The 144,179-nt window shown below is 39.7% G+C and overlaps 3 protein-coding genes and 1 long non-coding RNA gene across 6 annotated transcripts; 2 read left to right on the plus strand and 2 right to left on the minus strand.

Moving 5' to 3' along the window:
* Positions 1-344: 344 nt before the first annotated feature.
* Positions 345-27,631, minus strand: CCDC169 (coiled-coil domain containing 169). Its single transcript, XM_058800437.1, has 8 exons — positions 27,555-27,631; positions 21,485-21,567; positions 20,926-21,036; positions 20,789-20,829; positions 7,371-7,469; positions 7,117-7,170; positions 3,739-3,815; positions 345-414 (listed from the first exon to the last, which is right to left on the minus strand). Exons 1-8 carry the CDS (start codon positions 27,629-27,631, stop codon positions 345-347), a joined length of 612 nt encoding a protein of 203 aa, XP_058656420.1.
* Positions 27,632-30,731: 3,100 nt separating this feature from the next.
* On the minus strand, positions 30,732-50,095 carry SPART (spartin). Of its 3 annotated transcripts, none has more exons than XM_058825353.1 (9): positions 49,982-50,095; positions 44,245-45,080; positions 42,904-43,101; positions 41,801-41,905; positions 39,914-40,043; positions 38,931-39,125; positions 37,781-37,939; positions 37,612-37,702; positions 30,732-34,872 (listed from the first exon to the last, which is right to left on the minus strand). In XM_058825353.1, the coding sequence occupies exons 2-9, from the start codon at positions 45,076-45,078 to the stop codon at positions 34,686-34,688; spliced, it is 1,899 nt and encodes a 632-aa protein (XP_058681336.1). In that variant the 5' UTR covers positions 45,079-45,080; positions 49,982-50,095; the 3' UTR covers positions 30,732-34,685. The 3 variants fall into 3 exon arrangements, with proteins under 3 accessions (XP_058681336.1, XP_058681337.1, XP_058681338.1); XM_058825354.1 differs by lacking the exon at positions 49,982-50,095 and adding an exon at positions 49,294-49,382; XM_058825355.1 differs by lacking the exon at positions 41,801-41,905.
* Positions 50,096-81,218: 31,123 nt separating this feature from the next.
* Positions 81,219-87,123, plus strand: CCNA1 (cyclin A1). The gene is made up of 8 exons (XM_058799962.1): positions 81,219-81,356; positions 82,458-82,698; positions 82,920-83,041; positions 83,713-83,936; positions 84,550-84,754; positions 85,622-85,735; positions 86,399-86,532; positions 86,855-87,123. The coding sequence occupies exons 1-8, from the start codon at positions 81,222-81,224 to the stop codon at positions 86,904-86,906; spliced, it is 1,227 nt and encodes a 408-aa protein (XP_058655945.1). The 5' UTR covers positions 81,219-81,221; the 3' UTR covers positions 86,907-87,123.
* A 19,833-nt stretch (positions 87,124-106,956) lies between these two features.
* On the plus strand, positions 106,957-126,155 carry LOC131554770 (uncharacterized). The gene is made up of 3 exons (XR_009274425.1): positions 106,957-107,025; positions 109,452-109,524; positions 126,007-126,155. It is a non-coding gene; the product is annotated as an uncharacterized LOC131554770 (long non-coding RNA).
* The last annotated feature ends 18,024 nt before the right edge of the window (positions 126,156-144,179 follow it).

Below are 144,179 nucleotides of genomic sequence, written 5' to 3' on the forward strand. Positions count from 1 at the left end.
GTTTGTTTTCCATGACTGCATAGTTCAAGGATCTACATGGTGTATAAGACATTAAATATCCTCCAAGTTTTCCAACACCCTCAGAATCACTGATGTGAAGCAGAATGGAAATGGTCAGAGGTCACCAGTACAAAGATGGCAACTAGAAGATCAATTCCATTAGGCAGAGGAACACATACACTAAGGCAGCCAAGAAGACACTGGGGTCTGGCATTGCAATAAGACACAAATACCATTATTTTCAATTTAGAAAATTTCAGTCAAATTAAATTTTTTAAAAAGTGACTGGAAGTTTTTGGCATTAATATTAAATCAGTGCTTTAGCTGTGGAAGGTGGTTCACTCTTACAGTCTTTTTAATTGATAGTTTTTGAGGATTAACCATCTTCGGTTTCCTGGAACACTGTGTCTTCCTCTGAAAAAAAAATGGGTGAAGTTAGTCAGCAAATGTCGCATTGCCTGTACATTTTAATTGCTAAAAATGTGCATGCTTTCTATATTTGCATATCTGATTACTACTGTGAATTAATAAACCTGAGAAAGGAAAAAACAAGTATATTTCTGGGTTCGCAGGTTAGAAGAGAATCTAATTATTCTGCAAACGCAATCTTCATCTCATGATTCCTGTTACCTAAATGATGTCATTTGGAGAACATGAACAGAATACTAAATATTGGCACTAGAAGAGTGATAACTGGCTACAGAGACATTTTCTTTAGTTAAAGAATTCCCACCAGAAAAGGGGAAAACACTTCCTGTAGATGTAGTTACAGCACTCTGCAGGTATTCCACTCTGGAAAGTCAGGCTCTTGAACCCATGATCACCAGAAGTGCTTGCAGGAGATGCTGCCACCAGACTTTTGAAGTGGTATTTCTCATGGATACATACACCATCTACATGAAACCAGCTAGAGCTTCATCTTGATCATCTAAGAAATCTGTGGGAATATAAAGAAATCTCCAGGGAAAGAATGGGGCTTTCTCAGTCTGCGATGGTCATTCTCCTGAATAAGAAGCCTGCCTTTCTGCTCCTATGCAATTGTCCCTTTGTTTCTCTTCCTGTTTATTACTGCAGAGGAAAGACAGTACTTAACATACTCTAACAACAATATACAGAGCTTCAGTGTCTTTCTCAAGCAAAGACATTTTGAAGGAAAATATATCACATCACACTGTTATATTTGTCATGATACCCAGATATGTGATAGAAGTGATGGTATCTGTGCAAGTTTCAAACTTGTGGGGAAAGAGGGAACAAAGTCAAACTTAGGGCTCACTAGTCTTCTTGGGATTGACACGTTTTGTTCCAGCTCTTGCAAGCAATCTTGGTCTTAGAGAGAGAACTGTGCCCATACAGATATGGAGGCATTTCTACTGAGAGTTGGAAGATCACAATCTAAGGCCCCAGTGTGCTTGAAAATCAATTATTCAAATTCAAATCAATTGATTACTCAAAATCAATTGATTAAACTGTAGATCACTGTACAGCTGAACAAAGCAGAAAATGCCTGTGTGGATTTCTGCAGGCAGCAAAACCTCTTCCACTCAAAACCAGCTAGACTTATAGACTTAGAAGCCAGGTAATTGCAGCAGTGCAGTGTTGAAATTCAGCTAATAAGCCCCATCATAAATCTCAGTGTAACAGCAGAGGTCAGAATGACAATAAATTGGCTGCTCAAATTGCATCAGAGATATGAGCCATCAAGACCTCCATGTTCTTCCCAGCTGTCAGCTAGCCTATCTTCTTGTCCTGTAATAACCACAGAAAGGACCTCTGCTGAACTTGCTTCTGTTTTGGATGGCCAGGAAACTGAATGCATCAACAGTTAGTTGTTGGAACTCTTGTTACTGAGAATTTTTGACTTTCTGTGCTGACAGGCACTGATCTCTATACCATCTCACACATTTAATCCCAACCTTAGCAAAAAAAAGGAAAGAATCCACATTAGTGTTCACAACTACTACACAAAAATGTTTTCAGTGTTCATTTAATACACAGGTTGGGCTTTCTGTACCTGTTCCTATAGTTAAAACAAGCATTAAGCAGTTTCTTAGTATGGTTTGAATTCCAATGCAGGTATTTTGTAAAAGGGGAACAAAGATGAGATAAGAATTCTAGACAGAAAATGTTCAAATTACTCTCAAGAACATGCACGTCTTCTCTTATTTTAATGAAATTATTTCCCATTAATGTCAGCTTGAACAAACAACCCCCAGGCTATAAATCAAAACATAATTAAAAAGGAACAATATAAAAATGGCTGTAGTTACCTTGTGATGTTCATGAGGTACATACTTATATTCTAGTATTTTCTTAAAACACAAACTATGCCAAATCCCTGCTCTTACATCCATGTTGCCAGCAAAGATCAAAGTTTGTCCTGAAAGTTTTAAGTTACTGGCTATAAAAGTAAATAATCTGAAAACTAGGTTCTTATATACTAAGGACAATTCAAAGGATGAAAAATTATCTTCATGTGTTTAAAGAACATTGAAAAGTAAAAAAAAGTCCTCTTAGGGAAAATGGATTTAAATGGGATATTTTGTTACACCACACATCTTCTGAGATCAGCAGTTACAAGACACTTTATTTTCTTTTATACTTTATTTTCTTTTGTTTGATATAAAGAAAATTATATGACAGAAACACACTGTTTCTGTCATATAATGGCAGGATAAGTAATGATCTACTAAAATAGATTGTGAAAAACCCCACCATAATCACAAATCAGTGCTAACCCTCAGCAAACCTCCATATCTGGCTGATGATATTTAATCTCACTGCAGAGGCAGTGAATGTTCCTGGTTCTAGCTTTCTGACCTTCTCCATAGGAACCATGTTAAATATCACTGAGGTCAAAAGTGATACAGTGGCATATGGGGCACTTCAAACCCACACAGTGCTTTTTATGTATTGAGAAACTTCAGTTATAGAACTGATTTCATATTGTACTGCATCAATTCATATTATTAATATACTCTCCTGGAACATGAAGATTCACTATTACAGTTTATGAAATCCTGTGATTCTGTGCTTACACAGAATGAAAGGAAAAAGCTGGTAAGCAAACAGGTCTACACAATATCATGTTTATAATTTACTCATTACATTTTTAGATTATTCCAATATATATGTGTATGCTCATTTTAATAATATAGGCAAGTGGGTTTGTGCAAGACTATCCACTGTGGGACACAAAATACATAGAAATCATACTATCTTAGGAATTTTCCAAATATAAATTATTTGGGAGAGTTTCAAAATTAAGTATTATATCTGCTTGCTTCCACACTTTTGTAAGCATCTGTTTATGGCCACTGGAGGCAGGTGACTGGGAAAACAGTTTTTCATATGTGCTCCCTATATTCTTCACACTTTATACTCTTAACGTATTCAATTCAGTTAAAATATAAATCTTCTCAAATTTTAAGCTTATCTACAAGTATTGCAATCAGAAATTAATTTTATTTCTATGTATCTCAGAGCAGGTGGACTTTTTTCAAATTTATATTTCTAAACCATATAACTAAACAGAAGTCTGTTAAACAGTGATTTAACATATCTATTTTCAACATTTGCAATAAATAAAATTGATGAAAAGCAATATCAAAAATTATGTTGAGTAATACTTTGTCAGTGGGCTTATGCTGGGATATTTATCATGAACACAGTTGCATTGTTCGAAACAGTACTTAGCAAAAAAATCAATCAGTAAACAGGAATATAAAGGAAATTTACCTCAGCATCTGTTTTTCTCCCTTGCCAGTCAGAGCATCGGGTTTTTTCCTTTCAAAAATTTTAGGTTTAGCTGAGGTCTGCAATAGCCAAATTTTTACAAAACAAGTTAAATCCTAACCCAAATCACAGTTACAGAAGTAAACAGGATTTGCATGGATTTACTTTATTGAAGTCAAGAAATTTTTGTAATTGAGGAACTCCAGTATTAAAGATGCTGGCTAGCATAGTTTATCATATTATCATATCTGAGCAGATGTGATTCTGTGACACATGAGGCAAGACCAATGCCAAGGTTCCCTTCACTGTTTTTGTAATTTATAAATATAGAGAGCTGCTATATATGATTATTTTCAATAGCACTGTTTTTGCTGGTACGGTTTACTCCAGGCCTATCTCAACTAAAATTAGCCATGGTTGTACAAGCAGCTTTCCAGCTGTAGCAATCTATAACCTTGGGCCTTTTCTACAAAGAAATCCCAGTCACAACTCAGATGCCACTCTGCTAGCAACAGTTTGTGGCAAAAATCTGGCCAGAAAGAAGGGCCTTTTTAAAGAACCACTATAGCTCTTCTTTGCTTGGCTCTGAAACTGATTTCTGAACACCATCAGAGAGTGCCTTTGAGATCTGTGGACTCCAAATCCTAAACCAATGCTTTGCCAGACTAAAAACAAAACAAAAAATGCAAACAAGAATACACCAGAAACCATTACCTCTAGCATGAGCTCTCAAGATTGTGAAATTTTTTATTTCTTTTAAAACTATAATTTAAAACTGACTGCATCCTTATGGGCCAGATAAGACAAACATCAAAAGCACTCAGAAGATAAATATATTCTGTAAATAAATTTTAAAAAAGGCAGAAAAACACTCAGTAATAAAAAGGTAAATAAAATAAATGACTTCTCAGAAACATCTTTGTCTTCTGCTTCTGCCACAGGCTTCAGGAGGGATCCAAAACAAAGCAGGAAAAACCTGCTGGCTTTTCACCACCTGGTATTTTTTAATACCTGCCAGTAAAAAACTTCTATTCTATGATTTTTTTTTCTTACTGTCACCTATAAAAAATTACAAACATAATGAGATAAAACAAAGGCTTAAAAGAACACTATATTCTCTGTAAATAAGAGAGTGTCACTAGGATACACTGTTGTCACAGGACAGCAATACCTTGTGGTATATTTACTGTGCAAGGTAAGGAAATTGTTAGCCTATGGGTAAATCCTTCTGACTCAACAGCAGCCAATATTACTGTGCAATATTACTCTAGAACATTGATATTTCAGTACAGTTGAAAGAGTCTGTACTGAATGTACATCTACTTCTGCCTCTATTGTTAAAGTGGACTGTTAAAAGAGAAGGCAAATTTTAACACATACAGATTTTAACATATGCAGATTTTAAAATAATATAAAAGTCAAATCAAAGTCATGGCAGAAAAAGACCCGAAGGCAACACATAAACCACTGATCCTTTTGAAATCAACAGTAAACCATAGAATCATACAATATCTCAAGTTGGAAGGGACTCATAAAGATCATCAATTCCAACTTCCTGCTCCTCGCAGGACTACCTAAAATTAAAGAGTGTCATCCAGTTGCTCCTTGAAGTCTTAGTGCTATGACCAATTCCCTGGGGACCATGATCCAGTGATTGACCACCCCTTCAATGAAAATCCTTTTCCTAATGTTCAATCTTGCACTTCCCCTGATGCAACTTCATTCCCTTTCCTCATGTGCTATCACTGGTCACCATGGAGAGGAGATCAGCAGCTTCCCCTCCTCTGCCTCCCTGGAGGAAGGTGCAGTGTGGGGTGAGGTCACTGCTCAGTGATGTGGTCACCCCTCAGCCTTCTCTCATCCCAGATGAACCAACCAAGTGACCTCAGCTGCTTCTCATAAATCTTGCCCTTGAGGCCAGACCACACAGTTCACCCTCCCTGGGACACACTCACATAGTTGGATGCCCTTCTTAGACTGAGGTGCTCAAAACTGCACACAGCAGCTGGGATGTGCTGCCCTGCTCAGATCAGCAATGTACAAGGTAGATTTTTAATCTAAACTACTCACACTCTGCTTAGAGCTCAGGAGGAAGGACAGAAAAGTCCCCAGGGAAATTAATTTCATCTTGACCTAAAACAGATGTGATACTTTGCACATGATTCTTTCTTCGTGGATTACATAGGATTCCTCTACGACTACTTTAGAATGGCTATTTGATGTTTAGAGAACTAAAGATAGGAATAGTAATCTGAAGATGACTATTTTGCTCTCATATGATACTGAAATCATGAGAGTAAATAATTAACTGCTGAAAATATAATGTGCTAACTACCTTGAGTGTTGATGGCAAAATCCTAGATCCCAGTGCCTCACTAAGCAACATGCCAGTGTATATACCTCACTTCAAATGGCGTCTTATGCATATTTAAGTGTTTTCATAGGAGCTGAACATGGGCACTCCTCTTGCTAGCATGTTCAGTAATAAAATCTGCTTTTATTTCCTTTCTTCCTCCAGAAGTTCTCAGTTTCACTGCTAATGTAAAAATATTAACAGTTATCATGAGCATTTCCCAGGCTTTTTCTTGGTTTCATGCTGGAAAGTTCATTTAAGCAATTCTTTTAGATTTCCCAAAGTAGCAATGAACCGTGTAAGGGAATCAGTTGCCTACTGTGCAAACACATGCTAATTACAGGCTTTTACCCCAGTTAGCTATGAAAGGGACTCAGTGGCAGCAGTTCTTGAATATCACACTAAGCTATTACTTTTACATTATTTAGGAATTTAGAGCTTTTCAAGAATAATAATCTTTACAGATTTCTTTACAGGTTTCTCCAGTTTGTAGTATTAAATTTCATGTATTACGTAATTTCCATCAATAAAATTTAACCTGTGATTTCATCAAAGCAAGGTGTTTTATCCCTGCTTTATAAAGTTAACGGAAATATATCCTGACTTTAATTTTGAACTGGTTGGATAGTTTATCTTTAAAAGAAAAAAGGAGACATATGAAAAGGAGGAATTACTACTTAAGGTGGCTGTCACTACTGCTGACAATTCGCTTCTGTTCTATTCAACTGCACAGCAGTCTTGTGACTAATGGATGGCCAAGCATCAGAAAATTGCTTTAGTTTTCTCAGTTATGGGCACTTTACTATGCTAGGGAACACTGAAACTCCAATCGATACAAAAGCAAAAAAAGTATTTTAAATAAACTGTATGATCTTTCAATTTATGGCTCTTATATTTTTTGAAAATCAGCTTTTGTAAGGTATATGGTATACAAATGAAGTAATAAAACACCCTGATCTAATGGCATTACAGATAGTGTTTTTATATTAAGAAAGCATTGAAGTTATTGAGTCACACATGTTACTTACCTGTAAGATCTCTGAGAAGTACAAGCGCCGCTCATCATTAACTTTGTGGTAAGCCTACAGTTAAAATGAGATATAGGCTCATAATTAAGAACAAATTTTAAAATCTGAATCATACAAAAGATTCAGATATACAGCAGAGCCTTTTTTCAGTGACACATTTTTTTGGAACTATTCTATTGTGTGTTCCACACACAATCTGTTTGCCACACAACATAACAGCTTTTACAGTCCAGAGGGATAGAGTGATTACAAACCTTTGCTTCTTGCTCCAGTCTAAGTTCATAGTCCTTTAGCTGGTTCTGGAGAATTTTCTTTTCTTCTTCTAGCTGTTTAAGAACCTCCTTTAGGGAACCCTGTGATTATGGTAAATAAAACAGTGTTTTACATCTATTTCCATTCTCTATAAAGATGACATCACCATAGTCCTTATTCTTCAAGCATTATGATGTTTGTCATTCTCTTTGGTTCCTGTGCATTTTTTGTTTTCATGGTGCTAGCTGGCACACTGCAGAGGCAAAAGCAATTAACCACATGCTCCAATTACCAGCTATGCATTACACATTTCCACTATGTTAAGATGACACAGGTACATATTCCACACTGCTGCTCCTTGGCATCTTAAGCAAATTCACCTTGTGGTAACTAGTCCGAATTGCTCCTTTGCTCTAAGAAAAATTCCCTCTGATTGCTCTTTTTTAGTAGGAAGAAGCTTTCACATCTTACCAGGACATCCATTTTCAAACTGCTTTCTGAGAGAGCTGCTGGGCTGGTTGAAGAACCACATGGGACATCCAAAGTAAGTCATACCAATTTGGCTAGAAAGCAATACTTTGTGGGGTGTGCAGCCATCTACATTGTCTACAATAGGAATGAGTAACACCAGTAGAGTCCATTTTTGGTTACTGGCACTAGCCAAATCTTTGCTTGTTGTGTAATGGAATTAAAACACACACCCACACTTGGGAGGACCCAAGCAGGTCCTCTTCTACTACTAACACAGGGAATTGCTTTTCATAATCCCATTCATAATTTGATCCATTCCATCCAGTGGAGACACAATTATATGAGTTTCGTCCTCCAAATTCAGGAACACTGCATTACAATAAAGAGGAATTTGGGCAAACATACCAGGAGGCCTGTGTGGATGAACAAGCAGCTCCTGGACAAATTCAAACACACAAAGGAAGCCTAGAGAAAGCCTAGAGAGCCTTGAGGAAGCCTAGAAACGTAGACTGGTAGTCTGGGAGGAATACAGGGATTGTTTGAATAGTCAGGGATCAGTTTAGGAAAGCTACAGCCCTGACAGAATTAAACACAGCCAGCGATGTCTGATTTACTTGTTGCTTCTATAGATATGTTAGTGATAATAGAATGTCTAGGGAGAATGTGCATCCTTTCCAGAGAATGGCTTGAGAGCAGTCTTTAGAAGGAGGACTTGGGATGTTGGTAGATTAAAATCTTGGCATGATCTGGCAATGTGGCTTGCAGTCCAGAAAGCCAATAGTTTCCTGGTCTGTATCACAAGTGTGGTGAACAGGCTGAGGGAAGTGATTTCCCTCCTCTGCTCTGCTCTCTTGAGACCCCACCTGGAGTACTCCATCCAACTCTGGGGGTCCCAAGATAAGGATCTGGACTTCTTGTAGCAGAGAAGGACCAAAGAAGGACCACAAAAGTCACAGGGCTGGAGCACCTCTCCTCTGAAGACAGGCTGAGATATTTGGGGTTGTTCAGTCTGGACAAGAGAAGGCTCTAGGGAGACCTTACAGCACCTTCCAGTACCTGAAGAGGGCCTACAAGAGAGCCAGAGAGGGGCTTTTTACAAAGGTACGTAGTGACAGGACAAGGGGTAATGGCTTTAAACTGCAAGAGAACAAGTTTAGATGAGCTATTAGGATGACATTTTTTACTGTGAGGGTGATAAGGCACAGGTACAGGTGGTCTTCAGGGTTGAATGGGACTCTGAGGAAGACAATCTGGTGTAAGGTGTCCCTGTCCATGTCATGGGGGTTGGAATTAATAGATCTTTAAGGTCCCTTCCAACCGAAATCATTCCATTATTCTATTATTATTCAAGGTTGGTTTACACCTGTTTGTTCTTGTACTTAAATGTGGTTTAAATAACTGTTCTTCCTCCTCCCTGCAGTTTCTCCCCAGCATGTACATACTGAAAACATGAGCATCTTTTTTCCACATTCATTTTATGAGGATGATTAAGCTGAACTTGCAGAAATTATCTTTCACACACCAGGCTGTCCTTTCATCCTAGTAATCCCTTTGTACACCAGGCTGGAGCTCAACCTTCTTATGGCTAGAGAACAGAACTGGCCTACATTATGCAGTACTCCAAAAGCCATCTCATTGCCTTGAACAATCACTGATACTTCTTTACCTATATAAATTTTAGGATTGCATTTTCCTTTTGCACAGCTGCACAATAATGGCTCACAGTCAAGAAGGCATCAGCTAGAATACCTAGATGCTTCTCTGCAGTTGTATCTGTTCTCAACTCATAACATAATTTCTTTACTCTTTTCTAAATCCTTTGGTCTACACTGTTAAATTTTACTCACATTTTTAATAATCTAGTCTTCACTGTCTTTCTTTTTCTAAACCACATCCAGATCCTAATTATATTATATAATTGGTTTCAGGAGAGAGATATCACAATCTAATTCTACTGTGTGTATCAAGGTCATGCATTAAATATTAAGGTTCATCTTAAACCTGGTCCTGGAATACCTGTGCTTGTACTCTCCCAGCAGACTCCTTCACTAATCACTGCTATCATGTTCCATTTGCCAGCTCTTTACTCCTCTAACAAATCTATTCATTTTCATTTTCTCCAAATTACTCAGTCACTTCCCATGCGACATGATATCTTTATCAGAGGTCACAGTGAACAAGATTACTTATTTATTGTGACAACAAGTATATTGTTTTATCACAGAATGTCAACAGGTTTTCCCACCATGAGCCCCTTTTAATAAATCCATATTTCAATTTCATTTTACAACAACTATTCCTCTCTTTATACTGAAAAATGAGCTTTTCTTCAGTGCACAAATTGTGCACGTTTATTAGAACCACTTGCTATCATATCAGTGATGTGACAAGCCAGTTCTTTCAGAATCCTGAGATATGGATTACCCATTTGCCTCATTTCAAGCATTTCAAGCATATACAGCTCTTTGAGTTTTCATTAGGATTTGGTTATTGTCATTTCTTCTTCCAAGTACTTGCTGACATTACCTATTTTTTCCTTTCCTGCATTTTATAGTTTCTGCCTTTATTTAAAACTTAGGCAATACATACATGTTTAATTTAAAGTGAATGAATTCATGATCACTTGATCTGACAAGTTTTTTGACTGGCTTTTCTGCAATGTTCTGGTAGATCTTAAAAATATAAATAGCATTGTGTCCCTTTCATCTATTATTTTCTGATAAAATGTGTTAATTATCCATTGAGTTTTGTGCCTCATCATTATTAGCACTTCTTTTTAGTCTTTATTTACAAGTCTAGCATACAATACAATTTCAGTCAGTAGTCTAATAATATTATATTAAAATTCATCCATCCAACTATTATATTTCTATATATATATTTGACTGGATGGATTCAGTCTGAGCTGAGGGTATCTACATTTGAGTGTGCAAATGTGAACTGAACTCCTACTAAGAGTCAGAGTGAAGACAATCAATGATGTGCAGTGATTCATTCAGCTAAGTAGCTAAAGAGCTCAGCTCAGTTCAGTTCCATTTGAATTGCTCTAGAGAGTCCAAGACATTCACGTGTGGCAGATATGACACATGGGTTACACAGGACACCTCCTCCTGGAGCATTAATGGGCTACTGTGCACTGAAACATCTTGAAAACTCTTTGCTTACACAACTATTCCACTGAAGATGCCAACTAACTAAATCTAGACACAAATCTCTTTACTTAGCTGACTATATTAATAAGACCTGTAGCTGCCTATAGTAGAAATTAAAAGACCTAGTGAAGAGGTAGACAGCTACATATGGAAAAGTAAAGTATTTTTTTATTAGCATAAAAGAAAAATATTTAAGAGATTCATATTGTTCAATGTACATTTCAATATTATTTCCCAGTACTATTGTGACTAAACTTTGTTTTCCAAACCATTCTCAAGATTAATTCATCCAAATAGCTGACTAAGACAGAATCAACAACATTATTGTCAAAGTCTTTCACGTCTGCAACATACCACATCTATCTCTGTTTTGTTCTTTCCTGGCAAGTGTGTACCTTTAACACTTGTCATCCCTTCGTGGTTTTGCTATCAATGCTATTACATTCCTGGACAGTCAGGTTCTTCCATTTGTTTGCTCAGGTCCCCTGTGTAAAATAAGTACCTGGTTTGGATTTTTTTTTTTTTCTATTTCTAACACGAGCACCTCCTTAGTCAAAATAGATGAATCTTTTCCTTTCTATACTGATTACTTGACCATTCCCTTAATAATAATAATTTATTTCTTCTCACAATTTTAATGCTTTACTAGGCCTTTGTTTACCAGATTTTCCTCGTAAACACTGAAACAAGATAAGAATTCTCCAAATATTTTTCCATTCTTTTTTCCATATGAATTTATAACTTTTCCCTTTTTATCATGCTAGTCTCAGATGCAGAAGGCCAGTATCCACGTATGGTTTATTTCTCGGAGAGTTTATGAATGCTTGCTGCTGGTAAAAAAATTACATCTGCCTGTTTTAAGTCTCCAGTCTTTTCTAGCATCTGCAGATTATTGCAAGTTTTATTCTTTTACATAATTTTCTGCATAACATGTTACTTTTTGGTTCCAAATTTTTTTTTCATTTTAAAAATTCTGGGTTTCCTGAAGATTTCCCTAGGGAGAATTTCTATTACAATCAAGATTTTGCAGGAGCATGGCGAAAGGCACAGTACTTTTAAAACATTGCAAGAGAGAATAACCCCTCCCCATTGTTCAAAAGAAAAAAAAGAGATACAGAAGAGTTGTATCTTTGAGGAGTATTTTGCCCCTGATTCAACCATTATTAACTTTAATCTGTTACAACAGGCATACTGGAGACATGAAAAGAATTGAGGAGTAGTTGCAGGTTTTTTTCGTAATTAAAGCAGAAGTGCCTTGGATGCAGATAAAATCTTTGTCCAAATACAGAAGGCTCCTACAGTCAATTCAGGCAATGTTGGCCAATTCATGGAAAAGAAGTAAGCTGCAGATTAAAGAGAAGATTTGGCTTAATTCCACTAGGGTCATGTGCTATTTCATTTCAAACATCAGTGTCTCTACAGAATTAAACAAGACAGAGAAGATCTCAGCACAGTTGAACTAGGAAACTATTTTTTTTTCCTTCTTGACCTTAGTGCACATTAAAAATTATAACCACCTGAGAGAATATTTTGTACAAAATATTTTGTATCACCTACTGCATATTTTGTATCACCACAGTAAGCTCAAATACAGTAAATACAAAAGTTCATGCTCCTCTCCAGATTTGTTCTATGTAATTCCACAACACACTATTTATTTCTTTACTAGATTGTCCATCATTGTTATATAAGACAACAAGACTTGGTGTTGCAGCTGTTACTTACAACAGAGCAATTTGGTGTCTCCTCAGTGATGGTACTCATCTAATTTCTTTGAGTTCTTTCACATACAAAGTAAACTACTTTTAGATCTTTTTTCATTAGTCCTTTCAGAAGCACTGTCTATTTTTTGCTGCCAATGCAGCTGGTCCACTGCAGATGCCTGGGCATTCATTCAGCTCTGGAGCAAGGATGTTATCCAAATGCAAGCAAACAAACTGTGCACTACACTGCTTTTGATGAGCAAGCAGACGGAAATAGGTTGATAATGTGACTAAGAGTACACAGTTACCTCATAAATTGTAATAAACCCACGATTACAAATCCCTTGTGAAATAAGAATGCTATAAAATATTCAAAATTTAGATTGGGAAGTGAAGCTCCAAATCAAAGTAGGACTGGAGTTGGAATTACACTTCAGGCAGAATTTAACATCTTAGTGCTAATAAAGCAGTCTATGCAATGTCTTACATTCTTCACATCTGCTTTTGTCAAATAACAGGGAGGCATCTGAGCTGTTGCTGTTGTGACTGCCCATACGACCAAGCTGAATCGAGCTGCCTGGTTTGCTGCTGAAAGCCTTCACGGAGTACCAATACAAAGCTTTCCAGTTGTCATCCTTCTAACAGGGTACAACCTGGCAAGGATGTTCTACTCCTATTACCTGGAGAAGAAAGCCTCTTCTATCTTACAGCCTAAAATTTAGAAATAAAGTAGTTTAGTTACATTTTAGCCCTCTGCTTCCCCAAGACTTGAATTCTCATATCTCATAGCCTGAGAATGCTCTTGCCACCGTCATACCTAACTAGTGCTGACACAATTTTTGAAGCCAGGCTGTCAATGAGTCAGAAATACAAATATTTGCATGGAAGTAGATAGAAAAAGTGAAAAAGGCTGAAAGGTCATGTCTATTTCTGAAGTAAAGGCAGGATTTCAGGCACACTTCTTGGATTTTTCTTACCAACTCCTATTGGTTTTCCATCTCTAATATGCAGTCTCTTTGAATCCCAATCTAGCTGCGTTTCTCACAGCTAATACCTATTAAATTTACTCAGCTATCTCAGCCTGAGAACTTCTATTCCTGCATCCATGAACCTTATTGAAGACACAGAGCTCAGTATGGCAGTACTGAAGTTCTTGTGGAAATCTCATGACACAGATGTTCCTACTCAACTAAAAGACCTCTTCAAGTCCCCAAACACTATAGAATGCAATTTCAAAACCAGACACTAAGAAACTTTAAAGGACAAAACTTCATAGAGGTTCTAGAGGTCTACTTTAGCCAGGACTGATTGTAAGTTATCTCCCACTCCCACTTTCAAGGCAGTAATTGGGGAACTAGCAGAGTCCTTGTTTATCTGCAGGTTTTAGCTGCTGTACATCAGCACAAATCAAGAGGTGAGAAACAATATCATATCAACTCAGCCAAATCATTAAGAGTTGGATTTGCCTTTCCTGAATTCTGTGGGAAGCATGCAGAAGGAAACCTCACCAGAACAGATTCCATTCTCTATGATCATGGTTGTAGAACCAGCTTAGTACTTCACACTGTAAAACTACACAAAAGTTCACAGATAACAGAACTTAAGGCATACAGTAACACCGACTTGTAGCAGAGTTCTTACATCATGAAAAAGACTGAAAACAAAAAAAGGACCAGTGAGAGCTCAAGAGAGCCAGAAGGAGTTTCTAAACTATGCAGATATCCCCCAGAATGAAAAATTGTCCACAAAACTCCAGGATGAACCAGTATGGTAAGTTCAGGAAAAGCTTTTTAGAAGTAGTGTAACTGAATCCTGATCTTTTTTTAAAGATAGATTCATTACAGGTTCTTCTACTAAGCTTTGAACAGCGGGACATTGTATGCCTGAAAAGAAGACATAAGCTGACTAAGGCATTTAACCTGAATTTAAGATCTTTAGTTTTCAATATATCATCTATGTCAAACCACTCTGAGCAAGCTGGTAAAAAGCTAAAAGACACGCTGAGATTTTAAATGAATACTTCCTTTATATAGCAGAATTTTGTGGTGCTTAGCATGATTCACTCTCAGAGCAAAGACACATTCATCTTGTGTCCAGCAATGACCAAGTCCAGAGTTTTACAAAGGGAACACCAATTCTCCAGTTTCTTTTTACCCACCATTTTCTTTTCGCTTGACTGAAGTTACACATTTGGCTTAATATTGCAAGAAAATGAAATTATATGGAAAGATACTGCGAGTGAATTTTAAGGCCACCCACACAAGTTGCTCTCATTCCGGATTTTTCCTTGCCCTGCTCTCAGTGGCAACAGAGGTAACAATTTCTAACAATCATTTCACAACAGACAAGGTGAAAAATCCATTGCATCATCAAGCAGCTCAAACTTATTTTCATCAGAGCCCTGCTCAGGCGGACTAATAATCCTTATGGCAATTTGCTTCTTGTTTAATTTTTCTCCATGATTTAGAACAAAAGCAATATATCTGTCAGTTTTGCTTTAAAAAAAGCAACACAAGAAGCCTTTAACATATCATTTCAAACTCATTAGTAGCAAAACCAAATAATACATCTTTAGTTTTACTGAAATGGAACTGGATTTTAGATTGGTATCAATACGTTCACGAGTCATGCATCGCATAAAAAAATTATACCTTAAAATTATTTAGCCTAGCGTATTTCTCCATGCAACATGCACTTGGATCCTCTAAAAGCGTCAGCGCAGGCGGGGAAAGGCTCCCTGCGCTTGCCTAAATGCCAAGTGCCCCCTTGTGGTCAGCACCATCCTTAGATTCCAAACCAGACCCAGAGTGGAATTGCTTTAGTGTGCTGTACTAGTGCACAGGGGTGGATGCTCACTCGCTAAATCCTTATTTCAGTGGTCTCTGCACAATGCTCACAGGGGTTATGCGCTGACTTGGGAAGGGGAAGTTAAAACGGAGACCTCCAGCGCTGTGGTTCAGACTGACAGAGCAAGGAACTGAGGAATTCTTGAGAACGGACAAATAGGAATGTCACTTGACTCCAAGATTTTTCTCTGATTGTTTTCTTTGAAACACAAAGTGGATTCTGCCTCTGGGCACACCACAAAGTGATTTGAGTAAAACAATTTCCTGGTTTGAGCAAGGCCACCAGGAGGAACAATTAATGCCAACTTGACAAGGAAAAGAAAAAAGGTCTCTTGGAGGTATTTGAAGTATTTATTTGAAGGTCAAGTATTTATTTGAAAGGAGTAGGAAGGGGAAATCTGTGAGGAGGCAGGATAACAGCTTAGGGCAGTCAGACCAGAGACAGACCCTTCTCCAAAATACTTCCAAGTTTCATGAAAAGCTAGGATACTAGATTTCTTCTTTCCATAGAGCTACTCATGGATTAACCCAGGAAGAGCAGCAAGGTTCACTTAAGAGTCACTTGCTAGGAGAATTGTCAACATTTCCTATGACATTATAAGTGCTGATGTTCCCTATAGGCACTTATCAACACCTACTGAAATACAAAGTCTTCACTGCATGTTTTCACAAACCCAAGATTCCCTTCCTGTCATACTGCAATCACGTATGTCTCCAGAGTGACACTGCCACACATTCTGCTTATAGCTTAAAACTGACAGCAAAAACTCTGAGGTGGTTGTGTGAGGCTATCAGCTCTGTGGTCACAGTCTTTATAGAAAGGCAGCTTTGCATAGCCAGTATCTGGCCCTTAACGTCAGAATTTTCTCTTGTGTGGTGCTGGACATTCAGAAAAAATGGTGATTTACCCCAGAAGCCCTGGTTCCTGGGCTAATCTTAACTAGAGCGTTGCTAAGGCAATGCTATCAGGAGTGTGCTCTTCTGAACTGATTTCGCAGTGTGCTTTTCTGTATTTGCATACTAAAGCTGCTATCTAGGGATTCCTTCCTGCAGAAATGGTGAGAGACAAAGGAATAGTTTTCTTTCTGTTATATGAGAAATTATGCTTAGCAGAGAACATGTATTTTACCAAACCTCAGTTTATAAAAAAATGCAAACAAATGAAAGCAGCATGTTTAAAAGATACAAGTAAAATTCACATCTTGTTATACTTTAGAGAGAATGCATTCCTTCTGTAATTATTTCTGAAGAACTATATGACATTTGTATTTTTCACTGGGACATAAAGGAAATTACTGACTAAACAGTTTTCACTGTTGGAACTCCCTGTGCTTGTCACTTTTATTTTTAATCTGCCCTCAGTACACAAAAATTGTTTTCTATACCCTGGCAGTAAGAATTTCTGTGTTCAAGGTATTGGTTCTGCATTTATTGCTACATGGCATCTACATAATTTTTCTGAATCAAAAAAAGGATTATCTCATATCAGTATAAGGACTTCAGAATAATAACTGTATATATAAATGGTGTAGGGGTGTTTTTAATAGAAAGAAATTACCCTTCAGTTCAATTCTAATTCTAAAGCAAAAATAGTGCAAGCCATCTGCAACAATTACTGCAATTTTTCAACACAGAAAATCCTCTGTGCTTCCTTGTTCATCACTCCAGAATTTGCATTTGTATTCTTCTCTTTCATTCAGGTTTTTATAGATTGCTGACTGCCAGGTCCCTGATGACTAATATCTTTTTTTTTTATTTTGCCTGTAGTGCTTGATATTAAGAAAATATTTTACTCTACCTATATCTAAAGAGATCGAATTACTCTGCAGACATGTTTTTCTCCCTCTATTCACTATAGTAGGACCTTAAATAACTAGCTTGAGTGAGCTAAATCTCTTTAGCAGATCTGAGATAACTCCTCTGTTAAACACAGCTGAAATTGTTTAATAAAATAAGAACTGTTAAAAGTTCTTCGAATAACCCTAATTACAATTTTAAATTTCTTGGGAAGACAGGTTATAAGTACTTGAAAATAATATTTAATTTTCTAAATATGTTGCTCAAAACAAAATCTACTGAAAATCTACTGTCTACTGTTGCCACATTGTAGGAATTGTATCACCTTGCTGAAAGAACCACTTTTCAGTCTTTCCATAGAGCTTCACACAATCACAGAACCAACTTTTTTGGGATCTTCAAGTCCAAACATGAACACCGCACTGCCAAGTCTACCACTAATCCATGTTGCCAAGCATCACAATACTTGTCTTTTAAATACCTGCAGGGATGGTGACTCAACTACTTCCCTGAGCAACCTATTCCAGTGCTTGACAAGCCTTTCAGTGAAGAAATCTTTCCTATGCAATACACTTAGGAAGTATATTTTCATATAGGAATATATTTCCTATTGATATGCAACTGCAAGTTGAAAGCTGACTATCACAGTGTACTTTTGATTTTACAGACACAAGCGCCATGCTTTATATACCCACTCTCAGCATTTTTACTTTGAACAAATGTATATTGATGACTGGCTGAAAACTGTTTTTCTACCACTCACATCTGCTCTTTATTTTCACCCGTGAAGAAGCTAAATATTCTTCCCTAATCTACTGAACAACCCTCAAAACCCCAAAAGAACTTCAACAAACCTAAATGCTTGAACACCACAAAAAATGTGGTAGAAGATAAAACCAATGTTTTATCTTCTAAAATATATATATATATAAAGCAAAGCAGCTCTTCATTCTCCAACAGTATCTGTAAATAAACACTTACTTTTCTAATGGCTTCAGTTTAAAAAAACTAAAACCAAAACAAAAAACAGAAAAGCCCACATAATACCTTAATATTTTTCTGTTCTTTCCATCTCCCAAAATCAAAACAAGAAAAGAAATGAAACATTTCATTAAATCCTTAAAGCACTTCCCTTTCTGATTAGCAAACAGGAAGATTTATTAACTCTAAGGTGGAAAAATTAAGTAAGGATTTGAAACTGCATGGTCTAGTACATGGGCTCCAGACTTTCCCAGGCTTCACTGAGCCTAGGACTCCTCAAGCTCTTCCAGACTCCTTCTGGCAGTATGAACCTTTCAGTTGGGCTGGCATTCTTCCCTTTATGGGAACAGTAATCAAACCTCTGTGAGCCGTGGCTCATTGGTGAGCAGGCAATGCAGTGCATAGCAGGGATTAGAAATGTACTGGCTTGGTGGGAAAGGAGATTATCCCTTGGGTAATGCCTCCTGGAGTGCCTGGCAAGGTGTAATTGGATTGGTTAGGAGAGTACTGGCAATTGGACAGAAATAAATACTTGTGATACTGTAACTATGCACGCCAGTCTGTGCTTTACAGGCTGACAGGAATAATATCATCCAAAGCAGACTGCTGTAAATTTTCTAGATCAGTGTTCTGTCTTCGAGACTTTTCTTTAAACATAATCCCAGCTGTATTATCAGATGAATTTAGTGAAACAGGAAAGTGGGATGGGGAAGATTCTGTTCTCTTTTTAATTGGCTGCTAAAGAAAAAAAAAATCTTGCCTACCTAAAAAGCACCATGGTCTTTAGGACAACACTAAAACTGGAAAAAATGCTGACTGTTTGAAAGCCTTGGATCAGATCAGAAAAAGCAGTTAATTGTTCACATCCCGTTTACAGCAGATAATTATCCTTCCCACTAACAGAGCATGCAGCCTCCTCTAGGCTCACTAAACTCCCAACAGTCTTCAGATTCTGAAGTACCAAAAAAGTCTAATGATGACACTTTTGCAAATACAAGCAACAGGAATAAAAATCACAACAGCCCTGCTTCATAATGTTCATTATCACAATCTATTACAAGGCATTATCACATCTTTATCTACCTTCTCTATTTCTAAAACTGGGTAAAAAGCAGAAAAGTTGTCAAATATTTCAGCAGATGACAGGCTAAGGCAAAAGCACTTCTGAATCTGCAATTATTTTTTTACTTCATTTGCTACCTTAGAAAACAAAATTGCCATAATATTTGCTGGGTTTTTTCCTTGTCATTTTATCCTCAAGATTGCAGAAAAAATATTTTATGCTATGTTGAAATAAAGGGCATGAAGTATGAGTGCATTAAGGAATAAAATTTAAAAAATGAAAACAGATACTTCCTTCCATGATGCAAAAATTTACTGTAAAATGAGAACTTTTCCTGTGACTATATCACGCAAAATGTTACTCCAAATATTCACTTAGGTTATCACAGTTAATACAAAACTGGGATTATTGACTGATACAACAGAAGATTGTGTTGCCATGCAGAGAAGCCTCAAGAAGCTGCAGAAACAGGCAGAGAGTTCTGTGGAGTTTAAATGCAGTCCTGCCCCTGGGGGAGAAATAATCCTCGGCACCAGTATATGCTGGAGCAGACTGGCTGGGAAGCAGCCTGGGAGACGATGTCTTTGGGGTCCTGGTGAGCAAGGCGACCCCAAGAAATCAATGCACTCTTGCTGCAAGGGTGGCCTGTGGCTGCCTGGGCTGCATTAGGAAGATGCTGCCAGCAGGTCAAGGGAGGCAATCCGATCCTTACCCTTAACACTCATGAGATTTAGTGGCAGTGCTGGGTTCAGTTCTTGACTCTTCAGTACAAGAATGATATGGACTTCTCGGAGTCCAACACGGGGCTATGAAGATGATTAAGAGACCAGAGCACCTGACAGATGAGGAAAGGCTGAGAGATCTGCAACTGTTCAGCCTGGGGGACAAGAAGGCCCAGTGTTTCTTATCAATGTGTAAAAATTTGTGATGGGAAGGAATGAAGAAGAAACAACCAGGCTCTTCTCAACAGTGCCCAGTGATAGGACAAGACTGAAACAGCTGGAACTCCATTTGGTCACAACTGAAGATATCTTTTACTGTTAGAGTGGTCAAAGGCTAAATGATTCCATGCAGTTTAATGTTTTCCCATTTATTCATAGACCTAGTTCAGCTATTCCATCTCGCAAGCTGTACTGCAGATTGAATTATAAAACCTTCACTCAGGGATAAATTTCACTACATAACTCTTCCCAACATTCACGTTTTACATACTTCCCACATAAGAATTTTACTCAATATTTTATAAACAATTGCATATATGAAACAATAAAAACATAAGCAGAACTGATTGTTTTTTCTTCTAGACCAGACTGCTGCTACTTTTTGTCATGAAAAAACAAAGACTATATGAGTTTTCCAACTAGACTGTGATTTGTTGTTAAGCCAGCTAAATGTCACAGTACTTACCACAGGCATTTTATCAAAGGTGCGAACAAGGGACAGTTTATCTACAAATAAGCAGAAAATTGTGACCTGTTGATATAATTTCAACATCTCTAATCATCACTAATTCTACTGAAAAAGTTACGAATATCCCTTTCTACCTGCTGGATTTCCACGAATAAGCTCCACCTTATCTCGAAGAATATTAATTTGCCTTTCCAGCTGCTTGTTCCATTCTACTTGTGTCTCATATCTGGTTTTCCATTCATTATCTTAAAGAACAAATACAGAATTATTGTATTTCCAGATTGGTTCATGTCATTTTAAGCAAAAGCATTTTTAAATCTGTTCCTTTTAACTAACTGGAGACTAAGAAAGTCTTCACTTAGTAATCCTCATAATAAGCATCTTTGCATATAAAAGAGCTTGGAAATATAAATCAAGGGAAATTTTCACTAGGCTTACTGTGGTCAGAATATTAACCAACTCTGTGAATTTATATTATTCATAGCTTCATTAATAATTAAAAAAAAAAAAAAAGCTAGCATGGCCAGACATAGTATTTCTTAATTTCACATCTGAAGCACCACAGTTATAATAGTAACGTCTGAAAAGCAAAAATTTAAATCTCTAAATAAAAATCTGAGCCCTTGTAGATTCTTCCTATAATAATTATTTGTGTTTCCTAATCAATTAGAAAGACTGTTGTAATTCACTTACCTTCATTTTCAGTACTGTTAAGACTTTTTTCCAGTTCTGTTACAGTGTTTCTCAGTTCAAATATTGAGCTTTCAAGCATCTGCCTGTGGTATTAAAAGAAGTCAATAAATTGCTACACAAGCCAATAAACACCTCTTGTACTAGTCCTATTACTGAAATCAGAAAAAAATCAGATCAAATATATTTTCAGAAGATTGATTCAGAAGATTCAAATCTTTTGGTCATTTCTATGTTACATTATCTTGTCCATTCTTAAATGTATTGAAAAATGGTTACGATGGTGGTTATTACAGTGCCTTTAAAACAATGAAGCATTTCTACTTTGCAAATAAAACTACTTCCAGAAAAACCCAAGACTGACATTTCCTAAAATATAGTAATTTTCTTGCCATCTATCAGAATTAAAAAAAATGTAGAGGGGACACTGACTCTAGATTTTCATCTAAAAGAAGATGCCCAATGAGTATTTTTTTTAAAACAAGAATATGCCTGAGAGATGTGCTATTTGAAATTCTGTATTAGTTCTTCATTTTGACTTACTGCTCAATGATTAATAGTCATTTCCTAAATTGCACCCATATTAAATTCAATCAAAACAAATTATGTTTTATGACTATCAGAAAAGAAAGTGAGTAATTAAAGTGAGTGTTAAAAAAAAATACAGGACCTCAAGCCACCATTTCTTAGGAAAATATATTTTTGTCCATCTTGTATACTGGTCAGCCAGAAAGCTGAAAGGTATGATGAAAACCAGGCTCTTTCTGCCTTGGAAGGTAGCCTTCTGCCTCAGAAGCAGAAGGTAGCAGGGGACTTTGACAAGAGCACAACCCAGCTGGCATGCTTCAGACAAGGTGCTGGGCGACTCTCATCCTTCAGAGTGGCCAGATGGTAGTTCAGTGTCTTACAAGGAACCCTATGATCTTGATCAAATCAAGAGGACATTACTGATAATTTATTGACCATATTCATGCTAAAAGCCTGGGGGATGTCTATGGAGAAATGCTCCTGCCTGTGAGGTCTCAGGATGTCAGACCACACCAGGACAGGTGCAAGCAAAAAACACAATGCACAAAAGCGCAGAGGCAGTTTGTGGTTTTGGCCTTTTAAAGCCAGGTTTGGAAGGCCAACATTTCAAAAAAACAGTCAGTGGTTCTGGAGTACCTCAATTTTTCAGTGCCCAAATTAAGATATTCCAAAAGAACTGAGAACACAAACTCTACAAAGAAGGCCCTTTGGGAAATGCTTTACAATGCCAATATGATGACTGATGTCTTTGAAAACTTAGCCTAATTCATTAAATGAGAGAAAATTATTAGGCTGTAGTATTTGGGGGGGGGGGGTGTTTAAAGGAGAGCTTCCATTGTCAACACAGATATTAATTTTCTGAACATGTCCACAAGAAACACTCTTCAATAAATAATTATCTAATCTCTGAGAAATCAAATCTCTGAGGACAGAGATTGATTACTGAGAATTGTATCACCTCTTGCACTCCTTGTGCTCACATTCGGTTGGTTTTGCACTCCTTGTGCTCACAATCACTTCTTTTTCATAGCTTGAAACAACAGATTTCAACTGCAAGCTGCAGAAGCAAACCAACTGCTCATAGGGAGTTTAATAGGTAAGCTTGGAATAAGGAGGGCTGAAGAGCTGAAATTGCAAAGAAATATAAAGAAGAGTAATTTAAGGTAAGCCAAGTTTGTTTTCAGTGAAAGAGACACACTGGAGAACAGCAGGACAGACATTTTGAATGGCAGGGGGGAGGTGGCGCTTCCAAGCCCTCCTTGCTCCATTGCACTTTTTGTCTTTACCAACATTAAATTAACACAGGGGGCACATTGGCAAAAAATAGCTGGTAACTTGCTAGAGACAAAAAGGATAAGGTGAAACCCAGCCAAAGATAGCCTTGAAGCATGACTCAAAAAGCTTTAGATGTAGGAAAACCAAAGGAAATCTGATTGCTGCTGCCTGTTTTCTCCCACTCCAAATAAAAGAGGCAGATGGCTAGGAAGAAGAAAGACAAAATCTTACTACATTGCTGCTATCATTTCAACACAAATAGATAAGGTTTCTGCAAAGCAGATTTCTATCAACTTCTCAGAGCTTGGAAAAGAGGAAATTATGATGACAGTGAGTGCTAAAATGGGAGTTTTTAAAAGGAAATAACTCTGAAAATTAGAAACAGTCAAAGCTGTAACCAGACCTGAGCTGCATCAAAATGAAATTGTTTTCATTTTCAAAGAAATCTCAACTAAGTGCTCAGGTGCAGAGGGAAAACACAGGAAGAATAAACTCTTTAAATCCAGTGTTTCCAGTTTTCAATTTCTGTTACCATTCCAAGACTAGATAAAACATTTCTTTCATTAGATTTTATTATTCTTTCTGCGCCATTAATAAAACTAGAAGCCAGATTCCAATTATATTTTGTTCTGATGAGTATATGTACGAAAATGGTAGATTATCAGGTGTCACACTGTAATTTCTAAACTGACAGAAAGTCTTTTTTCCATGTGGCAACAGAAACCAGTTTTTTAAAAAAATATAATTGTTATTCAACATTTAGTAGTCCAGTAGCACCCAGAATGCATCCAGGGTGAAACCACTCTGTTTTAGGCAATGTATATTCAGTAAAATGCAATCCCTGCCCAGAGAGAGAAGGGATGTAGAAATAAATAACTTGGAGAGGCTTGGTAAGTATTGCTGGGGTTTAATGTTAATTTTGCATTTTTGGAGTTATTTCTAATTGTGATAGGAAGTGAAGGTCATGCCACGTATCTGTTAGCATGAATTTAATGCAACTGTGTATAGCTGGCTACCTGCCCAGAGACTTGGTCTTTGCCTAGAGGGACTGCATTGCACTTTTTACCTGCAACCCCACATAGACATAAATAGTCTATTCAAGGCCTATAAATCTTATCCATGTCAATGGACAATTTACAGTCATCACAGAAGAAAGCCTGTAAATCCTGAAACCTCACATTTAAGTTATCATGAGAACCTAACCACATCCTTGCATACTAAGCATAACAAAAAAAGCTCTTATGAAGAAAATGAGAAAAAAATATGCAGTTCAGATAAGAAGGCTCTGATTGAAACTACAAAAGAAAAGAAAATGCTAAATTGCTTTTTAAGGCTGTCTACAGGTGCTATTTTACTTGACAATGGCAGCCACTTAGGATGAAAACCATTTTCCTGCACGTTTTGCTACCCAGGTCTGGATATCTGGAACATGTATCAGGCAAAAGGCTGCCTGGAGCGATTTTCTATAGTCAAGAGAAAAACTCAGGAGAAAAGTCAGGAGAAGCTCAGGGCAAGTCATCAGCTCTAGGGCATCCGTTCTATAACATAGCAGATCTTTACTGAGTCCTGTGGAAGATAAAATTCACAGATGCCTTCAGAATCTACGAACAGAGCAGAAACAATATTGCACAGTGCAGGGGCACCACATGGAAGAGCACACACAGTACTGAAAGCTCAGACTCCTGACACTTGCAGTCAGCAGTGTGCGGGGAAAATGCTGCAGCTTTCCTGGCAAGGAAAGCCACAGGAAATGAAATCTCACAAGCTGAAGTAAAATACAATTCCATCAACATTACTAAGTAGCTGACATGCATAAATATATGTCTTTAAAACCTCTCTGTCTAGTAAGAAGTGCACTGCAGTATTATATGCCTTCTCTCTCTCTCTCCCAGAAACATTTGCCATTACATTTCCCAATCAAAACGTGCACTGAGTCTTGATCACAACAACACAGAGTCAGATTTGAGCTGACTTTCATTACAGTCAGAAAAAAATTTGAAAGATTTCACAGTACTACATCCACAATCATTGAGAATCAGTAGGTACATTAGGAAGAGACCCCTTATGGACATGGATGATTCAATTTACTCTGTGAAGTAGAAATCTCTTCTTCATGACTGCTAAATGAGAGTGGTAGGTGGGCTGTTAGCAAACTGCCTAATTGGCACAACAATCAGATATGCCAGTAAAAAGAAGACAAGGGTGAAATGGCAGTGAAGGAATGCAGACATCTATCTGCAAGCCACTCATCCTCAGCTTACTTTCTGCCCAAGGGAGAGAAACTGGCACCTCCTAGGGTGTGAGTCATCTCATGCTAGAACAGCCGGGCTAAGTAGGTCAGATGAATCACACCTTCAAAAAGCTTTTCTGTATTCATTGACTAGACATGCCACTGGTTTAGATGGAGATGTCTCACAAGCCTGGTCACTGGCAATTAAGCTGAATAAATAGCTCCTGGGAAACAGACAATAATAATACTGTCAATTTGCACACAATGACTTTCACTTGGACCTGAAAGTCTTTTACTGCCATCACCATAAAGGTTTTTATTAAACATATATTTTGCTTTTATCCATAAGTAAGTCACCACAACTCAACTTTTTACCTGATCATCATTAATAGCATGTGTCAGGTAAAAGAACTGGTGCATGCAGAGGATAACTGATCTACCTACCCTGAGACACAACTAAGTCAAGAGATTTATTAAAGGTCATTTGCTTACACATTGGTGCAAGCATGTCCAAACTACTTTTTGTGCCATTTTGAATACATAAAGTGCCATTTTGAATCTAGTACTGGGTTTTCCTTTTCCATTTATGAATGAACATTTTATAAAGTCCACAACTGCAGGACTAGTTTGAAGAGGTCTGCAGCTCAGACACTGAAACAAACATTGTTCAGATGAAAAATCAGTATGAATAGAATGCTTGAAAATGGTATGTAAATGTAAATATCAAGGGTCTGAATTAAGGCAGCACAGGAGCTTCCGACATTTCCTGTTTCCATTTATTAACACTCAAAAGGCAATCATGTTGTGCAACACGGGGAAAAATGTGTAGCTTCCTAAGCAAACTGGGGGAAAACCAATCCCACCAGGCATGAGCATCAACAATTATCACAGCACTGAAACAACTGCTGCTTTAGCAAGGGGACTGACTGCTAAAACAAACACTTCCTCATCCCGGCAAACTACATGCAGAAATGCCGTACCTTAGAGGTCTCAGAGATATTTACTGACCCTACAGACAGGTGAAAACCAGCTTTCCACTTTTACTCAACGTTGTAGAAAGAAGTGTCCAAAAAGGCACCTCATTCTCCATTTTATTTGTCTTCCCCCAGCGAGGCATGCACCCATGTAAAAGTCTTCTCTGTTTTTCCCCCAAAGTGGCTTCCCAGCCCAGTGTTCTGTGCTTGCCTTGGACACATATAATTCACTCCATAGTAGGTGATATGGGACTATGTTTCAGATTTGTGATGAAAACTGTGTTTACAGGACAGTGATGTTTTGGTTACCTTCAAGCATTGTTTACACTGGGTCAAGGCCTTTTCTGCTCCTCATCCCATGAGTGAGAGGGCTGGAGGTGCACAAGGAGTTGGCAAGGGACATGGCTGGGACAGCTGATCCCACTGACCAAAACAACATCCCAAACTAAATCATGTCACAGTCAGAAATAAAAACTAAGGTCTTGGGACTTGGTGAAGCTGCTTTGCCTCAGGAAAGGTGCTGGTGGTGAACACCTGGAGGTTTTAGCATCAATTACTTTTCTTGGGTTTGCTTCCTTTTTGGTGTTGTTGTTACTTTTTAGTTATTAAACTGTCTTTGTCTCAACCCACAAATTATCTCTCTTTCACCATTCCTTCCTTCTCTCCCCCATCCCACCCTCCGGGAAGAGAAGGAGCAAGCGGCTGTGTGGTGCTGAGCTGCCTGCTGCGGTTAACCACGGCAGCCGGCCCTATCTTCCTTTTCGTCTGACATGCTTTATCCCGCTTCTCCGGGCTCCCCATGCTACTCGCATCCTTCCCGGCGCCCAGCAGAGCCAGCGGCGCTCCCCGCGCAGCCGAGCCGCGCTAAGGGGCTCTGGCCACACCGTGGGCCCAGCCCGCTCCCCTCACCGCGGAGGCAGCCGCCATTTTGCCGCAGGGAGGCGGCGGGAGCGCCCCGCGGGCGGTGTTGCGGGGCTGCTCCTGGAGCCGCCGCCGAGCGCGGCCTTGCCGCTGTGCCCGGCCTCGCCGCCATGCCCGGCCTCGCCGCGTCCCCTGCCGGACTCACTGCTTCCGCCTCTCCCGCCCCAGCTCCAGCGCCAAGCGCTCCGGCTCTGCCGGCCGCCGGCCGCCGCCTTCCCCCATTGCCGCCGGCGCCCGTCCCCCCGCATCCCCGCGTGGCCGCGTTGCGCGGGGTGACGGCTGCGAGAGGCCGGCGGAGCCCGAGGGAGCGGCGCGCTGAAGCCACCCCAGCCCCGGCTCGGGCACTTTTTACTCCTCACTCCCCGCGGCTCTCCCGCTGCCCAGAAAAAGCCGAGAGGGGAGACGGGGTCGGGCGCTACTGCCGGCACCTGCCCCGTCCCGTCCGCCCGCCTTTGCAGCAGCGCTCGCCCGCCGCTGCTGTGACGGCCCGCGTTGGACGTTCTGCCCTGTCCTCGGTCTAGCGAAATGCCCAGCATGGCTCGGCAGCACCAGAAACGGATGAGGGAAATAGGATACAGCTTTGGCCTAGTTAAGAGTTTTGACTGTGTAGGTTGAACTGTGTGCTGAGCTTTTCATGACCTAGGGAAACACACGTGTGCAGATTTTTAAAAATATTTCTTCTGGATGGGAAGTAGGACGATTTTAAGTAGACGCTGTGACCCACATGTGAAGGCAGGCACAGTGCGGTGGAACCTGGCCTATGGCGTGACCAGCCCATCTTTTAGCACACTTGATAATTGCGATCTGTGCTATTTCCAAATTAGTGTGTAAGACCCTGAGACAGGAGAGTCCAGAATAATCAGCCTTAATCATCATCACTGATCAAATCAATGGTGTTAGCCAATCTGTATTGGAAAATAATTATCTTACATGGTCTTGATGATTAAAAATGTTTGATGTTGCATTTTTCAAACAAGGAATTTCAGATCAGTTCATGGGTTTTTCAAGGTAGATCTTTATGGGGTGTGTTAAACAGATTATTGCTCTAAGAGTGGTATCACTCTGTCAGGTTCTTCCTGTCACCTTCTCTGGCTGCTTCAGTGCCAGCTTTTGACATTTGTGTGACTCTACAGGGAGCCAATACAGCTCCTGAAACATTGAGAACTTACATAAGGGAAAATGTTTAATGTTCTCAGTTTCTGCTGGTTGGTGATCTGAAGTGCCTTACCAGCTGCACAGGAAAGCACGAGACTTGATGCAAGGGACAGCGTGAAACTAGGAGTAATTGGTGCACTCATAGATCAACTCACCGTTTCACAAGACTTAATGCTCACTAAAGGAACTATCTGTTCACTTTCCCAGGAAGGGGGTGAACTTTAATTTTCCTTTACTGATATATTATGAGAAAGGGTATGTTTTTCTCAGTTCAAGGAATTCTGTTGCATGAGTAGCAAACCAAATGCCATAGCCCTACCACTTGCTGGGTAACAGAGCCACTGATTTAAAAGTTTAAAACATAGGTTATGTATTATCATTACTTTAACATAGCATAAACCAGTCCTGAAATGTTGTGAATTGTAATCCTAAAGTGGTAGTGTGTCACATTGGAATTACCCAATCTAATGCCTCGCCTATACTGTAACAGCAGGGCACTAATGCAGCAGGACCTAATGAATGGGAGTACAATGGTAGGATGGAGAGTGGGAAGACTGATTCTAAGAAGAAAAAGTAATTTTAATTTCACTTGTCTGATATATGAGACTCCTCCTCTTGAGCAGGAGATGATTTTTGAGTCTCAAGTTATAACTGATGCTATCAGCTAATCAGTGAATTACCATCTTTGGTGTGGGTTGAATTCAAAATTTTCTGATATATTTAATCAAGAAACAAATTTAGAAGAGTGCTGCACTGTAACTGCATTTAAATTTAGCTGCTCATTTAGCTTTCATGTATTACTGAATGCTACCTTTTTAAGATTCATATTGAAAACCCATTTCATAGCAAACCAGTAATTTAAGTAATGACTTGGACCTAGGTTAGCATTCATAACTCACCAACTGTACTAAATATTAACAGCAAAGGTTTTAATCAGTAGCCATTTTTCTTGTTACAAGTTTTTGTGAACAACTGCTTCAAGATTAATGTAAACAGCCTGATTAATTGTTCTCAATGAGTGGGCACATTCAGAAAGCTCAGGAAGAGGCCTGGAATCAGAAGTCTGAGAACAGAGAGCACAGGGGAAGTGAGGGCTGTATCCCCACCCACAGCGTACTCTTTCTGCCCCAGGAGACTTTAATGGGACCTCCTCTCCAGGATACTTTCAGGTCCCACCCTCAGCCAGGGATTACTAGGTGTCTTAACCAGGTAAACTCTCAGGAACCCGGTCACTGTGCACATAAGGATGAGCCCAGACCACACTGGCTGGGTTGGCACAGCACTGCAGGTCTAATGGGGTGCTTCGCCTGATGGTTTGGGAACTGAAGTGAGAGAAAAGCGTCTGGTGGACTGAGGTCTTGTGTGTGTGTTCCAGGGTGACTTTATAATGCTGAATTGTATCCCCATCCATCTGTTTAGCCTAGAAACAAGTTCTGCACCTTTAAGACTGGTTCCGAGTGATGGGGGGGGGAGAGAAGAAGCGTGGAGCTTGTTTTTAGGGACTGCATTTGCTCCCCCACATCTTTTTCCTTGACTGTATTATCTGCAGCATGGACAGATGGCAGGAGAGAGCTTTCCTTTGGATTTTAGTTAGTTTTTAGCTAGTTGAGGCAGAGGAGTTCCCTGGACTGTGGTTTTTCTTTTTGAAGTTTGAACGTGCTCTGGACTGAAGAGCACTGGGAGCTTGCCCCTGTGGCCCACTGGTCTGGGCCTGGACCGCAGCATTCCCTGCGCTAGAGACTGATAATAAACTGAGTGAGCCAAGCTACAGCCCACAAAGGGGACTTTTTGAGTTTGTCATCTCTTCGGAGCGGCAAGAGGTTTTATTATTTAATATTGTCCCCTTTTTGTGCTGGTGAATACTTTGCCTGTTCAATAAACAGGTTTTTTCCACTTTTCTCCAAGGAAACCTTTTCCCGAACCAGCTGGAGGAAGGGCTGCTCGAACTGCTTTTTAGAGGAACCCCTTTGTAGGTTTTCTCCCAAATTTGCCCTAAACCAGGACAGTGTGTAAAACTTCAAACCATCAATATTTTTAAGAATCACAGCAGTAACATAATGACACTTGCAACACTAAAGAATTTTCCTCCATTTCTTTATTCCAAATAAATTGGTTAAAATTAGGTATATGGATACTGCTAAAGGCATTATCATTGTTTTAAGGCTTTTAATGGGTTGAGTTCAAAAATTTTAGTAAGAACAGCTAGAAAACTTGGTCACAACACAATGTGTTCTGAAAACAGAATTTTATATTTAAATAAGTATTTATGATATGTAAAGGCATTAAACACCTAGAATTACTTAAAAGCAAGGTAAACCGGTTGCTGAAGGCATAAATTGATTTTTACAAAGAAGTTATTTCTGTAGCACCAGTAACTAAGGTATGATGAATGGCTGTGTGGGCAAGGGAAAACTTGTGGATGTTGTATATTTTGACTTTACCAAAGACTTTCATGTAGTCTCCCACAGTACTTTTATAGCTGAATTGGTGAGTTCTAGATTGGATAACTGGTTCATAAGGCTTCTGGAAAATTGTCTGGGCACCAGGCTTGCAGTGTGGAGATCAGCAGTATGACTGCTTGACTCTGAGATCAGTACCTGAGCCAATACCCTTAATTCCTGATTGACGACCTGGAAGACTGAGCACCAGCCCAGCAAATTTGATGATGGTGATGAGTTGGGAGGAGCAGTTAGGATGCAGGAGGAAAAGGGTGACCATTCACAGGTAGGTGAATTCAACAAAAAGCAAGCGCAAAGCACAATATCTGGCATGGGTAGAGCCCATGGATCAATAAGGCTGGAGTAGTGTCTAGAATGCAGTGTTGTAGAAGACACAGCCTTTCTGGTGAAGAAGCTGCCATGAGCTGCCAACAGCTTACAGCAAACAAGACTGAAGGGCCCCTGGGCTGCCATAGCAAGGGTATGGCCAGGAGCCTGAGGGAGAGTTCTTCCACTCTGTTCAACACATGCTGAAGTGCTTAGCTTTTGACTCCCAAACAAGTTCCAAGGGCTGCATTAGGTCAGGAACTTGCCTTTGTTCAGGCTGGAGAAGGCATAAGGAGAGCTTAGTGCTGTAATTAGCTATGTAATAGGAAAGTCTAGATAAGAGGGAGAAGCCAAAGTTTCCTCCAGTGTGCATGATGAAAGGATATGCAATAGAATGCACCTGCATTTAAAAATGTTTGGCTCAGTATAAGGGGAAATATTGAGCAGAGTTAAGTTGGGTAGAAGTTGCCCAGAAGGGCTGTGAAGTCTCCATCCTTGGAGATAATCACAACATGAGCAGAATTGGGGCAGAGTACTGTGCTCCAGACTAGCCCTGTTTTGAGCAGGAGGTGGATTACAGACCAGGAGCTGCCTTCCAACCCTCATCATTCTATCCTAAGCTGGTCGGCATGGTTTTTTGTAGTGGAAGATAGGTTTACCAATTCTTTTTAAAGGATTATGGATTTATTCAGGGAATATTAAAAATAGACTATTCCAAGTTGGTTTTAAAACAGCATTAAACAAACCAATCAAACAACCCTTGGAATCCAGAAGAATCTGTTCAAATACAGGGGTTCATATTTGAGATAAGAACCATGGTTTATATCTACACAATTATGAAAATTCCAGAGATGGCCATAGCTAAGAATGACTTAGGGATCATTGAAAGTAATCCTCTCAAGACAAGATTTGAGACCAATATTGTAGTAGAAAAGTATTTGAATAAATTTGGAAGTAAGAATGCCTTAGGAAATCACATAATAGCTAATACACTACACAGCTTACTAAAATTTCAAGGACTTCCATGTATCAAAAGATGTTCAAAGAAACAAAACCAAGCTATGAATAGAAAGCCAACCTAAGACAGGAGGTTTTGGGAGGTTAATATATAAAAGGGAGAGCTGAGATAAGGCAGTAAATGTGAGAAGGCTGTTGTATATGGTGGAAGAATGGAGGAGAAGCCTATGGAGTGCTACCCTGGGCCGAAGAAGTGGAAGGGGAAGCGAGCTAAGTTCAAGCATCATACCATCAGCTGGGAAAATTAACTAAACTTTGGAACAATGTAAAAGGGAAGATCATGGATATAGCACATTACAAACTGCAAAATGGGGTAGGCATCATTCAAAAACTAGTTTTAATCCATTTTGAAAGACATACACATGAAGTGAACAACAGCAGGTTAAGCAGGACACCACTACCTGATACTGATGGCATTTAAATGTTGTTTTTCCTCAGTGTACTCCAATGTGGTCTCTTGAAGACTGTAACACCTTGATCTTAACTGTTGTTTTAATGCAACTTTTTGCTTTGACGGTTTATAGATGAAACTGAACGGTATGAGCTATATGCAAAACCTTGAAATGCGAGGGAGAAAGAAGATACAAATACCTATATCCCTATTGTAAATATAGCTCATAGGAACAAAAAATGCTTTTGCTAGTGTTAAGTCTTCAGCAATCTTTAACTGGTTACACAAGCTGACAAGTGGCAGACTATAGTAACAGAAATTGTTGCAGTGTACTTTGGATGGAACTTATTAGTTTGAAATATTTAAACTCTAGCTGATGAGCTTGTTTATACTGTATATATAGCCCAATACTGCAAGTTTATTATTTCTGAAGAAGTCCTAGTTCTTCCACTTATGGATCCACACAGTAGCTTCATATCATAAAAAGGTCAAGCACAGATTTTATTTTTATTGCATAAATCAAAGTTACACTTCAAGTGGTTAGATTCTTTCTTTCACATTTCTCACTTTAAAGCACACACCTGCAGTAGCTACCACAAAATATGCACCTATTACCATTCTAACAGACTGTAGTTGTTACTGTATTTTTTCAATCTTCTACAAATATCACTTGCCACCAAAAGTTTATAGTTATTTTCTCCATCTACATGAAATGGAGATACGTTGTAGGTTGTTGGCATTCTGCCTGTTGTAGGTCCCGCCAATATTAGAATGTGTAGTAGCTTTAAGACTCAACAGTAAAGTGTTAAATAAGTAGCAGTGTCAAAGCATCTCAAGGATTTAACATCTTGAGTTATTTTATACTGTGGTACAAATGGGATGACAAATCTATACAGAAGTGTCTATTTTGCACAACTCTTAATAAAAAGGGTTTGTCTTCATTGTCTTTTTCAATACTTCACACCCTTGTGCAACTATCAATTTAATGGAATAAAGATGATGACCAATAGACCTATTTGTTCAAACATTAGGAGTCTTCCATTATGAGGTCATGATATATAATCTCAATCTTTCTGGATCAGCCGAAAAGTACAGAATGCATAGAATTTCCCAGTGCCCTCTAATATTGTCACAGAAAAATACTTTAATTTATGCAAAACCATACTTAGTCTCTCTACATAGAAACATGAATTTCAAAGAATCTTTGTATATTCCTTATGAAGTCAACTGGAAAATGCATTTTTCTAGAACTGCAAATACTCTCTTTTAGAAAAAATACTTGGTATCTTTGGTTTACTTACATGCTGGATGAGGAAAAAAAAAGTTTAAAAGGGAATGACTACCTAATTACCTGAGGTTCATCTTTCATTTCTCCTAGCATGAACTTTGGGTAAGATCAGCTTTTTTGTAGGTGAAAAGAGAAATTCTCTATGAAACAATGAAACACAATGCTTATATTAGTAGTAGATATTAAATAAGACAAGCCTTGATTAGTAAAACTAATTCTTAAGGATAGTTATAAAGCCAAAACTGGTAATTTTACTTATTCCAGAACTAGCCATCCTACTCTGTCTGTATCACCATCTTCTTTATAAATATAAAGTGTTACAAAAATACTCACAATAGTATTTCTATATTAATCTATTATTCCATATATTATTTTGAAAAAGTGCTTAAAGGTGCAAGTATATGAACTGCAAACTTCCAGTTGCCTAAAGCCCTGATCCAGTTGTTTAAACCTCTTGTTCTGTACTGAACAAGGAGGTGACAACTTTCATTTTTCCTCTTACAAATGCTCTTCCTACTTTTACATTTTCCTTTTAAATTAAGTAACAGTTGCTTGAAAAGTACATTGTGACTTATGTTCAATGTCAGATGAGCAGTGTAGTTACTTCTAAATAGGAAGTTTAATCTCTAATGTAAGGCTCTGAGAAGTACTTAATTGCTTTCATTTTTTACCCTTCTTTTCATTATCCAATACTTTATATTCATCTAGCACAGCATGGCCGGTTTCCTTCGCAGTTTTCTTTACCACAGATTTGATACCAATATTTTCAATGTTAAATGCTGTAACACCAACATTGATTGCAGAATTCATTGCGTTGTCTGTAGCATCACCAGCATCCTCTCCATACCTAAGGAAAGAGAGCAGTTTTGTAGATCTGTATGCTTAGTATTTTAATCTTCATTGAATTCTTTTGAGAGCCAAAATTCAGTATTTCCAAAAAAAAAAAAAAAAAAAAAAAAAAAAAAAAAGGCACAGTGCCCAAATGTCTAAAGAATAAAATTAGAATTATTAGAATTTATGAAGCCATTTGAATAAAGGCTGCTCCTCTATCAGATCAATTGCTCTTTGAAAATACCAATATGCTCCTTCTCTTTTTCTTCAAGAACACTTCCAGTCTTTCTCCCTTTTTCCCCTCCAATTTTGAAGAGTAAAAACCTATTTATAGAATGATAAGAAGGGAGGGGAGAGAAGTTTTGTGCAATCCCCATGGGTCCTTTTTCACCTTAGTTCTTAGGTAAAATTCCTACACTCTCTATATAGAAAGCCAACTGTATCCCGGGCTGCATCCAAAGCAGCATGGCCAGCAGGAGATTCTCCCCCTCTCCTCTTCTCTTCTGAGACCCCCACCTGGAATGCTGCATCATACAGAACTCCAAAAGGGTCAACAAAACTATCTTGAGGACACAACGAAAATTATGAAGTGATAAAAACCTTTGTTCTCTCCCATGGGCTGTGAGTCCAGCTTTTTTGTGCTTTAGTGGCAAGTTGGCAGTCTCACACTAAGGACTCAGTTGTGCACAGAGAGCACAATGAAGGAGGACAAGAGCACAGTGAGAGCAGTAACTTCAACTGTTCTGGCTAGACATTTCTCCAGAGAGCACTGCAGTCAGACAAACCAGGGCAAAGGGAAGTATTCCTGGCAGCATCAGAATCCCAGCAGTCAGCAGAGTTACTTTTTCCCTGTGGTTGTTACAAGAAGAGGTTCTTAGAGGACCTCAAGATAGAGAGAAGCAAAGAATATCCAAGAACCCAAAAAATCTATAATATATCAGTAGAGCAGCCAGAGCATGTGGTTGGAACTAACAATGAGACCAAATAAAAAGAATTCGTGGGTTTTTTGTTTTGCCTTTAATTCTCTGATAGAGCAGCAGCCTTGAATCATCAACACTGGATTTGCAGGACAAAGAATTAATCTCACAGCAGATGTATCTGTCAGTTCGATTAGTTTGTCAATTTGATTATTTTCACGTCAGGAACATCATAAGCCAGTACAGCATCAGTAAAATAAGTAACCTCATTTAAAGTACGATTGTAGCTTATCCAGTACAGTAAGAGTGACAACTTCCTAATGTCTGATAACTAATTTTTTAGTTTGTCTGCCTGAAGTGCATAATTTTTAACTGTTTTTTTTTTTAAATTGTGCAGATATATACACTGCATTTATTTAAATAGTTTTAAAAAAAGTTAGTAGCATGGGACTTTGGCAGACACATTACTTCTGAAGCTACATTTTCCCACCCATTTTAATCAACATGCATAGGATGAGCATCTCTTTAAAATTCCATCCACAAGGGTACTGCAGCTAAATTTTAGCCTTTTAAAAATTTTATTTAGAGACACTGATGGTGCTCCTTTAGCTTTGTTTCCATTAAGTGGAATTTAGCTCATTCACTGGTATTTTGAGTGGCAGACATCTTTGTCACTGAAATAAAAAAAAACAGCTTACAGAAGGGAGATTATGTAAAATTTTAATCTAATTATAAGGATAGGTTTTAAAGATTCCATATCAAATATTTTCAATCATATTGCAGTTAGCTACAACAGGTAGTTACTTATTGTTTTTCACTCTTAGTGTCTGTTGTCTGCTGATCTCCATATTTCCTATATTTGTATCTAAAACAAAAACATTAACATGAATTTATGTGAAATGACTACCAGTACAATTTCTCCTGACATTCCTACTGCAAAAAAAACATTAGCAATAAACTACACCTGACTAGAACTTTGCTATTTAGCCTCCTATTTGAATCGCATCACAACACAATCCTGAATACCAATCTGCTTAATACTGTATGCTGATGTTTATCTTGTTACCATTGGCTTGTAGCCTGCATGCACTTTCAGCAATCCTTTTAAATATCTCTTTTGCTACACTTATCACCAATTCCATTTAAACTGCTTGCTTCTGCTTACTCTTCACTTTCTATTAAATCTACTGCCTTTTTTCTGAGAGGTGCATTTCATGTTTCACAGTTACTTCAATATATTACATTATTCTCCACATGCATACAGCTCTCATCTTTCCATCAACTTAGTATCATCATCTTAATCCCAAATGTTATTGTCCTCTTCTCCCACTATCTTCTTCTAAGAACATCTTAATTCTGCAAGTGAGACTGTTCTATTATTGCTATATTTACCTTAGATTTGCTTACAAAATTTTCTTAATTTTCGTACTGCCTTGCTTTAGCCAAACCTGCTGACAGATGAGGTTCTTTTATTTTTTATAAATTTAGCTAAGTTTGCATAAATTCAGGATTAGAGCTCAGAGGTTTAAACCAGTAATTTTTTTCATAATGATATTATATAATAAAGATATAAATCTGAACATTGTTTGTAAGACAGCCTGAAGCTGTAATACTTCTACAAAGAACTAAAAAAATACTTCCTACAATTCCTCATTTTGGATTTTTGCATACAAGAGATGCTTGTTACTGTGCACTTACCACCTTATCACATGCTACATAATTACAGCAAAGGAGGCATTTCAGTTAGCTTCCCTGCACTTTCATAAGCTTTCCTTGCCAGTATTCAGAGACAGTAACAGTGTGCTATAGAAGATGAAAACAATAAAAATGTTACTTACTTGTATTTGACTGTTTTTACAGTCTCAGTTGAAACACTTTTAGCAATGCACTTCGCTGCACTTTCTAAACCTTGCCACACTGTTGAAAACCCTGTAGAAACAATCAGCTTATTTCAGTTCATACCATTAAAAATATGTAATTTAAAAAAGTGTAGGGAATTTTTATTACCTTGAACTCCACTTGCTGCTACAACCAGAGCACCATCAAAAGTAGATTTTCCATCTTTATCTTTCTTTAGGGATTCTGGAACTAATTTGCTGCCATGCTTCTTCACGTGTGGAGCCAGCTCCTTTCCGACACAGCTTGCTATAGAACACACCCCTTCAACTAACATAAAAAAATAGTATGCAGGTTATTTAGTGAGAACATAGAACATGCTTTAAAAATCTTTAATCATAATTAACAGGAAGTTTCAGTGAAGTTTTAAGTGATGTTTCTATTTATATACACTTATATAAAAGACAGACTTTAATCCACATGTAAGTGCCCAACTGATACAAAGCAACTTTATTTTTCAGGTTCTACATAGCTGCAAATCCTAAGAAACAAGTAACGCTGGCCTTGTGAATAATAAGTTCCTTAAAGGACATTTATATGCATCTCACACTCAAATTTCAACAAACTGTTTCCACTGCTTTGTTATCTCTAATTGGTAGACAGAGAACAAGCTGCTGCTTTCCTGACTTGTCTTCTGTAGAAGTCTTTCTTACAAGCATTCCAACCCTTCAAAGTAGTTATATAAGATCAGCACAATTTAGTTTTAAACTTGGATGAGTCACTAGATGGTAAATATAAACATTATATGCAAATAAATAACAAAATTAAGTTACTGTGAGTTGTTAAGGTTTCCAAGCATCTCTGAATATCAGGCCATTTCTATTTTGATATTCATACATAGTTAGATTGACTTGTTTCAGGTGTGTGTGTTTAAAAATATGCACACACACATTCTCTTGTCACTGTATGTTAGTAACCAGTGAGAGTAGAGGTTTAAAAAATATGGCTACCAACTTAAAAAAAATAAGAGATAACATTTTGAATTAACTGTCTAAAACTTTCAAAAGCATGGCAAACTTAAGACTATACAGACTATTCTTTTAGGAAAGAAAAGGATGTCTCAAGGCCAAGTAATACGTACCAGTCTTAAAGCACATCTCTTGCAGGAGATAACTAGGCACAATCTAGGCACTACTGATCTCTGAATTTTATCAAGTCAGTAACTCCTCCAGTTTACTGGCTAGAGAAACCAGCTTGCATTTTACGAAGTTTTTATTATTTAAGACAAAAATATTCTATTCTATGAGATGGAAATTTTTACCTAAGAATTGGCTGACTTTCACAGCTCCTCCAGTAGCCTGTTTTGCTACGTGAAGTCCCTTTGCTACAGTTGGGTTGACTTCCACAGGCTTTTCTTCTGGTTGAATGTGCTCTCGCAGTTTAGAAGCTCCTTTGTGAATAGCTTTACCCGTGTATTCTGCTCCTTTCATCAGGCCCCAGCTTACCCAAGATGCACCTTCAAGACAAAAATTGATTTTCTTAGTATGTACAATTTTGTGGACTGTGATTCCTTCATCTATCCCTCCTCTGCCTGTGCAAAACAGGAAGGTTTAGAAACATTCCCGATTGGAGTCTGCAATTATATTTTCCCCTGAATGGGACAGCACAGAAGTCCTGCAGTAATTTCTGCACATATACCACCACTTTTTACATTCATTTTATTTAAGTTTAATACAGCCAGCCCACATCCAAACATCAGCCTAATTCAGATACTCATTTTTTTTATGGATATGCCAGCACCAGCTCAGTTAGAATTTATAGAACTGCATATCTCAATACTATTAGCACTCAGGAAAACATACAAACCCAACCCTCTAGTCCTCCTTGCAGATTCATATACAATCAGCTGTTGGTCATCTGTATATTCCAAAGGTTCTCAGAGGAAAAAAAACCCCACATGTTTATCTGCAGAAATCACAACAGATGCCTACTCCAATATGTGCTCATACAGGGGTAAAATTGTTCTGTCACAGTGGTTTGAGTCCTAGCAGGTGATATTTTAATAGAGTCAAATGAGAAGCCAAATTCATTTGCAATGAACAAACTGTTGGCAGTGGATTTATATTCTACATGGTTTTTATAAAGCTCATCAAGGCATCCTTTAGAGGATCAACACTGGAACTAGTGCACAACTACTTCTGATGACTCTGCTTCTATCAGCACCCATACATTTAGGTGAAAATATGTTTAAATGTCACTAACATTGGTTTCTGTTCAACACAAGTCCCCTTATTACAGCTGTACCTGACAAGATTCCATGGGCAACTTTCTCACTCCATTCTGGTAACTCTTTCTGATCTTCTGCTTCTTCAGGTTGTGGCTGGATATGTACAGTCTGAGGCAAGTGAATTGCATCACTAGAGGCTTCAGAAGGCTGACAAGTGAAAGCAAACATCTGAGCATCTACTTTGCAACCTATCCATCAGTATTTCTAGTTTAGCTCATACACATCCACTGTCAAGTAATACTAAAGTTGTGCATGCCTTGGGTAGATGTACAGAAACTCAAGCAAAATTTAACACTCAATTACAGTTTCCACAAAAATTATAGACATCCAGGAAAGCTTATCAGGCAGGTCAGCTTTTTTGTACACTTTTTTCATCCAGCTACAATGAGAAGGTTTGCTTGCCAATGCAGCCATATGGCCAAATAACAAGCAGGGAAAATTTACACTACTTGTTCACCAGCAAAACAGATAAGAGACTGTCCATCTCTCATTTTTATCTTCTCAGACAGAAGTCAACTGTTTTGTTATTCAGCATGGGAACTGCAGTCTTTGGTTAAAGAATCCAGCTACACTAAAGGAATGCAGCTGTTGAGGTTGTTTTGTTCCTCATTCTTTCCTCCCAAATTCAAAAATAAAGGAGATTATTCATGCTGTGTGCTGTTGCTGCTTTTTCAGACTGGCACAGCCAAGGAAAACATCAAACTATGCACAATACTGACCCCTATTTAAGGCTGGGTGGACAGGTCCTTTGTTACTTCGTGTCAAACTCTACTGTTTCTGTAGTAAATGTTAATCATGAAAACACAGCAACCACTACCACAGGCTGCTTAACACTTCTAAAATGTGTAACATCACTTTACACAGCTCACAGGCAATGTATAACTAAACTTTAATTACAGAAACCTAAAAAATTGTAATAGGTTTAAGTTTTTGTTAAGAGAACTTGTCCAATGTAAAAGTAAATAAGCCCCTCAAGCATTTCAAAGATTGAAAGCACTGCAAGTTAATGACAGAAAGAAAAAACATTTTTGTTTAGTCTAGAAGAGTGTAAATGAGAGCATTTATAGATTAAACCCACAGCCAGATCAGAATACACAATACAGAACAGTATTTCCTAATACAGGGAATTCTTAAATTCCCCTGAAATATTTACTGGATATAAAAGCAGGGTATTGCACATGTTGAATGTTGTAGTAAAACAAACATTAACAGGAAAAAATAGATAAACCTTAGGAGGTTGCTACCCAGGTTAACAATGTATCACTGACATGTACTACATCATCATTTACTGCTTGACAGCAAGGTGAAATCTTGGAGCTCAAGAAATGTCTTCAGCGTGTGACCAAAACACTCTGAGGGCTGAGCAGGAGAAACTACCTCAATGAACAGCTATAGGTAAAAAACAAAAAAAACCCTTTTAAAAAACCCAAACTATGTTCCAGATGTAATTTAGTTATGCCACAGGTTGGAGCACTATAAAGAAAACCAGTCAACAAGACTTCTAAGATCTACCCTAAGGAGCAAAAAAAGATGGATTCTCTAATAAGACAGGGAACTCAGTATTGTATTTATATTAAATACAGTTGTCAGTTAGATCCTCACAATTACTATGTAAAACAGACACATTAAATGGCCATCAGACTAGGCTTTGGAATACTTGTGCTATATCAGAGTTTTTAAGACTTCAGAAATATGCTGATTTGAAATGTGTTTGAAACCAAACAACAACACAAAAAAGCCATCCAACAACAAAAAAAAAAAAAAAAAAAAAAAAAAACCACAAAAAAAAAACACCCACAGGACACAGCATACACAGATGCTGTCAATCAAATCAGCAATTCTAACATGCATTTCTGTGACTTTTTTTTTTTTACTATAGGATTTTTGAATGTCCTGGAATTTACCTGGACTTTGTGGCCAGACCTCTGTTTAAATTTATCTTCAAAATGTGCTCTCATAGTTGCTGGGAGCTCTGAAGGTAACCCTACTCTCTCATGGGATCCTGGCACCTGTGACATCGCATCAGGGAACATTAACAAAAACACAAAGTTTTAGGGAAATATAGAACTAATAAGATATCCAATTTGAACTACTTCTACACAGGAAAAATGACAGAATTTTATCCGGTGAGTGAATATCACATAGCTCTGTAGTACTTTCCTCTTTTAAGAAAAGTTAGTGGCCTCCTGTGCTAGTGAAATTCCCTGCTGAACTCACCAGGATTTAGACCTTAACAGAACTCCGCCCTCATGGGATGCCCCAAACTGGTCCTTCATCATCAATGAATTCAGCTTTTGGTGAATCAACAAAATTCTTGCATGAAAAGGTTTAATGATGCTATAATCTTTTAAGTAGCTATTGATCACCACTCTTCCTCAAATTATGCTCCAGGGCTCTTACAGTAATATTTTCCACTTTATTACAAATCACTGAATTTTATTGCACACTTTTTAGACTATGGGGTTTTTTTTTGTTTTCTCTACCTGTCAACATCTTCCTGCATTAAAGCACCAGATTCATCTACTTTGAGATCCCATTGGAAGGCAGATTTCTGAGGTACATACTATTTTCCCAGATCTTCTCTGAAGTGGCTTAACATTTTTGAACTGTAAACATGTTTGGGCATGATATTCCAAGAATGCCATCATCAAAACTACGCTGAGAGTTATGTGCATGTACGCATAAGGAAAAGCATGCTTTCTCCTGAACACGTAATTTCATTCTGGGTCCTATCTCTTTCAGAAAAATAGAGAAAATATAAAAAATGGTCTTGAACTCCACTCTGTGCTTAGAGTTTAGTATTTTAAAACTTCTGTTGTCTCATCTCACAGGACCTACAGTTTCATTACAATGCTGCTTTATCATGGCTACTTTATCTATTTGTCACAGATGAGCTTACCACAAAGACAAAAATCTGTCATTTTACACAACTAAATGTAAATGTGAGAATATATTGATGATTTATACCTTTCCTTATTGGCTTATAAAAGACTGCCCAGAAATTTACCTGGATTCGTAGGTCAGACATCTGTTTTAACAGATCCTCAAACAGCTCTCTGTCAGCTGCTGGAAGTTCTGAAGACAGCACTACTCCCACGTAGGACCCTGGTATCTGGGACATTGTGTCGGGGAACATGTAGACCCCAGTATTGCAGCACAGAACAGGAGACTGGGTACACATCAGAGGATACAACCAGTCACAAACCTAGGTAAAACAAGTACATGGAATCAAAGGATGATTTTAAAAAGAAAGATAGGCAGAACATACTGAAACACACCATAAACTTGATTTTCCATAAAATTTCCAGTGGAACCTTCTAGTGAAAGGTTCCCTGCTGATGACAGTGAGGGTGGAAATAAATTATCTTTATGGTCCTTTCCAACTCAAACTGTTTTATGATTCTATGATGAAAAATAAAAAGCCTTATATCATCCTGAACAAAAGAAAAACAATCCCCATGTGATTCTGGAACTATCATTCTTGATTAGTTCTGACAGTCTAATATAGAGAAAGTATTAATTTTCACAGGATAGAAGACTAGAATTCAGGATGGTACTCTCTTAACTGAGGTCTCATCTTGAGGCCCAAATGAAAAGAACTGCCAAACAAGTCAGGATTCACAGTGCCTGTACCACTCTGGAGATCTCGGGACAGGTTTACATGAAAGGACAAATAGAAATGCATGGCTGTCACTGGCCTACTATTGAAGACACCTAACATGAGTGGAGCTGAACCAGCAGACCCCAGATCAGGATCCAGCAGACCCCAAACCAGCCAATCTTAGCTGTAACAAGAAGATCCAGAGTCAGAATCCAGACCAGAAATATTATGTTCATTACAGAACATGCCCACATGAAGAAAGTAAGGACTGAAAAAGTACAAATAATGCATCTTTTTTATCTGTAGTTCTAAGTCTGGATTAACATAGACCCTCAAATTTCAAATTATCAGTTGTAACTGCAATACCTTATCACTAATTGACAATGAAGTGGGTAGCACCTAACCCCATTTTATCCTGATTTGTTACAACAGGTGAATCAAAATGTCTTCTCTACATGAAAAAACAAGTCAATTTTATGAAATGGAGAGACATCTTAAGTCAAGTCCTTTACATACTAGAATTCACCAGAACAGTGAGCACTTGAAAACCTTGGGAAGGCACAGAGGTGCTTTCCACAGAAAGAGTTGTAGAAGTGTGTACCTGCAGAAAACCATTTCTGCAGCACCTGTATCATCCTTCATTTTATCACAGGGATATTTAGGCTCACAAGAGCAAGAACCTAAGAAGATTTCCTGTTAGAGCTTTGTGGCAGTTTTAATTAAAGGAGAAAATTATTTTCCTGTTACCTGAAGAAATGCCGGTGGACGATTCCGAGCAGCTTCACTATCTGTATCCAAGAACTTGACGATGCGCAGATATCCAGGATATGAAGGAGCACTAACCTGCCCATCAGGAGTCACAAAAAATATCTGTACTCCTTGGGGAATCAAGATCAGCTCATCTGCATCCACTCCCAGGTTTTCCAGGGGAGGTGGCTGAGTACATTTGTTGTTGTAGTAGTCCTCACTGACAGAAGAAAACTCCCCAGAGTCTGTGCCATAGGACACAGTAAAGTGGCCATTGGTAGCTTGAGGAGTATAGGCAGGAGGTGCTTCATTTGGCAGACAAAGAGGTTTTGCAGATGATGGACTCATGGCTGGAATTTGCCCCTGACTCACAGATGCAACACTTCCATCTGCTGCAGGCAACTGACTTGGAACAAGCAGAGAATTAGGGGGAGGGGGTCTTTCTGGCTTTTCTTTGGAAGGAATGGAGGGGTATAATTTGGGCACCCCAGGAGGGGTATCCATCATAGCAGGAGATGCTTGTGCTGGTGGGGTGTTTTGCTCTAGACTGCCGAGTCGAGCACGAACATTTTGCAGGGTTTCTCTCATCTTCTGTTGCATTTGCCTGGCAGACTCCCACTGGGACCCTGCACACTCAGGACCCTCTGATGGAATGCTAACTCCTCGCAGCAAGTGGTTAAGCCCTTGCTCATAGTAACTTCTTGCCTCTTCCTTCTGACCCAGTTCGTCTGTATTCAGTCCTTTATTGATAAAAAAAAAGGCTTTCCTGTACTCTTCATTAATGGCTTTAATATTTGCATCTGCTTGCATAACTGGATCCGGCAGTTGTTCCATTACTGCAAATTGGAATAAAAATCAATAAGAATACACAGAGAGAAAGCCAAACAATGTTTACCTTAGAATAAAATGTCTTCTTAATGATGACCCTACTGCCTGTATTAGCAGAAATCTATCTAGTTGCTTGGAACAGTGTCTGATATGTTATCTCCTAATAACCTTCAGATTCAGCTGACATGATTCCAAGACAGCAAGGAATCTAAAACCATCAAATATAGTTGCATCACAGATATTTATTTCTTAATAATTAAACATCAGAAGAACATGGGCATGCCCGATACTAAATTTTTCATCTTCAAGATCAGTAGCAAACAAGAGGAATAAACAACTAACTTTAAAAAAATCTAACTTTCCCAAAAACATCTCTAAGGTTTTAAAAAATTCAGTTACCATTTTGTCTATTTAAATAAAGGCTGAACTTTCAAACAGTATATTTCCATTTGAATAATTTAAGAGAAAGCACTCAACAGATTTTTAGATCTCGATCAACTAACATGAACAAACAAAACTGTGATATACTTTGAACAGTTAAAGCTGTGCTTTACAAAATAAAAACATGGAATTACTTATTTCCTTTACAGTGAAAAAAGGCAACTGGTGTTTTACAATCCTTGCACCCCTAGTGCAAAAAATTCGAAGTTCCAACATGTACAAAAGTTTGCAGATTCTAAGCCTGTTTCAGAATGTATTCCTCAAAATGCCTGATGTATTTCAGCTGAAGTGTGGAAAAGAATCCAGAAGACTTGTTTGAATTCTAAAATTTGTTAACTCATTGTTTTAACTGTACACAGATTGTCGGTCTTGGCCAAACACAGGAAATACAAATAATTAATTCCAAGGAATTTGGGTGTGGTTTGGGTTTTATTGCTGGCAGCCTTGAGAGGAAATGCAGGCAATTATACTAGAAGAGAATAATGATCAAACAAAAATGGGATACTGTATTAAATTAAAGAGCAGATATTTTCAAGCAAAACCATGATTCTCTGCAGTAAGGGAGTTGAAAGAAAGGAGACATCTGTCAATCACAATGATATTAAGCCACAGAAAACATGGGGGTAAGTAAAATACAAAGTGCAAGACTGAAAATACATCCATTACATGGGCAGAAACATTAACACCATGGTACAGAGCTTTGGTGAGAATTCACACACTGAGCCACATCCAAGGAAGCTGTGCCAGAAGAGGTGGGCAGGTTTTTTCTCTGTGATGAATCAATCACTCTTCCCTAGAAAGGTGTAGGTTTGGCTTACCAAGGCAATACAACAAAGGCTAAGAGATTGGATTAGTCTCTACAAATATAATGGGTGAAAAGAAGAAAGGTGATCAGTAATAATAAATAATTACTTGGAAAGAAAAAAGAATTAAATCCAAACTTGTAATAAAATCCTGAAATAGTACCTACATTTAAGTTTACTTAATGTCTCTTCTGGTTTTAGACTATCAACAAACTAAATAAAAAAATAATCTGGAAAATATCCTCCCTCTACTCCAACAAAAACAAAGAAACTTACAAAGTGCAGGTCATGAAAACATTTTAAAGAAGCAAAGAATACTGTGTTCTGCTCCCACACTCTATAATGAAAATGCAGAGAGCATTTAGGTAACTGATGCATCTGCAGTCACACAACAGAAGTGCCATGTAATCTGGGAGGCATCTGTTTTTGTGATGTTACAGAATCCAATTTCACATAAAGTCAAGATGAGTGGTTTCAGTACAACAACAGATACATAGCTCAGAATAAAACAGAGAAGTCAGCCCAGTGGAGTGGGTCAGCAGCAGCTCAAGCCACCAGGTTCACTGCAGCAAATTTTGGGCTAGAGGAGAGTTTGCTGATTGACTGCAGTCACTTGTTGCCAAGAGGCTCGGCATCTTTAAGCTAAAGAACACTGGCATAAGTGTGTATTTACTAACCACCAAGGATATCAGCTTTAGAAGTTAAGAGTATGCTCCTGACCGGCACAACAGCAAACACTCAGAGTAAAAGCAATTGGAAAGAACTCCTTACTAGGCTGTGTATATAGGTGGATCCTTACAGCAGAAAAACCTGGTGACAGCCAAAGCACATCACTGTGTATCAACACTTGTACTTACTATTGAAAAATCCACTTTTCCTTTTAATTAGGGTATGAAGATGAAAACCAATTTAACAGTAAAGACTCTGATTTGAGAATTGTAGGTTGTTAAAACACAGAAAATGTTTAGAAGACTGAGAAGGATGGACAAGTTTAATCTATTATCACCATTTACTTTTCTATTGAGCAAAATGTAGTGATTTAAGATTTTTTGTGCCTGTATCTCCAAGCCTGTATAAAGTCCTTTCTCAAGGCTTGAAGTAAACGATTCATTTGTGTGAGCACAATTGCAGTACAAGTCCCCTTTGACCCGTGTTTATTGATTTGGGGTTTTTTTCTGGGTGAGGCTAATGCAAAGATACTTTACAGGTTTCAAATAATCCTTTTGCTAGTGATTGTTAGCATATAACAAGAAGTGACATCAAGTAAAATCCTAACTACATTTCAACTTAATATTTAATTCATTTACTCTTCACTGTATAGTTCTCATACTGACAACTGCACTGTTCTTGCTAAAGCTCAGTCTTTAATGACACTGGAAAAGCTCTGAAAGGAAATGGAGATGTCAGCACCATCAGTGTCCACAGAGCACTGGTGCACAGCACAGCCACAAAAGCTGGCTCAGGAACTCTGATTGTCTGAAACATCCCAAGTTTGCAGTACATGTGCAGCACAGTCACCTCCAAATAATGCATCTGGTTGGCAGAGCACTTGGAAATGGAGGAAGGACATCACAGTGGATTTCAAGCTAAACATATGAGAACCAAAAGTTGTCACTAAACTAAACTTTCATTCTTTCATGAACTAAAATTTCATTCTTTCTTAGTAATTGTTTACAACTAATACAAAAGAATGGATGGTATTAAATAAGCTTATCTAATTGCTCCTTCACAACAGAAAAATAAATATTATCTGAAAGAGAACATTTAAATAGCAATCTAATCATATCCAAGGAATATACTTTTTCACTTTTTTAAATGCACAATCTTAATATAGCATTTAAGTGTCCTGCATGTTTTAATATTTATCTGTATATTTTTAAATATTTACTCCTGTAATACTTATTACAGGAGTAATCCACTCCTGTATAATGCTGAATCTCATTTCCTCTGTTTTAAAGCTGTAATGAATGGGATAATGTGTATTACAATACTGAGAGCACTGCCAGCTAATCTTTGGTCCTATGGCCTGTTCAGATCAGCCCAGATCTGTACCATTTAGTGTTAATTAAGATTCAGAGGAACTTTGTCTGAGAGAAAGACAGTCCAAAATTGAGGCAAGAGCTAAAGGGCACTGTAAATAATCACAGATCAGTCGAGCACTTGAGCCCTTCTTCTTCTATCAGTACAGATACACTCTGTGGTTTTAAGTGACTTGACCAAAGGAGGCTACAGTGCAACAATGAAACTTGAGTTTAATTTGATATTGTAAGCTACCATCTCACCCATCCTTCCTCTGAAGCAGCAAAGTCCACTCCATTAAAAAGTAATGTATATTAACAAAAATACAGGTCAATGGTGGATCTCACTGCTAGACTGTAAACATGAAGTCTAAGGCTTATTAAGAGGATTAAACAGCCTGACTGACAGAGGCAGATACACTTGCCAACTCACTATTCTTGAAGGAGAGTAGGGGAGGAAAATGCAAATCAAATTTTAGAAAAACCCAAACTAAAACACACGTAATCCAAGAGCTCTTCTTATTTGTAAAACTGTTTTTCTCTGAGCCACCAACTACGAAGCACCATGCAAACACAATTGTTTCAGCCTTATTTCGATATGAAAAGAGCAAGTAAGAAAGTATTAGTAGCTTTCAAGAATTGAAAGATTTAAATGGTATCTAGACTATAAACTAATACAAGCCAGGTACTTGCTAAGAAATTTACCTTTTTATGCTTTTAGCTTATTTAGGTTGTTTAAAGAAGCCTTTAATTTTTTTCATTAAGTGGCGGCCTACTCCTAGTTTTTAAGGAAAGTAAAAAAATTTGTCTTACTAGATAATATCACAGACTAGACAACAGAAAGAGTTAGTGCTATTAAAGTAATTCTTCCTCTCCAAATTACCAAACACTTCAGTAAACTGCCATCCTCTGACATCTCAAACTACACCTCCTTCTCAGGCTGGTATCCTAGCACCTACATTCACTCAGCACGTCTAATTTTCCTCATCTACTGCAGCTTTAAGATTATTTCTGTCCAAATAAAAGAGCTTCCTTCTTGACTCCTCGGTCTGCACCTCCATCACATGCTGTCACCACAGAGCTTCCAGGCCCCGGGTGCCTACTTGTCACTTCTCTAAAAGAGAAAGCAGAGAACCAGGAGGGCAGACAATGCCCTTCATCTCGCAGCTGCGCTGCCCGGCACTGACGCTTTCCGCAGCACCGAAGTACAAAGACATCGTACTACCATTCCAAAACATTGCAAGATCGTCATGGAAAATTCAGTGTTATGTAAGACTGCTATTTAATACTATTTCATTAGCTATGTGTGCCTGCCGGTTTCTGATCTCTACCAACGTTTTAGCAGATTCAAGAAACTCCAACCGGTCTGACACGAATCCTTTAAAAACAAAACAAACAAGACAAAATAAAAGGAGCACCTCTCCGAAGTACTCTGACAAATAACCCCTCAAGACATTCAATACATTATTTACCACCAGGGTCACCTCAACCTGCCCAGATCCCGGCCCTCCCCGCCTCTCCCTCCCACCATCTGCCCGCGGGGCCCGCTCCGGTGCCTCCCCCTGCCCGCCCCGCTACAACCAGCGCCCCCCGGCTCCGCAGGGACCCCCGACAGCCCGGCGGGGCCCGACCCCGCGCCCGCCTCACCGAGCCGGGAGCCTCCACACCGCGCCGAGCCCTGCCCAGCCTGGCCCGGCCCTGCCCGGCCCGGCCCCGCCTGCGCCACCGCCCCCGCCCGGGTCAGGCGCAGCGGGCGGGGCCGAAGGGTCGCGGCTGTGGCGTCACCCGGCGCGGGCCGGCCTTGGCCCGGGGCGGAGCTTCATCAATCAATAAAGAACGCTGAAGTGTGCAGTTTGTCCTGGTTTTAGTGTTGTTTTTTTCTGTTTTCTATTTGTCTGTTTGTATTTTTATATTTTTGAGTGTTGCTTGTTTGTTTGTTTTTGTGAGTTGGGTTTTTGTTGTTTGTTTTGTTTGGGGGTTTTTAGGGGGGCAGGGTTGGAAGGGTTCTACACAGAAGATTAAAAATGCAAAATTGGAAATGCGGAGTTAGCAGCGCGTCTCATACGCTATTCCTACTTCCTTTTTTTTTTTCCTTTTTTTTCCTCTTTTTTAATGCTCCTGATGTTTAGGAGGAGCAGAGGTGTGTGCATGTTGATTTCACTTCACTATAAAGTAATTTCGCTGGAATATGGAATATCGCTTCTCTTTTGACTTCTGGTTTCTGTGGCTCTCACCACCATCTACGATCAGCACATCAAACTGAAAAATAATATATACCCCTAGTGATACCATGGTGGCTTTTTTCCCCGTTGTTTTTCAGTAGCTGAGTGGCTTTGCGATTTGAAAGGAATTGAGTTAGCAATTTAAATCCATATATCTCTTCATCTTTTATTGAGAATCTGTAATTCTAGTTAGGTGCTCGTGCGTGTACAAAAGCACGTATGCCCAAATTCTAGTTGTGGAGTCAGTATGAATATACAAAAAATGGAAAAATAAGACCCAGAAGCTATCATTCTGAAGTCTCCCCTTTCATGTCATATTTTCACATTTCATTTTGACTGCTACTCTAATTGTGCCGAAGAGGTAGGCTGCACTGAGCAAGGTTGCTCTTCCAAAGGTGGCTGTCTCCAGGTGAGACTTACTTACCAGCCAGGGCAAGCTGGAGCTGGTTGTTGCCCTAAGTCCTGGGCTGTGAGAATGGGTAGATGAACTTGTGCACTGGTGCTGTGAAAAAACAAAAGGAAAAATTACCTCACTAAACATCCAGCTTTGCCTTAGAACATGAACACTCATAATTTCGGTCAAACTTCCAAGAGTTCATTGAAACAGCTGCTCCATTGAAACAGCTGCTCCATTGAAACAGCTGCTCAAATTACTGGATATAATCTGGCATATATTACTGATTTGCAGCTTTGATCATCAATGCTAAAATTCTTCTGCAGCTTGACTTCCAAGTGGAAAATTTCTAGCCTGGTTAGATCTAGCAAAGGTGCATTCCATGGTGCATGACTCTTTTATCTGTGCTATCTCTTCCAGAACTTGCTAGGTTCCAGCCCTGTTAAGGCTCACTAACTTGCTTTCTGAGGTACTGTGTCTGTATATGACTGTGTTCATTGTTTAACACGCTTAGGACCACAGACCATAAGAAATTCATAGTAAATATTGACTTTACATAGTGGCAGGCAGCCCTGCCCAGCCCTTTGACAGGTGGGTTTACCTCTAAGATTCATTTAGCTCCAAAGTATCTTTGGAAATTTGTCACGCATTGAGATTTCTAGCATAACATTTTTCTAGGAATTCTGTGTTGCAAACTTTTCATGTGCCTGCTCTTCAGTCCTTTTCCTACTGACAAGAAACAGAGAGCAGCCTGAAAGAGAAAAAGTTGTCCACACATCAGGGAGAGTTCCTCTTTCGGAACAGCAGTGATGATGAGAGACAAGCTGTCCACAAATCAGGGAGGGTTCCTCTTTCCAAACTGCGGTGAGGACAATATTTGCACGTGAAGCAGTGTGTGGAGAGATAAGGGTTTGGGCTGGTGGAGAGGACCCTAAACATTTCTTTAAGCAGATGGCGCATTGTGCTCAGGTAACCAGATGTTACTGGATTATGTTATGCCTGTATATGCAAAGCTTACAAGGAAGTAAAGAATTATTTTATTACAAAAAGTGACACTCTCTTTTGAAGCAGGGCCACAAGACAATAGAAGGACTTTTAAAGGTTTTTAACCATGCAGGGGGTACCTTTGCCAACGTTGTTTTGTGGGAGCAGACCTTGCGAGGTCCAGAAGTTGATGAGGGGCATAGCAGTGTCAGAAGCAAGGGAGGGGTGAGCTGGACAGCTAAGTACCAAGGCTGTGCTCTGAGCTGTTATAGGAACACTTGGGCACATGTGCCCTGACAGCCTGTCCTTCCACCAGACACTGCTCTGCTGTATCGCCCCCACCTCACTTGTCAATTTATATAAGCCCCAGTACTTTTGCTTTAAGTCAGAATTAGACTGAGGGTTGAATTGCTACCATGACATGTTCCCTCCTACAGCTATATAAATAAACTGCTTTTGCCTCACCTGAATCTGCAAATTTTAAACTGTCTGGTTTTTTTGCAAGTCTTCAACCTCATTTGTAAAAGCTGTATCTTTAGTGATTTCAATCTTAACATCAACTGTGGGCTTGTTTAATTTTTGTCTGCACTTTCATAAAAATAATTTCCCCCAAATATCTCCTTTTTATACTTTAATAATATAAAGTTCTATGCAAGCTAGGCATTATCTGTGAATATATCTGTATTAAGGTATATAGGCACGTATAGATCTTTCTAAGCTGCTTAAGCATCACAAACAGTGAAATCATCGAGGGATCTCAGACTGATCTGTAAATGCTAACAAACCTGGGAGAGTGAGGCTGTGAGTAAAAATGATGTGAGAATTCTCCCAAACCACATAGTTGTATGCAAATAAATTTCATTGACTCACGCCAAATGCCAGTACAACTGGAACCTGGTTACACATCTGATGGGAATCAGGGTGCATGGACAGAGTGCTTTAAGTCAGCAGCCCCTGAATCACTGAAGAAAGCAAAATAAATCACTGTTGTGTGGATACAACGGAATATGTAATTATTCCACAGCTCCTAACAATAGTAAAAAGTTTTGTGGTAGATGAATAGATGATCTCACTCTGATTATTACCTTTTTTCTGACTTCAAACTCCATAATCGTTTGCAGAAAAAAATATACTGAGGCCAAGCAAGGAAACAGCAATAAGAGCTGTCTGACAAAGGCAATATTGCACCTTTTTGAAATTATGCCAGCCACTGACCTCAGACTGAACTGGCACTTTGTTAAGGTGCAAGAACACATCTTCAACATCTCTGTGCAGTGTTAACAGCCTTGGGCTACAAGCAGGGGTAATGCACTTAGAGCAGACAAGTATGAAACATCTGGAAAGGCACCTAATTCCTGAGACGATCCCATCTGGGATGGCCAGTCCCAAAGGGTTTTGGAATAACCTGACTGTTACCAGTATAGCCCTGAGAAGAGGGAGGCTCTAGTTCAAAGAAACAGATCCAGGTCCAGACAGCATCTGTGCACTGCATTTGGCCATGTGCCAGGCTGCTGCCACCTTCTGCAAGTTTTTCCCTGCCTTTTGCTGGAAGCACTTATTTGCATGTGTGTAATCACTAAATCCTGTCTCCCCAGTCTGCTGTATTCTTGTGTTGTACCTACAGAGCAAGCACAGAAAACCAAGACCATTTTATGGGACCCCAGATTTAACATTTTTGACTGTCAGAGATAATACAAGCATGGTCCTCAAGTTCAGGCTAGGGAAAATTTTTCTGGAAAAGGATCAGTGTGCTCTTGGAGGGTCTGCTAATGGGGACAGCAATGAGAGAATGAGAGAGACAGATGATGGGCCAGCTTAAGTTGACTGGGAGTTTGTTTATTCAGCAATACATAAAACAAGTTGACAAAAATGGTCAAAACTGGAAAAACCAGGGAAAAAATCTGGCTCTGTAAAGACTAGTGGTAACAAAGCTCTTCTCTTGGATGGTTTATGGGTGCTGTGACAGACCCACAGCAAAGCTGGGCACCACACTACTCAAGTTATTCTCACATGTTGATACAATATTGAGATGCTGGTTGTTCAGTTCAGAGGAAGAATAAATTCAAATGCTGATGGAGTGAGTATTCCATCATGCTTTCTTTGTGGCACTTGGAATAGTGGATGCTTTATTAGATAAAAACTATATGTTTTCCAGAGTGATGTGACATACTGCCAGACTGCAGAAAGCAGCAGAGATGTTGAAATATTTTTCTTTCAGCACCAAAGTTGGAAAAGTGTGATGCTGTCAAAAAAGAGAGACTATTGTTAGGCACTTTGCACTTCATAAGTGCAGGAGTGAAACTAATAAAGAATACTGAATTATGACATTTATCCTGGGTTTCTTGGTTGTTGTTTTACAGGTTTTTTGAAGAGGGTGGAAGGCTACACAGGAGATTAAAAATTGAAGGTGCAGAGTTAGAATGCAGTGCATCTCATAATTAATCCATAATTAAACATATTTTTTAATACTCTTGATGTTTAGGAGAAACAGAGGTCTGCATGTTGATAGCGCTTCACCATAAATTATTTTCTCTGGGAACATGAAAGGTAACTTCTGTCTTCTGGTTTCTGTGGCTCACACCACAATCAAGCACTAATATGTCAAACTGAAAACTAATTATAGCACCAGTAAAATTAAGTGTTGTTTTTTCCATGTTATTCAATGTCCAAGTGGCTTTGCCTTTGTGATAACCTGAATTAGTAATTTGATTGCATGTAGTCTCTTTGTCTTTTAATAAGAAGCTGTAATTCTAATTAGCTGTGTCTGTGAGTGTGTATGTGTGTACAAATGCACATAAGCCCAAACTTTATAAAATTATACTGGCAGAATTAGGGCCTTGTAATATGTAAGATATGATATGTATGTGGTAAGAATAAATGTAATCAAGATTTTGATGTAAGAAATGAATTTCATTTTAAGATTAAATTTCATCAAGAAATTTAATGTAAGAATAAATTTCATCAAGATTTTGCTACAGATGATGTGGGGGAGCATCTGTTTTCCCCATGATTTAGATGAGGCAATCTGTGACCCTGCCCATGGAAGTTCTAGGTCATCTTCTTGTAGTCTCAGCTCTTCACAATTTGAAGAGATATGCTGATATTGTATAGCTAGATGGCAGCATTCACATTGCTTTGAGAAAAACTGTAGTTATTTGTATGATTGGCTGCTCTGTTACAGTTAAATGGCATGGTCCTATTCTGAAATGTGCTGCCTGAGAATGGCTGAATAACACATTTGAAAATCTGACCATTTCATTTAGGTGTCTGAATTGGAGGTTTATACTTTGGCCTCACAGATAAAGAGTATGAAATGTAGTACTTACCCATTTATCTAAAATAATGAAAATTTGATGATGGGCATGTTTAGCCTGAAATCAGGCTTTGTTGTATCTTATACGAGATTCCATTTATGTGAGACTTTTGTATCATTAAACAATCTACAAGCTTGTTTGGATGATACAGAAAATGACTTCGCTTCTGTTACAGAACAAAATACTTACTCAACAAAGTCTTTATGAATGTCCAACAAGCTCCTCTTATCATCTATCCCAAGCCTTACCAATCTCCTCAAGTATAACCCCACCACCTCTTTCCTTGCCCTGTAAAGGGACAAGGACACCTTTCACAACATTAGCCCTTTTTCCTCCCTACTTGTTGAAGATGCTTATTTTTCTAGTCCAGGCTACTAGACACACAAGCATCCTGTCCCTAACATGTCAGCCCACATGAAGGTGAGCCTTGGAAGACCCAGGACAGGGAGACTTGGCCCTCCTGGCTCACACAACCCAAGACATACACAGAAGACTACTGTGAGCAAAGTTTTGGCTGTCTCCACCTTGTCCTTTCAGGTTTCTGCGGGATGACCTGAGCCCTGGGGCTCATTTGCTAAAAGACTGCTTTGCAATTATATGCAGCTTTGGGTGCCCAATGTTCTATGAGAAATAGATTTTGATTGCACTCAGCTGTAGACCAGAGTGAGTTGCAAAGGGCTGAGTGCCCAAAAAACACAGAGGAGTGAGAGCAGGGAGGTGAGTGTTATGGGTGGTAAGAAGGAGACAAATAGGCATGGACAATAGTTCTGTGCAGCACAGACAGTACTTTGTAAATCAAAGTAAAGGCTTTGACACCATTGCCCACAGCATTCTCCTGGAGAAACTGGCTGCTCATGGTTTGGACACTGGGTAAAAACCTGGCCAGCTGCTTGGGCCCAGAAAGTGGTGGTGAGTGGAGCTACATCCAGCTGGCAGCCAGTCACTAATGGTGTTCCCCAGGGCTCAGGACAAGGGGATCTGGACAAGGGGATCCAGTGTCCCCTCAGTTTGCAGATGACACCAAATCAGGCAGGGCTGTTGGCTGCTGGAGGGCAGGAGGGCTCTGCAGAGGGATCTGCAGGCTGGATCCAAAGGGCTGAGGTCAATTGTGTGAGGTTCAACAAGGCAAAAAGTGCTGGGTGCTGCACCTGGGTCACAACAATCCCAAGTTATAAGAAGGAACCTTTAGGATTGTGCTGACCTGATCTGGAGGCACAATGAGATCCTGGCATTGTCTTTTCTGCTAAGCTGTTGCTGTGGCCTCAGCAATCAAAACAGGATGGAATTTATCTCTGCTACCACAGTTCAATTATTTATGTATTTCAGCTAACTGTCCTTGGAGAAGCTATTGAAAGATTGGAAGAACCTTTTCTGCTGTTCTCTGTACATTTTTATCTCTTGTTTGCAGACTAAACTGCAGAAAAGAAAGCAGGATGGCATTGTAATGCACAGAGGTTTGAGCCTGAAATGAATACTGAAGTGAAAAATAAGGCTTTGTTAGCATCTGTACTGCAAACTAATGGATAGCAGAGAGATACTTACACCTATTTTCAATATTTCTGCGTAACACTGAAGGTTGTACTGTGGCCATATCTGCTTGAAGTCATAATGTAAAATGTAAGCATGATTTTATTAGCTAGAATGCACCATTAAGTTTCAATTCAGTAATTCTGGATTTACAGCCTTGTTTTGACTGCATTACTTGCTAACCCATAGACCAAAAACTTCCTGAATTTTTTTTTGATTTCTGTAAATCCAATGCCTATGCTTTTTATTTTATGATAAATTTTTTATATTTACTCGTTTGATGGACAAAAACTGCCATCAGAAACTGACATAAAGCTCCAAAGTTTCTTAAAATGAGTAATATCAAGTAAAGGTCAGTAAATCTCATAATGAACAGCTGTATAATATGGAACAATGGTCAATAGTTCATTCAATCTAATCATCAGAAGCAGTAAAAGTTGAATGAAAAAGCCACCTGAAAGTTCACAGCTCTGTTATTAATACTTAGGAAACTCAGTGAGGAGCCTTGACCTTGAATATACAGGTAAACATGCTAGGTAATATATTCGTTTGCAGTATTGAATTCATTTTTAAATTTGCTGAAACATAGAGAAAAATGAGACAACACTGACACAGACACATAAGTACTTCTAAAATGTGATGGACTGAGCTGCCAGAAATGGACCTACATCTGTAGGATTCTGTCCAAGGGTCTAGAGAATATGACCTGCTAACCTCTGTGTTTATGCTAACTCCTCTTTCTTAGGTTAGGAGGCTGCATCCTTTACCCAGACATGTCTCATGGTTATTCCAGCTTGGATATTACAATATAGAAGTTGAACTTTAAGCAAAAGCTTAGTTTTTGTCTTTATGTTCTTCCTTAGGTAAACTGCCTAGTACAAGTGTTGGCAATTTGTTCCATTGTATAAAGAAGCTACAGTAAAATTACTGTTTTCTTCATTCAATCTTCTTGAATGAAGGAGAAATATGTATTAAATTTAGTGGACATGAAACTTTCCTGAAATGAAAATGACATTTTTTTAACTTTCTTGAATTTATATTAAACTTCAGAATTATTGCAATTGAAATATTTAATATCTACTTTTTTTTTTTTATAAAGGGAATACAAGGAAAACCCTCTGGGACTAATTTAAAACGAATTCCAATAACTATCACTGAGAACTCTTTAACCTACAAGATAAAGTATTGAAATGCAAGTAACAAGGTAATATCTCAATTACTACATTTTAATGAGTTTCATACTCTATTCCCTCAGTGCCTGAGACATTATTATATTCCAGAATGATTTTTTTATTACCTCAAATATTATTTATTTAATAAAATATTTAAGAAAACATAATATGCAGTTTAATTAAAGCTAAGGGGGTTTTTTATGTGCATCATCTCAATAAATGTTATTAAGGAATTAACCTGGCTTGAAGTCTCTATACCTGTAGGACCAAAACATCCTTCCACTTTCCCTCTTGCAGACCAAATGAACTGATAGTCTTTTCACCCTTTGAGTACTCAGGAATTCATGCTGTTTGCATACTAGTGAAATGCAGAAAGGCCAAGGGCATAATGATCTTAACAGTCAAATCATCCTGGTTTAAAACCAACCAAACAAAAACAACACACGAAGAACTGTTTCTTTTTCTTTGATTTGACAGCTGTTTTAGTGCCTTTTATGCCATTTAAGGTAGGTTTCCATTATCTGCAGACTGATGGGGCAACAAACTGCAGCACAGAGCTGAGAAACTTGCTGAAATAGTCCTGCTGCCAGAGAAAATGCAGCACCACCAGTACCCGAAGGATTTAAAATACACCCTCTAGGCTGTTTCTATGGTGTGCAGTAGTTAGTTCATTGCTTTTGTTTGCGTAAGCTGACAAGAAGCAATAGGACATGGATCTCTCTGCAAAACTAAGGGGCTGTGAGAAAGGCACGCTGCTGTGCACAGGGAGGCACCTGCATTTGGGCAAGGTGGCTTGCATCATCTGGGAAAAGAACACTTCTGCACAGTACCTGTACAGCACCTCACAGTGAAAGGTAAATTAGCTTTCCTCACAATATGCCATGTTCCTCTTGGATTGTTCAAATGCTTACTTTGTTCTAAGTTAAAGAAAATGTGGTTTTGAAGATACTCATTCTCTATGACTTGTTTGTACTTGTAAAGTGCTTTAAATTCAATACATATTTACTCAAGTGGAACTTGTTCCACTGTTCTTGTCAACTGCATGTATTTTATAAGTAGTTTCAAGAGCTGCCTGAGTAAAAAAAATAGATACTCAAGAGCAGAACATTGTTCTCCTGATTTAAGGATGGGTAGCTAAGTTGTTTATTCTATTTCTTTGGCTTTTTGAAGCCTTTAGAAAAATTTAAAAAACCTTCCTGTATACTTTTTTGTCTGGTAGGCATGAAAACGTCAGTACATTAAAAATACTTTTGGAATTAAATTAAGGAGCCAGTTGCAACCTAAATCTGAGTTCATCCTTATTGAACTGAATTAAAAGGACTACACACATTAGAGGTGAGACAACTTCTGGTTCTTTCTCTAGTTTGAAATACTTAAAGAGAACTTTTAGCCCCTCTGAAACATAGCACTCTCATTTTCTTGTATTCTGTCTCAGCTTTTGTAGTTACAGTAAAAGCAGCATTTTCAACAAATCAACTATTGCCCTGCAGTTAATTTTCCCTTCTGGAAAATATTATAGACAAAAAGATCTCAGAAATTAAACATGAGTATATAACAAAAAGAAACGTTATGTAAAAAAACAAGTATGGTAGAAACCACATTTCCCTAATTACATGCATGGACTGCTCCCTCCTTAAAAAACATACTTGACTCTTGTAACCTTACTGAAAGTAATTCTATTCACTTGTTAGCCAGACTGACTACACTACCCTGTTTATTGGCACCTGATGTTAAGATCATTGTATGGTCCCAGTTGTTAGTCTACGTTAAATGCACTCAAATACAGTAAGACTCTGACACTACCATAAAGTCTTGATCCAAATTTTTAAAGAGACTGATGGACCAAGAGAAGTCAACATAAACCTGCTAGCAGGCTGATATCATATGCAAGGAAGAAACAAAAGACAGTGTATGACTGAAGTAATACCATACGGGTATGGAAAACTGAAATTTTGCTAAGAGTTCAGTGACAATCAGGACATTGCACTTCCTGTGCTCATGTAAGGGCTCTGGAGGGGAGAAGGGTCCACTCCAGCCTAATGCTTATGTACTCCTTCTGACTGTAAAGCAGAAAAACTTGATGAGGTAATGGGAAGGTGTATATAATTAAGAGCAATGCACCAACAAATGTTCATTGTCAACCTGGCTCAATCTAAAGCACCTCAGGCAGCCACATGGTATAGTTTAATCAAAAGTTGATTCAGAAATTTCTTGAACAAATTCTGTCATTAACTGCAGAAAAACCTAGCTAATCATCGCACAATAATACACTATTTAAGTCTGACCCCATGATTGATCAATTTACTTTGTGGACACATTCTACTTTGAAAATATAGAGTAAATGACATAAAATTTTATGAATAGAATATTTGTTTGTTAAATCATTTAATACAGTCATTAGAATCAGCAGCTAATCCCACCACTTTGCCACTCTTACAGGCACTTACTGCTGTAAAGGCTGTTGCCATGTGTGTTCTTGGAGTACAAAGCACAGTGCAGGGCTTAGTGCTGGAAGTGCTAGCCTGAGCAAATTATCCACTTTGTGCAGTAGCCCCCTTCTGAGGAGCAGCAGTGGTGGCTGCAGTTGGTGAGGGCTGGGAGGTCTGAAGCAGAAAAGGACATCTGTCCAAGGCCTTGTTCGTATCTTTTTATTCACTTTCTACAGAGCCCCCGAGGTGTCTCCCTGTGAGACCGGTACTATACACAGGTCTTCTGTGAAGCACTTGAAAACTGAAGTGTTTTCAAGTGTCCAGACAGAAAGAAGAAGGTATGCAGGGCCACCAAGCTGTCTTGTCACACTGGCTCCTGAGAAAGCCCAGGAGTGGTGGGGAGGTTCAGGCAGGCACTCCAGCACTGATCTCTGTCAAAGCAGCTGCATTTCTTGCACAAGTGACAGTCAGGATCAATAATTTGGAAAACTGCAGGAAGGTGTGTCTGCTGTAACAGTTGCAAATCTGCAGGAATGAGGCCCAGGTGATGTGGGGTGCCAGCTGTGCTGGGAGTAGCTGGGGTGTCAGGCAGTGGTGGCCGCTGTGAGAGTGCTGGGTGGCATGTAGGGTAATGGAGGAGCACCAGACAGGCAGCCAAGGACGGGACAGGGACAGGGACAGGGACAGGTAGGGTCCAGTCCAGCTCAGCTTGGTGTGTAAGGGCATAGGAGGATGTGTGTGAGATCTGGGGCAGGCATGTGCTATGGGAGCTCCTGCAACAGCAATTGCTTGAAAACTCATTAACTGCATCTTGCTTCACTCCTGCCAAGACCTAAAGAGCTAAAAATTTATTGTATTTCCCAGCCTCTCCCCATGATACATCCCACTGGCCTGGAGGGGGAGCTGCCTACACGGACCCTGCAGCTTTGAGGCAAGCGGCTCGTCCTCGTCAGCTGGAGAAGCTGATTTTCACAGCTCATCCTTTATCTGTAAAATCACTTGAGCTCTTCCTCAAAAATGGCTGAGTTTCTGTGATTCCTTTGTCTGGTATACACAGTTAATTAAAATCTCTGGGTGCAAAACTTTTTTGAATAAGTGTCCTAAATAAGTATTGCCAAAATGATTTTGAAACTCTGCTTATCTCCATATTTTTTTCCCTAGCTTGTTTCCTTTGGAAAAAGGCATAAAAATAATGAATAATGTGATGATACCATCTTTTCTATTGCTTTAGTTTTCTAGATGTCAGTATTATCTGTTTCAGCAGTCATCATTGCACAGAGTAGACATAAACTCTCATTAGGAGATTGCATTACAGCTTAAATTACACTTAGCCATCACCTTGAATTTGTTTGTATGTCCTTCAAGCAAATTCTAAGCCAAAAAATCATTAGTAATACCTTAGTACTCCTGGTGTGCACCACCTTTACAAACAACTCAAATGTTAATAATTTAAATTTATACTAAGAAATAGTGTCCCGTGTTCTCATAAATGAAACAAATCCTATCACTTCGCTGTTTTCTGCTAAAGCTGGAAAAACACACGGTTTATGACTTGGAGGCGGCAAGTAAACAATATGCATCACTTGTCGACTCTTTCCTTCTGAGACTAGTATCAGCTGGAAGCTGCATATAAATATTCTATGTTGATCAATACACAAATGTCAATAGGCACATAGAGAAGGCGGCTTTTAAAGAGCCATTTATGAAAAACTTCTTAGAGAAGCTGCTACCAGAGGAAGAGAGAGGCCTCCTGTGTATTTGGTTTTGGTATAAGTGTCTACAAGTTATAGACTAGTTGATGTGTACACTAGTCCTGATTAGCAGGATTGCACATCAGCTGGAAGCACTCTCAGCATCTAACATCAGCAGTGCTGCACCTTGCTGTGGAACTGAAGAAACGTGTGGCTGTCACTGCTGTACTCTGGTCTTGGATTACAAAGGTGTTGCAGTCGATTAGTAAAACACACTGCAGGTTAGAAGAGCAGGTATTTTCATTCTTACAGCAGTAGAGATAAAATCTACACAGAGCTTCAGGTGCAGTAACAATTTCTTTTAAATAGACTGAGCAAATCTATCTTTTTTTTTAGCAATAACAAAGAAAGCTATAGACATTTTTTAAAAATCTAGTTACAGATTTGATCAGCAGAGAAGGTGCCTAAAACAAAGAACTAAGAGCACTGGAGATAAGCATCCTTATCATCTTTTTGCTACTTTCTTCTCACATTAGTTTCATCCATTAGGCCCAGAGGGGGGGCTGTGCATGGGGCACCCCACCAGCTTTGCCTTCCTGCAGTGCCTTGCAGCAGCCAGCTCTTTGTTTTTCTTTTTAGTTACATTTCTCAGCTTTTCTTTGAGTTTCTGAGTTCCGTGATTTATCTTTTTTTGCTCACCAGAGGGAGATAACAAGAATAAACCTCTTTGTTCCAACAGTGATAAAAGCACAAGAGGGAAAGATGGTATCCTTTCTTCCTTCAAATCAGCAAAAGGTTGTCTGAGAGAGTGCCATATGTGTGAGGCTGTGGATTAAGGAGGTGTATTGAGCCAACATGAGGGCAGGGCATTTTGCTTCATCCTCCTGCCAATCCAGCAGGAGTGAAAGATTTGCAGGAGAAAAATAGTCTGCAACAATTCCTACACATGTCTATCCAAAACATCTATCTCCTAGGGGGAGAAAAAGCAGTAACAAATTGTTCAAGAACATGGGTAGCCAGAAGATCCTGACCCTGCAAGCTGCATATCAGAATCTCATGTAAGCTTTGGGACCAATTTGTAGGCAACAGCTCTCCCAGCGTTCTAGCACTTCATTTTGCAGGGTAAGATTACACTGGCCAAGTTAGGAATGGCAGTCTTAGCACGACATGGTGGTTTGCTTTTTTCCCACCATGGAGAATTCAAATTATCTCAGTAGCACACTCAGCCCCATGGGGGCCTGAGGTCTGTTCTAGGCCATTGAGACAGGGCAGATCAAGAATTAAAGGGTGATCATTCCTGGTCTAGATAGCACTCTGAGCATAAAAATCTCAACTTTTGCTAAATATAGCTTTTTCAGAAAGAGATGTTTAACATACTGAAATCATAATGAGCATAGAGCCTTTGGTGGCCTACATCATTAAACTGAAGTTCCTTCTCCTGCTTATTACTTCAGCATTGTCACCACTAGCACTAACAATTTTATGAACCTAAGCTGGTTTTCCCCACACTTTTGGATGGTCTAAAGTCCTCAGAGAAAAAAAATCCTTTGTTACAGAATAAAATGAATGCAATCCCCTGGAAATACTTGTTTTATCTTAGTATCCCTTCTTGGCTTTTTGATGGACTTTTTTGGTTGAGCCAGAAAGGAAGAAAGCATAACTCTATAATCTTGATCTAAACTACCAAGCAGCAGATTCAAATCAGCAAATTCTGGGTGTTTATCAGTGTGAGAGTGGAGGAATTTGCCTCACTGGTAACCCTGCTCAAGGTAGCAGGGCTGGGTTGCTTTGCCAATGCATTCAGTGGAATGCCAGGCATTATCAGTTAATAAGGATCTTGCTACAAAGCCTCATCTCTGTATGATGAAGAAGTCATGCATGTTCCTTACTAAGAAGCTGTGCACACTTTTTCTTTCAAAACCAGTGTAAAAAGCATAAAGAAACAAAATTATTTTTTCTTAAATGTAGCATATCTTATTTTTCTTACATTCTTACTTTGTGGTGGGTTTGTACAGATAATGCTGTACATGCTACAATATATGTTGGCAGTATTATTGAAGAGCCAAGCTCAACGGGAGAAAAAATATGAAGTTTATCTCATTATCTTTAGGATAAAATTGCAAATGGGTGTATTTTCATAAAGCTTCCCAGTTCTCACCATCTAGTTCTAATTAAAGTTTTGTGTAAATTCATACATCTTGTCATAAGCCCAGAGAAAGTATGGGGAAATTAAAAATTCAAGACATTCATACAGTCTTTTAATTTTGCATCTTTTACTATCTTTGCTTTAAACTTTTGCAGGGGAAGCTAATGCTGTCCTGTCAAGAGAGATCTTTTATATAGCAGCAGTACCTGCATGTGGAACACAAAATTCACACATGAAGCTGAGCTAATACACACAGAGACATCCACCCTCTTCCCAAGAACCTTGAAATGCAATTTAAAGGGAGTTGCAAGCAAAAGGAATTATCGTTGGGAAGAATGTAGGGAGAGGACAGGATATCTCAGATAGCACCGAGACACAGAAGCCATTATAGATTTAGCTGTCATCCTTTTAATTTCCTGTGTATGTAGTGAGCATTTGGCTGGGTGGGTATTTCTGGCTGCCTCTAAAATCAGAGAAAAGCCTGCTCTGCTGGGAGGTGAATAGACAGACTTGTTCAGCGTGACATTTCTCCCCTCTAAAGGCCATCAAATTTCCAGAGTGCCCCATAAAAACTTGTCTTCCTGAGAGCCAGGTTGCCTCTCCAATTCAGGCAGTGCCAGGGTGTTATTGTTGCCTCATTTTTTGAGGTCTCTCTCTCCTGTTGATCAGGGTTGGCCCTGGATCAGGGAGCTGATGCACTTTGCATGGCAAAGCCTTGTGAGAGGCAAGGTGATGTTCTCATTAAAGAACATGGTGATGTTCTCATAGCTGTGAATCCCTCAGGAACATCCTGACCTTCAAGAAACTCTGTTGTTTGAGCTGTTTTCTTCAGAGAGGCTGCTGCAGAACCTGGAGGAAAGGTCTGGCATACAGGGCACACACTGACATGTCGGGCAGAATCACGGGAATATGTCACTGATGAATCATTCTGTATTAACTCACCTACAGCTCTACAGAGGGTACGACTTGCAGAAAAATCATGAAATGTTACCTCAGGTACTGCATAGCAAATCAATTAATAATTAGTAATCCAGTAATAACAACCAATTTCTAAAGTTTAATAGAGTCTTGTGATATAAAATTGTTTCAGATGGTTGTGGGGACTACAGATTTTAGGAACTATAGGTTTTATATCCATATGTATGTGTTTGATTTCTTACTACCTTGGATTTTGTACAATCATATGCATATGGTAAAAATGCTGCAAAGCTCAATCAAGTCAGACAGATAGCAACATAGTTTGGACATTTGCAGATGGCCAGATGGGTGGAGAATCACATCTTCTATAAAGCCAGGGGTGAATGACCAGGCACCAACGTCTAACTTGAACAGTGAGAGATAAGAATGTTTTTAGCAATTAATTAAGTAAAAGTGCATTTATCCTACATAGTACTTGTTATAGTGGCTTCTGAATATGTTGTTTTAGCAGCCTTAATAGCAAGTCTCAACAGATCATGCAAAAAAACTGAATTGTCTTGGCAGTCACAACATTAGTCTGCTACACATTTAAACAGACTGTGGAAATAGAATTTTTTAATAGCTGAAGTCCAGGCACCTGGCAAACAGAATGTTTTGCAAGGAGATTGGTTTATTTCCCTTGACAGTTTTATTAAACTTTAATCACCTTTTCAATGAGTGCGTTGTTTAGTACCCACTGTTCCTATGGCCTAAATCAGGGACTTTTAAAAAGATGAATACTTATTTTTCTGATTCTCAAGCACAGTGCAGTTCTGCTGTCTTTCATTATCAACTGTAAACCAGAGATAGAAATTGTGTAGATAAAAGAAGGCAATAAAACAAAATTAAAGTGCTGTCAACACTAAATTTGTCAGAAATTTAATGAGCTTTGCCATAATGGGTGCTGATTATAGGTAATATTTCACAATGTCATTCATCACTCAACAAAATAATATACTTTCAGGAGACAGCTGTATCTATGTTCTGCAATGATGGAAGTACTTATAGATGAGATTGATGTGTGCTGTGAGCAGGTGCCATTGCTACCATGCTTCAGTTAAAAGCTGTGTGGATTATATGATGTTGAAGTTGTCTCTTACCCAGTATTTGCTTCACAGAAAGCCTAAATAACAGTAATTGAACACCCAGCTCAGCTGGAACTGTCTGCTGCTAGCCATTTCTAAGGTTTTATGCTGATCTGATGTTTGCCTCATATCCCTCTGGTCTCTACGCTGCAGCAATGTCTGTGGCATGTGAAGGTGAAGCTTATTATGAGTCAGGAACCAAAGGTGTATGATAAGGCTACTGCCCTGCCTGGAGACTGTGGATCCCCCAGCCCTATGAACAACCACCCATTAGCAGCTGGGCCTCATGGGGACAGCCTTTATGGCAAGCACTATACAGTGGTAAAAAATTCTGCCACTTTAATTGCTCTACCATTGCTCCTGGTACCTAGGAACCTTGCTTCTAGTTATTTTCTAGGGAAGAGAAAAACCCAAAGAGTTTACTGATGGATTTACAGGCAGATTTTCCAGCTAGGTCAGATCTTTCATTTGCCTTCAATGCTTTTTTTTTGTCACAACTATAAATCTAGCTGTTTCCACCGATTACATTCCACTTGTGTGGATGAGAAAATTAGGTAAGTCACATCTGCTGGGCATCATCCTCTACTCATTTGCATTGGTGTAACCAGGTAGTTGCTACACCTGTAAAAAACAGAGGGACAGTAGCTCTCAGCACAATGACTCACACCTGGTGGGTGTGCACACTAATCTCAGAAGTGTCTTTCATGGTGGGGAATCTGCTTGGAAACTGATTTTTTGTGTTCACAAAGAGACTTCAGCATGGACACAGATACTCAGACAACCAAAAGCAGGAAGCCATTTCAATTCCAGATTAACCTTTATGTTACTTGCTACTTCAGGTGCCATCACACAAAAAGTATTGGCTGGATTTCTTGATAGCAGGGTTTGAGAAGACTACATCAAAGCTAATAAAAAAGGCATTTTTAGAGGATATGTCCTTCCAAGTCCTTAAAATCCTTGTTGATCCTGGTAATCTTACTCACACAATCACCTCATTACTAGTGCCCTCTTTATCTGAAGGAGTACTAAAAAATCCAAAATCTGGCCACATATTACCTGGAGCTGACTCTAAGATTCAACACAATAATATTTCTGAAGCTAAAAAAGAAATTGTGTAAAAGCACTAAGATTTTAATTGGTACCGCAACCAACAGTATTCCGAATTCTTCAAATATGTAGCCACTGCTTTATTATAACTAACTTTTGTCACCGATCCATCTGATATCAAGACATAAAGAATGTAGGAATGAGCCTATGAGCCTATGTGAGGCTATGGAAGATGTTCTGAATAATCTAATATGGATGGGGAAGAAAAAAGCAAAGCCATATTTAGCTGACCCTTATCAATGTCTCTCACTGTACAGTGCACATAGGACTGGACTGAACATTGACATTGAGTTACTCAACGCTGAGTGGCCCAGGGTAAGCCTGGAAAGCTCTAAATCTGGGGCATTTTCTAGTATCCTCCAAAATATCAGCCAAGGCATAGACAGTAAAGTTTTGCCTTTTTGAGGTATGCCCAATCACTTTTGGATTGAGATTTGTGAAAGTGATTTTCTTTCTTTTTTTTGGACACTCTGAAAGATGTTGACAATGTTGTGAAAAAGGTCCACTAGCTCTTTAATGAAGTCCTGACTCGATAAATAACTCAATAAGTCAATAATAAAGAAATAAATAAATAAAATAAACAACTGGGAAACCTCATTTTTTCTCCAGGTACACTTAGATGAAGACACAAATCACCTGAGATTTATTACAAAATCCAAAATGGTGCAGTCCAGTTCAACATCTGGTAGCCCGAAAGTTGACTCAGATTTCGTTTTTACACCATAATTTCCCTTTGGATATTCATAGTGTGTAGACACGTTCAGTTTGGTGTTTCTCTTATTTCACAGGGATGCGATCCAAGCTCAGTGCCCATGCAATACAGCACACCCTCCTTCTGCAGTACGTGCTGCAGTACTCAAGCTCCTCAGGACTGAGAGAGAAGCACGTTCCTTGGTAACTCCCTGTTCTCAGACCACAGTTGTTCAGGGCACCATGTCGTTTGTTTCAGCCTGTTTTTATTGACTGGGTAAATAACTCCCTGGATTACAGCAGTTGCAGTTTTCCCTGGGGTTACATTTGGCAACAACCTGCTCACCCTTCTTTAACTGCACTGTTAATTAGGAGGCCTGTGTTTCCCTTCTTGTCAAAAGCAACTAAGCTCCTTGCCACTGGAATTCTTTTTTTTCCCTTCTCCTAGGGTAAGAGAACAGTGATTGTTTGTTTGGTTATGCTTCAAGCCTTTCGTATGCTTTTAATAAAATCTGTAATTAATACTTTGAAAGGGTGTTTTGTTCCTTCTGTCTGAGCACATCTTGAGCACAACTTTTCAATGGCAATAAACAAAAATAAAGAATAGTTAATTGCGCTCCCAGCATGACTCTAACATTACTTGGAGTTCTGCAATAGCCTTTGATGGCTCCATGTGAATGTCTAAAAGAAGTCAGTAGGATATTTGTAACAAGCAACATGACTCCATTAACATGTCAGAGGGAGAAGTTTGGCCAAATACTGTCAAATCTTTCACAGTGTAAAAATCCAGAGACACTGGACTTTCTGGGTACACAGGGCAAGCTATTAGTGCTCTTTTCCTATTTTACAAGAAAGCAGCGATTGTCTTTGACCTGTTAAAAAGTATATAGAGCATGTAAAGCTTGCATGGACTGCAGCTGAAGTCAAAGACAAAACTAGACAAATCAATACAAGCAGAAATAGCATTCCCACATGGAAAAATAATAGCAGTATAATTTCTAAATAGTGAATACATTTTACTTACCATCAGATATCACAGTCTGAGAGTTTAGTTTTAGACTTTGAAAAATTTAGACATTCATATGCTTCCAGATAGAAAATAACCACAAGAGATTGTATTCATCTCACATAACCTGTTGAGAGACTCTGTCTATTGCCAAAGGAGGGAGAAAGGCACCTCCTGAGGGTGGCTCAGGTTTTCAGTCTTTAAGCTACAACTTTAAAATTAGATGTTCCCTTGACTTGTAAGAGAACATAAATTTCTCTTGTCATTAAGAGACGATAGTTTTTCAAGTCAGGCATACTATACTTTTCATATCTGGACTACATGAACATTTTCTCTGATTTATATGCCACTGATCACTATTATGACTAGAAATCTGAAATATAATGAGGATGCAGCAATTTCTGTAGCCACACAATGAGCACTTGAAAGAAACTTTGTATTTTTCTGAAGTGTTGGTCCTTGCCTGAGGTATGCTGTTTAACTAGATGAACCACTGATATGCTAGGAAGACTGTCATGTACTTATTAATATCTTCTTATTCTTACCTATTTTCTTATTCTCATAAGAGCTTTATATTGCATTTTAAAACTTTGACCTGTCTGAAGAAAAGTTGCATTTATGCAGATACTGAATGAAAAATATATTTATTGGCTCTCAAGAATCACACTATTCTCTACTATGAAGTACCCTGCTCAATGCTTAAAACGCTTTAGCACTTTGTACTGTAACATTTTTATATAGTTTGATTTGAAGGCATCCAGCTTGTTCTGAGAATCACTTTAGTACCCAAAAAACTAAATAGATAAGTTTGTTACAATGCCTTAGGACAGCAATCACAGGTGTATTTAAAAGTGTGATCCTGGGAGAGGGTTGTTCTCATGTGCCATATCCATACAGCCTTCAGGATTGAGTGTGGAGATATAAGAAATGGCAGCTCTATCACATGCAAAGTGTGTGTCAGATAAAGTGAGAAGGAGGTGGATTGAAAACTGGCTGGAATGGCAGGCTAAAAGAACTGTAGTCACTATCACAAAGTCCAGATGGAGGCAAATCACTACCAGAGGTCAGTACTGAGGCCAACCCTGTTTTAACATCCTCATTAATAACCTGGATGATGGGAAGAGTGCACCCTTAGCGAGTTTGCAAAATTCAAAATAGGGAGGAGTGACTGATACAGAGAATTGGTGTGCTGCCCTTCAGAAGGACCTCAGCAGGATGAAGAAATGGGCTGACAAAAGCGTCATAAAGTTCAGTACAGGGAAATGCCAAATCCTGCACGTGGAGGGGAACAAGCATATGCTGAGATCTGACTAACTGGGAAGCAGCTTGACAGGGAACAATCTTGGGGTCGTGATAGACAGCAAGGTTACCCCAAAGCAGCCAGATAGACAGCAAGGTTACCCCAAAGCAGCCATGTGCTCTTGCTGCCAGGATGGCCAGTGGTGCCTGGGCTGCCTCAGAGAGAACATTGCCAGCAGGTTGAGGAAGGTGATCTGTCCTCTTCACTCAGCATTGGTGATGCCACACTTGGACTAGTTCTGGGAGCCTCAGTACAAGGGACAGATTTCTGAAGTGAGTCCAACACAGATGATTAAGGGACTGGAACATCTGACAGATGAGGAAAGGCTGAGAGAGCTGTTACTGTTCAGCCTTGAGAAGAGAAACCTTGGGGGAATTTCACCTATGAGTATAAAAATGTGATGGGAGACAACAAAGAAGAGGGAGCCAGGTTCTTCTTCAATAACAGGATAAGAGACAGCAGGCATAAGTTGAAACACAGGAAATTCCACCTGATCACAAGAAAGGTGGTTTTTTGTTTTTTGGTTTTATTTTTTCTTTTTACTGTGAAAGTGATCAATCACTGCAACACATTGCTAAGAGAAGATGTGGAGTCTCCATCTGCAGAGATAATTCAAACCCAGTGGGCAGAAGGCAGGCAACCTACTGTAGCTGACCATGCTTGAGCAAGGGGGATGAACTAGACAAGCTCAAGAGCTCCCTCCCAACATAAGTGATTTTGTGACTTTGTCATTGCTAACAGCTTATTGTAACCACAGTTCCCTGCAAATGCAAACTGAATGGCTGTTTGCTCTGTCTTTGTAGAAAGCTTCCAGAAACTTAGGTAAAACTAGCCCAAACACATTTGTTGAGTCTTTTTTCCCTCACAAAATCATATTATAAAAATTCATATACACAGTTGTCCATGTATTTAATTTTGGAATATTTTCATTTCAGAAAACTTTGAAATTCCTTCCTATTTCACTTTATGCATTTTTATTTATTATTTTAAGTGTTTCATAACAGATAAGCACTAGTAGTGCTGCAAGATAGATTGAACGCCTAATTTTTAGAATCAGTACAGGAGTTAATACATTTTACTGATTGAAACAGCTTCTTAAATATTGTATCAGGTTGATTAAGTTCAGTGCACAGAGAATCTAGAAAAGTTATTCTGTACAACCAGAAAGTAGTAACTCATCTTCATGATAAAAGGAGTACTGACTCAAATGAACAAGAAAAGAGACACTACTTATAGGGAGAGAGGAAAACAGTGACATTGATGTCTCGTTTTGTGGTATCTAGCTCCAAAGGCTTCCTTGTTCACCCTAAAACAGTGGGATTCCATGTCTCCTTCACCCTAGTGCTGAAATCATTGCAAGAATCAGGTATAAAGCTCTCTGCAGTGCACCAAATACATGCTGGAAGAGGGCCACCATGCATTGCTGTCAGAAAATAAGATCTGAAACCCTGAAAACTTTGTAAAAAAAATAAAAGCTCTTTGCTCTCTTGGCACTAAGCACATATAAAAAATATTAAAAAGCAATCTGAATACTAGACACTAAAAGGGAACCTAAATTCATGAAATGAAAGAAAGCTCTGTAAGTACTGTCTCTGATAGTATATTCTTTTTCAAGAAAGCCATTTATTTCTCACTGTCTTATCAGTAGCCCAGTGGTAGTCTGTGAGCTAGAGATAAAATGATTTTTTTTCTTTTTTTTCTGGCTAACAAATGAATTCTTACAGGATTCTAAAATGGCTACAGTTTGCTCACCTCTCAGATGTCTATCTCTTTTTAGAAGGGTATCAGAGGTAAAGTTTTCCCAGACTTTAGAGACAACCAGTAGTTGCCTATTAACTACCTGAGAACAGGACATGGGTTGGCTTCTGGGGTAGAAAGTAGGGAATGATGAAAACAGGGAAAAGGCAGCAGCTGGAGGACAGAACAGACACCAATCTCTTGACTGCCCAGAGTAAGAAGGGAGGAAAGAGTTTGTTACTATATTTTCTGAGGAAAGAGCTGCTTCTGGCATAAGGAATTAGGTAAGGAAAAGCATGCAGGTGAAAGCTTATGGGGCCCTTCAGTCAGTGATGCTACAGCCCAAACACAGCTCTGCAGGAACTAACTTTCAGAGAAGACTTGTTTTCATCTTAAAGGTCAAAGGTCTGTTAGATCATCTCACTGAGCTTCCTATTAGCGTACCAAAATCTTTTTTCCCCAATTACTCCAGAATACAGTCCAGTAGCAGGAATGTTTTTGGATAATGTACATCTTAACTAAAGGCATACTGAAAGCCTTGAAAGACATCCTGCTTTCCCCTGGGGGCTTGCTGTGATGGGTCACATTACAAACATTTGCTCTATGTCTAATTGAAATCTGACTGTTTTCAGGTACCTGTCACTGAATCTTATTATCTCAGTTTCTGCTAGAATAAATGGGCTTTGCAGGCTTGGTATCTTCTTCCCCGGGGAATCCTAATGCAATCCTGTCATCTTTCTGTCTTCTGCTTAGTAAGATGCTAAGATATTTAAATCTCTTCTTATAAGGCCCTTTTAAATTTTTTATACAAAAACCTCCACATTTTTTTCCTAGCATTTATCCTGTTCAGCATCCCTTGCTACATTTTTATCCCTTTTTTAATATCCAGCCACTGCATATTATATTTTCTCTATTTAAACCATTGTGTTTTCTACATTATGGAGTTATTCTCCACTGGATTGAATTTGGAAATTCCAACTCTGTGATCCCAGAGATTCTCAGTTTTCCAAGATGTAGCCAAGATTAATGTTGCCAAGTCAAAGAGCAAAGACTACCTGAATAGGCTTTTTAAATTTTAAACAATGTAAAATAGATGTGCTGAATTTTCCAGTCCTCTATTTTCCCCTACTAATTACCCATCTCCACTGTTTATATATAGATTTGTTCTATATGTAGATAATTAGATTATCCTATAGTTTGGATTTCTTAATTCGCGTTAGACTTTTAATATCTCTCCCTCCTACAAGGTCATTTTTTGCAGCTCTGCATTGCATTTTTGTGAGAGATATACACTTGCAATTACAGGAGTTCTACAAATCATCACTGTGAATCACAGACATAAATAAACAAGGCTGATGAAAGACCTCTTACTGCTATCAGCTATAACATGAAACAGGTTACACAGATGGGCTGTGACCTGTGAGATCAGATTGGTATCTAGAGTTTTAATCTCTGTTCTTGCTGTGGTAGAGAAAAATGGCTATCATTTATCACTAGCAAAGCATGCAGCAAGCAATAAGAACGTGGGAACTCAGCTACTTTAATAGTGGCTGCTGCGTATGTACATAAGCAGTGCTGTGCCACACGTCTACTACAAACAACACACTGTACTTACGAACACAGACACAGAATAGGTGACTTGAAACAGCAGAGTTCAGATAACTGCAATGGCAAAGTGTAATTGCAGTGAGCAAGTGTCATTAACTAATCTACTTAGATAATCAAGAGCCAACTAAAATTTCTCCACTGCACTGTGGAGAAACCACAAGGTATTCCAATTAAACCAAAGAAAAAAGGCAGGGGAACTCATCAAGTAAAGGAAGAGTTTGGCTACTTCTGTTTCCTCTTTCAACACTAATATACAGGGCTAATAATCCTGGTATATAGTTTGTGACAAAATGCACTGTTCTTTTTCTTTAGTTCGAAAACAGCAAGACTGCAGTGCTCCAGGTATGATCAGTACAGTAGAGGCTATTTGCTTCACAGGTTATGGAATCCACATGGATGATCTGGTGTCTCATCTTGGAACTCATCCAACAGTTTTAATGAGTCTAATCACTGACTTCTAGGGAAAGCAGGGGAAAGAGTGCCAGGGACATGAATCCACCTGGGAATGGCTCTGTTAAGCCATCCTCTGTTTAATCAATCCTTTCACCTGTGCATGGTGGCATGTAGTCATGCACTTAATACGTAAGGCATAGAGTTCAGAGGACAACCATTCTTCCAGTTTAATTAAAACACTGCCGTATTCCAGCAATGCCAAATCTTGCATGCAAGGCAACAGTTACTAGTCATGATTAATTCTGATAAATAGTTGTAATTTTGATAATTTCCTCCAAAACCAAAAACATGCATTGTTTTTGTTCTGAGATTTTGTTGTGCTGAGCTGAAGCCTTTATAAATAGCCTTTGCCTTCACAACACTACAGATGTTGATTATTGCACCTATTTTTCCAAACAACAAATATAAAAACTGTTTTCCAAGATTACTGTTGCTATTACTATAAATTTTGTTTTATTACTAAAAATTTTTGTTGCAGATAACAAAAATTCAACTACTCATGCACAACTCATATGCTTTATATATACACACCACTACGTTTGAATTACTAACACAAAGAAATAGAACTGAGAGCAACAAATTAATTGTTCTTTTAATCTTAGAGTGGTTTGTATTGGAAGGGGATCTTGAAGATCAACTAGTTCCAATCCCCCTGCCATAAGAAGGGACACCTTCCACCAGATCAGGCTGCCCAATCCAACCTGGCCTTGAACACCTTCCAGGATGGGACATTCACAATTTCTTTGGGAAACTTGTGCCCATGTCACACCACCCTCACAGTAAAGAATTTTTTTGGTGATATCTAATCTAAACTTTCTCTCTTTCAGTTTGAATCCATTCCCCTTTCTCCTGTCACTACATGTTCTCGTAAATAATGTCTCCCTATCTTTCCTGTAAGTTCCCTTCAGGTACTGGAAGGTCACAATTAGATCACACCTTCTCTTTTCCAGGCTGAACAATTCCAATTTTCTCAGCCTTTTTTCATAGGAGAGGTGTTTCATCCCTCTGATCAACTTGGTGGCCTCTTCTGACTTGCTCCAACAGATCCATGTCCTTCCTGTGCTGGGGACCCGGGAGCTGGGTGCAGCACTGCAGGTGGGGTCTCCCCAGAGCAGAGAAGAGGAGCAGAGTTCCTCCCTCACCCTAGAGGCCACCCTGATTTGGATGCAGTCCAGGATATGGTTGGGATTCTGTCCAGATGCTGCACTCTGAGAGCTTGTTTGTGCTTTGTAACCCAAGAAACAGTCCCCAAGAGTCAGCTTCCACAGGATCACAAAGTCAGAACGTGAGTTTCTTTTGAAACTTTTCAACTGTCAGCTTCTAAGTAGAAATAAGCAGTACCTGTCAATAACAGCTGAGTAACAGATGGCATAAGTATAGGGACCATAATTTAGGGCCTGACTGAGAAAAGACCTATTATACAGCAATGACATTTCAGCATTCACTTCAGCAATACCTGGCAGAAGAACCTGGCAGTGGATCTAGATGGTTATTAAAGAGAGTGATTTGAAGAATTCAGAAATAGCTGTTTCTGAATTATGCAGTACAGTTTCAAGGTTCTGTCAAAGTTATGGGTGTTTTCCTGTGTAGCTCTGAAATGAAAAACAAGAGTTGAGATATTAATGTTCTGTGCAGCACATTAATTTAAAACATGCACAGTGCTAAAGCTTGCTATCAGCTGTTTTATAATACAGAGAAGCTTGTAAGGGAATAAAATATGGTTTGCAGAAATGTTTCATTTTAAGTTTGATGTTTTCTCTTCACATGAAGCACAAAAGGATATAGTTTATGTTCTATTATTGTTTTGATACTGAAAAAGCTAATTTTCTTATACTTCTGGGTGAAATAGGAGTAACTGCAGTGGTACTGGGCATCCTATATAGTCACAAAGCTAGTGGGACCAGACTGCTGTGGAAAAGCACCCCCAAAGCTGGAACTCTTTGGAGCTTTATTTGTCATCTTTTACACCACTTTATACAGAAACATCTTTGGGATCAACTTTAGGCTATTCTGCTGCTAACCTGTAGTACAAAGCACCAAGTTACCTCAGTGTACCTTGTGATCCAGTAAGAAACGCACTCAGACTTCATAAGCTATTGCTAAAAACGCCATTTTCTAGAGCTAACACAAGAAACAGAAAGAATATATGTCATTTTACATCCCTTCAGATGGTGGGAGCCCCGAGCCATGCAGCATCTCACAGACCTCTACTCAGGGCATATGGCACAGATCCCATCCTGTAGAAAATTTCCCTAACACTTTGGTTTTGAGATCTCTTATAGAATTTTCTGAGAAAAAATGATGCATTCATTATATCTGTTGTCAAGCAACTGTATGTTCACATGAGAACCTGCTGCTCTTCTACAAGATAATGCCAAGGCCACACAGGTGGTGTAACTGGAAACACAGAGTGGGAGCTGCCTGTGGGCTCCTCTGTTACCATCACCCTGCTGAGTTTATCCTGAAGGACACGCTCTACATGCAGCACAGGGCAGCACAGCCTGCTTGAGTTGACATTCCTCATGGATTGCTAACTCTTTGATGCACAATAGTCTTCTGGTTAGGATTGCTACAACCCCAAAGGGGAAAATCTTGCAGCTGTTCAAGCCTTTAGGCTTTACTTCCCTGCTGTGGGCATCAGCTGGTGCTCTGTGTCACACTGGTGGGTCCCACTGCTCCCTGAAGTGAGCTCTGTCTATTATCAAGCATGAGACAGAGTGGCAAAGGCTTGTTTCTGGAGGGTCCCTGTATTATCTACCATGAGGGTAATGGGATTTGCAGGCAGGCTGTGCTCCAAGCTTAGGCAACCTACTAGGATAATAAAGATGCAGAGTGCATCAGGCTTCTCACAGCATCAACCAAACCCTGTACAACACAGCTGCAAGCACAGAAGACAGAAAAAGATGTAACGGGAACAAGATGCTTATGGCTCTGTCTGGGCCATAGTTCAAATTCCCAGTGCAGACAGTGCTAAGTGATCTATCACTATGTATGTGGAGAGTTGGTGGCTCAAGACTATATCTTGGTCTTGTCTGTATGCCTTGGCCAACAACTCCTGAGCCCTGCACCTATGTCTCACTTCTTGACCATTTTTCTTATTTTGGTGGTTCAGAAAAACACCAAAACTCAAGATACTATGTATTCTTAAGTAATGTGAAATTTATTTACTGGTAGGAAAATTAGAATACACTGCAGCCAGGGGACTATTCACAACCCAAGTAATCATAGCCATGTGAAAGAAGTCACGTTCTTTACTTCTTTGGTACTTTAAGACCATACAAAAAGTCCTGATGGGACCTTGCAGGTCACTGCTCTTAATGTCAAGGAGACTTCATAATTCTTTTTAGAAACTTTCTGACTCTAAGACTGCTCCCAAACCACATTTCCTAGGGTGTTATGCAGCTGTGCATCAAATTTGCTGTTCAGGGGGATTTCCATTGTTGCTCTGCCATAAAGCTGACCTCAGACAAGTCTGTGCCACACATGGACCTGCTGTGTGGTTGCTCAATGCATTGGTCTGGAAAGACTTGCCAAATATTGAATGTGACCTGGCCAAAGTCATTGTAACTGTGTCCAACCTGCCTGAATGGGTTTTCCTGTATAAATGCTATGTTGTAATTCAATGTGAGACTTAGAGGAGCAAGGCTGGGAAGTTGCAACAGTCTTCCATGAACTGCTTCTCATGTTATACCTGCACTTAATTGGAAGACTACAACTGTTTTATTGTCAGTAAAGATGCTATTCCCAGGCTGCAGGCCAATAACTATTTAGGCCAAGCCGAAAGCCCAGGGATTAAACCACACTAGGGACCCAAAAATACTCCAAAGGGTGAAGAGAGAAGGGGACAGCTGACAGTGGTTTAATTTGTGGGCAAAGGGATCCATGCCCCAGATTGTGAACTGAAGCCTGTGCAGAGCTTGCTGTGTAAAAACTGGGAATTAACAGTGATTTTCAGAGAAAAAGCAGGAACCAGTGCCTGTTCCCACAGCATGGAATAAGACCCTTTAGCTGAAAAATGCACCAAAGCTGGACAACATTTGAAGAAAAAACTGCAAGAAGGAGAAAGATCTAAGGAACTAGGAAAGACAGACAAGACAAGAGACAAAGGGCTTTAACACTGTCTTTTCCTGAGGTACAGAGGAAGAAAGCATCCTCGCCAAGTCAGGAATTGCTCTGACTTCTATGTCTTCCTAGAAATCATCAGTAAGACAGTGATTACTGCAAGAAGCCGTAGGAGTTCACTCAGGAAGGCTTCAGCTTTCTCTCAAACACAAAGGGAATCTCACAAGCAAATGACTAATGGCCCAAAGCTTTGTTTGATTTGCTGCTACAATTATGTAGTGGCTGGCAAAGCTCACTGGCCTCCCTCAGGTACTAATCCATACTGGGCTGTTTCAGAGAGTTCCTGAGAAACTGTAGCTTAGATAACCTCATTAAAAGCATTTGAGAGGCGTTTCAGCTACATTAATGCACGATATGACTAGTGAGGATAGCCATATGCTGCTTATATATAAAAATATTAATAAGTCATCTCTTGGCTCGCTGAGATTCATATGTTTAAATGGAATAAAGATATGATGGGCACTTGGATATATAGAATGCTTAGAGACTGAAGATGAATTTGGTCATCCCATCAAAACAAAAGGGTAAGGAGTGTTTCAAGTTCAACTTAGGCTAATATTTGATTTCAAAGGCTGGCAACTAGACTAATTTCTTTTCAGAAATTAAAACTTGGTATGAAAATGTTTAAATAACTGCCCCCAAGTGAAGTGTTCCTTGTGCAAAGCTGGGAGTTCGAAATTAAAGAAAGAGAAGAGCATGGATATACAACATAATCTTCTGTTCCCCTGACTTGCCTTTGCCCATCCCTGTAGCTGTGACAGATCCACTACAGTAACTACCTGCTTACAACCCTGTTGCTGCAAGGACAAGGAGCCCCTCCCATCCAAAAGGAAAAATAATGTGTCATGAACAATGGATCAGGTAACATTTTTCACCTTCAGATATACCACTTGCTCCTTATGATAAAATCCTTTTTGGTGGTTCAGAGTGAGTTGGTTAAAAAATAAATGTAAGAAGAGTGTGGAGAAAAACTGCAACCCTTTAATGCAGATTGGATCACAAGAACTGCAAAAACCAATTCTGGCATAAGACCCTGCTTGATATGTCTGAATTTTGGATCAGAGCTTCTACATTGCAATCCCTGGAGAGCATCTCAAGTATCATCACTGCCAACGCACAGACAGTTTTAACAAAATTCTCTTTAATTTGGTCTTACAAATCTGCAACAAGGGAAATTCTGAAATTTCCCATGCTGTCTCTTCTGGGGCATCACGATTCTGGCATTTAACCATCATGCTGAGGTTTCAGCTGCTGTAGTTCTCATTCCTTTGTCTTCACTAAGAACTTTCAGAGGACTCAAACAGGCTATACTTCTGTTTATTCCTGCTCAGACAGCTATGATCCTGGTGAATCATGCTCAGGCTGAGGTTCACTGTAACCTCCTGATTCTTCTTCATGGAGCTGCTCCCTACCTGGCTGTTCCCCACCCTGCATTTCTGCATCCACTGGCTCTGCCCCTGCACTTGTGCTTCAGGAGCATCCTGATTTTCCTGAACATTTATCCAGTTTGCCAAGATCATTTCAAAAATCTAACCATGTTCCCCAGCATGGCCACAGCCTTCCCACATGTGTTCAATTTGCACGTATCACTATACACATCACTGGTGACAAACTTTGCTGGTTTGACTGAACGAACCGCTGTGTTTCCCATGCTGGCAGCTGAGTGCTGCTTAGCTGTGCAACAGTACAGTCAGCACCTAGCTGTCCCTCAGCTTAGACTTATCACAGGAGTCAAACCCACCTTTACAAAGAGAGACCAGACTTTGATTATCAAAGTCCAAGCCTGGCTGTTCGCACAGAGCCACTGCTGTCACTTGCACATCTGTGAAAAACACCAATCACTTGTTTTTTAAATTTTAAAAGTTTAATAGTAATAAAATGGTTATAAAAATAGTAATACAATTAGAGTAATAATAATTTGGACTATTTGAATTAGGACTATATGAGGCAATGGAGACAAAGAGTTACGGACGGCCGGGTACCTTTTTCTGGGCAGCATGAGCCCGAAAAAGGACACCTATTAACAAAAGATTAACCCTTAAAAGCAATAGCCTGTTGCATATTCATACACTTCATACATGATGCATAAAATCCATTCAAATACACAATTCTGTCTAGTCATCGTAAACTTCTTCCTCTGAATCCTAACAGTACCTTCAAGGCGGGAAGAAGTTAGTTTCTTCTAAGAGGGCAATAAATTCTTTTTCTCTGAAAGATTTAGATGTCCTGTGGCTGCTATCTCGCTGGGAGTCCTTCCTTTACAAAAAGTATCCTACATAGCATAGTTTCTATCTTAACATTTTTTATAACCTAAAACTATATTTAACACTCTACTTAAGAAAATTAATACAGCATTACTCAACGCATATAATATTCATGTCAATATTTGCGAAAAGCCAATCATAAAATTCATGCATTTTCCCCAACATCCCATCCCTGCGCTCCGCGCGTTCGGAGCGCAGCCGGTGCGCGGCCGCGGCGGCTCCGGGCCCGGGCGCTGCGCGGGGCCCGCGCGGGGCCGGGCGGCGCGGCCGGGCCCTGCCGGGGTCACCATGGCGACCCGCGGCCGGCGGGGCTGGCGGGGCGGCGCGCCGGGGGTTGAGCCGCCGGGCTCCCAACCGGCCGCGGCCAACAGCCGCCGCCTCCAGCGGCCGCGCCTACGCAGGGCCGGCGGGCGGCCTGGGCGGCGCAGGGCGGCCGGAGCCTCCTGTGGGCTGGTGGCGAGCGGAGCCGGGCAGCGCGGTGGGGCACCGTCATCCTGCGGGGCGGGCGAGAGGAAGGGGTTGCTAGGGGCGCATTTGTGGTCGTTCGGAGGTTTTTTTTTTTTGTTTTTGTTTTTTTTTTTTTTTTTTTTTTTTTTTTAAATTATTCTTTTCCCCCCCGCGATTTCGTTTTATTTCTGTGGGTTTTTTCGCTCCTCCGAAAGGTACCGACGTCGGGGCGATGCATCGCATCGGAGAGAAGAGCCGTGCGGGGCGGCGGGAGTCCTGCCCCGCGGTCCTCCGCAGCAGCAGCGGCCGGGCCGTGCTGGGGGTGCTGACGGAGAACGGGCAGCTGCAGCAGCGGCCCGGCGGCCAGGTGAGCCCCGCTGCCCGCAGCCCTGCCGCCCCCCTGCCCGCAGAGCCCGGCTGAGCTCCGCGGCCCGGGGCTGGCAGCCGCCGGCATGAGCGGTGCACGCACCTGCCCCGAGGCTGCCGGCAAAGACCTGGCGTGGCGGGGTGAGAAGGTGACTCGGGCTCCAGTTCTCAAGCGTGAGTTTCCCGAGAAACCCTGCTGGTAACCGCACAGTCCCACCCTGCGGGTGTTTCCCCGTGGAAGTAGTCTGCGTAAATAATTCATCCTGGAAGGAAGGGATACTACTCGGCCGCTTACCCTCCACAGTGTTGGGGGTGGTGTAAGGAAGGGCCGTCCACTGACCCGAAGCTCTCATTGCTGTGTGGCTAGCCGTGCTCACTCCAGGGTGCCAGTGCTTTCAAGACGTTCAAGTTAATGACGTGTGGTTTTTCTGCCTTTCTGTCCCTTGAGCCCTCCTGGAGTCTGCTGGTGGGGCAGGGATAATGTTACTGTTCTGACCTAAAATAGCAGCTGGTATGGGTGCACAAAACTCTTCTTGATTTTGGCTGTATAAAGCCCCTAACTTAGCTGGTGGCTTACTGATAGATGGTGTGAAACATTGTAGCCTGGTCACGCGTAGTCCTAGGGGTTGCGATGTTTAAGCTCAGAAATTCAAACTTCAGTTTTTAACTCTGCTTGAAGTGCCTTCTTGCAGATGCAGTCCTTCCTAAGTCTGTGACAGTGCTTGAGCACTTTTGTTAACTTGCTGCACTTGCAACTGCTCCTTGCCAGAACTGAATGTGTAGCAGGCTGCACTTCCCAGCCCCATTAGAACTGAGCAGCACCCATGTTCTCCTTGGTGGGAGGCACCGAGTATGATGCTGCTCCCCTGGTTTCCTGACTTTTACTACTCTTAATTCTTTCTGTGAGGAGTCTGTCACAGCAAGACAGCTACAAGTGGCACCAACTTCATAGGCATCAAATGTAGCTAGTTGGTGGGTTTTGCATGAACTTCTGTTATTGGTGTCTGTTACACTAGGAAGTGATTTTCTTTTTGAAAACTAGTGACACACTGTTTTCCTCCTGAGCTGCCCTCCCACAGTGTTACTGTGTTCTCTGCTTCAGGGTGCTGCTATCAAGCGCTTCTCTGGCTTTGAAAGCACCATCACTTCATCTAGAAAAGATGAAGTGCCCAACTGCATCATCAGTGCTGCACCAAAGCAAAGTTTTGCTATCTACATAGATGACTCAGAAGATAAAGAAAACTACAGCTGCCAAGTGTCTGAAGAGCTGGAGTTAAGCCACTGTGAGCTGGATACCAGTGCAATGACATCCACTATTCACCGGCTGTTGGATCTGAGTTCAGGTAACTCCTGTTACTGCTCAGATGGTGTCCATAGCACAGCCACGTGTAGGGTGGTTATGAGTTGTGAATTGTAAGCTAGTGAGTAGCTTATGTGACAACAGATAGCACTGCCAGCTAACTTGGATTGTGTCTACATGAGGGGCAATACTTCTGAGCTAAAATTAGCAAGAGAAAGTCAAGAGATTAATGATAAAAATGTCTTGCTGCTTCCTACCTGTTAGGCTCTCCTATGGTAGTGGACACATCCTTCCAATCCCAGCCAGAGGATCACATGGAAGATGTTGTAACTCTGGCTGTGGGAGAGTATGCAGAAGACATTCATCAGTACCTCCGAGAGGCAGAAGTAAGTTGCTGTGAGAAGCTTATAGGTATCTGTGGTAGGCTGCAATATTGCAAAGATCCAGCCACTGAACTACAAAGAAGAGGAAGTAAATAGTAAAAAGTAATTTCTAAAGGCAACATATAGTCGGTGATAAGTTCTTTCTGGATTAATGCATCCCTGTTAATTCCTATGATGGGAGCATCTCTTGACTTGTTTGGTATGAAGAATTCTTGCAGATGGGCATAGAATGCTGAAATAATGCTAAAGCAGTTTGATGTGATCTCACTGACTATAGCAGTAGGTTTTCCTACCTTGTTGTGTCAGAGCAATGAAGTGCAGTCTCCTGATGGGAAGAAGAGGGAAAATCTGCTTGGTTCATTTTCAGGTCCTTCTGAATGGCTCAATTGATGGCAAAGGCTGTCCATAGTCCAGGAAGTGTTTTACTATTCTCCTGCTAACACCAAAGCTTCAATCTATCTCTTCAGTCTAGAAATACTAGAGATGTAGAAATTCTAGAGATGCCACTAGCTGGCAATAATTACCATTAGCACAATAATTGTACTTAGTACCTCCAGTTATTGAGTGGGACAACCCCTGCTCTTTTAGTGTAAGTATAAAGAATATTCATGAGTTCAGCCATCCATGGTTCTCTTCAGAGTGATCGTCCTGATTCTTCAACTCTTTCCAAACAGGTAAGATTTAGGCCCAAGCCCTACTACATGAAGAAGCAGCCAGATATCACAACAGGAATGCGTGCTATCCTGGTAGATTGGCTGGTGGAAGTAGGGGAAGAGTATAAACTTCGGACAGAGACTTTGTACTTGGCAGTCAACTTCCTGGACAGATTTCTTTCCTGCATGTCTGTTCTCAGAGGGAAGTTACAGCTTGTAGGAACAGCGGCAATTCTTCTGGCTGCGTAAGTGTTCCATCTTCCTAAATCTTGGTGATCCAAAGCCTATTTTTGGGCATAGTCTAGTAATGTAATTTGAAGGAAGGAAGGTTTCATTAGTAGATAGCTTTTCATGATGTCTCAAGATTAGCAACATAGGCTCCTTTGGTACTATTAAAATGAAATATTTAATGTTGAATGTGAAAAGTTGTAGTGAATGTGAAAAGTTGAAAGTGAAAAGCTTGTAATCATAAACACAGTAGCAGAAGCAGTACAGTGTGAAACTGCTAGCCTGTAAGGCTGTAATGGACTCAGTTGCAATCTTCAGTTGCCCTTTAACTGCTCTAACTAGACAGAGTTAGCAACATAGCTTAGGGGTGCACGGGTGTTTGTCTGGAGTGTGCTTTGTTTCTGAGAGTTGCCCACTGAAAGCTTGCTGTTAAGAGCTAACAACGTGAGCGTATGTCTATCTAGACCAATGACTTGGAGTTCCTCTAGGTATATTTGCCCAAGTTTGAAACTAAATTGTTAACTAGCCTGGAGGAACCAGTAAAATTAGAGCTTTCCACAAGTTTTAGTAATGTCATGTTCTCATATAACTTCAAAACTGAAAAATGTGGCTTCTATATCCCTTTTTCAGGAAGTATGAAGAGATCTACCCACCAGATGTGGATGAATTTGTCTATATAACAGATGATACCTACACAAAGAAGCAGCTGCTAAGAATGGAACACTTGCTTCTCAAAGTGCTGGGTTTTGACCTAACAGCCCCAACCATCAACCAGTTCCTCCTTCAGTATATTCAGAGGCGTGGGATCTGTATGAGGACAGAGAACTTTGCAAGGGTATGGACTATCTGCCTTCTGGGACTGAGGGGGAAGAAAGTGATCCTTAAAGGAGAACTACTTGCATTTCATGAAGCTGTCTTGGCAACAGGCCTAAAACTGCATGTTTCATAGCAGTGGCTTGTGTGCTGAGACTTTTGGATAGATGTCTCATGGAAATCCCAGGTTTGGTCTGTCTTGTCTGGTCAGGGGATAATTCACTGACCAGGCAATTAGATGGTAAAAATCTGGTGGTTTTTTTTTCGAACAGTGCCTGTGTAGCAGGCTTGTCCTGGATTTGGTGCAACTGTGTATTGCTCCACAATGACACAGAATATACCTGCATAGCTGCATAGGAGTTGCCTGGAGTGGGCAACCATGCTTAGAAACAACAAAATTACAGTAAAACATCTGACCAGCTGCTTCTCTGCAAAGGGTATAGGATTGTACAATAACTCTACTCCAACAGAACCTATATTGTGCTTCTTAGATCTGTCAATTTATCCCTGATGTCCAGGTGTTTATCTATATAAACAAGAGCCTTAGCAGATAAGAAGAGTGTGTCTGTCATTTTTATGAAACTTGACTTTTCTGAGTCTTTACCTGTAAAATCAAGTCAGATCTGATGATGGAACCAGAACTTCAGATTAGATTAGATTAGATGGGTTAGTCTTTGGGAAAATGTGGTCTTTCTGTCCCCCCTGAAACATGATAAAGGATCTTCTGTAAGATCAACAGGACTGGAATGCTAATTCTTCTCACTAAATACATAGTTTGTGCTTTTATGCATCACACTGAGACCATTGACAAACTTTAATACTTGCAGTATTGGACTGATTGTACCAACTACGTTGATTCTTTTTGAAAAACTTGGATTTTCTTGTTCAGTATCTTGCAGAGCTGAGTCTCCTTCAAGTTGATCCTCTTCTGAAGTACCTTCCTTCACAAATTGCTGCAGCAGCCTACTGTTTAGCAAACTATACAGTGAACAGATCTTTCTGGGTAAGAACAACAACTGTGCGTTAATAAATAGCTCAAGCATTTTGTTATTGTTAGAACTGAGCTGAGAAGGAGTAGCTACAAAGTATATTGTTCTGAAGGCTGAAATCCTAGGATGAGTAGCTGTTCTTGAGTTAATGAGACTACCTGATAAAAATGACTGTTAAGTAAACCTGAAATATCCTGCCTCTTCTCTGAAACAGAGGAGATTTTACTGTCTTGCTCACTTGTCAAGGCTGTACCAAAGGCCCCACAAATGTCCTAAACTACACCCCCAGATACAATTCAGGGTCTTTCTGGGAGAAAGGGGAGAATTGATTCTGGCTACTTAAGTGGCTATACTGCTGTGTAATTGTGGTTGCTTTACCACAAGCCTTGGTAGACCTTCCAGCTCTATGTTGGAGAAACAGCTTTAGTGTAGAGTAAGATCCAGAAGAGATGTAATGGATGGACATGCTTAGAGCAGAAGGAGCTTGTCAGACTTCATGGCACCAAGGAAGACCTAGAGTGGAACTGATGGCACAATACAATTGAATCTTTTTCATGCTTAAAGAGTCTAGAGTGAGCTCTGATGTAGTGAAAAGAGTTTCTGCTTCCGTGGGAAACCCATCTTCTAGATGGCTGCTGGCTACGGTAGAGTAACACTGTTTTTTCTCATCTGACCAGCCAGAAACACTTGCTGCGTTTACTGGATATTCCTTAAGTGAGATAGCGCCTTGCCTGACTGACCTGCACAAAGCATGCCTTGATGCATCCCATTGCCAGCTGCAAGCCATTAAGCAGAAGTATAAGCACCCAAAGTAAGTAACCAGTATGCCAGTGTCTTGGATAGCTGTAAGCACAGGATGACTCTGGTTTTCCAGCTTGGGCTGTGGCTGTTGTAGTTCTCTTACAGTTGTCAGCCTCTAGTTCTGAAACAGAAGCCTCCATCAGCCCCTTGAGCAGAAAACTTTTCTGACCAGAAAAGTGATTAATCCATTAGTATGCAGAGGCGTTGGATAACAACTTTGTCTGCAATGTTGCAAGATGATGCTTCTCTTCTCCAATGTATTGCACAATCAGGTGATAGTTTAGTTGAAAAATCTGAAGCCAATATCTGTAGTCACTTCATTTCTATTCCAGGTACCTGCAGGCGTCTCTTCTGGAGCTCCCAGCAGTTCTTCCTCTATGCTAGACACTGTGGATCCTGGACTTGAAGATTACTGTGTCCCAATCAACAAAGCTGGTCTAACATTTCATAGAGCACTGCGGGTCATGTGTCTGTAACCACAGTGATCAGAATGGTTTTTAAGCTAATATTTTTTAATGAGATGCCTTTTTAAAAATAGGTATTAGACTATAGCTCTTAACATAACTGAAAGCACTTTTAATAAATGTCTTATTACACTTTACTTCTGTGAATCTTCTGACTTCAGTTAATACCTGCAGTAACAGTGAGTGGAATGAATTTTTGAATGTTTTGTTTTGTTGTTTTGGTTTTTTTGGGGGGGTGGGAGTTGTTTTTTACTAAATAGCTGTAAGCACTCATAAGCTGGCTGGAGTGGATAAAGCAGAGCTTGAACCACCACAACCTGGCATCCCTGGAGGTGATTTGCTGTAGTCCTGTTTGTTCTTTCTTTAATGTGATAAGATCCTGTGGGCATGAACAGAAGCTATTTTCTGTGACTTGTTTACTGTATCAGACCAAGAACATCCACATGCAATTGGTCTTTGAACTCTGAACATGTTTGTAGAAGATCATCAATGTTGAGGTAAAAGTCAGACTTCCCTTTATGGAAACAAAATAGGGGATTGCCCTGCAGGGAGCTGGGAGAATGTGGCTGGCAGAGCATTGGGAGTTTTTCATACACTGATGAACAGACTGCATTAGAGAGCAATGCCAAAAGCTGTGAGGTACTGGAACAGCAGGGTTGATCTGGATGGCTCCTGTGTCATTCTCGTAGTGTGGGATGTTGTTATAACAAACCTGTCTGAGATGACCTCTCATGTCACTAGAGCACTGCTGATCCTGTGTGAAGGGAGGGCGATGGGACAGAGCTATTAGCTATCTTAGCCTGAGCTGCTACATGGTCTTGTGTCCCACTGTCAGGTATTTGTTAGGTAGTGCTTCAAAAAACCCCAAACATCCAAACAGGGCACCACCTTGTACTCTCAAACACAACCACTGTCCAAAGTAGTTTAAAAAGTTGGTCATATTGGTCAACAGGTAGAGAACTATGATCCACTCATATAAATGGTAAGGTAAGTCTGAGGTGTGCTCATACTGCAAGAGTTTAAAACTTCCAGGGCTTACTGCTTCCTAAGAGAGTGATCTGTACAGTGCATTATGAGTTTCCAAGCAAGAATAGGTTTAACACTTGACACCAGTATGCAATTCAGCAGACATATTAAGTAGCAGCTAACAAGCTGCTATTTTAATTTAAAACCTGATTATGCCAATACGTGTGATGAGGCTCTTAGCTTTGGCATTTCCTCAATTTATGTAAGACTTCCTTTCCCTTAAATCCTCCCTGTGCAGCCTGATGGATCTTTCTAGCAATGCAAATTCTTGTATTTCTCTGAAGTGGAGGTAGTGGTTGTGACTGCTTCACTTGTCTCAAAGTAAACATCCTTTAAGGGAGGAGAGTATTCCATTTCAGTCTAGCACAGTCTTGTGCTGCAGTTTCAGTCTAGCTCTTGGTCTCTTGCTTCAAACACTTTCTAATCAGTAGAGTGAATTTGTCTTGATATGTCTATGATAATGGACAGTGAAGTGACCACACATCCCATGCTCATGTCTGTGGCATTCATTTTGTGATGGGGGCCTCAATCCATATTTTCTTCATGCACTGAATTTCAAGGCTTGTGGACATATGATCTAAAGGTGGGATATGAACTTCACTCCTGCCTGCAGTCAGCTTCTTTAAAGAGTGTCTCAGTGCAAGGGCTGTGCCTGTAGCACCTACCCACAACAGGCAACTCTTGGCTGCTTGTTTCACAAAGAAGTGGTGAGTGCCCTGAGCAAGTGTTGCTAAGTCTGCCCAGCTTATAATTATCAGCTTGTTTGGTGTTTCAGGCTGAACATAAAATATTCTGAAACCCCATGTTAATAAGATTCTACCTGTAAGTAATTGTGCTCACTGAACTGCAGCTAACTAGTATTGGGTATTTTCAAAGCAGAAATGAATGTCTCAGGTGCAGGACTGTTTTTCTTGTGTTACAGGAGACTAAAGATTTGTGGGGTCATGCTGCAGCAGTAATGGGGAAGAGATGAGTTTTTGTTCTTATGAACAGTCTAAAACCACAGTCGTGCTTCATGTTCCTGGGCCAATAGACTTGGTGCATCTAACAAAGTGAGAGTCTGAATTTACTAAGTGTTTTAATATCTGGAGTCTTTCTAGAAGCTACACTTTTGTTCTGTTTTACTTTCTTAAATTTAACTTATAACTGCAAGGCTATTGCAGCAGTTTCACTTCACATTCACAGAGCTTCAATTCTTTGGTATACAAATAAAATATACCTGGGGCTTTTTGGTGTTTTTTATGATATGTGAAGACTGTACTTCATCTGCTTTCTTGTTTTGTAATGATTTTGCAACTCAGCTTTTGACTAAAATATTGTTTCAGTCCAAGGCTAAAAAGGGTAACAAAAAAAAAAGTAGTTAAAATGAAGAATCACATAATGCTGCAGTCTGAATGCTAATAATGGGTTTGGGCAAGATGGATTAAATTTTAATTTGTGAGACACAAGAAACTCATCTTGAAGTGGTCTCATCTGAGATCTGTAATAATATAATTTTGAAAGTTCCTGCTCTAATCTCACTGCCTTTTGTTGAATTTGTCTTATTCAGAGCTAGGGAAAAAGATTTACTGCTGTTATAGGAGTGAGCCTTGACTCTTCCAAGGTGAGTTCTATCTCCTTTCTCTTTCAATGTGAATCATCACACTTAACTCTGGCCTACCCCTTGTGGGCTGTTCTCTGCAGATGATACCTGAGATCAAGTGATAGAAGATGCTACAGTTGGGCATATAGTGGTAATCAAGGTGAAATAATGCTGTTTTAATAGATGAAGTGCTTGAATACAGATGCAAAAACACGTAGGAGTACTAAAGGTTGTACTGAAAATCAGGTATACAGGAAGATGGATTTATAAAGAGGGAGATGAAAGCAACCCAAAAGAAAGCTTTAAGTTTTCAATGATGTAGTGCCTCTGCAGTGTGGAGAAGCTAAGAGGTATAAACCTCACAACCTTGTGTGATCCTTGAAACAAAACTAGAACTAGAATGAGATATAGATAGAGATATCTATAGATATAGATATGGCTGAAGACAGCCATATCATGGAAAAAAAAATAAAAGGTAATGGATATTAAAGCTTAAACTGAGATGGTCTCAATTCTTGACCATCATCCTTAGTGTCTTGTAAACCATGGCCACAAATAAAACTTTTGTTGTTGTTTGGTTGGTTGATTGGGGTTTTCTTTGCTGTTGTTTTTTGGGATTTTTTGTTTGGGATTACTTTTGTTCAGGAAATACTTGGACTGTGGCAGTTTTGGAAATGCCAAGGATGATCATGTTCAGTTTTCTCTGCTGTGAAGGTCAGTCTTTTGAATGTCAGCATGTATTTCAAAGGCTGAATATTGACTTCTATGCAGGTCACAGTGTCTTCCCCCAGTTAAAATTTACTGGGACAAAAGCTACTGGTGAAACAGCAGGCTGAGCACATCCAAGGAGCTTTGAGGGATCACTCAGTACTCCTAGTGGAGTAGGTTGGAACTGAGGTGTTGAGGATTTTATCTTTGATCCATGATATTCAGTTCAAGAGGTCTTTAACACTGGTATTAGAACAAACATGAACATCCCTAATCTTATTCTAGCAATTTCCATAATATCATGCTGCAACTTTCAAGAGACTTGGCTGCCTGATAGTGGTTTTCTGTGTTGTAGTTAACATTTTTAACCATTAATTTCTAACAATATTTTAGCCATCTCTGGTGTTTTGAGAAAACTGTCCTTATAACTGGAGATGTATTGTGGATCCACCGTTCCCTTAAGATTAACAGGGATAAATGCTACTTGATACTTTAGGGGAAGGTACTGGCTTAAAAGCTATGGTCTGCCTTTGTTTTCCTCTTCTCTGGGGTGAGTTAAGGATGACTGAAAGGTAAGTAGGTGTTTAGAGAGAATGCTTTGATTGTGTTCAGAACAGTTAAGCTGCAGAAGGTTGTCTGCCTTACTGGGAAATCTGGCTGTGTGATTAGTCTGTGTGCATACCTACTTGTTGTCAGTTCTACAAGTGACTCAAATTGGCTCTGATCACTGAGGTGGGTTCTTATTTTAGCCAGTGGCCTTGAAGCAGCTTGTGGGGCTGCTCTTAAGCATGAGAAACAAGCCAGCAACATCACTTATTGCTTCCTGGGTTTAAGCTTTTTATTTTGCAATATTCCTCAGCACCTGCTTCCCCAGAGCAAGATCATCTTCCTCTATTGAAGAGCTGTACAAACTGTGCTAGGCAGATGTGAACTGGAGGCAGTACAGGCCCATCCCCTACTTCTCAGATCTTCTAGAACTCTTAAGCTAGCTCTTCTGAAGTTTCTGGGGTTCTTTAGTATTTATAGTGGATGTATGTATTTTCCCATTGCATAAGACAAGAAATGCATGGAATACTTTGTTTTAGCTGTTATTTGTTTCATACTTCTCTTGTATGGCATCCTCTACTTTCTCTTGGATGCTTGTTTATATTGCATCTACTTAAAATGCAAAAAAGACAAAGCTTTGCATGATGAAATGTCCATTATAAACATCCCTGACAAAAGTTTATGGAGAATGTGCTCTGCAGAGATATAGAGAAACAGTGGATTAGGCATAAACCTGTGTGATAAGTAATGTAGCCAGTTACAGCTCTTCTTCCTTGTGCTTTGTCACTGTAGATGGCAGTCCTGCAAGCATTGAAGAGAAACTTCAGACAAACTTACAGGACAGCCTACAGACAGATACTGACCACATGATAGAGTTAATCCTAAAGTAGATGCCTACCTGCATCAAATTAACTTGTGTCTAGGCCAAGAAAGACCAGGCAGTCCTGGCCCGAATCCCTCTGAAGATGCTAAAATTATGGTTCTGTCTTGGAGTTTTGCACAGTGCTTGCCTGTAGGGGGATAGAATATAAGAAAATAAAGATAGTGTAGAAAGTAATCTTACCCCTAAGGAGTTGCAGCTGGCCAATTATCAAAGATTAGGAACATGCCTGACTTTAACAGGCCACAGCTGTGACCAATGAGAAGAAGAGTGCTATAAAAGAGTGGGGTGGCTGGGTGAGATGGGAACTGGAGTCAGTTGGCTGCTTTGTGAAGAAGAAAGAGTCAGTGCTCTGAGGAGATGTCCGTGAGAAACACCAAGAAGGTATGAAACTTTTGTGAAAAGGAGACAGCATTATGGATTCCCTGCAATAAGATGACAATACTTGCCCAGTTAGGCTGTGCTGGTACTGAAAAATAATTGTGGACTGAGCAAGGACTGTTTCCTGGCCAAATGTCTGTCTCCATTTGGCTTGTTTCTATGATTCTTTGGGCTGGCTAGCTTTTTAAGTAGATTTGTCTTGGAGAGTGCTTTTGGAGTAGGACAAAATAGTCAGTGTGAGCTAAAAGGCTGTGAGGGTGTCTGTGCTCAGAGCTTGTGCTTGCAGTCTGCCCCTCTTTTGTCTTAGCAATGTGTCTAGAATGACCAAGTGTCCCTGCCATTGACACCAGTAAATACCTAGTTAAACCATAAAGGAGTCTTCAGACCTTGTTTTTCGATCTTCTTTAATAGGACACAGAAGAGCCTTACTGGAGCCAAGTGCTGAAAAACCAGGCTCATGATGAAGCATTGAGTTCTGGCAAGAAACAGTCTCCTCCCTCCACCATCTGCTGCCAAGCTGCCTTTTCTGCTTGTTTACTGTTGTTTGTGTTTTGATGTGTAAATTACTTTAAAAAGTAAGAGAGGGCGCTAGACCCCACAGCATTCAACAGATGATGTGAGCTCCTTACAGCAGAGTAATGTAAACTCCCTGCTTGCTTAGGTAGACACTGTACCAACATGTATCCCAAAACAGAAGAATCCATTTGCACGGGTTTTTTTCCCTCATAAAGAGGATAGGAATTTCTGAGCATTAATGAAATGGATGGGAAAACAGAGTGCAGATGAGCAGCAGCAGCAGTGCTGTTCCTGCATGTGACAAGGGAGTGAGGCACTGAGGTGGCAGAAGCAGGTTCTCTCTGGAGCACATCTGCGTAGCACAGGCTTTCCAATAGCACACCTGTCCCAGTGCAGGGTGTACTGTCACCTCTGTTTGCTGAGGAGGCACAGTTGGAAAAGACCTTGAGCCGTTTGCTTTGTTGAACAGAGAGACGCTGTATCCTGATGGTTTCCGAAGAACAGGCCCAGAAGAGGGCACTAGCATCCTTGGTCTGGGGCTTGGAGGGAAAGCTAACCTCAGCGTTCCCCAAAAGGGTCACAGTCCAAAAAAGTGTTTGGTCTTGGGTTCATTTTTACGTGGTTTGCATGTAGACTAGCAATATGCATGATCACTGCATCAACGTGGCTTTGTTCAAAAAATTTTTTGTGAAATGTAACCAGGATTTAGCAAAGTTGCAATGTAAGGTTGTCAGCTGTGCTGCTTAGCTCTCACATCTGGTGATCCAAGGATACTTAGACAAAATAAACTATCTTTTCAGGACCTCTCTAGTCTTGTATGTGAAGCTTGACTCTTTGCCCTAGTTTATCAAAATTTTTCTCTAAGACTTTTTTCTCCCTGGCTATAAATCCAGGCTAACTGATGTTGCCTTAAAGCTTGATTCAGAGAGGATAAAAATATGATGGAAAGTGCTTTGCTAATATTCATTACATAAGTCTTCTGTGGAAGCAAGTCTGATGTAGGAATGGCTCCTTATATTGTAGATTGGGCAGATGAAGCATTTCCAATATTACAGATCTTGTATGGTTTATGTATGAAAGAGGGGAAAAAATAGCTATAATTAAAGTTTGAATGTGTTTCTTTTGCTCATTGAAAATTTGAATGCTGGTTTGTTTTGGCTGGGGTTTTTTTCAGTGTAATCTAACTAGATGGAGAGTGTTTATGTACGACAATTGTTGCCCAGTTCAGATATTTAAGTGTAATTTTTTCATCTTGGTCATTTTGTCATTGTCCTGTCCCAACATGAGCTGAGTTTTACTTTCACAACCTGCTCATCCATTCAAATTTATACTTGTCTTTTTCTACAGCTATTTCTAAAATGTGTTTGCTCTCATTTTTAATCTGTTAAATAGGAGGCAGAAGCTGCACTGTCAGAGTCAGTGGAAAACTTTTATCCGGAGCAGTCATCTGAGTGCTGCAGTGGTGTCTGACAGTTCAATAAAAAACTTCTCAGTGAAGCTTTTTAAGTCAAAGGGAAATGTTTTCTCCTTGGACAGTTATGTTGCTGAGCTATGACTGAGCCTGTATTCCTTACTCTCTCTGAGCTTTTGCAGGTATTTGTACAGATTTATTTTAAGGCAGTTGCTGAGCTACATGTCATGTGCACAGAGGTACAGGCTGCCTGGGACACTCCATGGAGGTTGGCTAGAGGAAAAAAAAAATGTTTTGCTCTGGCTAACAGTAGCAGCTTTCTGGAGGTGGTGTTGTCTCTGAATGAAATAGATACCAGGGAGAGCAGAGTGTGTTCACATCACACAGGTGTGTCTTCAGTAGGCACTTGGGCACCTGTGAACAAATGCAATTTTCCACACATGCCTGTGCACTGCTAGCTGGACATTGTGCTCCTTTGCTCCTTCCTCTCTCTCTTTTCTTGTCATTTGGTGACTGCTCACAGCTTTCAAATGAAGTGGAAGCATGATGTGGCCCTGCAGAGGCTCCTTTGCCAGCAGGATAACACTCTGCAGGATTCTTGGCCCAGAGCCAGCAAGTAATAACTATCCCATGGGGCACGATTGGCACACTAGCAGAGCACGCCCAGTTTTTAAAGTATCTCCCTGCATCCAGTCTTAAACATGAGGTTGGCTCTTGACCTTCCATTACTTTTCCTGTATCACCTGGTGTAAAGATGAGCCCAACAGGGAGCAAACAGCCTCTGACTGCCCTATTTTTTCTGCAAGTAATCAGTGCAGAAAGCTCTGCTGCAGTTTGCCAGATTTTACCTCACAAAACTTTCTGCAAATGGCTTATTGTTTTAGTGCATGGACTTCAGGCCATCATGACACTCATAGCATAACCACTGCTTGTGTTCCCAGATCACTGAGCTGGGCAGTAAGTAAGTGATGTACAAGTGGATTCTGCTGTTGAATATTGTTCTCTGTTTGCTGTATGGGAGCTGCTGATCTCTGTAACTCCCACTAGGGTTAAAGCAAATGCTGACTGCACTTAACTGTGGAAAAATCCTTTATTGTATTTTCAGATGAAACCTCCAGAACCTTTCAAAGCAGAGTTGTAAAGAGAGAAGCTTTTTTTTTTTAAAGCCAAAGAAACAAACACAAAACAAGGTACAGAAAACCCAACACACACCAAATTTAAATTCATTAATCAAAGCATAATAAAGACTATGCTGTCAATATTGTATCAATACTGTACTGAATTGTCTCTAGCACAACAGAACATTAATCAGAATTCCTCCATCTGGAGAAACTTGTGGATCCTTTGGGATGGGAAAAGCCTCCACAAGGTTGGTTGGAAAATGTTTGAAAAATAACAGAACATTTGCCAGTTTCCTGGTATGGCATGACAGGAGTGATCATTCCTGTAAGGATGCGCAAGGAGATTGTGGAAATTTCTTTGTGGTAACTCATCTTAAAGGTATTGAAAAAGTCAAGATTAACATTGAGTGTAATGGTATAAAATTCAATGTAACATTAAAGCTAAAGAAAAAAAAGCTCATTACAGTACTGAATGTAGGGAATCCACCTGTCTTTGATCTATAAATTGATAGAGATTAAAGGCTGTCACTAGGTTTTTTTTTTCTGACCTTATTGAATGCTCCAACTTCAACTAGTGAAATCTTCATGGAATCTCACACAGCCATCAAATGGGGCCTGCATTTCATGATCAGAGTTTAGGATAGGAACATATTTTACAAATATTTTTGCCATACTCTGCATCCAGGGATGATGATACTTCTGCCTAGACCCCTCCATTTTTTGATACAGAGCTTGGCTCCTAATTTTTCGTAAGGAAAGATCTCTTGGCACTGTAGAAAGCTAAGGAAATACATGCCGCTTCCACTGCTCATCAGTAAACACTTGGACTGAATGAGTGGGTAGTCCTATTGTGGCCAATCCCATTGTGCAGGGGCTGAACAGATCATGGCTTCTTGTTCAGAGAACATGATTACTCTTTTGCTTAATTCATTGTCTCATTTGTATTTGTTCTGTCTTTAATAAATGCTTTGTAGGATCCTGCTGAGCAGACTGCTTTTCAGTTGTTTCAGCAGTGAACCTTTTAAGTTAGTTTGTATGAATAGTCTCAAAGCAATAGAAGAAACCTCTGTGTACAATTTGAAATAAGTGTGTGTTAGGATAGTTGTGGGTGATGGTTAATTAGAAGGCTTGTTGCACCTCAGGTTTTGGCGACAAAAAGTGATAAGGTTTTTTGCTCGATATTGAGTCAAAGTGTATAGAGGCCTTAGCTGATGTTGTCTGTATAGATGCATCAATTTTTAAGGTCAAAAGCAATTATCAGACTTTCTAAGGCCTTTAACCATGTTTGGGTGCTACTAAATCCCTGTTGAAACCATTCTATTTTTGACTCTTATATATCTGACTCTAATTTCAATTCCTTTAATTTTCCTTTCACCAGCTAGGCTAAAGAGCCCTTCACAAATTGCATTTTCTTCTCATGTCAGAATTTAACCACAGCAATTAAGTTACCCTATGTTTTTTTTCTCTTGTAAACGAAATGGACTGAGTTTTCTATGCTTGGGGTTCTTTTAATGGCAATAAATTATTTCTAGCTCTTGTGTGTTCGCAGCAGTCCTCCCCAGTTACTGAACACCCTCTCACAACATGGATATTGGGGGATAGGATGCAGCTCTCATCATGGTCTCATGAAGGCAGTAAGTGTAAGCTGCAGGTCTGCAAGGTCCACAGTCCCAGGGAAAATAATTTCCTAATGAGTACTGAGAGTAACTGCTGGCAGCTTCACACAGCTGAAGATATGGCTCTTGCTGAAGCCTGGTTTTAATGTTTTAATGAAAGCTGATTCACCAATTTTTTCCCAGTGTATAAATCAGAGGCAATCTCTCTTCCTCCTGGCAAGCTATCCAAGCCATCAGTTAGGCAGGATTTGGCCAGATGTCTTCCATGCTGAGAAGCACTGCTAATGTATACTAACTGTAATTATTATGCTAGTATTAAGTATCAACTTCTGGTTTTTATATGAAATCACTGTCACTAAATGACTTCAAGCTTTTCCAGTATTTATTTAAATTTCAGAGGTAATAGTATGGATTTTGATCCTTATTTTGTTTTTGGTAATGCTCACCTCAGTGTTGCTTGGATGGTCAGGCATGGCTTGGGCTTCTTAACTCTCCTTTTTTCAAAGTGTACCAGAAGCAGATAAATAAGGTAAAGGAGGATAAACAGTTTATGAAGTCAAAACTCTGAAAGGAGCAGGCAACTTAGGGGTGAAGGACACAACAGAGCCTGAGGCATGCAATGATGTCTTCCCCCTAATCTTTCCTGGCAGCATCATGCTGATGCTTTCCATCTGCGGTGGAAGAGGATTGAGTTAGGGAACCTCTAATTACATGGCTCTGCTGGGTGTCTGTGGTGAGGTGCTGGCAGCAGGGGGCTGCCCTGTGCAGGACACAGATGGTTCCAGTTGCCCCTGACCCACACACCACAGGGCACAGCTGAACCCTGCAGCCAATGTATGGCTCCTCAGGGCAAGTGTATGTGAGAAAGGAGGAAAATACCGGAGGGAAGACTGAGGCTGGGGGCAAAGGATTCCTCTGCAGCACTGGGAAAGGGTCCCACACCAGAGCAGAGGGAGGCATGGGGGAGGTAGAGTGTCACAGGCAAGCCATTACAGACTGACTGCATCCCTGTGCACTGCAGTCTGGAGGGAGGCCAGGCCTTGGGAATAAGGAAAGGAAAGCTGTTTTAAAGTTTGCCTCTTTCTTTCCCACTAATCAGTTTTCAGGAGTGCCTGAATGACTAAGAAGTCTAGGACTTTTGCAATTTTAGAGACTCGCACTCCCAAGTTATTTAGACACTTAAAAACTGTCAGAATCAGTGGTAATACTTGTCCATTTCACTGAGCAGCTTGTTTTCATTTTGAAGTGCAGTAAGAAGATGATTAACTGAGTCACTCATCTCTGATTTATTTTATCTGATTGCACTGCTAATATAGCAATGGGTTGTTGTAAACCATAGTAATGTTTCTTTGACATTATTTAGGGAAAGCTTATCAGTATTGCAGGAATTGAAGTGTTGTAACGTACCAAGAGTAGAGATGTGGCTGTCTGGATCCTCAGAAAGATTTTGGATTTTCAAAGTAGTGGCAGGCTCCACCTCTAGCATATAAGGGGGACATATGCTGCAATTTTTTTGGTCATCTGACATTTTGCAAAACATTGTATTATTAATCTTGGTTATGGCAGTAACTTAAAATCGTTTTTGCATTTGAAATTACTATGTAAACATATTTACTTAAACTTTCATAGGAACCAATGCTGTAAAAATGTCTCAGCAGCAATCCAACAAGAAGGCTGCATTCTGTTCACTCCAGGGCTGGCAGTTCTGCATATTTACATATTGCCTCTGCATTAATAATTCTAGGCATAATTGATTTCCATTTCTGGAAAAGACTGCATATTGCATTAGATGTGTTGAGCAGATGAGCAGCTGCAACTGTATGCTTTTTTGCCCTTTGATGTATTTTATGGGTAATGGCTTAAAGTCCACATTGACATTACCTAAGTGCAGTAGCTTTATGCATTTTTATATTTTTTTTTAATCTTTCCAGAGATTTTGCACAGTTGTTTTGCAAAATGCTGTGTTTATGACTTCCTAGAAACAGATGCAGTGCTTACTGACTAAAAGGAGCCTGGGAGTTAGGTTTTGAGTTGCTTTGAGGCAGAAATGTGAGGTAGGGTTTTCAAAGGCACTCAGTGTTGAGCTAATCTATATTCCCATTGGAGTAGGTGGGAGTGTCAGAACTTCCAGGCCTGCTTGAAGGAATGATGTGAGGCATCATTTCCTTAGTTTCTCTGCCTGCAAAAATGAAGGTTATAATAATCCCTCACAGCCATGTCAGTTGATGTTTAGTAAGAGGAACAAAAAAGCATGTTAAAGTGTCATATAGCAGGAAAGCTTGTGTGTTTGTGACTCAGAGTTTTCTGGTTTGGTGTTTGAATGGCCTAATTTTACCTCCCTTCTTCTGCAAAAAAAAAAAAAAAACAAAAAAAAAAACCAAACCAAAACCGGCATCTGGGATTGGTGACATCTATTCAGAGAAGGGATCTGGTCAAGAACAAAGACAACTAGCAATAGATGAGGTGCAGGGATAGGTGGTTGTTTGGAGCTTGCCAAGAACGAGGGATAGTGAAGCTAGAAGGAGGGAATATGGGGAGGATAAATCTGACTCTCATTAAATAATCTGTGTAATCTTCCCTTCTCCAGAAGACTTTACTCGTGTGAGTTAGAGCATTTGAAACTGCTTGCACAACCAGAAGAATAAAGCAGTGAGGGAGGGGGAGGGGAAAAAAAAAGGAAAAACACAAAACAAAAACCAAACCAAACTCAGAAACAAAGTAAAACCTTATAAGTCTTTGGGGCTTGATGCCAGCCCTACCAGGAGTAAGGCTCCTCCGGAGGAAAAGAGGAGATTTAAAATACTTTGTTTCTAGTCTGTCATACAGCACTGTTTTGCCCTGGGGCATCTCTGGATAAAAGCTGTGGGTCAGAGATATCTGCTGTTGATGGTTTAGATGCTCAGGAGTGCCTGGATTCAATTGTGTTCCTACTAGGGCAGGTTAAGCCTCTTCAGTTTTTCATGGTAATTGTGACAAATGGGAATCCAGGGGCTGAGCTCTTTATGTCTGAAAATCAAGCTTTCTGTGTGGGTGGTTGATAAATAGAAGTCCTGAAGCTGAGTATGTTGCCTTCAGCTCTTCTGTTACTTTGGCTTTTTTTTAACCTGTAAAGGTAAACCTATTTCAACATAGCTTTCTGAAGATATTCTGAGCATTTTTTCTGAACAATTAGCAGGTGTTAAAATGTATATGATATAAGAAAACAATATGTTAGTTGTAAGACTATAAACATGAAAATATTTCTATGTGTGCCTAAAAGAAAGAAAAACCAATTTAGCCACCACTGGGGCTGGGAAGGCAGAAATGTTTAATGTCTTTTCTGCTTTAACCTTCACCCTTTTGTGGTTTTAGTTAAATATTGTTAGTGACAACATGATGAGAAGTGATGAGAGCTATGATAGATATAACATTGAAAGAGTGAGTCATTGGCAATCCCCTTCCATGACTGGAAAGGAAGTATGTTTAAGAAAATTGTTAAAAGAAAATTTAGGTTTGTGCAGGTGTTTTGTTTTAATATGTCATTTTGATTTTTATTTTCTTTTAAATTTTTTAAGAGAGGCTTTTGTCTATGATGACACCTAAGGGAAATATGGGTGTCTGTTAAGCAATACAGGTAAGGATTCTGCTGCCTCAGAAATGGGAAGGGCAGATAAGTGCATGAGAAGATGCAATAGTATGATTTTTATGAAACACTGTAGAACTGGTAGGGCAGAACTCATATGACATTGTTTTTTACACATTTTCCCAGGATATGAGTAAAAATATGGCTCTTTACCTACCACTTCTGCCTAATCAGGATATAGCTGGAGGGCTTGCTGACTATCCAATTGATTGTTTTTGCTCATGGTGGCACTCATTAAAACGTGGTTTGGAAATGCTGCTGATGCAAGAGAAGAGAAGAGAATAAAAGCCAGCTCATGCTCTCATGGCTCTGTGGACTCAGCACTCTTCTGTGTATTCATACTGTCTTTGATGCAGCTGCAGATAGCCCTCAGCAACATAATAGCTAAAATGAATATTAGCCATAGGGACTTGTCCCAGTTGTACTCGTACATCAAATGCTCCATATTAAAATTATATTAATAATGAAATTGTGGTGGGTAAACACGGGCTTCTGACAAAGGTTATGCCTTAATGCTTATGGAGATCAGTATCAAGTGGAAATTAAAATGCTGATATGAAATCACTGTTTAAAAGGGCAGGTGGTTTGTCTTTGTACTTTTTCAGGGAGGAATGTGATCTGTCCTTCAATAAACATAACTGTGTACCACCTGGTGCCTTGCTGTTCTGTACTGGCAGCAGTGATAACATATCTCCGAGGCTTTTGACACATAAAAGGTCCAAAACCAGCTAAGATGTGCTTTCTTGGAAGCATCAGTAGGGTACAATATTTAGAATTACGCATTCCCCTCACTTTAAAGAGGAAATGGCAGAAAAGGAGAATCTAACAGTAGGACTTTTGACTTCAAGACTGCTCAGCTGAAGCCTTTCCCATATGGAGAAAGAATGCAGAAAACTAATTCTGAATTTCCATAGTAGACTAGAGATGACAGATTTCTCTGCCGGAGTAACTCAGAAGGTGACTGTTCCAAACTGTAGCATGCAGTGGTCAGCCATGAGGGCCCAGCTGTCTGCTCAGAACTTCATTCCACCTGTTTTTGAAAACCATTTAGGGCAGACATGGCACAATCTTTCTGGGCAGCCTCTTCCAATGTTCACTATCCTCACAGGGCAAAAGTTTATAGAGCCAGCTTGAGTATCCTTTTTCAACTGATGACTGTATCTTTTCTTCCCAAAATGCAGCATTGTGAAGAGCCCAGCTGTGTTCTCTTTGATAAGCTCCTCACAGATATTGCACATCCCTTTTTCTCCCTCACTTCCATTAGTATTTTTTTTTTTCACTTTTATCTCATATCTGTCCTTGAGTGTCGGGAAATTATTAACACATCCATTTTCACAGGTAGACAACAAATCTCAGCCAAGTAAACTTGTTAGCTTGTTTATATGTCCTGTTGATCTGACAGTAAGGTCTAACTCCTCTCCAGATTTAGACCCATAACTTTAGGTTTCCTCATTGTGCCTGCTTTCACTAGAAGTGTGAAAGCTCCCATTATACTCAGAGGAGCTGAAGTCAAAGCTGCCATCAGAATGAAGAGGTCATTTGTGTCACATCTTGGTCTGCTTGGCTGTCTTGTTCTTGGGATTCTACTGGCTATAGTAGCCCTGGCTCCTACACAGCCTCTTGTACTGCAGAGACCTGAATTCCTCAAGGAGAAAATGGCTAGAAGTGATACAGGAAGTCAGCAGCAGAGCATCTTTTGAACATCTCAAATGGATCTCAAGTGTGTGCTGCACATCCTACACTCTAGAAGAGATGTTCTGTTTTGGAGGAGCTGTGTGACTTTGTTCTGTGAATATCAGAGAAGCACAGTTTGTTGGGGGTAGCTTAGAGAATGGTGAGCACGTTTCTTTGTGTACAGAGCTTTGTTTGACAGTTCTGTAACACATTATCTGTGGTTTCCTGTTCAGTGGTTTTGGGACTAAACACTGTGATTTATTATCTTAATTGAGAGAACTTTGAATAAGTTTGAATAACTTTGACAGCCTCCTTTTGGACTGAGAAGTGGATATGACAGTGAATTCAATCTGGAGTAAAATTAATGCCTGTTACAGTGGTGAGTTCAATGCACATGAAAGTAGAGTGACAGTTATAATAATTTGACACTTCTAAGGAAAGAGTAGTTGCTCTGATCATGAAAAGCCTTAGAAATTCTAATTCCTTTTGTGGTTACTGTGATGAGAGTACACTATTAAATACATGAAGTGAAAAAATACTGACAGAGGTACAAAATATCCTTGCTGTTCAGAGGATTCTGCTTTGTGGCATTTATCTGTACATTAGTGTCTCCCTGTTCTCTAGCTCCTCAGGCTCATCAGATTACATTCCCCTGGACCTGTCTAACATTTTGGGTAATAGCCCAAGGAGACTCTCTCTTTCAGGATAAGGATTTTTTTTTAACTAGGCCAGGAAAATGACAAATGATCAACTGGAAATGAATACAGGATGACACTGGGCTTTGCTAGTGGTCAGTGAAATGATTGCTGTTTGGAAAACCTCTGGTTTTGGAGTTTAGATGGTTCTAAATTACTTTTAAAAGAAAGCTATATGGAGTCAGTGAGTCTACTGCAGGTGTGGGGAGAGAAGACAAAATTTCGTTTTACATATTTATTGCTCCAGGAAGAAAAGGATAGCAGAATTATGAAAAATTGAGAATAAGAAAATAGTTAAATCTTTAATATGAGAATACTTAAAACTATAAAATTTTAATAATCAAACCTAGCAATTCTATAATTTCTTCATTACTTCTAAAAGACCCATGCTTCCCATTTTGTTTCTACTTCCACTTCTTGTCCTAAATGACAAATATTCTGAAGTGAAAAAGCCAAAAATTATTGCAGTCTTAATATGCGTAAGGTTAGATATCTGCAATGTGTTTGTGCTACAGTGATTTCATCTATGTACAGCTCTGGTTGTTCACATTCAACAATCTACTAGATTGAAATCCAGTGAGCAAGGAAGGGTTAGTAGGATGGCAAATCCTTTCTGATGAATCTGTATTCCAAAAGGAAAGCAAACCCAACTTTTCTAGTTTATCCCAGACTGGTATTCTGCTCTGCAGATACAATATTTGTTCTTGTATGATTATTAGGAGGGAAATATGCTTCTCTAAGTAAGTTTATACTCATTCTAGTCATTGTGGACATGAAATTCTGAACCTGTGTTCCAGCAGGAAAAGACCTACATTTATGGGGGTGTACTTGTTAGTCCTTCAACCTGTCCAACAACAGGAAGAGTGTATTAGGTGGCGGTCTTGTATTTTATTCTATTTCAGAATATTTTTATCTCTCTTTTACCCTTTTTTACTCTGTGTGAAGGTCCACCTGAAATGAACGGGTGACGAATGATTTTTGGGTGCAAAAATAACCAACATAAGGCACAGGGGTTTTGCAGTAACAAATCAACAAGGTGCAATTTTATTGATTATAACCACAGCTAAATATGCGTTTGGTTAAGGGATCCGGGGAAGAGAGGGGTAAGACAAGGAAAAAGGGAGGAAAGGAGGTAAGGAGGTCAGGGAATGGGGTATAGCTACCAAAACGTGATGTCTTCGGGGTCCCGCCGCCGATACTTGCTGGTACACGTCTTGGGGAGATCTCAAAGGACAGTCGGACCGAACCCCAATATATATACTGTTCTTGGTTGGGGGAAGGTAACTGAAATTAGGTTTCCATGGAGGGGAGAAGTCCATTGTTTTCATGGCCGAATGCTCACAGGTAGGTTTTTCCCCCTCCCTGAGTTGGGAGGGAGTACAGTCCCAGTCTCTGGAAGGAGGCTGCCGGGGGGTGCCATGGGGGTGACAATAGGGTGCCAGAGGGGTTCTTGGTTCCTTGATGAGGGGATTTGCATCTCTGTTGGTCCGTCACGGTGGTTGAAGACAGGCAAGAGGGGTCTTCTCATGGAGCGGAGGGGAACCACCCAAGAGTTCAGTCCAGCCAGGTCAGGAGTTTGGAAGAAAGTCCAGTTCAATTGTGCAGAAAAGGGCAGCATGCCCCCTTCGAGTACAGCATGGCGTATTCTGCAAGCATCACTTGTGAACACACTAGATAAGCAGGAGACTTTCTTTCCCAACTGGCTCAGCAGTTTTAACCCTTCGGTAGTCTTTTCTCATGACAATTGTGAGGCAAAAAATGAAGGATTTTCGGATGGACTTCTACACTCTGGAGGGCAACGATTTTCCTACCCTACATTAAAGCTCTTCTAAAGTATAACAAGCCCCTGGATTTGTCTGTGGCTCAGGCAAAGACAGAGCTGGAGGGTTAGTGGCCAGCTGATGGATAGTAGATGAGAATTGATGGGAGAGGGAACTATGGGAAAGCATCTTGAAACCTTGAATTTTCTCTTTCCCCCCCTTCTTCATTAGTGGTAGCCAAAGCCCTTGTTGATGAATCACACTCATGGACCTGTGTGGAAGCCCAGAGGCACTCTGCTCAGAGAGAAGGAAATCCCTGCATTAACATCAGGAAGGAAATCCCTGGTTTCCCATTAACATCAATAGGAGAGCAATTATAAGGCCTTCCCACAAGGAAAGGGCTCCATTAACCCCTGCATTTGGGAAGGGCATAGACTCCCACCTAATTTATTGTCTGCCAAAGAGTTAAAACAACAGGGTAGCCTGAGTTTGGAATTTTTCTCAGAGCTTCTGACTCTGAAACATAAAACAGTGTGTCGCAGACATTTTTTCATAGAAATCCTTTCTTTGGGATTTGTTCATCTTCTGGGAAGTTGAGGCCCCAGAAGAAGAATGTAAACAATTGTTATCGGCTGGTGTGGAATGCAACAGGTGTAGTGGTGATTGGTCTTCTGTGAGTGTTTGGATTTGCTGACCACTCACAGGAGAGTTTGTCCTTGCTTTCTGCTGGACACAGAACTTTGTTATTCTTCTGTCCTATTCTATTCTTGGCTTAGCAGCCTCTGCAACTTCTCTCCTTATTCCTTTTAGTATAGTTATAATGTATTATATATCATATATCAGTAAATCCAGCCTTCTGATCATCAACCAAGCTTCTCGTCCACTTCTCTCACCCTGAAGACCTTATCAGGTGGCTGTAATAACAGTGAATTTCTGAAGTTCTTCCATTGTTCCACTGCTGCCTTTCAGGATGGATCATTACCATGGGCATGTGCAGCTGAGGAAGATGGGCTACTGAATTTCATTTTTGAGCAGCTTATATGCCACAAAGATTTATATAAGGCTGTGACATTTACAGCTCTCTTCTTCAAAGGCTGAAGCTTGTTCTAGAATATTTTCCAAGTTTTTCTTCCTTTTTAAACTATACTAAACCCAGCATTTTCTATTTACTAATTTCATCAAGCTCAGTTTTTGACTGAGAAAAACAGAAACAGAATTAAAAGCAACTATCTTCTGCCCTCTTTTCTTTAAACAAACTAATAGGATATGTAGTGTAACTAGCCCAGGCATCAGGTACCTGAAACAGAATGTTTTTTGTGATGCCAGGTAAAGTCAGCAAATAAGTTTATTAATGAAAAGTATGAGTAATTAACTAATCTGCTCTAAATGTATATTGCTTTATATAGGTTGCACAGGGAGATGGCCATCTTGTGGGTACCTCCTTTGGGATTGAAATAATGGTTGGATTGTCTGATATTTTGGAAGGGGAGCGTGCATCTCTTGTGATTTGTGTTTAGTACAGATCTAGAAATAGATTGGGTTAGTTTTAACGATAAGATTTTAATTTTATCTTTATATCTACTCATGATTTCTTATGTATGTGTTTGAAATCTAAAGGTTTACAGCTCACAGTCCTTCTGAAGTAATTTATTCTTCCCTTCTCCTCACTCCTATTTTACATGAGGAAATTTTCCTTATCGAATGATAGAGATTATCTAGGTGAAAATTGCTGCAGTAGATAAATGTATTTTAAATTCATATATTTGTGTCTGAAATTCTGTTTTCATTTATTTTGAAATTGTAAGGACTTTAAAATGGTTAGCAGGGAAGTATTGTGTTTTCAAGCAAAAATAAAACAAAAGTCATATCTACCCTTTGTATGTGAAAACTTTTCCATCAGTCAAGATACTCAGTATACACTTATATGACAAGATTCTTCAGAATTATTTTGCATTTACAGCAGAATTTATTCACAGGTAAAAGTGCACCAACATACTTTCTTTTTTAATAATCAAAAATTCTGGCAACTTTGTAGTTTTTTCACTTGGCTTTGGTATACGTTTTCTGTTTGTCCAAGTAATTCATCTTATATACAAAGGCTGATGATTAATTTATTGTCTTGGGGATTTTGCAGGAAAGATCTTCTTGGATTTTAATCCTACTTGATCAGACAAGAAATATATCTGTACTCCCATGTGGAGTGCAGTAGATAAGTCCCCTTCCTTTCTATTTGATTACATTTAAACTTACTACTTCTGCTTTATTTTTTTTATCAAATGGCTTGGATGTCCTATACAAAAAAAAAAGTTTAAAGTTTGTGCTTATTATCTGCTAATATGAAAAGCACACCATTATCAATTTGTCTTCTATTTCTTAGGCCAGTAATGTTATCATTTTTGTCAATAGGGGTGAGCAGTCCTTATGAGGAACAAGTCTGAGTCCCGAGGCTTATTTGCGGTGCTGTAGCCACACAAGCATGCGGGCTCAGTCCTACCCTCACGGTAAGCAGCAGTGAATTTTGATCTTGGAAAATTCACTGGAGAAACAGATCCTTTATGGCAAACCAGGCCTCTCTGAGAGGAAACGGATACAAGCAGCATTGTATGACAAGCCAAACCATGCCTCTGCAATAATATCCCCCATGTCACTGACCCCTTCAGCAAGGTCTTGACAAGCCAGTTTCCCCAGGGTAACTAGTAAAACTTTTTCTCAACCATGTTCAGTGATCTTTCTTCTGGGACCCTGCATATTTTTCCCCTACCGGGTGTGTCAACAGGGCTTTGTCCCTGGTGAGATTTTTATATGAACCCAAGATCCTCCAAAATCTAAACTTCTGTACAAATATTCCTCTAATGCGTAATAAATCTCTATATAGGCACAGTATACAGGCCTTTTTTCATTACATTTTTTTCATTAGCCAGTAAACCTTTTGCAGTATTAAGGGAGAATTAATTAATTGGATCTATAACTCAAATGTCTTGTCAAAACCAGCTGCCTGAGCTTGGACTCCCTACAGTCCACTGGGGAAAAAGGTACCTTCAAAAGGTGTTATCCCCTGTGCCCCACACACCCACCTGAAGAGGAGATGAATTACTCTTCCAAGGCACCAATTTCTTTCTATTGATGCTACCGGAAGCTTAACTTCCACGTCTAACCTTAAACATCCACAGTGATCCCAGAAACATTTTCCTTCACTTTCATTAGCATCATAGGTGGTATTGATGATGCAATTGCTGCAGAAAAAAATATGCAGAATAGGAAAATGATAAAAGGGCATGGGGGGAAAAAAGCAATGTGACAATTTTTCTGCAGAAAATAAACAAAATGTGAAGTCAAACAGAAGATACAAATATCAGTGGTCCTAAAAGGCATTATTTTTTTTGCTGAATGAGATGGCAGGGCACAGAATAAATAGTAATATTTAGTCATTATTTTAGGGTACTTTCTATCTTTCAGCTCTTCTCATGTCTTCCATTGACATCCTTAGGATATATTGTGGTTTGATCTCAAGACTGAGGAGCTCCACATTCTTAAGTATCTTTCCTCTTTGGTAACTTGGATGGCTCTTTGCTATCTTCCCTAGAATTCTCTTTTATCTCCTTGCTGTCATCTCCAAAGACTGCATGTGATTCCCCAGTTTCTGTCTCTGATCTTCTCTTATTTTTGTAACTATGCTCTCTGAAAGTATTAAAAGTCACCTGCCACTGATTAAAGTGACCCTGTTTCTCTTTACTCTCATAGCCCATCCTTGCTCATAGTTTTTGAGAAAATAAATTTAATTATTCTGCTAGAAAGCAAGCCTCTGGAGTGCTCTAAGAGCTCTGTAAGGCATCAGGGTACCTCACCTTCATACAACCATTTCCAATTGATCATCCAGTGCAATGCACCTGGGGAACTGATGTAGCCTGACTCAAATTAGGCCTTCACAGAGCCAGGCTACTCTGTTCATTTCACAGAGGGGAGTGTGTGCTTTGCTGACCATTGTATATGTCTGATGGAAGATAGGGAAAGTGAAAAGAATACTTCTCCCCTTAATTACTCAGTGTATTTCTAACCCCCAGCACAGCTGAGGGGGACTTGGCATTTTAGACCCTAGATTCTCAATAGTGTGGAAAATTATACTTAAACTGAAAAATTATACTTGTTGTCCTGTGTCAGTGATGTTCTAAGGAGGAAAAAGCTTTTGTTCACAGGCTGTGTCAGTACTTCAGCCATCTCCTGCGGTGTGTGGTGGAGCTGTCCCACAGACCTCCCACCACACTCATCAGCACTGCTGCCTGCCTTAGTGCAACCAGTGTTCTTCCTCCTACCTGCCTGAGACACCGATTTTTGCAGCTCTTCACACTTCAAAAAAACCACTCTGGTAGCTCAAGGAAAGGTTTAATTACAAGTTTGGGTTGTTTCACTTTTTTGAAATCTTTATATTTTTAGGATCATTAATATACTTTAGTACCTGAAGTCTTTGTTCTTTATAACTGCTGGGCAGGCAGTGCCAGACTGCAGAAACAGTTTCTCTGCCTTTCTCATTTATGTGAAAAGAAAGAAATGTTCCTTTCCAGTGTGCCAGGGTGGGTTCCAGTAGAATATCCCAAGCATCTCCTCAACTGGCTTTGCAAGCTGCTTTTCTGGGCCTGCCTAGTCTCATAACATGTTATTCATATATCTTTAATTGGTGACTATGATGTTAACAGTGATAAGAGTTGCTCTTCCCTCTGACTCTCTGAATCCGAGAGGGTTCATGGAAACCACAACTTGCATCTAGAATGTGAGCAAAAGATGTCATTTACTGATACAAAAGAAGTAATTAAAAGATGTTAACAAGTTAATTATATAGCCACTTCTGATACTGAGAGCCCCAAAGTGATAGCATTTTATACAAGATATTTCCTCCCATAAGTATCTCTATGTTTGGATTTTTCTTCTGCAGATTTTCCCCCGCACCTTTTTGGATATTAGTCTCAATTCAGAAACTTAGAACAACCACAACTAATAATCTAAAGGTAAGCCATTTTTCCATTTTTCCATTAGTTCTGACTCTAGATAATTTTGGTGTGTATGTGAGGGAGACAGAACAAAACTCAGGCTCGCTGGTATTTTAATACTGTGACCTGAGGGGTCAATACTGTGCAATGAGGGGTCCTGAGGGGACACCTCATTGCGGTCTATGGCTTCCTTGTGAGGGGAAGAGGCGAGGCAGGCACTGATCTCTTCTCTGTGGTGAACAGTGACAGGACCCCAAGGAATGGCCTGGAAGCTGTGTCAGAAGGTTTAGGTTGCATATTAGGAAAAGGTTTGTCACCCAGAGGGTGATTTGGCACTGGAACAGGCTCCCCAGCAGACCTGATCACAGCCCCAGCCTGACAGAGTTCAAGTGTTTGGACAACGCTTTTGGGCACATGGTGTGACTCTTGGGGTTGTACTGTGCAGGGACAGGAGTTGAATTTGCTGGTCATTGAGTTTCCCTTCCAACTCAGGATAGTCTATGGTTCTATGACCTCAGAACTGCCTTGGCTGTATTTTGTAATATGTAAGGCTTTAAAATTTAAACCTTAATACTTAAGAAAATGATCTCTAGGTTAAAAATGGATTAGAATTAGCAGTAAGATTTCTTGAAATTGCAGGTTACGCTGGGATAGCCCAAACCTCAGAGGTCTTTCATGAACCAATTGTCAGTGACCTAACAGAAGTGTTACCTCTCATGAACGCAATCCTTGGGGTGTGTTGTTGCGACAGTTAACTGACAACTAGGAAAAAATATTGTGCACAGAACTATCTGCAGTTAGTCTTTTAAATAGCATAAATTAATTTTCTATTAAAATTTGTTTAACTGAAACTTATAAATTTTGCTTAGGGGAAAAAATGTACATATTTTAGACCAGATTCTTAAAAGTAGTCAGTTACTGGAACAACAAGGAAAATCTGGCTCTCAGTCCATGTCTTTCTGTGGAAATGCAAAATGTGTAATTTATGTTCAGTTCATATCTGCATAATTACACATACCCCCAAGGAATGAGCTATAGTAAGTTCCAATTTTGCATATTATTTTCTTAAATAAAACATTTAAACATAAAGTTGAGAAAAAAGTAACCTTTAATCAACATTAAAGTGGGAGCTTTAGAAAAGGGATAGGAAGGTGTATTGTCACTGATCACCTGCAGAGCCATTCATCTTTGGTTCAGTCTTTCCTTGTCTCCTTGGGAATAACCAAGAGTAGTTCCCATCTCATGGTGTTTCCTTCCATACATGAAATGAACTTGTACCTCAGGCCATCACCTTTTCTTCAGCTGCTACCTGGCAGCTTCAGAAGACAGACAGAAGCATGGGTGGCTGCAGAAATTACAGGGCTAGCTAGAGGAACTGGTATTTCTACCAGGGAAGGAAGCTTCACCTGTGTGAGGACGGCTTGTTCCATAAAACTTCCCTTCCTCTGAAGAGCTAGAGAGCTCCAGTTCTCACCTTACTCCTGCAGTCTTCCCACATCAGCTCTGCATTGGGATTTACTTTGTCTGCGATGTCATGTTTATAGTCATGGATATAAGATAGCCTCCAACACCCACACCATTGTTTTTGCCTGTGGCTGGTGGTACTGACAGGCAAATGCTGTTTGCTCGTCTATATCTGCAGAACCATAATGGCCTGTCCCACGGGTGTGCTTGTCAGAACCCTGCAGGCTTGTCAGTGTCACCCCTGGTGTCCCAGAGCAATGAGGCTTTGTACAGTTTATGTGTGGAGGGGCAGCCTGTGCCTTTGGTCGAGCCTGACCCACATGGTTGAAGGCAGCTCTCTCACATACAGTACTCTCTAACATGTCTTGCTGCCTGGCTGGGTAGAGGAGAGAAAGAGTATGTGCCCTGACTGTGAGAAAGGCTGCCATCAGCCCTCTGGTGAAATTGCTTCTGTGATGGGCCAGAGACACTTTTTGATGTCTGTGCCTTTTACACAAATCACACTCTGGGCTTGTTAAGATATAAGAACTTTGCTTGGTATTTTATGAATCATGCTACTTAAATGTATTAAATGCAATCAAACACTTTCCATCATCAAAGAAGCACAGCATTATCTTTTGATCTTCAGAAATAACAGATCCAAGGATAAGTAAAAGAAATGTATTTTCTTCATTGCTGAGCCAATTGAAGCACCCTTTAAAGGCTTTAGAGCTGCAAGTAGTAGTCATAGAAATTTTTTCTTCTGTCATCTTGCAATGTGGATATGTCACATAAATTCAGATGAGGTCAGTGAAGTTAAGACACAGTTAATGAATATGAGACAGATATCAGAGAATCAACTACACTGGAAAAAATCCTTAATATCATCAATGTTATGCTGCATGTTCTCCAGTCCTCAGAGTTACATTTGATGCCTTTGCCTCAAATGAGGAAAAGTCAAATTTTGAAAAATTAAGTTAGGGCACAGGTTAAAAACCACTTTTATACTTCAGCTTTCTGCTGTACAACTGAAATGAAGTGGTGTTTGTGTAATTTTGAAATCATTGCATTTTGATATATGGGTGAAATGAGCTGAAACGTGCAAGTACATTTTCTTCTGTAGCATTCTGGAAAATAAGCTATAGCAGTCAGGTATTTTTTGGAGGATAAAATAAATCTTATTATGTTGAGTTACTGACTTGAGGCTGGATTAGTCTGCTTGGCAGAATTAAGCATTGATTCTTGGACTAACTTTAACTTTACTGTGTGAATATGTGATAGCAGAGAGAATAGTCTATACTGATGCAGTGTGCACACTGGCTCCCTTTGCCTTTGTAAAGCTTGGAAAAGCTTTGAACTGAAGCCACAAGGGGGCTAGAAGCAATTAAGAGGCAAGTCCCATGATCAGAGGCAGCAGATAGAAGTCATGTGCAGTCCAGACATTTGTTATATAAGTATGAAGACTGGGGAAAAGTCCTGTGGCTTATGTTCTTTTGTGATGTGGAAGCCCTTTGTGGAGCTCTTCTTGGTTATCAGTCACAGCTTTTCCTCTTTACAGAAGGGAGGATAATTCTTCCTAAGAAACACAAATTCTTGAGATGGGATTGTTGCAGTGGCACTCTGAAGTCTGGACACTGCTCTTGGACTAAAACTGGGTTTCTCGCCTTCCTTGCTATATTCTGGAATTGGAAGATGTTAAAACACAGCAGGGTTCTGTTATGTGGCTTCTAAGAGTAGGTTAAAAGAGACACACTCACAATTGCTTTAGTAAGATGTAAGACTTGCTGAAATGTTCCCAAGTGTTGTATGGCTCATGAAAGAGTTTGTTTTAGAATACTTTCAGTGGAGACAATATTTTCAGAACTCTTAAAAAAATTAACTAATACTAAAAGTTTTCATGACTGGACATTGTCCAAGGAGAGGTGAATGGCAAAAATTGGTGTTTAGACAAAAAGCAAAGATGAAATTTATTCTCATTAAAAAAAGAGTTGTCAGTTGTAAGATGAAAAAGATGTCTCTTCACCTGTCAAAGTGGATTGTCGTTTTAGATACAAAGACTCAAATCAAGGCCATGTTCCTTAAGTGTAAGAAAGATATGAATAAAGTACCTAGTATTCTCTTTCAGTGCCTGTGTTTCTGTAATGCCAATAATGATAGGAATGTTCTTACATTAGGGCATGAGGGATTTAAAACCATAAATAACTTGAGTGAATAAATTGACTTCTTATCCTTCAAATGACCAAACTGACTTTTTTACAATGTACAAAGCGAGAAGGTGCCATTAATATTGAAGGGCAATATGTCTGTATGGTTCTCCTGTGATTCTTCAAGAAAAGGCAGCCTTTCTCTGAAGCTAGTTAATATCTGTTGAACACTTCAGACACTTTACAGCCTTTATGTGCTAAGGTTAGTGGTAAGGGCAAAAAAAACAGTCAGTATACTTGGTAGGTTATATAAAATGCATTTATTTTTGTAAGAAAGTCAGAGCCTCGCACTGCCAACATTTTAATCGCAGTTACTTTAACAAAAAACCCCAGTGATCTGTTCTGTAATATGAACTAGAAACTGATGAAATGAAGAATGAGGTGGAATGCCTTCAGCAAAAAAAAGTGTTTTCATATATTTAAATGTAAAACAGTGTGGTTTATTCATGCATTTCTCTGCCTGTATACAAGCATGACAGAAGACTACCCCAGGGAGCTGGGTTTTGTGCCCCCTGTTCTGTTCCAGATACACAGGCTGATGGTAACCTTGAGATGTAGTTTCTGGAGGACAGTTTCAAGATCAATTTTTCCAATTCAGCCTCTCTAACTGGAGCCTTAGCTGATATTACTTGACTTTCAGGGTTTTTTATACAGGGTCTTGCCAGCCACTCCTTTGGTATGAAAGGAGCTTAAAAGAAAGCTGAGTACTGTATTCTATTTTGAAGCCATCTGTGTGGACGAACAGGTAATTAATTCTGCATGCACACTAAAAGGGATAACTGCAATCTGTTGGAGAGGTAAACAGCCTTGCTCTGCCTGATGCCTGGGCAACGTAGACACCTCCTGCTTGAAGCACTGAGGACATCAGTCCTCTCTGCAGCCTGCAAGACTCCCATTACCAGGACTGGGCAGGACCAGTTCCTCCTCAACGCTTATCAGCTTTCCCACGCTGCACAGCAGCCTCTGCTCTAAAATCAAGACTTTTGTTTCCATGGAGACTAAGTCCCAGTATCAAATAAGCAACTGTGAATAAAGGCAGCACAACAATGCTGACTCAGCTTAGTTTGCAGGTTGCCTCTGGCTAGATTGTTTCTGAGGCTTGTTTGAACTACTCTAATTTCCTATCAACAAGCTAGAAATATCTGAACCCTTCCTTCTGTAAGTGAAGTGCACTGCAAAGCAAGCTGAAAAGAAATATGTTGACCAATGAAACCTTGCGATAAGAGTGGGGATCAATTTTGCAGGATTTCATCCATATCCCTGAACTTCATGAAATCCCATGCCTGTTGATGATTTCACTTCAGCAAAGATTATTTTTCTTCCTTTTTCACTATTCATCATAGGTCTCTCTAACCTTCCCCTGAATGTTCGGGCCTACTCCTTGATGTTCTCGATTGATTTTGAAACAAATGTAGTTTTGGTATGATTATGTCCTCTGCACTGCGACTCATTTCCTCCCAGATTGTTTCCTGGAGGTTGAAAATTTTTGTAATTTTTTAGCTCTTTCACTTGCATTTCATTTCATTCTCTCTTGCAGATTGTTTACAAGACTTTCTTTAATATTCGCTCTTTTCTCAAAAACACCGAAAGAAGTGAGAGAAGTGGAATGTTTAGGGACAGCAAGAAAATGCTCTAGGAGCAAAAGAGGTGGAATGCAAAGTGTCAAAACATGCTAAAACTAAGTGGAAAGATGGTGCAAAAGCATGGGGAAAAAGTCAATGAGGAAAACACAACATGGAAGAAAGATAAGAGACACATGACATTGATACTTAAAAAAAAAAAAAGGTTGCCTAAACTAGGGCCATCAAAAGGCAGGCCATATGCCATCAAGTGCAGGCACATGCAGCAAAGCTTGCCAAAATTCATCCCCGTTAAAGGCCAAAACAGAAAAGAAGGACTTGCAAACATGGGGGAATGGACATAACATCAAAGAAATAGCAATTGGAGGAGAAAAAAAAGAAAATTTGGGAAATTTAGTGATGATAGAAAATGGACCGGAATTACATCAGGTGCAGTGCAAAGGACAAAACCATGCCCAAATTAGGCTAAAGGATGTTGCAAAAGCATGGGGGAAAAGCCCAGAAGGAAGACACGACTTAGAGGGGAGGATAGGAGGGAATTGGCATGGACGCTTAAAAAAACAAAAAATCTTTGACAAAGTCAAAGGCATCAACAGTCATGGCATGACATCAAGTGCAGGCATATGCACCAAAGATTTCTCTATTGGTCCCAATTGAAATAGCAATTCATTTCCTTTAGGGAAGGGAAAATGAATCTTGCGATTTCAATAGGGGAAAATAGAGGCGTCTCTGGTGCATGTCCCTGCCTGTGATGGCATGCCATGCCTTTTGATGGATTTGACTTAGGGAAAGATTTTTTTCTTTTATTTTCTTTTGTTTCTAAGCATCCATGCCATGTCCCCCAGATCTTGCCCTCCAAGTTTTGTCTTCCTCCTTGAATTTTCCCCTGCTTTTGCAACATCTGTGACCTTGGTTTTGGAATGTTTTGGTCCTTTGCAATGCAGCTCATTTCCTCACTTTTGTTTTTAACATAGGTTAAAGAATTTATTATGGTTTTTTTAAGTATCCATGCCATGTCCCTCATATTTTGTCCTCCCAGTATTGTCTGCCTCCTACACTACTTCCACTGCTTTTGCAAAATCTCTGACCTCGATTTTGGCATGTTTAGGTCCTTTGCAATGCAGTTCATTGCCTCACTAACTTTTTTTTGGACTTCAGTTAAAGAATTTTATTCTTTTTTTTAAGTATCCAAGCCATGTCTCTCATATCTTGCACCCCAAGATTTGTCTGTCTCTTTGACTTATTCCACTGCTCTTGCAACACCTCTGAGTTAACTTTTAGCATGTATTCTTCCATTGCAATGCAGCTCATTACCTCACTGCCCCTTTTTTGAAGATTCTAAAATTCCTGATTTTCTGTTTTTTCCAATTGCAGTTCATTTAATCCTATCTCCTGTCACAGGTATTAATAAGTCTTTTATTGTAAGCCTTTCTTTTGGGCTTCGCAAGATTCCTTTTCCCTTCCCGAAAGGAAATGAAATTTCATTTCGGGAAGGGAAAAGGAATCTTGAGATTTCAATGGGGACCAATAGAGGAATCTTTGGTGCATGTCCCTGCACCTGATGGCATGCCATGCCTTTTGATGGCTTTGACTTTGCGAAAGATTTTTTTCTGTTTTTTGTATTTCTTTTTATGTATCCATGCCATGTTCCTCATATCTTCCCCCTACATTATGTATTCCTATTTGCCTTTTCTCCCTGATTTAGAAACATCTGTGATCTTAATTTTGGCCTAGTTTGGTCCTTTGCACAGCACCTGATATAATCCCGGGCCATTTACTTCCAGTCACCAAAGTTCCCAAATTTTCTTTTTTTCTCCTCCAGTTGCAATTCCTTTGATGGTATCTCCATTCCGGCTTGTTTGCAAGTCGTTCTTTTCAGTTTTGGCCTTCAGTGGGGATCCATTTTGGGTAAACTTTGCTGCATGTGCCTGCACTTGATGGCATATGGCCTGTCTGCATTTTGATGCCTTTAATTTTGGGAAAGATTTGTGTGGGTTTTTTTTTTTTTTTTTTATTAAGTATCCATGCCATGTCCCTCATCTCTTGCCCTCCAAGTTGTGTCTTCCTCCTTGACTTTTTCCCCATGCTTTTGCAAGATCTGTGAGCTTAGTTTTGGTCCTTTGCAATGCAGTTCATTTCCTCTCAACCTATTTTTTGAAGACACTAAAAGTCCCCATTTTCTGTTTTTTTTTGAGGCTTTTTTTCAATTGCATTTCATTTGATCCTATCTCCTTTCCAGAGTGTTTGTAAGCCTTTCTTTTGGGCTTCGCAAGATTCCTTTTCCCTTCCCGAAAGGAAATGAAATTTCATTTCGGGAAGGGAAAAGGAATCTTGCGATTTCAATGGGGAGCAATAGAGGAATCTTTGGTGCATGTCCCTGCACCTGATGGCATGCCATGCCTTTTGATGGCTTTGACTTTGCGAAAGATTTTTTCTGTTTTTTGTATTTTTTTTTATGTATCCATGCCATGTTCCTCATATCTTCCCCCTAAGTTGTGTCTTCCTATTTGCCTTTTCCCCCTGATTTAGAAACATCTATGATCTTCATTTTGGCCTAGTTGGTCCTTTGCACGGCACCTGATATAATCCCGGGCCATTTACTTCCAGTCACCAAAGTTCCCAAATTTTCTTTTTTTCTCCTCTAGTTGCAATTCCTTTGATGGTATGTCCATTCCGGCTTGTTTGCAAGTCCTTCATTTCTGTTTTGGCCTTCAGTGGGGATCCATTTTGCACAAGCTTTGCTGCATGTGCCTGCACTTGATGGCATATGGCCTGTCTGCATTTTGGTGCCTTTAATTTTGGGAAAGATTTTTTGCCTTTTTTTTTTTTTTTTAAATTAAGTATCCATGCCATGTCCCTCATCTCTTGCCCTCCAAGTTGTGTCTTCCTGCTTGACTTTTTCCCCATGCTTTTGCAAGATCTGTGAGCTTAGGTTTGGTCCTTTGCAATGCAGCTCATTTCCTCACAGCCTATTTTTTGAAGACACTAAATGTCCCCATTTTCTGGTTTTTTTGAGGTTTTTTGCAATTGCATTTCATTTGATCCTATCTCCTTTCCAGAGTGTTTGTAAGCCTTTCTTTTGGGCTTCGCAAGATTCCTTTTCCCTTCCCGAAAGGAAATTTCATTTCCTGCACTGCACCTGATATAATCCCGGGCCATTTACTTCTAGTCACCAAATTTCCCAAATTTTCTTTTTTTCTCCTCCAATTGCAATTCCTTTGATGGTATCTCCATTCCAGTGTGTTTGCAAGTCCTCCTTTTCTGTTTTGGCCTTCAGTGGGGATCCATTTTGGGGAAACTTTGCTGCATGTGCCTGCACTTGATGGCATATGGCCTGCCTGCATTTAGATGGCTTTAACTATGGGAAAGATTTTTGTGCTTTTTTTTTTTTTTTTTTTATTAAGTATCCATGCCATGTCCCTCATCTCTTGCCCTCCAAGTTGTGTCTTCCTGCTTGACTTTTTCCCCATGCTTTTGCAAGATCTGTGAGCTTACTTTTTTGGTCCTTTGCAATGCAGCTCATTTCCTCACAACCTAGGTTTTGAAGACACTAAATATCCCCATTTCCTTGTTTTTTTGAGGTTTTTTGCAATTGCATTTCATTTGATCCTATCTCCTTTCCAGAGTGTTTGTAAGCCTTTCTTTTGGGCTTCGCAAGATTCCTTTTCCCTTCCCGAAAGGAAATGAAATATCCTTTCGGGAAGGGAAAAGAAATCTTGCGATTTCCATGGGGACCAATAGAGGAATCTTTGGTGCATGTCCCTGCACCTGATGGCATGCCATGCCTTTTGATGGCTTTGACTTTGCGAAATATTTTTTTCTCTTTTTTGTATTATTTTATGTATCCATGTCATGTTCCTCATATCTTCCCCCTAAGTTGTGTCTTCCTATTTGCCTTTTCCCCCTGATTTAGAAACATCTATGAGCTTAATTTTGGCCTAGTTTGGTCCTTTGCACAGCACCTGATATAATCCCGGGCCATTTACTTCCAGTCACCAAAGTTCCCAAATTTTCTTTTTTTCTCCTCCAGTTGCAATTCCTTTGATGGTATCTCCATTCCGGCTTGTTTGCAAGTCCTTCTTTTCTGTTTTGGCCTTCAGTGGGGATCCATTTTGGACAAGCTTTGCTGCATGTGCCTGCACTTGATGACATATGGCCTGCCTGCATTTTGATGCCTTTAATTTTGGGAAAGATTTTTTGCCTTTTTTTTTTTTTATTAAGTATCCATGCCATGTCCCTCATCTCTTGCCCTCCAAGTTGTGTCTTCCTGCTTGATTTTTTCCCATTGCTTTTGCAAGATCTGTGAGCTTAGTTTTGGTCCTTTGCAATGCAGCTCATTTCCTCACAACCTATTTTTTGAAGACACTAAATATCCCCATTTCCTTGTTTTTTTGAGGTTTTTTGCAATTGCATTTCATTTGATCCTATCTCCTTTCCAGAGTGTTTGTAAGCCTTTCTTTTGGGCTTCGCAAGATTCCTTTTCCCTTCCCGAAAGGAAATTTCATTTCCTCCACTGCACCTGATATAATCCCGGGCCATTTACTTCTAGTCACCAAATTTCCCAAATTTTCTTTTTTTCTCCTCCAGTTGCAATTCCTTTGATGTTATCTCCATTCCAGTGTGTTTGCAAGTCCTCCTTTTCTGTTTTGGCCTTCAGTGGGGATCCATTTTGGGCAAGCTTTGCTGCATGTGCCTGCACTTGATGGCATATGGCCTGCCTGCATTTTGATGTCTTTAACTTTGGGAAAGATTTGTGTGGGTTTTTTTTTTTCTTTTTTTATTAAGTATCCATGCCATGTCCCTCATCTCTTGCCCTCCAAGTTGTGTCTTCCTGCTTGACTTTTTCCCCATGCTTTTGCAAGATCTGTGAGCTTAGTTTTGGTCCTTTGCAATGCAGTTCATTTCCTCTCAACCTATTTTTTGAAGACACTAAAAGTCCCCATTTTCTGGTTTTTTTTGAGGTTTTTTTCAATTGCATTTCATTTGATCCTATCTCCTTTCCAGAGTGTTTGTAAGCCTTTCTTTTGGGCTTCGCAAGATTCCTTTTCCCTTCCCGAAAGGAAATGAAATATCCTTTCGGGAAGGGAAAAGAAATCTTGCGATTTCAATGGGGACCAATAGAGGAATCTTTGGTGCATGTCCCTGCACCTGATGGCATGCCATGCCTTTTGATGGCTTTGACTTTGGGAAAGATTTTTTTCTGTTTTTTGTATTTTTTTTTATATATCCATGCCATGTTCCTCATATCTTCCCCCTAAGTTATGTCTTCCTATTTGCCTTTTCCCCCTGATTTAGAAACATCTATGATCTTCATTTTGGCCTAGTTTGGTCCTTTGCACTGCACCTGATATAATCCCGGGCCATTTACTTCCAGTCACCAAAGTTCCCAAATTTTCTTTTTTTCTCCTCTAGTTGCAATTCCTTTGATGGTATCTCCATTCCGGCTTGTTTGCAAGTTCATCTTTTCTGTTTTGGCCTTCAGTGGGGATCCATTTTGGACAAGCTTTGCTGCATGTGCCTGCACTTGATGGCCTATGGCCTGCCTGCATTTAGATGCCTTTAACTTTGGGAAAGATTTGTGTGGGTTTTTTTTTTTTTTTTTTTTTATTAAGTATCCATGCCATGTCCCTCATCTCTTGCCCTCCAAGTTTTGTCTTCCTGCTTGACTTTTTCCCCATGCTTTTGCAAGATCTGTGAGCTTAGTTTTGGTCCTTTGCAATGCAGCTCATTTCCTCACAACCTATTTTTTGAAGACACTAAAAGTCCCCATTTTCTGTATTTTTTTGAGGTTTTTGCAATTGCATTTCATTTGATCCTATCTCCTTTCCAGAGTGTTTGTAAACCTTTCGTTTGGGCTTTGCAAGATTCCTTTTCCCTTCCCGAAAGGAAATGAAATTTCCTCCACTGCACCTGATATAATCCCGGGCCATTTACTTCCAGTCACCAAATTTCCCAAATTTTCTTTTTTTCTCCTCCAATTGCAATTCCTTTGATGGTATCTCCCTTGTGGCGTGTTTGCAAGTCCTTCTTTTCTGTTTTGGCCTTCAGTGGGGATCCATTTTGGGCAAGCTTTGCTGCATGTGCCTGCACTTGATGGCATATGGCCTGCCTGCATTTAGATGCCTTTAACTTTGGGAAAGATTTTTGTGCTTTTTTTTTTTTTTTTTAATTAAGTATCCATGCCATGTCCCTCATCTTTTGCCCTCCAAATAGTGTATTCCTCCTTGAATTTTCCCCATGCTTTTGCAAGATCTGTGAGCTTAGTTTTGGTCCTTTGCAATGCAGCTCGTTTCCTCACAACCCATTTTTTGAAGACACTAAAAGTCCCCATTTTCCTGGTTTTTTTTCAGGTTTTATTTCATTTGATCCTATCTCCTTTCCAGAGTGTTTGTAAGCCTTTCTTTTGGGCTTCGCAAGATTCCTTTTCCCTTCCTTTCGGGAAGGGAAAAGGAATCTTGCGATTTCACTGGGGAGCAATAGAGGAATCTTTGGTGCATGTCCCTGCACCTGATGGCATGCCATGCCTTTTGATGGCTTTGACTTTGGAAGAGATTTTTTTCTGTTTTTTGTATTTTTTTTATGTATCCATGTCATGTTCCTCATATCTTCCCCCTAAGTTGTGTCTTCCTATTTGCCTTTTCTCCCTGATTTACAGACATCTGTGAGCTTAATTTTGGCCTAGTTTGGTCCTTTGCACTGCACCTGATATAATCCTGGGCCATTTACTTCTAGTCACCAAATTTCCCAAATTTTCTTTTTTTCTCCTCCAATTGCAATTCCTGTGATGGTATCTCCCTTGTGGCGTGTTTGCAAGTCCTTCTTTTCTGTTTTGGCCTTCAGTGGGGATCCATTTTGGGCAAGCTTTGCTGCATGTGCCTGCACTTGATGGCATATGGCCTGCCTGCATTTTGATGCCTTTAACTTTGGGAAAGATTTTTGTGGTTTTTTTTTTTTTTTTTTTTCTTAATTACGTATCCATGCCATCTCCCTCATCCCTTGCCCTCCAAGTTGTGTCTTCCTGCTTGACTTTTTCCCCATGCTTTTGCAAGATCTGTGAGCTTAGTTTTGGTCCTTTGCAACGCAGCTCATTTCCTCTCAACCTTTTTTTTGAAGACACTAAAAGTCCCATTTTTCTGTTTTTTTTTGAGTTTTTTGAAATTGCATTTCATTTGATCCTATCTCCTTTCCAGAGTGTTTGTAAACCTTTCTTTTGGGCTTCGCAAGATTCCTTTTCCCTTCCCGAAAGGAAATGAAATTTCCTGCACTGCACCTGATATAATCCCGGGCCATTTACTTCTAGTCACCAAATTTCCCAAATTTTCTTTTTTTTCTCCTCCAATTGCAATTCCTGTGATTGTATCTCCATTCGGGCGTGTTTGCTAGTCCTTCTTTTCTGTTTTGGCCTTCAGTGGGTATCCATTTTGGGCAAGCTTTGCTGCATGTGCCTGCACTTGATGGCATATGGCCTGCCTGCATTTAGATGGCTTTAATTTTGGGAAAGATTTTTGTAGTTTTTTTTTTTTCTTCATTAAGTATCCATGCCATGTCCCTCATCTCTTGCCCTCCAAGTTGTGTCTTCCTGCTTGACTTTTTCCCCATGCTTTTGCAAGATCTGTGAGCTTAGTTTTGGTCCTTTGCAATGCACCTCGTTTCCTCACAACCCATTTTTTGAAGACACTAAAAGTCCCCATTTTCTGTTTTTTTTTCAGGTTTTTTTTCATTTGCATTTCATTTGATCCTATCTCCTTTCCAGAGTGTTTGTAAGCCTTTCTTTTGGGCTTCGCAAGATTCCTTTTCCCTTCCCGAAAGGAAATGAAATTTCATTTCGGGAAGGGAAAAGGAATCTTGCGATTTCAATGGGGAGCAATAGAGGAATCTTTGGTGCATGTCCCTGCACATGATGGCATGCCATGCCTTTTGATGGCTTTGACTTTGCGAAAGATTTTTTTCTGTTTTTTGTATTTTTTTTAAGTATCCATGCCATGTTCCTCATATCTTGCCCCTAAGCTATGTCTTCCTATTTGCCTTTTCCCCCTGATTTGGAAACATCTATGATCTTCATTTTGGCCTAGTTGGTCCTTTGCACTGCACCTGATAATAATCCCAGGCCATTTACTTCTAGTCACCAAATTTCCCAAATTTTCTTTTTTTCTCCTCCAATTGCAATTCCTTTGATGGTATCTCTATTCGGGCGTGTTTGCAAGTCCTTCTTTTCTGTTTTGGCCTTCAGTGGGGATCCATTTTGGGCAAGCTTTGCTGCATGTGCCTGCACTTGATGGCATATGGCCTGCCTGCATTTAGATGGCTTTAACTTAGGGAAAGATTTATTTGGTTTTTTTTTTTTAATTAAGTGTCCATGCCATGTCCCTCATCTCTTGCCCTCCAAGTTTTGTCTTCCTGCTTGACTTTTTCCCCATGCTTTTGCAAGATCTGTGAGCTTAGTTTTGGTCCTTTGCAATGCAGCTCATTTCCTCACTCCCTATTTTTTGCAGACACTAGAAGTCCCCATTTTCTGGGTTTTTTTGAGGTTTTTTGCAATTGCATTTCATTTGATCCTATCTCCTTTCCAGAGTGTTTGTAAGCCTTTCTTTTGGGCTTCGCAAGATTCTTTTTCCCTCTTCTAAAGCAAATTTCATTTCTTAAAATAAAGACTTATTAATACCTGTGATAGGAGATAGGATTAAATGAACTGCAATTGGAAAAAACAGAAAATCAGGAATTTTAGAATCTTCAAAAAAGGGGCAGTGAGGTAATGAGCTGCATTGCAATGGAAGAATACATGCTAAAAGTTAACTCAGAGGTGTTGCAAGAGCAGTGGAATAAGTCAAAGAGACAGACAAATCTTGGGGTGCAAGATATGAGAGACATGGCATGGATACTTAAAAAAAAAAGAATAAAATTCTTTAACCTATGTCCAAAAAAAAGACGTAAGGAAATGAACTGCATTGCAATGGAATAAAACATGCCGAAACCAGACTCGGAGATGTTGACAAGGCCAGGGGAAAAGTCAAGGAAGAAGACAAAACTTGGAGCGCAAGATATGAGGGACATGGCATGGATACTTAAAACCAAAAATAAAAGAAAGGAATCTTTCCTTAAGTCAAAGCCATCAAAATGCATGGCATGTCATCAAGGGCAGGGACATGCACCAAAGATTCCTCTATTGGTCCCCATTGAAATCGCAAGATTCCATTTCCCTTCCCAGAAGGAAATTTCATTTCAGAAAAGCAATCTTGCGAGCCTGAAAAGAAAGGCTTACAACCGCTCTGGAAAGGTGATAGGATCAAATGAAATGCAATTGGCAAAAACCAGAAAATCGGGAGATTTTGTGTCTTCAAAAAATACGCAGTGAGGAAATGAGCTGCGTTGCAATGGAACCAAACATGCTAAAACTAAACTCAGAGATGTTGCAAAAGTGGGGGGAAACGTCAAGGAGGAAGATACAACTTAAGGGGAAGATTTAAGGGACTTGGCATGGATACTTAAAAAAAAAAAAAAAAAGAACAAAATCTTTCCTTAAGTCAAAGCCATCAAAAGGCATGGCATGCCATCAAGGGCAGGGACATGCACTAAAGATTCCTGTATTGTTCGCCATTGAAATCGCAATATTCCTTTTCCCTTCCCGAAAGGAAATTTCATTGTTCATTTTCGAAGTGGAATCACTGTTGTTAGACATTTAAAAATCTGGGCTATGAGCTTTTTCAACTTACTGTCACAAGGAAAATGCAAAAACATAGAAACTTCAACCCTCACCTTTAGAGCATGTTGAGAGTGGCAGCCCACAGCGTAGTCCCATTGCATTTTATTTATGTGCAGCACAGTCCTTTAATTCCTGACCACTCATCATAGCCATTACAGTTAATAAATTATATATATATCCAGTTGTGACATATGGAGGAAGAATGAGAAGAATAGCAAATTTAAACCCATACAAAAACTATACAAGCTTAGTAAAACCTCTTTAATAGCACTCTACACAATGGAAGATCTTCCCAAGACCCTAGAGAACAGAGAATGTTCACAGTTTTGCTAAGGTGGTTCATATTCACAAATAATTTTTTTATGCAATGCTGAGTCACACAGGACAGACTGGGCAGCTGATGCTTCACAAGAGAATGATAATGTTGGGTGATTACAATGAATCCACAAACATTGGGTCTTCTACTGAGATTTTAAAACTCCTCTTAGCTACATGCAAAATTCACATCCTTTTATACCACTGAGATTTATGAAGATTAGGGTTTTTTAATTCCCCCTTGGTGGTTTTTCAATGTCCTTAAATCTATCTCTATAGTTCTAATGCTATGGCCAGTTGTACCAGGGAGATTCTACTGTGTTTTTTAATAAAGAATATTAAACATATAATAAAATTAAATATATAATAACATTTTAATAAAACAGAAATAAATAAACTGTAAGTAAAAGAAATAAACCCATCCACTGTACCATCTTTTTATTTAAAGTTTGGGACAGATGCTAAAACTGAAGTCCTGAAGGATCTACAGGAACAGCTGGCATCATTTTCATGATACTGTATTGCCATAGCACACAGAGCTGTGAGTGCACATCTTAACCTGGCACTAGTTAAAAGCTTCTCCCAATATTGTTAATTACATGTTAAAAAAAAATAAGAAAAATTATACTGATTTTTACTTTACAGTCCCACAGAGGCGTTGTGGTTAAATACCTAGTAGTGATATGAAGGGTTTTGTGGACATTACTAGTGTAAGGGATCAGCTCAGAGTTTAACTGTAAGGTCTCTAGGAATATATTTATGCAGGAGTGCTGCTGCATCAGCCCTAGTGATATATCACAGCCATTGGTCTGCCATGCTCACTCTCAATTACGTTTCTGTAACAGCACTGGAAGCTTATGTCCCTTCTTCAGCTGTCAGCTGGGGGTTCACAGTGGTCTGGTGTCTCAGTAGAATATGCTCAAGTTTCTATTAGTTTGACATTTATGTTTTACATTAACAATTATAAATTTGGTTCAAGATTCTCTTTTTTCCATGAAGAATCAGTAACATTCATTGAGAGAATTATATGGTCTCATCTCTAAAATATTATAGCTGTTTTGCAGTAATTTCAGGTGTTTGGGGAAATACCTTTTGTTGACATTAACACCTACCACTTTAGGTCATTTTTTCCTCATACTTTTCCTATTGGAGGGAACCTGCAAGATCATGCAGAAGACTATTCAAATTCCAAAATGCTCTTTTTTGTCCTATAGAAAATCAGATGAGAACTTAAATACTTTTCTTGCTTTCTCTCCAGATTCACATGCTGTCAGAATCAGTGCACCTGACACAATCACAGCACACTCATCCATGACAAAAACTTTGGATGATCTTCACACAGTGGGGCGGGGCAGTGGCTGATCTCCAGTGATGTTAACATTGAACAGTCTGCAAAGCCTGGTAAAGGGATTTAATCTACTGTGACACCTATATTAAAATGCTAGTTACAGTGACAGAATAAAAATATTTACCATGCAGGTTTATAAAACGGTGCTCTCCTATCTTTTGACAATAACTTTATTCAGAGTGACATTAGATTCTATGAAGCTTATAGTCTCCAGTTCTACAAATGAGTACTTAATATTTTCTGTTCCATCTTTCAGCATATATGTGCTTTACATTACAAAAATGACGTGATCTGGTTATTTTAGCCCATGAAGCCGCTTGCTTCCAACTGTCTCCTCACTTTTGAATTAGATATCCAAATTATCTTTGATATCCACTAATTACCTACTTCAAGTATTGATCTGAAGCCCTCAAGTCTCCTAGGGATGAGAAATGGCCACATAATGATGCGATTCCTGCAAAGAAACAACTGGAAAATGTGCCATACTGACAGCTTTGTATAGGAAATGGCATCACCGGTGGCCTTACCTGCCTCCCAGCTGTGTCTGGATTATAAACAACATCCTCCAAACCTCCAATATATACCCTTCTCCAATGGCTACTGGCTCTGGCTTTTGGATCATATCCCATTCAACAACTAGCAACCCTACCTTTTCTCCTTCACAGCTTTCAGAAAATTACACATGAGTAATCAGTACAAAACCTTAGATGTTTTTTCTTCCCTGTTATGTTTTCAAAAGGATTTCATTAGTGGGATGGAATCACAATCTGCTTTCCTCTATTTGTATATGCATCCATGTAAATAAGTCGGGGAAACAGAAATTCAACACAGGGACTAGGTCCCACAGATATCCAATTAAACCTTGCTAGGTTAAGTTTCATTCTGGAAAGGAAAACCAACCAGCCTCAGGTTTTCACAGCTGAACCAAAAGCATGTACTTTTTATAAAACATGTGTTTACTTAGTGCTTTACAACCTAATTGTCATCTTGGACTTAAATTATTCACGTCGCACTGAAGCCTGTATTTTTAAAGGCATTTTGAACAACAACAACAAAAAAAGACAAACCATTTCAGCAAAGGCTGCAGAATCAGAAAGGTTATCAAGAAAAAATTAGCACCAAAGTTCTTCTGCATTTTGCCATGCATTATTGAACAGTGACAAAGGCTTTGGAGTGTCTCACTGCTTAATTATCTGTTTTGAAAACAAATTATTAGTGAAACAGAAATTTTTAGCTTGAAGACCTTTTTTTTGTGAAGACTTCTATGTTAAGTCACCCAAGAGTGTTTTTGCATGTAGTTAAATGTAAGTACCTCCCTTTCCAATTATGTAATAATTTGTTTCTGCTGTATAGTCAATCTGGGTGCAGGCATTAGCACAAGGTAGAAGCAGTAAAAGGGAGCAAGAAAGCATCAGTGATAGGAGAAAAACACAATATAGATAAGAACAATAATGGGGCAAGCAAATCCTTAGTTTCTGTATTATAACATTATAAGTGATTCCAGGTCACTGTCTGTGGGAAGCAATAATGCCACGTCAACAGCCTCACCACATCCTCCCAGAGGCTCACAGGCCAAGGTGTAAATAATTTCCTGCTGGGAATGATTCCCCATTTTGTCTTTAGGGAATGAATTGAGTAATTGGTAGCAAAGGATCCCACCCAAACCACTCTAGGGAGACATTATAGCAGCTTTCTGGTGCCTAAAGAAGGCAACGGTAAGACTGGAAAGGGACTTTTCAGGAAGGCATGCAGTGATTGAACAAAGGGCAATGGCTTTAGATTAGATATTAGGAAGAAATTCTTTACTATAAGGGTGATGAGTCACCGGAATAGGTTGCTCAGAGATGTTGTGTACTCCACATCTCTGAAAGTGTTCAAGGGCTGGATTGGGATCCTGAGCAACTCAGGGTTTAGTGGAAGATTCCCTAACCATGGCAAAGTTCCATGTGGAACTTTGTTCCAACAAAGATAATCCCTTCCAACCCAAACTATTCTGTGATTCTGTGATACTATGACTCTATCCTGTTGTGGCAAAATCAAGTTAAATGATTGGACCATGTAAGAAAAGAAAACAGACAAAATAGGAGAAAACAGATTTTAGGATATTCATGTGAAACAAGAAAAGAAACAAGTACCTATTTTCAAGTGAATCATTTTAATTATGTTGAAAATATTAAGTCTTCCCAAAACAAAAATCTCTGTACATGAGTATCTGCAGTAAGGGAATTGTGTGATAATTCTGTCTGCAGAGGATATTGTGCGCAGAAAAGAAGTTGTAATGATAGAGCTACTGATCCTCTAACAATTGTGAAGGAAACATCTAAATATTATCTCAGATTCTGCAATGTGAGGCTCCAGTCTTTCTGCTCTCATCAGATCTAGAGGTAGTCAGCGTTGTAAACCTGCATCCTCTTCCTCCCTTGCAAGATTACCTTTAACAAGAGATATTTGTTATTCGTAACATGTAAATTTGCTAGACCAGTACCACCTGCATCACAGTAGCTGAGTACCTGCTAAAGGGTTTGCTATCCAGTAATGCTATGGCTTACAGCTTGTCTTCATATATTGTCATATATTTTTCTGGGCTGAAAAAATAGCACACAGGGAAAAAAAAAAAAATAAAAGAAGGAAAGGGTTCTCATTCTGACTTACACAAATATATCTAATTATATTCTGTGCCATTAGCATTAAATGAATTGCTGTTTCTGCTGGGAGTTGAGAGCCAGCAAGTTTCAGAGCTGTAGCTTTGCCTACTCCATCAGGCAGGGGAAATTTGTGTGGAAAACAGCAGCTGTCTTTGATGAGGTTCATAACATGTTTCTTGGTAACACAGCCCCTTGTGATGCACGTCCTGTTATGTATTTTAATATAGGAACATACTTTAGCCACCTTCACCACCAGCTGAAGGAACTCACAAGGGCTTCTGAGATCATCACATTAGCGATGTGCCCTTTTGCTTCAGATTGGTGTCCATGTTACTCATTAAATCTGCAACTTAAGCACTTGGCTCTTTGTGCTGAATTAATGTGGATAAGAATTTAATTTATGCCAAATTTTTTTAACTAACTGAGGTCTTTTTTCCTGGTAGCATTACTTAACATTATGTTCCAAAGCCTATGGTACCAATTGGTATTTTTAAAGCCCCTACAACTTGAATTTAGGTATGAATATGACAATTTCTCCACTTATTTAAAAAAGACAAAGATCTTGTATAATCTTATGTTAGTACTGCAGAAATAAGAATATTTCATATTTTGGCAGTATACTCATCTATTTATTTATATGTCCAGGAGTTTCCTTGTTTCTGTCCTATAATGAAAAATCAAATCTGCTTAAGCTTTAAGTCAACTTCTCATGTTTTGTAAGAAAAACAATGGAATTTAAAAACATTAGTACATTGTTACATTGACCAAATTCCTGACATTGACAGGGATCTTGTTTTTTAACTCACAGGATCATTCTTGGGTACATTTTCAGGTTACCCCTTAGGGTTTGCTCCCAGGGAATGGAGGAGCTGTGACTGACTAGAAGCATCCCCACATGGGCTTTTACCTACTGACCATCGTGTAAAGGCACAGGCCAAAATGTGAAACCACAGGGAAAACATTTTGGTCCTACCAAACCCTGCAAGAACTGTGGAAATGGAGCATTTATAGTACCAGGCCATTTGGCAGCATTGTTGCTGAGCAGGTCCTCTTCTGTAGTTTGCAAATCCCTCCTCAGCTTCTACCAAAATGTAAGGTTTTCACTGTTTTTCTTTTTGCTGCTGATTTACGTCCGGCTGATTTATTACCGGAGAGAGCTCCGGGAGGCCGCTTGTTGGGTTTCTCGGCTGTTTTGGCTTGTAAGGTTTTCTGCTGCTGTTTTAGGTGTTCTGGAAAGGCCCAGGGATGGCCTTGAAGAGCCGACGCTTCAAAGGACGAGGAGAGACTTCTGATCTTGTCTCGATCTTGGTGTTTATTAATTGTTTATCTAAAAGATTTTCTTTCAGCCCGACAGAGGTCTGCACAGCAAGTCAGCCATGGGCACACTCCTGAAGCCCCTGGGCGGTCACTTATCTTTATACCCTAAGTGACGTGTACAATATTTATCATTTCTCCCCAATACCTTCTACCCTTATTAACCGGTGCACTTCTAGTAATAACCAATCCCAAAGTGCCACCACCACCACAGAAGATGGAGGCCACGAAGAAGAAGAAGAAGGACAGGACACGCCCCAATTCCTCCATCTTACTTCTTTAGACCCCCCTGTACCAAAATCCTAAACCCTGTGTTTTACACTTTAACTAACTTATCCCTTCACCATTCACCCAGTGAATTCCTCCCAGTCCTCATACAGGTCTCATCTCCTGTGTAGGATCAAAATCCTGCCACCAGACACTTCTGGCAACATTCCAGGATTCCCGAGCCCCCCAAGGGTGGTCTCGGCCTCTCTGCACCTCCATCCTGAGGTGCTGAGATCCCACACCAAAAGACTGACAGCTGTGATTCACGCTGAAGTGCTTCCTGCTGGGGCAGATTGTAAGCACTGAAAAAATGCAGGTGGCCTCTTTAGACAAAAGGGCTCTTTTTCCCTTTTTTTTTCCCCTCTTCCCTCTCCCCACTTCTGGTATGTCCTTCCTGTAGTGGGCACAGTTAGTCTTATCTCTCCTTGTTCATTAAGCTTGTTGGAGATTTCTTTCTAATTTGAGATGAAAATTCCTCTAATAAGGGTGAGTACCTCAAAAAAGGTATATTACCTACACTGCTGTTTGTAGAGAGCAGAAACATCATTCTGGCTTTCTGGAAGGGTACTGTGCAGAACTCAGAGCCAGGATCACACAAAGGAAAAGTCAGGCTCAGGGATCTGGTGTAATCCTTCTGTAAAGCACCTGTGTTTATAAGCAGGATTTAAGTCACCTGTACCAGGGATTTTCAATCCATTCCCCACCAGTTGCAAGTTACTGTTCATCTCTGCATTTATTGGACTGGAAAGAGAAATAATATACCTGACTTTCTTTCAGGAGATAACATCTTCATAAAAAGTTCTGATGTACTTTTCAGTACATAATAAGCAGTAAGGAAACAGAAATTCTGAAGTTGTCAATTAGCTTGATCTTAGATAAATACATTTTCGTTGAGTAGAAAGGAAAAAAATCACTGTCCCTAACTTACAAAGACTGAATGGAATTCTAGAGGCTATGTAAGGTGAAGCTTAACCTTCCTGTGCAGTAATAATGTACACAACTTTGCATAAATGAGTAACTTCCTACACTCATTACATCTAAGAACAAGGAGTTTTACATCATCAGATCTGACCATTTTCACAAGCTATTGCATTTAATGCAGTCATCTAAAAATGCAGGTGTTAAAGTGGGTAGGTGCTGCTGCCTGGCTCTTGTGCCCAGCAAGCCTCTCCTGTCAAAAAGCAAGCTGAGTTAACATTCAGGCCATGCAGTCAAACTCCACTCAACACTCACCGCAGCTGGCTCAGATACAGTGGCAAGAAAGGCTCTTATGAAAGGTTTCATTCCAGCATAGTAACACCATTGCTGAAGGACAAACCTGGGGAAAGAGGATGAACCACCTGGAGCAGGCAGCTTATAAAGGGGAAAGGATGAGGGGTGGAGCTAAAGGGGTGGACAGAGGGACCTGGCCTCCAGGGGTAGAGGGGTGGCCACCGGGGATACCAAGCCAGTGACATGGGAAGGAGAAACCCAAGGAAGTTGCAACGCCAAGTCCATGGGGAAGACTGTTTTTCCCTTTGGTGGGCGGGTTACTCTGTGGTAAGTAGTTAATGTTTTCAGGGCTGAGGGCTTGGGGAGTGACCAAGGGGGGAGAATTCATGAGATGCTACAGTCATCCATGCATGAAGACAATTTGTTTGACTAAAGCACGGCTTTCAGAAGGATGAATAAGGATGAGATTGAAAACCCCAAGAGATGGATGATCTTGCTCCTCTCTTGGTTATCTATTTTAATGGGAAACTGCCCTTACATTTAAACATGTGTGTATAATTTCTCACTGTAATGTGCATAGGTTCAGCCTCCAAATATGTCTATACACTCTTCCAAATATGCCTTTCTCCACTAGATTTAAAATTTCTTGTGTATCTAGATTTTATTACCTGTGAAGGCACAGGTAATTGAGCCTGTCATCGGTCACGCTACTTGTGATACACCAAACAATCGGATCCCGTAAAGTTTCTCATTGCAAAACATTCTCCAATCCTCACAGGTCTTAGGAAGAAAAGCCTACCTTTAGTATATATATGTATTAACCTCCATATGCCTAATTTCTCAGACAATCCCCATTTGTGCTTCTAAGGAGGTTGCAAGACATAACTCCATGCTGAAAAATGAGAGAGAACAGATTTTTTTTTTTGACACCTGTTAATGGACAGGGAGAAAAAAATTCTCTGGGCTTCTTGAAAACTCCCAACAAACAGTTTTAAAAAGTGAGTAAAGTTTCTGTTGTATTTTATAAATAATGGGTCTCCTTTGATTTTAATCATGCACATGAAAATGGTGGTTTACTGTATATTTTTTTAGCATTTGGGTAGTAATCTTCTGTTTCCCATTGCAGTCAAAGAAGGAAGAAGGAATAACAGGTTGCTTAACAAAAAATGTAGTCTGAACAGGAAAGACAGTCTTCCTCTCAATGTCTGTGGATGCTAGTAACAGAGAGTGAAAAAAAATATTTAAAAAGTAGAAAGTTTCAGAAATTGGCATTATCTAAATTTGTGAACTGTAATGCTGTGTTTTTTTAAACATTTAGAGCTGAAGCCTTCCTTAGAGAGAACAAATTGTAGTTTGGTAACTGTCCTTAGAATGACAGAATGTTCCCTTTTGGTGATTAAAGAAAACTACTATAGCATTACCACCAGAACTTCAAATATTGCATAGTAAAAAAAAAAAAATTAAAAAATTCTTAGTAGCAGTGAAGCATAAGCTCTCTCAAAGTATACCAGACAAAAAATACAACACTTTCCTTCAGTGAAGATATAAGCTATCCTAAGACAGGAACAAGGGACTTCCTGGCTGGTTAAATGACTGCAGTGTAGTCATCTACACCTGAATTTGACAGCTTTGGTTACCCTTGGGGCAGCAGGGAAAAAGTCACTTTCAGGACACGTGTCGAGTAGTCTGGTTTAGATAGGTCCTTTAGGACAAATTAATTACACCCTGGATGTACCTAGATGACAAGTTCAAACATAGAGAGCCTAATTTTCACATGTACACGTTTAGCCCCACCAGTCCTATCCTGGTCTCTTTCTCCTCCACAATATGCATAGCTTGAACCATGCAATTCCCTTCCCCTTCCTCCAAACCCTTGCTAAAGCAATCTTGCACGCAATTTGTCCCTACATGATAGTAGATCTGGCTCACATAGATTTTTGTCTTGTTGATCTCTGTACCCTTGAATGTATCACTAATGTGTGTCAGTGATTTGGCAGGAACAGAAAAAGCTGCTTTCTTAAGCTGCTTTGGGTCCCAGGGAGTGAATTGCCTTACCACTGCACAAGTTCCTTTCTGCTTTAGTTGTCTATCCAAATACTTTGGATTCAGCCCAGGGTATTCACATGACAAAGACCATCAACTTTTTTGCATGATAGCTTACATGCAGTACTTGTTGGAAGAGAGAATTTTTTATGTTATCTGGCCTGAGTATCTTTTACCTCTTAGCATAAGAAAGTAGATTGCAACAACTGTGCTTCAAATATGGCACTTCATGTCCTTTTAGGGACCTGCAAAGAACATATCAATTTCTGCAGTTTCAGACAGCAATCTTGCAAAAGCTCCTGTGGTTGTCAAATTTGCAAAGATTCTGTTCTTGAAAGAAAGAAGTATTTCCTTTCCCTAAGCTTTTGCTTGCCTGCCTTGAAAATAATTGGAAGTTAATCAGTACCAATCCCCATGGCCACCTTACTTATCACTACTGCAGAACCTGTTCCCTCTGCTAAACCCAGAAGTACCTGCTAATTGTGGGTATTCCTGCAGGTACCAGAGTCCATGCAAATGACATCTGCCTTCGTATGAGATGGTGGCCAAAGCTTAATTTTCTTACAGGGATTTTTACTAGCTTGAAGCACACAACAGAAGCTGGCACATTGACCTTAAATGCAGGTTGAGGAGAAAGCCATGACTCATCCATACCTAGTTCATCATCTTGCACCTGACAAGGACAAGGTTTTTAATGCCTCTCTTTTTTGCTGCAGTACTGTACATACGTATGTCTGGACATCCATCACTTCTCTACTTGTTGTCCTTACAGATGCTTTTTATTTTTGTCTGAAAATGTTTTTCTGTACATGATTTACACTTCTCAGGCACCTCCTGAAAGCCTCTTCTCTGACAGAGTAATTGCCCTGTTCTTTCTTGACAAAGTATCACAAGTTAGTTCACTCTAAAACAGTTGTGACATTTTAATGATCAGTAAGTGCTATATCAGCTTCATTCAAGTTTCTGGAAATGCCAACAACTGGAACACACTGGCAAATCCAGGCAGCTCTCAGAATACCATTCCTTTAACAAACATCTTGGAGGGAGAGCTGTGAGGCACTGGATCTCCTGAAATACCTGTTTCCTTCTTTGGAAAATATTCCAGTGGCTCATAATTCTTTAGGCCTTTATATTTACAACAAGAGATGCCTGTTTAGAATGAATTGCTCATTGTTCCTTGTTGTCATCTTATTTCAGGGATTCCATACTGTTGTCTCCTTTTCACAAAAGTTTTATACCCCCTTGGTGTTTCTCATGAGCAGCTACTCTGAGCACTGACTCTTTCTCCTTCTCACAGCAGCCAACTGACTCCCATTCCCTTCTCACCCAGCCACCCCACTCTTTTATAGCACTCTTCTTCTCACTGGTCACAGCTGTGGCCTGGTAAAGTCAGGCATGTTCCTAATCTTTGATAATTGGCCCAGCCACAACTCCTTAGGGGCAAGATTACTTTCTACACTGTCTTTGTTTTCTTATATTCTATCCCCCTACAGTTTCTCCCCTAGATTCTCATCAGCATCTATATAAACAAAATTAACAATAAATAGCAAAATGTTGTTATCTTGTTGTTATTATCATACTTCTAGAGTCCCATACTGTTGTTATTATATTCTTAAAGTCCATAACTTCTAGCTGGTTTTCTACCATGCAGTTCTTCTCTGAAGCACAGTTCCTCATGACTTCCGCAGGGCTCCTCCTGGGCTCTCAACCCACCCCTTTTTATTCAGTTATCTTCACAAGATACAGCTGCTGCCCAACTAAGGACTTCACAGCTGTAGCTCATTTAGAGTAACTGGAACCCACTTATCCAATACATAGATCTTACAGGGACTCTCACTACATTTCCCCCTTTTTCTATTACTAATGGATGTATTCAAATACAATATAGATATTCAAGTACAATATATGCATTTCCTTACAATACATGTTTTATCCCAAGACTTAATGGCCTCATACAACAGACAAGTACAATATACACATTCCCCCATGACTCAAAGGTCATGTACAACACACACGCAGCTTCTTGACTCAAAGGCCATTTCTCGCAGCTCCTGGCTGGCGTAGCTCCTTGATTCAATAGCTATATTCTTCTCTACAGCTCTCAGGCTGCATACCTCCATTACACTGGGGTCACCAATTGTTGTTATCATCATACTTCTAGAGTCCCATACTGTTGTTATTATATTCTTAAAGACCATACCTTCTAGTTGGCTTTCTACCATGCAGTTCTTCTCTATAGCACAGTTCCTCATGGCTTCCACAGGAGCACCTCTTGGTCTCTCGACCCACCCATTTTTATTCCAGTTATCTTCACGAGCTACAGCTGCTGCCCAACTAAGGACTTCACAGCTGTAGCTCATTTAGAGTAACTAGGACCCACTTATCCAATACACAGATCTTATAGGGACTCTCACTACAGCAAAAAACAAACAGAATGAAAAATTGTCACAAAATGGTAGCATTCCTACTAACAGAAAAATCAGCACTAGAAAAGTGACTCTATCAACTGACCCAGAGAGATCATCCTCTAAGATTTCACCAGGTATCAATTCTTCCCTGGTCCAGGAATGGTATATTATCTTATTTACCACCTCCTGAGAACACAACCAGAATTAGGATACATACCCCATGTCTATAAAATAAATAGTAGCACTTCAGCCACTCTGTATTTGTTTTAGGAAAAAAAAGTTTTTTCATTGCTGGCGCCACAATGAAAATACACTTAGCAAATTTCTTCAGTATGCTAATGAAGGAACCATTCTATTTAGCAGTTCTAAACTTAATAGTGGTCATAAATCTTCTGACCAACCTTCCAAAATGTCAGGGAATGAGTGTTTTATTTGGTCATCTGTTTGTAGAATAGCAATATTTGTAATCTTCCAGTGGTGTGTAAGCCTATGTATCATTTCTTAATGAGGGAATATGAGAGGGTCATGCTGTGATCAAATCATTCATGTCTTCTACTCTGCGGGTCAAGAGATTAATAATCTCTGATGACTTTCCTCTTCAGTCATTGCACCACAACTGAGCCTTAGTTTGTGTCTCACTGAAGCCTCTCAGGGAATCCTTTCATGGCCATTTTCTTTTCTTTTCTTTTCTTGAGGAATTGCCAAGCTTTTCTGAACTTTGTGCTTGTCCCCACAAAGCAGAATGAGCTCACTGAGCATCTGCTTTACACAAGTGACTCTCCTCCTGGCAAACCTTTGTGCTTGCAGCTGCTCAACACCAGGACTTCCTATCTTCTCACCTCCCCTGGATCCAGCCCCTGTCAATCTTTTTCTCTAACTTGAGTCTGTAAATTCAATCTAATTAAATATTTTTATTAATTAATCTCCAAAAGAGAGGTTTTATTTTTAGTTGAGCTCATTGCTCCCACAAGTTTACACTGACAGAAATTTAGGAGGGTTGATTTGTGTTAGGTTGGAACCAATAGAGATGGAGAGATGGGAAAAAGGTATTTCTTAGGTTCACCCTCCCCACCCAGACTACTGATGAAATTAGATGCTCTGTAGTGAGCTACCTATTTCCATTTACTCCTTCTGGTTTTCTTTCCTTGTACTTTTGCTGCAAAGCTTATGCCTTGTGTGTTTATAAGATGATAAAGTTAGTCAGAGTTGCATGGCTCCAAACAATAAATGAAGCTTTATTGCCCTGAAGAAATGCTTTGATTTCAAAGCAGCTTCTATTGACTTCAGTGAAAAAGAAATCCAATAAAATAACTTCTGCAGCAGAAAAAAATTGCTTTACAAAGACCTTTCAAATTCTTACAAAGGCAATTGTGAAAAATAATAAACAAATCATTGGGTTAAATTTAGAAAATTACCTGATGATTAAGGATAAATTGCCCAAAGATTAAGCAAATTAAGTGAGTATAGTCTGTTCAAGATCTGTCTTTGAAAGTTATTTTGATCAAATCCACAAGCAAAATGAGTGTGTTTATTCTTTTGGCTTTCTAAAAACAGAAACTTTCAAATAATATTTATTCACTAAGGCAAAACAGAATGTATATTATGTTCGGTCCTCCATCTTGTTTATATGTACATTATATATATATATACACACATATATATGTATATACGTATGTGTGCATGCATATATTATGCTTCTGTTTTTATTAATTGTGACTAGGCTCAACATAATTCAGATTATGTTTTCAAAATAATTTGATTTCACTTATTTGGTAATTATTTAATTTCACTTGTTTATATTGGAGTAGGGTAAAAAATTTCTAACAAAGAACTTATGAATATTCTTTCTATGCAGTTCTCTGTGAACAAAGTCTAATTCTTCCCAGTGTTATTGTCATTCATAATTATTTCCTCAATAATTCATGCAAATAATTTGCAGCCTAATTCATTCTTAAGCAGGTTCATTGAGCCCATTTGAATTCTGAGCTACACTGGTTAGAATGATCATTCTGTATGGTTTTTGTCCTTGATGGCAGAGGCAATTGAATCAAACTTTTCATTCAGCCTAAGCACTATTCTAAATCGGGATGGATTTCTGTGTGTGATTTAGTACTGTTCAGTGATGAAAGTGAATTGACTGCAACTCTCTTTATCAATTATCTGGTGCAAGCCAAAACTTTTGATGACTAAGTTCTTGAATTCAATAGTCGGTCTGCAACAAATTGTGCCGTTAATCATCCTGACTATAAGTGTGCTGAAAGATTGTTAAATGACAAACCAATGTTTTAAAAATCAAAAGAATATTTTGAAAGGTTGTTTTAGTCTGCCCTTGATAGCATTGGAAGACGGAGGGGGAGAGAGAGAGGGAGACCTTCTTCTGTTGATTTCAGTCTCAAGAATTTCAGCGCCCAAAAGTGCTTGAATTGGACAGAATAAAAGAGAATTTTTAATTAATTTCTACTCCAGATAACAATTTAGGTACATTTTTTCAGAAAGCAGGGCTTTGGGACTGTTTTGTATTAGTTTTCTCAGTTTGTATTTTTTTTTCCTAATGTTTCCAATTTGCCAAGCTCCAAGTTCTTACTAATACCCTTACTGCAAATCTCTCTCAGTTGATTGGCAGATAAGGTGATAAATTAACTGCTTTAACTCTGACATTGTTCAGCTGAGATTTGACCAATTTAGAAGTGGTGTAACATGAAGGAGCAAGTCCCAGTGGAGAGATGGAACTGCTTCTGCACAGTGGGGGCACTGGTACCAACACTGGAACATAAAGACACATTAGGATGACTGAACACAAACAGCTGCTGCAGGAGAGTGCTAAATGATGGATGATTGTGACAACTTCCTCTCCACTCCCACAAGGCAAGGTAATTCTTCAGGTTTTGCAATCTAACACATGAGACAAAAATTCTGACGAGTGATTGCTCACTGTTGTTGTGCTGTTTTGAGCAATTTTGGAGCCAAACTTCAGAGATTGAGACCTCTTTTAAATTTCAGAAGCTCCCTTCTTGGAGAACTTGCACTGAAACACAGGGAGAAGAGCAGCATCTACACTGCTGGCAAGGGAGAGTACCTAAACCTCACCTGCAAGGTTACTGCAGTTCTGCCTGGCAGACTGAGGAGAGAATTAGTCACAGCCATGATCCTTCTTCTAATGCCCAAAAATGACATGACCAAGAAATCTTAAGAACATGTATAAGGGAAAAGAAAAGAAGAAAGAGAAAGGAAGGATAAGAGTAGGGAAACATACCATGACCCATGGATCTGTGCCAAGGCTTGATTGCTGCAGTTTATATGTCCCATGGTCTTGATGTTTCAAGAGTTGGGGAAAGAGTCATGTCCCTGTTATTTCATTTTCATGTCCCATTTTATATATTTTTTTCAATAAATCTTTAAAAACTGCTTCACATTTGCATTAAATATGCTAAATTTGACATTTTCACTGCCTGAGTGCTTATGTGGTCAGAGCTGTTCCCCACTGACAGGACAAAGCTGATGGAATAAAGTACACAAATAGCAATTATTTTCTCATTCTGGTTCTTTGATTATTATTTTTAATCTTGTCAGCAGTATTAAGCCTTGCTCAGTGGATACTTGCTGTGAGAATGAACACAGAGAAAAGATTTAGAGAATCATCTATCAAAAGTGAAGAGACAGCTATGGCAGGGACCACAAGCAGAGTAGAGAATGTGTATGAGATGTCTATAGCATTTAATTCTCATTTTAGTAAAAACTTATGTCTGGAAGTTTCAGAGGAAATTGAAGGATTCCAGCTGAGGTCTCTATTAAGTGGAGGTGATCTTAAACACCTGTATTTCACTTAGCATTAGAAACAGGTTCTCCAGGGTGGGATTCACAGATCACACTCTTGGCTGCCTGGTAGCACCTGTATGTGGCTCTGGGATCAAACTGGATACATAGAGTTTCTGTTAATTTCTTTAACCATCTTCAAGCAAAATACATGCTCCCAACCAATGCTGTATTGCCTCACTCCATTCTTACAGATCTGTCTGCTATTAGGCCTTCTGTTTCCAGCTGATCCAATTCAACAAAGTCCTGCTTCAAGAGCTAATCAGGCAGCATAAAAAGGAGTCTGTTCAACAATGTCAGACACCCCAAGTGAATCTTTTTGTAGATTTCTGTTTGCACTTCTGACAGCAGCATAATTAAAAGAGGGCTGGATACAGACTTGCATGTTGTCATCTAAAGAACGTGTCCAGGAAAAGCAGAGATGAGCTAAACAAACACAATGCTAGGGAAACAGCTCTCCAGCCTCTACTGAGTCTCCTCCTCAACTCTGCTCTCATGAGACCCCATATGGAGAACTGCATCCAGCTATAGAAACCTCAGCACAGGAAAGACATGGACATGTTGGAAGGCATCCAAAGGAGGGAAACAAAAATGCACATCTGTGAAGCCAGGCTGAGACAGTTGGGACTGTTCAGCCTGGAGAACAGACAACTCTGAGGTGAGTTTATTGCATCCTTCCAGTATCTAAAGAGACTATGAGAAAGATGGGGATGGATATTTTAGTAGGGTCTGTTGTTACGTGACAAGGGGTAAAGGTTTTAAACTAAAAGAGATTAGATTTAGACTAGATATAAATAATTTTTTTTTTTTTTTCACAAGAAAGGTGGTAGAACACTTGAATAAGTTGCACACAAAGCTGGGGAATGCTCCATCCCTGGAAACACTGAAGGCCAGGATAGATGGAGCTCTGAGCAATCTGATCTAGCTGAAGATGTCACTGCTCATTGCAGGGGGTTTGGAATTATATGACCTTTAAAGGTCCCTCATAACCCAAACTACTCCATGATTTTACAACTAGCTCTGGCTACACAAACTTCAGCTGTGGTTGTCAGCTTTGTTGTGGATCCAAGGGAAGGAACCAAACCTGAGACCAAATCAGGAGAGGTGGCCATATGCCTGCTCTGGTTAATGACACATGACTATTTCATAAGGTATTTAAATATCTAATACTGCTGAAACACTGAAAACATTTTTAAGGGTTCACAGGACTCTGCCCTGGGCATTGCATTATTTGCAGGTGTGCAGCTGTGCTATGGCACTTTGGTGGATTATGATCAACAAGTATGAAGGCATCCTCAAGCCAAGGTGAATGTCTGCCAGGGGGCTCCTAGGGACCCTGGGAATCCCCTCAATGCTCACTTGAAGTGTATCATCTTTTTGTACAGACTGTCAGATGGTCAATACCTGGTAGAAGAACCTTGAACCCTTTCTATTTGGGATGAATTTCAACTTACCATCTCCAGACTGTCTCACAGATTTCACTCTGTCTTCTAGCCATTTGCTTTCTTCTCCTCCTCTCTGATGTTAAGACACAGAATTAAATTCATGTTTTTGGAAGTGTACTGAACGAGAGAGAACATTTTCATTAAACCCAGAATTTAAAATTGTATTATAAGCAATGCCCATGTCTCCAGCTATTCTCAGGAATGCTTGGTATAATCCAGCTTGATTTTCTTTTTCAGAACTTCCAATCAAACAGAATACAGAATGGCTGTGGCTTTAAGCTATTGTCTATTTGAACACTTGCAAAACTAGTACAGGACTTAAGCATAATCTGTGTCTGACAGATTTCTCACTCTGCTCTGAAGCATTTCTGTACATCTTCTTCCCCTCTTTTTAGGAGTTACAGACTCAGAATCCTTCTCTAATTGCTAAAATTCACCTTCCTTCTCCCCACTTCTCTTGGTTCTGTGAGCTATCAATCAGCAAGGAGGAAATACAGTCATAAACATTAGAGATGACAAAAGCCAGGGGATTTTTGCTTCTCAGAAACAAAAATTTGTTTTTCTAATAAGAGGTATTTTGGATACTACTTAATTGCTTCTGAAAAATAGATTGCTGTTGACACTGAATGCTTTGATAAAGACAAAATTACTCTGCTGTGTGCACTGCTGGTCTGGTTCTCTGGCTCTGTTGAAATGTGGTTCTTCATTTCTCCTGAAACTCTGCTTTCTAGTTTTCTGTATTAATAATCCTCTGAACATTCTTATATATGGCCTTAAGTACTTCACAGAGAAACAGTCACTTGCTGGGAACTGTTTTTTTCTTTTTTCTTTGGCATCTGGGGGACACTGAACCTCAAATGAATGAATACTTGCTACCAAAAAGCAAAAGACCTCGTGTTTGCAAAAGAAAATATGTCACTCAAGACCTTTGTTTTATCCTTTATTTTGTCCGTTAAGTAAACATTTGGGCATCTTTCTGAGTCACATGCAGCTGTCTCTGGGAGGTCTAAAAAGACAACATAAAGTACCTCACTTAAAACAGATTCTTCAGTTATACTTTCTTAGTTTCTCATTCACTTTCATTTCTGAAAAAAATATAACATCTTTGAACTGAAAACTTAGTTTCTGTATTCCATAAAAGCTGAATATCTTATGTGAAATGACAGAAAGAACCAGGGCACTAAATTATTCAGAGGCCTGCTGAAAAGATACAGGACTTATCATAATTAAGGTTAAGTCCCTGTCCAGGTTGGTATTTGCTGAAAATTGCTTTTATCTGTTTCAGCTGAGGTGAGATGCGCTGGTACTCTCAGTGCAGAGCCTTTGTCTCCAGTTCTCTATCATATATGTCTGCTCTGTGCAATGCACACAGTTTTGTGGTACCTGCTGCAGTCTGAAATGAAAGTGTTTGAGCATCAGCAAGTGCTGGGCATGGGGGATAGGTTCTTCTCAGGGCTTGCTGGCATAGCAAGACTCTTCTCAGCACCTGAATTGCCTTCAAAGGAGAAAGAAGGCTCCTCAGCACAGAAGTATTTCAGTGTGATGTCCTTGCATGTGGCTGGAAGAACAGAGGTGAGCACTCAGCACAGGGAGCTTGCACATATGCCCAGAGGTGATTCCAGCAGCCAAGGCTGTTTGAATAGAGAGGCAGGTCTGCATTGCAGGTCCCCATGTTGTGCCTGTCCTCCATGCAATGGGTGCTTTTCCTGTGGAGCTGGTAAGACATGGTTAAAAATACTATAAAGAGTTAAAAAGCAAAAATAAAAACTCTTGAAAAACAAAAAAGAAATTCTACCTTCCATTTGTTTACTTTACTTTTCTGGAGAAGTGTGAATAAAAATGACATAGACTGCTTTCTGGGAATGAGGTTCAATGATCTCCTGGAGGAAAGAGACTGCAAATGGAGGGGTTGTAGAGAACATGGTGTCAATAGTGTTCCTCCAAATAGGAACACTATTTCCTCACCGTTACCATAACCAAACCTTTAAAAAGAAGTCATGAACATCAGTGTAATATTTGCTCCACAATTTCTGCATGTAATCCATTGTATTCTAACCCTGCTGACTTAATGTTGGTCAGATGTTACCCACTGTAATTTTTTTATGGATATCTAAGAATTTCTTGTATAACAGAATTCCGCACTAGCATTTACTACAGGATGCCATTTTGGTGTCATAGGAAATAGAGTCTGGAAGTCAGGACTCTGGCTCACAAAGCTTCTTAGTTTCAGACGAGAGGAAAACGGCTGGTGTCGTTTGTTACTTCTTCTATTTTGTGAATTTAACTGGGGAAAGCTTTTATTTATTTCAGGTAGGCCCACAAATAGGAAAGTAGGACAATCCCTGCTATTTTGGAGTACAGAGTCTTGTGGGAGCCGTGGCCAGTGGGTGGAGCTGACATGATGGCTCCTTTGTGGCAGTTCTAGGTTTCACAGTCTGTGTCTACACTACCAAGTGGAAGACAGCCAGAGAGGAAACACATGGTCGTGAGGTCAAGGAGCATCAGGTGGCTCTTGCCTACATGGCTTAGGGCTCACCACAGGGCAGTGCAGACCAGAGCAGAACAGAGTTGGCTATATCTATAAGTCTTTGGCTCAAAGTGTTTCCTAGGTCCTATGCAATGTCTCGTGGCTTTAATACCTGACTACACTCTTTTTTACATTTTTTTCAGTTCAAAGTACCTTATATAGGTGTTGTAGGTCACCAGAACACTATTTCTAAAACCTGAAACTGAGGACATGTTGCATAGCTTTGCATGGGGCAGAAGGACAAACGAGTGTGAGGGAGTATAGGCAGCTGGGATGGCATCATAGGGCTGTGTGGGGCACAAGGAGCCAAACCTGCTGCAGTCTCATCCATAATCGTTTTGGGCTCTTCCTGGAGTAAAGTACACCCTTATTTTGCGCAGGAGAAAACTGGGTGAAGTGATCCAAAGCC

Source organism: Ammospiza caudacuta, chromosome 2, assembly GCF_027887145.1.
Source record: "Ammospiza caudacuta isolate bAmmCau1 chromosome 2, bAmmCau1.pri, whole genome shotgun sequence".
Lineage (NCBI taxonomy): Eukaryota > Metazoa > Chordata > Aves > Passeriformes > Passerellidae > Ammospiza > Ammospiza caudacuta.

What these genes read in the sequence shown, in the direction of transcription:
- CCNA1 (XM_058799962.1), top strand. Translation starts at nt 81,222, where the DNA reads ATGCATCGCATCGGAGAGAAGAGCCGTGCGGGGCGGCGGGAGTCCTGC. An exon ending in GCTGTTGGATCTGAGTTCAG is followed by an intron (nt 82,699 to 82,919) that starts GTAACTCCTGTT and finishes CCTACCTGTTAG; the next exon opens with GCTCTCCTATGGTAGTGGAC. An exon ending in GGACAGAGAACTTTGCAAGG is followed by an intron (nt 84,755 to 85,621) that starts GTATGGACTATC and finishes TTTCTTGTTCAG; the next exon opens with TATCTTGCAGAGCTGAGTCT.
- SPART (XM_058825353.1), bottom strand. Translation starts at nt 45,078, where the DNA reads ATGGAACAACTGCCGGATCCAGTTATGCAAGCAGATGCAAATATTAAA. An exon ending in TGTCTGACCTACGAATCCAG is followed by an intron (nt 41,906 to 42,903) that starts GTAAATTTCTGG and finishes GCGATGTCACAG; the next exon opens with GTGCCAGGATCCCATGAGAG. An exon ending in GTAAAAACAGTCAAATACAA is followed by an intron (nt 34,873 to 37,611) that starts GTAAGTAACATT and finishes CTCTTTCCTTAG; the next exon opens with GTATGGAGAGGATGCTGGTG.
- CCDC169 (XM_058800437.1), bottom strand. Translation starts at nt 27,631, where the DNA reads ATGGGGGAAGGCGGCGGCCGGCGGCCGGCAGAGCCGGAGCGCTTGGCG. An exon ending in ACTTCTCAGAGATCTTACAG is followed by an intron (nt 3,816 to 7,116) that starts GTAAGTAACATG and finishes TGGCTATTGCAG; the next exon opens with ACCTCAGCTAAACCTAAAAT. An exon ending in GGAGAAAAACAGATGCTGAG is followed by an intron (nt 415 to 3,738) that starts GTAAATTTCCTT and finishes TTTTTTTTTCAG; the next exon opens with AGGAAGACACAGTGTTCCAG.